Source organism: Cibotium barometz, chromosome 38, assembly GCF_041138505.1.
Source record: "Cibotium barometz isolate CiBa-2024 chromosome 38, ASM4113850v1, whole genome shotgun sequence".
Lineage (NCBI taxonomy): Eukaryota > Viridiplantae > Streptophyta > Polypodiopsida > Cyatheales > Cibotiaceae > Cibotium > Cibotium barometz.
The window spans coordinates 5,824,383-5,961,866 of NC_141083.1; the positions used below are offsets into that span (position 1 = coordinate 5,824,383).

A 137,484-nucleotide genomic window follows, 5' to 3' on the forward strand; every position below is an offset into this window, starting at 1 on the left:
CTAGAAAAGCCAGACTTTTAGCATTCATGTGATGCTTTCTAAGAGGTGAATGCATGCAATCACCTTTGATAAATCCATTCCTTGTTGTAATGCATACAATTACCCAAATAAATCCATTTCTTGTTGTAATGTATGCAATCACACTGATAAAGCCATTCCTTGTTGTAATGCTTCGTTTTACATGCTCAAATAGAATAAAAACATAGATTTCTCTCTTGAAAACTAAAAAAGAGGAAAAGACATAGTACACAATCGATTATTTCAAAGGATCATAAAAACCATACTTTTCTTGAGGTGTGACCCTCTAATCAACTCGAAGTAAGATTTGACTATGTTCAATAGTGAGGAAAAGACAAAAAAAAAGTGCTATCCCTGGCAACTGCACCAAAGATGTTACAATACAACCTTAGAAATAATATGTGGAAGCGTGGGCTTAAACATTGATGTCATCTCCATACTATCACATTGTCAATATTAAGGTGTATGAAGAGAATTAATCCTACCTTTGATGGAGGAAAGAGAAGGTCATCTATTCTATGGTCTCCTAGGCATTCAAAAGGAAAAGAAAGCTCCGAAGCTCCTAAGCCCAAGGCAATAGTATACACTCACCTACTTGCAAACTACCATCCTAGACATGCAAGCATTAAACTAAACAAAATAATCCTACCTTTGATGGAGGAAAGAGAAGGTCATCTATTCTATGGTCTCCTAGGCATTCAAAAGGAAAAGAAAGCTCCTAAGCTCCTAAGCCCAAGGCAATAGTATACACTCACCTACTTGCAAACTACCATCCTAGACATGCAAGCATTAAACTAAACAAAATAAGAGAGAATGTGAAAAGAGAGTGCTCACAAAGCTTAGCTCACAATGAGGAGTGTGTTCTTGATTCAAGTTTGTCAAAAGAATAAGATTGAGCAAAAAGCTCAACAAAAGTGACTGATATACAAGGAGTTGCTTTCATACTATGACAACCTACGACTTAAAATAAAAGGTGCCACACTTAGTCTAACATAAGGACTATGGAGACTTGGCCCATATCCATTTGTGCAAATCCATAACATTTAACTAGTAGAGTTGAACAACCTTTTACGTAATGATGTGATCTCTATTTGAAATTTGTGACAGTAGTGAGCACATCCTTATAAGATTGTGAAAGTCCACAAGATGACACAATGTTCACTAGAAAACCATTTTGCACTAATAAGGCAAGGTCATCCTATCATCACATAAGATGGATCTGGTGTGAGGGCCTTGGGTAGGCTAATAATACTTTTGAAGCGACTTATTGACTTGTTTCTTAGTTTCTTGAGTGATATACCAATTTATAAAGGTTGTGAGTTATATCATAAACATCAAATGCAAAAATGAGATTGATAAAGAGGTAGGATACTAGTACTCAACTTGTTTTCTTAGAGTTGGGTCTCATGAGAGAGAGCATGGGTTCCATGAGAATAGTGTGGGTTTTTCTTGTGATGAAGTCCCACACCAAGGTTTGCATAATTATAGGGAAGAGAAACACTTACTACCTTTTCTACATTAGAATTAAGATACTTACTACCAGCAACGTCAATATTCCTTCAAAGCAACATTGTACCACGATTTTCCTTAGAGTAGTAGGGATTGTAGTACTTTGTTTATTTTGAACTCCTTCATTAAACCTACATGTAAACCCATGATTTTGCTTAGTAGTAGGGATTGCATAGTAGTAGGATTGCAGTACTCTATCGTCCTTCATTAAACCTGCCTTCTGTAAACCCACGATTTTGCTTGGTAGTAGTAGGGAATACAATAATCTGTTTATTTTGAACATCTCGATCATGGGGATGATAGCATCCTACTACCCCTACTCCCTAGTGGGATGGGGCTGTTATGGTGTGAGTGTGGCTCATGACATGGAGAAGTTAGAATCCCATTGGGAGAGTGAAAATAGGAGGGAGGATGATCTTCACAATTATTATTTGAACAAAACATAAACAAATTTGAGTTGTTATCTATGACTTAAAAGTGCATGTATGCACTACATAGGTCAAAACAAATTATAGGAGGGGACCACTTAAATAAAATTATCTACTCTTTCCAAGCTTCTTCTTGTACTTTTTTCGTGGGTCATGTCTATATCTCTTTTCTATATATTATATAGAGGAAGAATTTCACGAGGCTGCTATTTGCAGGTTCTGGACGCGGTTTCAAGGTTTGAGGAGGAGGTTCGATTGGGGGAGATGGGTGAGGTTACTTGTGTATCTGAAAATGCGCTTATTAGCCATCGCCATCCGTAATAATTATCAACCATGTTATTGCTAAATGTTCTTCCTACTCTGAACGTGAACATTATTGAAATTTGTCTTTTCATGTCATTTTCAATGCATGTGACCAAGGGGCTACGAGCTTGTGGAGGGAAGTGCAGCATCGTGGGAGTCTACGGAATGTTGCAACGTCACGCGGCCAGGGCACACAGTGAAGCAGGGTTGCCTTTTTTGTGTGATGGTGTCGAGAAGACGGGATTCCGATGCTTGAGCTCACGATTCGTCGGGACTCCACGTGTCCCAATCGCAATGTCTCCTCACCCAGCTGAGGGATGGATAAGGCAGGCTCTGGTAGGTGGTGTGACCGCCCTGCAGGTCTCTCGTATAAGGCTGCGGTTTTGCCAATTGTCCCCTTCATCCTCTATTAGACTACGACCACCTACTACCACGACTGAAGAGAGTAGAGCGCTGCGTAGCTGCGCCTGCTGTGCACACCATTTTCCCTTCTGAAAGAAAAAGATGCTCTGCCAATAATGTGTCGCTACTCCCTTCTGCAACCCTAGTTCGGCTGTGGTGGTAATTATACCGCAACACGCTCTCCATGGAGCCTCAACAGCAGCCGGATGCCTCTTCCTCTGGTGGTGGGGGATATACCCTTCGGAGACCCCCTTACGACCCTTCCTCAGCAGGTCTTCCATCCCTTCCCAGAGATTCCCGTGGATCCCTCGAGGTCTTCAGCCCCTCTAGCTACTCCTCCTCCACGACACCTGGCCCTTTCCTCCTTCCAAGAGGAGGAGGAGAAGGAGAAGACGAGAGCACTTCAGGCTCCAGAACAGGGATGGTCAAATCACAGGTGGACAAGTGGAACAAGTCGCGGGCCGAAAAGCAGGCCGTGGTAGATCTCGGCAAGGTCTCCTCACCACCTATACTTACAGAGAAGGCTTCTAACGAGGAGTCGACCACGGAGGAGTTTTCGTTGGAGCCAGCTGACGTTGATGTTGAGAAGGTAGAAGAAGAAGAGATTGAAGCGGACTGGCCTGTGGATGCTGCGAAGTTTGGTGCGACAAGCGGTGAGAAGGGGGGTCGCAAGATACTTTCGGAGTCTGGAATGGCAGAGAGAGCAGCGGAGTGGGGGCTGGTGGTGAAGAGCAATGGCAAAAGGCCTGGTGTGGGAGCAAGGACATCCGGTGAGGAGAGGCGATCCGGCAGCTTCCAGCAAAGAGTCTCGGGAGTGTCAGTAAGATCGTCGGAGGACTCCGAACCGGGCGCTTTGTACATCCCTCGTGTGTCCAAGAATCTTAAGGATGCTCTAGAAACATTTCAGCAAACCTTCGTCGTCTCAGATGCAACAAAGCCCGATTATCCGATTCTGTACGCAAGTGCAGGTTTCTTCAAAATGACGGGGTACAGCTCGAAAGAAGTAATTGGAAGAAACTGGTCAGTGACACTTCTTTTACAAAATCAACCCTCTCACAAATAGGGCTCTCTTTCAGAAAGAACACCAAAAATATTTTATCAAGTCCCTTACACCTTTCTTGAATATTACGTGTTAATGACCTTGTTCATGAAAATTGAAGCCATGTTCTAACTTCACACCTGTATTACTGTGGGTACTATCATAGTACTACAAAAAGAGGGGGTTTTGGCAAGGCAATGGTCACATCTAAAAATTTGCTTGAGGAATGGGATGGCACCATGATTCCCACATGCACCAAGGGTCAAATATAAATTTTTACCCACGGGGTGTCATATTTTTTATTAAGCTATAGTTATTGCTAGGCTTCATTATGGCTGAGTACGCTTATGTGGAGTGTGTGTGTGCGGGAGCATATATTAATAACAAGTTCCACACCCACTATTGGGCACTGATGATGTTAGTGGGGATGTCGTAGTATCTAGTCTATACTATGCATGATGGAGTCGATGGTTTATTTTCTTGTGGATGACTACCATGAGGTTATAAATTGCACTTTCTTATAAGGTAAATTTGGGCATGTTCCTTGATTCATCTAGATATATATATAGTTATTGTTACGAATTACATGGATTTATACTAGGCTTGTCTCCATCCATGGAAGGGATGGATGGTTCCAATACGGGGAAGGGAATCAATGAACTTTTGTTAGTGTGCTTTTTAGATCAAACATTTTTTGTTTAGGCTTATGATGAAGATGATGGATGTGTGTATGGAGATTTGATCAAATTTTATAGATTGACAAGACGCTTTTGCTAACACATGCAAATTGTGATAAGCTGCTCTCAAGGCTCTGAAGGGTTCAGCCCAGATATGGGGGCCCAAAGGGAAACATGCTGGGGCTATGGCATTGCACACACAAGAGAAAGGGAGAGAGCGTCAACATGATAGAGAGGGAGAGTGAAAGTACACGAATCAATGATGTAACACTTTCTTGATTCATTTCAAGAAAGTACATGTACCTTTATAGGCTACAAAGATTCTTTTGTGACATCATTGCATACGTGAGACACACACAAATATCTAGATATTATTTGATACCCTTCTAAGAGGTGGTTCACACATCACTCTAAGAGTGAGTTCACACATAGATAAGACCTTCATTTCTAGCAATACCCCCCTCAAGGGATTACCTCATACCGTGTCAAGGATAAATCTGGGCTCATGGTTTCTCATGCCAGTTTTCTTGGTCAAGGATAAATCACATGGCTTTAGTTTCAGAGGTCAGTTATGGGATCCCTCGGGTAAAGTATACACAAGATCAAGTCACACACTGACATACACTTACACAAAATGTTGACCATGTACACACAACACGGCCTAGCGGTAGTTCACACACACACTTAGATCAAGTACAGACTGGCCATAACAATCATAGAGATAAGCCCTTACTTCCAGCAAATCTCCCTCAAGGGCGCTATTCCAAAGATAAATTAGGACCTATAGTCTTGTTGCACATGCCTGCAGTGATGCACCTTGGGTAGAGCTAACCACCACGAAAAAGGACCAATCGGATCACACACAATCCACATGGCCTACATCATAGGGCGACCAGAGGTGGTTTCAACCATGATAAACACTTGATCCAAAAAGCAACCATAATAAACACTTGACCTAGAAACACACATTTGTGCTTTGTAGCAGTACATTTATCATCACCCCCCCTTGATACCAATTTGGCCATTGGTGGCTCAGAGGTTGAATCATTGCATAAAGGGATTTTCATCTCATCCCTTGGCAAAATTTAGGGTTTCCAAAAAATTAGGGTTCACTTCCATGCTTGATTTTTGCCCTCAAATAAATGATGAAAAATTAGGGTTTAATGCTATGTTTAAGATGGATGTTGCTGAAAAATAAAGAGCCCCAAATGATCTGATTAAGCCAGACATTGCTGAAAAATAAAAGCCCCAAATTGATTTGTACTTTGCTTCATAAAATCTCTTCAATGAGTTCCTACTCTAGGCGAACTTTGCAAGAGATGGCAATGAATTTCTCCAATCCCCCAGTTGATGAGGAGGTAATTTCAATTTTCTTGAATTTTGTGGTTCCTTTGTCTAATCAAGCTGTGGTGGTTTCTTGCTTGATCATTGTAGATGCCAGCACCACCTTGTGCTTTGGCTCCCCCTTGACTGAGGTCACAAGGGACTTTAAACGCATTTCTATATAGTAAAGTTAAGTCTCTCTAGAAAATTTGGACAAATTTGCTAGATCTCAAGACACATTTTTCTTATTCAATCTAGTAACCATGATTTCCTATGTATTGATCTAGCAAATTACATTATCTATCCAGCAAATAAGTGGTTCCTATATAGAAAATGGCAATATCTATATAGAAAACCGACTTTAAATCTAGTAATGAAGTGATTTCTATGTAGGAAATGTGAATGTCTATGTAGAAAATTAATCTTACAACTAGTAAATAGGTTTTCCCTATATAGCAAACATCATGCTTCAATTTGTGCTTTGAAAGTAGCCTCCTTTACTGTGCTTTTACTGGTTGATTTTCTTGCCCCTTTTTGTTGTTTTCTCATGACGATTTATGCTTTTTAGGTGTTACTGTTCGCTGGGCAATAGCTTCTTTTGACAGGGAGCCACAAGGCTTAGCTAGAGCTTAGCATGGCAGGGTTGGCAGATTTGCGCATGGTGGATAGCATGCGGACTGAAAATGGCGGGCATAGCAACTAGGTCAGGGGTGACAGAAGAGGAGTACATCATGGGATAGGTGGTGGGCAGCAGAGGACAGATGGAGACATGGCTGTTGATGACAACAAGCGGAGAGCGGCGGACTGCAGACATGCTGGGAGCTCTGATACCAATTGAAGGGTTTAGCCCAGCTGTGGGGGCTTACACACAAATATCTAGATATTATTGGATACTCCTCTAAGAGGTGGTTCATACACACAAACGCACTACCTCACTCTTAAGAGTGAGTTCACACATAGATAAGATCTTGATTCCCAATAATACTCCCCTCAAGGAACCACCTCATATTGTGTCAAGGATAATTCTAGGCTCATGGTTTCTCATGCTAGTTTTCTTGGTCAAGGATAAATCACATGGCTCTAGTTTCATAGGCTAGTTATGGGATCCCTTGGGTAAAGTACACACAGGATCAAGTCACACATGGACATACACTTACACACACAACATGGCCTAGGAGCCATTCACACACACACGTAGATCAAGTACACATTGACCATAACAGCCACAGAGATAAGTGTTGGTCAGAAATAGATTTTGCAATCTCACTTTCCAACCAGGTTCTTCTTCCATCATTTTCAGAGGATATTGACAGAGACAAGTTTGTCCCCATTGCATTCTAATGGTTCAAGGATGAGTGATGTTGAGAAACCACAACCCGTTGGAGGAGTTGGAAAGCTTCAAGAAGGAAGATGGATTTATTATTGTTGTGGCATGAATCCAAGACTAGGGGTAGACTTATGAGGCAAACGTTAGATACGTAAGATGTGGTAGTGCTTCATGAGACAACAATATGGACCGAATCATTTTCACAAGACATGAGAAACTGAGTTATGAAATTTTCTCAATTGAGAGAGCATAATGGGATGAAGCGGAAGTGTGTGATAAAGAGAATTAATGGTATTTCCTTGAAGCTGATTTCAGAGTTGCTTGAAAGATGTATGATAAGACATGAGAAACTGAGTTATGAAATTTTCTCAATCGAGAGAGCATAATAGGATGAAGCGGAAGTGTGTGATAAAGAGAATTAATGGTATTTCCTTGAAGCCGATTTCAGAGTTGCTTGAAAGATGTATGATAAGATTGCTTATCGTGATCTATGCGACTTATCGTGATAGGATTGGGTGTTGGTGTACATCAAGGATCGGAGCTATTTCTTAGTGAGAGATATTGTGTGTCACATGATTGATGTCTCCTAAAGCATTGGTTTAGTTTTATCTAGAAGTTCAGTGCAAGATCAGGTAAATTATGAAGATAACGTGGGAGAACATCTAACCTTGCTCTTCTTAGACTGAGGTCGAGATAAAGGCAGAAATTTTCAGTAGATTAAGGCTAGATGGCCAAGGCTCTTGTAACTATTTGGCCCTCATAGCTCCATTTCATATGATAGAACACATGCCCGGAGACATGGACATGTTGATGAAAGCATGGAAACATGATTCATAAAGTTGACTCAAGAAACAAGCACCAGCTTTGGTCAAAAAGCAAGGAAAAGCAAAAAGCCGAACTTAGTTGATCGCAAGCCAAGGGCACCATTGGAAAAAGGGGACTGAGCCGGATCAAAAAGCTAAAAGCCTCTTTTTCAAAAAGCAGCTCCAAGGCCAAAAAGCAAGATCTTGAAGCTAGAAAAGCAAAAAATCAAGAACTTTGGCAAAAGATTAGCAATATTTCATTATTACTAAAATATTAAAGTAAAAAGGGAAAAGCAAAGCATAAAGTATTGCTTTTGGCAAAAAGCAAGGCCCTCCCGAAGTATAAAAGAAGCTAGAGCCCTCTTGTTTTGGGCATCAAGCTTGTGGAGAGCAAGGAGACCCTCATCTTCATCTACTCGCCGCCAATGTCTTGTGCCATCGTCGGCTACCGCCCAGCTCAGCTGGCCCAGAGCTATCGCTACCAAACTCAGCCCGGCCATCGCTCAGCTTAGCCGGCCCCGAGCCACCACCGCCCAGCTCAGCTTGTGTCGCCGTCGCTAGCTTAGCTCGCCGCCATCGCCAGCTCGGCCTCCGCCCAGCTCACCTAGTCGTCGCCCAGCTCAGCTGTCACGTCCCGCCGCGCTCGCTCATCTTTGAGATTCGGGATTTGTATTTGGATTTGGACTTGGAACTTGGAGCTTGGAACTTGGACATGGAAATGAATTTGGATTTGGACTTGGACTTGGAACTTGGAACTTGGACTTGGGAAATGAACTTGGAACTGGGACTTGGACATGGAACTTGGACTTGGACTTGGATTTGGATTTTGGATCTCGTACTAGCTTGGTGAGAGATACTTGTAGGTCATCCTCGTGGTGTCCTCGACATAAGAGATTTTGTGCATCGACATGGATATCTTACATTGGCATATCTGTTTGTTTTGTATTCATTGATTGTTTTAATTTCGGCCAACGTGCTTGTGGATTGATCCTGAATAAATTCATGAAAAGAGATGAGGCCGTTTCTCTGTTCAGTGTGTTGTACTATGCAAGATCCCTATTCCCTTCTCTCTCTCTCCCCCCTCTCTCTCTATATCTTTATCTCTTGGACACGTGGTTGAATCTGTCACGCCACGCCCCGCTAGGCTTATAGTGGTATCACAATATGATTTCTCTTGAAGAAACTTTCTTAGGGTGATAGAGCCATGTCGAGAATAGAGGGAGACCAATAGTTACCAAACAAGAGTCTTGAAGTAGACGTTCGAAGGAGAGCGATCCACTTGAAGAAGTCTAGTCTCTACGGTCCCGTGCCTTCACTGGAATCCACAGAGAGCGTCCCACTGGTGTTCCAGGACCACGCACAAACAGGCGCTCCCGTACTAACGCCTGGCTCTCCCGATCGATCTCAGCACCCATGGACCGTGGTTCTCCAGAAGCTTGGACTACCCGGCACCGAACGGGTGTTAGCAGCAGAGAGTATCCCTTGTAAGATTTACACCAAAGACCTTTGCTTGAATCTCAATCCCCTCACCTTGTAAAACAATAAATATGGCCTTCAGTAGTATCAGGCACCCATGAAAGAAGAAGTCTCTATTACTGCTGTTGTAGCCAGCTTGAGAGAGGATGGTGACTTGTGTGCAGCCGCCTGCAAGCAAGTGAGTGAGAAGACCTGTGCAACTGACTGTGTGCAGCCGCCTAAGGGCAAGCGAAAGAGAGAGGCCTGCGCAGGCACTTGCGTGCAGCAACCTGTGGGCAAGCGAAAGAGACGCAGTCTGGGCACAGTCGCGTGGCAAAGCAAGAGAAAAGAGGATCGCCTGGGCGCAGCCGTCCGTGGGTAAACGTTGGAGAGGTTGCCTAGCGGAACAGATGACCGAAGGTGGTCATGCACAACCGCCTATAAACAAGAGGAGGTTCACTCCTGAGTGATGGAGAGAGAAGAGGATCGCCTGGGCGCAACCGTCCGTGGGTAAACGTTGGAGAGGTTGCGTGGCGGAACAGATGACCGAAGGTGGTCATGCACAACCGCCTATAAACAAGAGGAGGTTCACTCGTGAGCGATGGAGGGACATACCATGAACAGCTGGCCGGCCCACCTGTTTTGCATGGAGGCAGCTAGTTCCAAAGGTTCCAAGGTGGGGGTTGGGTAGGTGGCCATGTACCCACCCCCACACACATGATTAAGTGAGGGGTTCCCTCCCCACCATGACCCATACGTGGGTGCCCATAATGGGTGCCCACCCTACCAAGGACACCAAGAAATATTTGGGAGGGTGCCCACTCATTAATGAGTGTGAACCTGCAACCTTATAAAAACAAAGGTTAAAAAGAATGCTATAAAATAAACAAATGCAATACACTTACCACCTGTTCACATGCAACAAAACTCGTCAGAAGACAGAGCAAACTTCACGACTCACTTTGCATCAATGGGTAAATAATTCTTGAACTTCTCAAGGTATCTCCTGGAAAGCTTTCCTGCAGGTAGCCTTCTCTCGTTGTGAAAGACAATCTGCTCTGGCTGGAGGATCTCCTCAAGCTCATCAATCTCTGGTGGATCTTCTGTGTGACAAGCTTGTTAGGATCTGGCCCAACATACTTCCTCAAAAGACTCACATGAAATGCATTGTGAATCTTCCAATGACTAGGTAAAGCAAGCCTGTATGACACTTCATTGATCTTTTTGAATCACCTTGAAGGGTCCATAATAACGAGTAGAAAGCTTAGGATATGATCCTTCTCGTCCTGGCCTCTTCTGAAGCCTAGCTTTCTCAAATTTCAGCAAAACCCAATCACCTTCTTTGACTTGCATGTCCCTTCTATGCTTGTCAGCAACCATTTTATGCTTATCTTGTGACCTTGCAATGGCTGTCCGTACTTGAGCAAAGGCTACATCCAAGTCACGTACATACTCATCAGCTGCAAAAATCTCATCCTTTGTACGAAGGATGGGTGGCAAGACCACTTTACCATAAACAATCTCAAGCGGGGCCTTTCCCATTGAGGCATGCACCGTATTGTTGTAGGCAAATTCAACAAGTGGAAGATATTTCCCCCATGCAGTCTTTTGATCTGCCACATAACACTTCAACAAATCCAACACGGCTGAATTTGCAGCCTCACTTTGACCATCCGTTTTGCGGGTGATAGGCCGATAGCAATGCTTTCCCATGGCTGCGAGGGAATAGGCAATGGTTGTAGCAAACCTGGAGGCTTCTGCCTATCAAATTTCACCTTTTGGCAGGTGACACATGCACGCACATATGCCTCAATGTCTTTACGCATGCTTGGCCAAAAGAAATATCTCTCAATCATGCGTGTAGTAGGCATGATACCTCTATGACCAGCATAAGGTGGAGCGTGACATTCCTCCATAACCTTTGGACGCATATCCTTCACCACACAAGCAATTATCCTTCATAAGATAACCCTCTTTGATCACATAAGAGGCATGTGAGTGACCAGCCATCAAATCAGTCCAAATATGACAAAAATCAGCATCCAAATGATACAAATCACGCATAGTAGTCAATTCCCCATGTGAGGCTATTGAAATTGCAGCCACATATGGCCTCTTGGACAATGCATCTGCTACCAAATTCTTCTTTATTGTTTTATTAATATGGATGTGTGATACAATAGGGATGGAATCTCCCTCTTTGCCAGCATGATCAACACTACCCTGCATATAGGGAACTGCATTGCATGCACATTAGGCTTAGACTGCTTGTCCTCTTGCATCTTGCTTACATTTGGGGCATTGCCGAAACATATGCTCTTTGCTTCCACATGCAAAACATTTCCCCTCTTTCGCATATTGCTCCCTTTGCTCATGAGTCAAGCCAAACCTGTTCTTCTTGAGCACATTATCCATGGATGAGGTATTTTCAGCTTTACCTCCCTTCTGGACTTCCCTAAAGCTCTTTTTAGGTGGCTGTCCACCTTTTTGCAGGTTTGGGGCAGCCTTATCTTTGCCCTTAGAACTCCCTTGATCTTGCTTAATTTTGAGCACCAATGGCTCCGTAGCAAGAGCAGAGGCTATAAGCTATTACAAAGTATGTTTCGGGTGCAATTCAATGCCCGAACGATAAGCTGGTTGCAATCCGGAGCGAAACTTCCTCTTTCTTTCATCTTCAGTGATTTGCATAAAGGGAGTTACCTCAAGCAACACTTTCCAAAACTTATTGACATACTGCTGCACACTTGCATTATCTCTTTGCTCAAGTCTATCCCACTTTTGGGTGAGAGTTTGCTCGGCATTAGGTGGCAAGAATTGGGCATAAAATCTGTCCTTAAACTCTTTCCAAGTGCATATGGGGTCTTTGGTGGTCTTTTCAGTGATCCACCAATGAGCGGCTGTCCCCTTCAAGAACATGCTAGCATGGCGTACTTTAGACTTCTCAGTGAAGTCCTCATCACTAAAAGCAATATCAAACTGTGCCACAAATGCTAACACCTTGGAAGCATCATGCTCTCCATGAAAAACATCAAACTTAACGGACTTATCATCTGCTTTGAATTCCTTGAGCTTTTTGGCATGAGGCTCATGGTCCTCTCTTTTTCTTTTTCCCTTATCCAACGGGGTAGCCCTATCTGCATGGGCTCCATGGGCCATCATGGAGGTTTCATGAAGCACGGTGGCATGTGCTCCACGAACCTAAAAATCTGATGCATGTGACCTTCCTGCACAAGGCAATGTCTCTCCATGAGACAACTCAGTAGGCAAAGCTCTTCTATTTGCAGACCTGTGTCACCCCCTCCATGGGATACATGCCTTGAATACATGTGACCATCATGCCCTCCACGAGCACCAGCATACATATACTTGTCACCCTTTGTGCCTTGTGGAGAAGATGCATGACAAGAGGTGGCTGTCACCTCTTCCCTTTGCATAAATGACCTCAATCTTTGAGATGCGGGATCTCCATGCTTCAAGCGAGGTGCATTTCTGAATTTCAGCTCTCCATCTTCCCCCTCTTTAAATATCACCTTTACAGAGGAGGTAGGAGAGTGCCAACTCCCTTGGCTTCTTGCCCACTTCTCGTGCCATGGACTCAAAAGTCATGTCCACCATTGCATTGGCTTTCCTGGCTTCAATTGCACTTTGTACATGGGGATCTTCATGCAAGAATTTCAGCTCTTGCTCTTTTGCCTGCAAAAGCTTTCTCATATGCTCCAATTCAGCCCTCATTGCATTAGGTTCCTCTTCTTGCATAATTGTCTTTCCACGAGACAATTGTCCCCTCGAATCACTATCATTCACCCTCTCAAGGGGCTTGTGCCTTCCCTGCAAAGCATCAGAACCACGTGAGGCACTTGATGGGCCCCTCGAATTAGGCACTTCCAAAGGGTTGCCTTGGCTGTCCATTGTGTTAAGTGTGCTAGAAGCGGGGTGTCCAAAACACAGGCTCGTTTCCCCACTAAGAAGAGGGAAATGACCGTACTCTAATACCAATGAAACCGATCCCGTCAAGTGGGAATAGACTCCGTTGGACACCCACACGCGTAATGGCACAACTTAAATATCACAATATGAATGGACAACTCAATAACAAATGAAAACTGAAATGAAATGAAATGATGATCAATGGACACCAGCACTGGGGCCGGAACGGGCCGACCCCCCCTCAATATATAATATATTATTGGGAGTATTTAGACACAATGCTCCATGGGTTCAATGAACCATATGATGTCCTTGTACAACTGAAAATGAATACAGTTACCAAACAAGAGTCTTGAAGTAGACGTTCGAAGGAGAGCGATCCACTTGAAGAAGTCTAGTCTCTACGGTCCCGTGCCTTCACTGGAATCCACAGAGAGCGTCCCACTGGTGTTCCAAGACCACGCACAAACAGGCGCTCTTGTACTAACGCTTGGCTCTCCCGATCTCAGCACCCATGGACCGTGGTTCTCCAGAAGCTTGGACTACCCGGCACCAAATGGGTGTTAGCAGCAGAGAGTATCCCTTGTAAGGTTTACACCAAAGACCTTTGTTTGAATCTCAATCCACTCACCTTGTAAAACAATAAATATGGCCTTCAGTAGTATTAGGCACCCAAGAAAGAAGAAGTCTCTATTACTGTTGCTGTAGCCAGCTTGAGAGATAGAGGATGGTTCGCCAGCAGCTGCCCCATAGTATGGGGTAACTAGGGTCGCCTATAGAGTATTCTGCCTGTGCATAAGCTGGAGAGAAGGCCTATGTGTACAGCCGCCTTCAAGGTAAGAGTGAGGAGAACCTGTGCGCAACCACCTGTGCAGCCGTTTGTGAGCAGTCGCCTGTGCGCAGCCGCTTGCAAGACAAGAGGATGGTGACTTGTGCGCAGCCACCTGCAAGCGAGTGAGAAGACCTGTGCAACTGACTGTGTGCAGCCGCCTGAGGGCAAGCGAAAGAGAGAGGCCTGCGCAGCCACCTGCATGCAGCAGCCTGTGGGCAAGCGAAAGAGACGCAGTCTGGGCGCAGTCGCGTGGCAAAGAAAGTGAAAAGAGGATCGTGTGGGTGCAGCCGTCTGTGGGTAAACGTTGGAGAGGTTGCCTGGCGGAACAGATGACCGAAGGTGGTCATGCACAACCGCCTATAAACAAGAGGAGGTTCACTCCTGAGCGATGGAGGGACATGCCATGAACAGCTAGCCGGCCCATCTGTTTTGCATGGAGGCGGCCAATTCCAAACGTTCCAAGGTGGGGGGTGGGTAGGTGGCCATGCACACACCCCCACACACATGATTAAGTGAGGGGTTCCCTCCCCACCATGACCCATACGTGGGTGCCCATAATGGGTGCCCACCCTTCCAAGGACACCAAGAAATATTTGGGAGAGTGCCCACTCGTTAATGAGTGTGAACCTGCAACCTTATGAAAACAAAGGTTAAAAAGAATGCTATAAAATAAACAAATGCAATACATTTACCACCTGTTAAGACGCAACAAAACTCGTCAGAAGACAGAGCAAACTTCACGACTCACTAGCAGGCGTCCCTGCTCAGTAAGTGGCACGTCAAACAAGCAAACACAATAATACAAGTCACGCGAAGACAGTTCCAGGCATGCAAAACATGAATGCATGTGCAAACAGTATCATGGACATATCTCTTGTTCATGGAACAAGTACTAAACATTTCTGTCGGGCACAATGATGGCACGACAGAAAACATAAATCCCGGTCTTCCTATGGAGTGACAGTCCCATAAGTAAGACACAGATCCAAGCACGAGCCTCCCTATGGAGTGACAGTCCCATAGGCAAGACACGGCACCAATACTAGCTCTTCCATGGCATGACAATCCCTTGGATAGAACACAGTCCAGGTCATACACGCGTGGCACCAGTCTGGCTCCCGTCCATGTTATGTAAAATACTGGCCCCTTCACATGAGACACCGGCCTCTGGAGATGGACCAAATGGTCGGCCAATTGGTGACAATGGGCTTCAAACTGGGAGAGACGAGCGTCAAGTTTGATTCTTCTCATGGAAAGTGGGATACACAAAAAGCATTATCTTTTGTTAAATAGTTTGATGCCGCTTTTGGAGGAGACGACTACTCCGAAAAGTCAAAGCTGTGAATGGTTCGTATGCATTTGAAGGATTCTGCCTGGAATTGGTGGCTTAAAGTGGTACATGAAGGGACCGAGCGGAAGACATGGATCGACTTCAAGACTATGTTCAACAAGAAGTTGCTACCCGCAAACTTTGAAGTGGACGTGTAGAAGGAATGAGATGAGGCGAAGGAGAAAATAGGTGAGAATGTGGTATCTTACCTTAACAAATTTTTAGCAGTTTCCTTAAAGTTTACTTTATATACTCCCATTCCACCACTAATGGAGATGCGTAAGTTTGTGAATGGATTGCAACCTAAGCTTATGCAAGCAGTTTATATGGCTGGACCGAAAACATTGGAAGAAGCCCAAGACAAGGCTTTATAAGCCGAGGCCTTGTACATGCCTTGGATGGATAGCAAGACAAAGAGCGACAATTGGGATCCACCTCAAAGGAAGAAGTTTAAAGACTGATCCTTATCAAGAGCTGAGTCTCAAGAGAAGAAGGAGCGGAGTGAGCACAAACCTCCACCTTTCGAAGAAGATTGTGCCTTAAGTAACCCGAGGAATACGCCAACGAATAGGAAGTGTTTTCAATGTGGAAACAAGGGACATACAGCTGCAAATTGCCCTTACAAGCTAAAGTAAGAAGCCATACAGACTGAAAAATGATCATATTGACATTTTGCCAGGAAGTTTGTCTAGAGGAGATTGCATTGGAGCAGTTTTGTACCATGAGGACCATGTTGTGCCCTATGAAAGTTCTTGATGAGGATTTCTAGGATTGTATTGGAAGATATTTTAGAATGGAAATTTTGTGACTTTTCTTGTCATCAAGAAAGATTGTTTTATGAAGTAAGACCGAAAGTGTCTACAACTCAAGCTTGGGAGAATGGCCTTGCAGAAAGGACATTAACTTTTATGTTCAAGAATGTTTGGTTTTGTTAGATGGACAAGTTTCACCGACAAACTAGTACAATTATTGCACCCATTGAATGTTCTATGTTAGAGTATTGGTATGGATTTTATCTCTGGATTGTCAAGGTTAGAGAACAATGATATTTGGACCTTTTTCAGGATACCAAGAAGATCCACCATGTGTGTCATCTGTTGGAACTTTTAGATCATTGGAGGATATATAATGCCTTCTATGACAGTTTATCGAAACCGTGGGACTTGTATTGAAGGATCACCAGGGTTGGAAGAGCCAAAATAGATTGAGTTTCATTCTGCGAGAAAAAGAGAAAAGACAATGGTCAGAAAGTTCCTCTTGGAATTCGAGAATTATTCGCTATTGGATGCGAAATGGATGCAAGAGAAGTACTTAAAGGACTATCTAGATATACTGCGAGCTTATGAGAAAATGGTTTATCTTGATGTATTTGAAGTACAGATTGGATGTCTCGTCATCTTGCAAATCAAGACAGATTCAAGGAGGAGGGATTGTGCCTGTAGCCATCTTCATTGTATATATATTAGATTGGAATTGATCATTCTTCTGCTTATATAATGATTATTTGGGCATGCTCTAGTAATATGGATTGATGTGGAACAATCTGGAAAGACGTGAGTTCATTATAGAAACTGTATTTGTGAACTGTTTGTAAATGACTGTTTTATGTCAAGAATGCTTTCATATTGGGAAATGTCCAGGTTGGTGACATCCTCCCCAGCTTCTTAAAAGTTGTCCGCAACTCTAAGCTTCAAGCCATATATCCAAGATATAATCATGTCCCATCAAGTGGGCGATACCAAATAGTCTCAAAAATCCAATCTAACTCAAAGAATTCATGTCTCAAAGAAATGGGTGAGACTAAATAAGTCTCCATAATACCAATATCAAAATCATGTTCCAAAATAAATGGGCGAGACAAAAACAGTCCCATAAGTCCAAATATCATAATCATGTCCCAAAATAAATGAGCAAGAACTCCGTCGAAGATATGCTACACATGATTATGCTATCAATATCAAAATCATGTTTCAAAAGAAATGGACGAGACAAAAACAGTCCCATAAGTCCATATATCATAATCATGTCCTAAAATAAATGAGCGTGCCCATGTTCCCTTGCATCTGCTCTCTATTGTTCCACCCACACATGGTAAAAACAATCTTCAAGAGAGCACGTAGGACAAGAGAACACTACAGAGGGTATGTGAACCATGAGTTCCATAAGTCCAATGCATCCCAAATAATGGGAGTCATAAACAATGTTTCCCTGAAATCATCTCGAGGCAAACAACACCACCTTTCTCCTTGCATGGCTATACAAGGGTTAGTGAACATCAAAAACACTTCATAGTAAATAGCAAAAGCACCAACTTTGCAAACTTAAAGTATACTTAGCTTTTCTTTGCCAGGTTGGTCATGAAGCCAAAAGAAATATCTTGTCACTATATCCTTAAGATATCCTGAGATATATCTCCATATAGCTTGCCTGTAAGCTTTATAATATAATCCACAATATCCATATGGAAAGAGTGCTAAACATGTGCACATAAAGCCAACTCCATACTTCCAAGATAAATTTTGTAAATACATAAATTCTTAGACCAAGCTATCTATTGCTCATGCTCTTGCTTCATAGGTTATGAAGTGGCTGGCCATGCTTAATAGTAATGATGGTAAGTGTGGCCCCCACTTGAGATCTTTTCTCTTCCTCATCGATATAAGGAAGCCTCCGCTTTCAAGCAAGCCTATGCTTTGATACCAATGTAACTCGCGGGGCCCGGGGGACTAGGGCCTTTGACACACTTGTTGATACCATCAATGCATATTAAAACATTTAAACAAGGCCACACCCTTAACACATATCCATCATCACTTTGCATAAAACATAAAAGCTGGACAAAACATCCACAAATGCTAAAAACAAGCTTGCACATGTGACACCACATAGAGGCCGGAATGGGTCAACCCCCCTCCCTCCCCCTTTGGAGTATTTTATTACTACCCAAGGAGAATAATATCATGTACAAGCTTTGAGGGCCTTACTCTCCCCACCGGAGATGCCGGATTATCCATATACAGTGCCATAACACAGCCCAACACGAGGCTACCAAACCGGAACACAGGTTGTAGAAATGCCGAACCAACAATATAATCCGTATACCTCCGTGTGGGTATTGATTCTTCCCCACAAACCACGGGTCTTCATGCAATAGAGCTGGTACACCAAGTACAACTCTCCATTCAACCGGTACAAGTACAATGGCTGGTACAGTCGGTACAATGGCTGGTATAATGGGTACAAGGACTGGTACAACCAGAACAGTGGCTAGTACAGAAAGTACAAGGATTGGTACAACAAGTACGTAAGTACAAGGCCTAGTACAACCAATACAATGGCTGGTACAGCAAGTACAAGGGTTGGTACAACAAGTACAATGGCTAGAAATCATAATAAATGATTAAATACCCTTGCCTTCAGTATTTCTTCATGATGGAAGCCTCCAAAACAGTCCCCAACAGCCGGTATACTTCATGGGCAACCTTCAAGAGAGAAGGAGAGAGAGTAGCCATCATTAGGGCAGCCTGTAACAGTGGTAAGAGGCTAGTGTTCAACAAGAGAGCCTTCTTTAATAAAGAGGGGGCTCCAATTTATAGATTTGGGCCTCCCATGAGCTAAAATGGCAAGAGAAGGCTATAATGACAAGTGGAGAGCCACACAATAGCTGAAGTTCACTTCGATCCACTTTCTGACAAGTGTGAGGCCACTTGTCTCACTTTGATTCACTTTCTTGCCACATGTCCCAATCTAAGAGATGGATTCTCCCATAATCTTTACCTCTAAAAATATCCCAACTAGTAGCCCATTTGTCATAGGTACTTTGGCAACTCTTGGTATCTGCTCAATTCGAGATGTAATGACAAACAGAATTTCCATCGGAGTCGGGTCAACAATAGCAACTCTTCTAAATTTTAGGAGTGTGGTCCTTTGCATTCCAGGATAATCCCCCATTCCCAAAGCTTGTACTTTCCAAATATTTAGACATCCTGGAATCCACCACACCCCTTTCATACTGGGAAATGTCCAGGCTAGTGACATCTGCCGATGTCATGGCTACTCTCTCATGAGAAATAGATTGTCGGCCTTGGATGCCATCTTAAGTCTTGGATTAGCCTCATAGTTGTTACCTTCATTAGGCCCTTAGTCTCCCTCTGCACTCGACATGGCTCAATCACCCTAAGGAAGTTTCTTCGCGAGAAATCCTACTCTAATACCACTGTAAGCCCAGCGGGACGTGCCGTTGACAGATTCAACCACGTGTCAAATTAAGGAGAGAGAGAGAGAAGGGAATAGGGATCTTGCATAGTACAACACATTTTTCAGGAATTTATTCAGGAACAATCCACGAGAACGTTGGCCAAAATCAATACAATCAATGAATACAAAACAAACAGATATACCGATGTAGGATATCTAAGTCGATGTCGATGTTGATGCACAAGATCTCTGATGCCGAGCACACCACAGGGATGATCGAGAAATATCTCTCACTAGCCTAGTACCAAATTCAAAATCCAAATCCAAATCTAGATCCAAATCCAAGTCCAATTCCAAGTCCAAATCCAAATCCAAGTCCAAGTCCAAGTCCAAGTCCAAGTCCAAGTCCAAGTTCCAAGTCCAAATCCAAGTCCAAGTTCCAAGTCTAAACTCCAAGCTCCAAGTCCAAATCCAATTCCCAAATCTCAAAGATGGGGGGCGGCGTCGGGAGGCGGAAGCGGAGATGGGTGGCGGTTGGCGGAGATGGGCGGCAGCTGGGCTAAGCTGTGCGGCGAGGGCGAGCTGAGCTAGGCGGCGGCAGCAATGGCACACGGCGGCCGCAGCAAGTAGATGAAGATGAGGGTCTCCTTGCTCTCCACAACCTTGATGCCTAAAACAAGAGGGCTCTAGCTTCTTTTATACTTGGAGACGGCCTTTCTTTTTGCCAAAAGCAATACTTTGCTTTTTTCTTTTTTCTTTAATATTTTAGTAATAATGAAATATTCCTCATCTTTTGCCAAAGTTCTTACTTTATTACCTTCCTAGCTTCAGGGCCTTGCTTTTTGGCCCTGGAGCTGCTTTTTGAAAAAGCGGCTTTTAGCTTTTTGATCCAGCTCAATCCCCTCTTTCCATTGGTGCCCTTGACTCACGGTCAACTAAGTTTGACTTTTTGCTTTTCCTTGCTTTTTGACCAAAGTTGGTGCTTTTTTCTTGAGCCAACTTCATGAATCCTGTTCAACCCGTCCATGTGTCCGAGCATGTGTTTCATCATATGAAATGTAGCTAGGATGGCCAAATAGTTACATTCCCTCCCTCCTATATCGCAGTTGTCCTCAACTGCGGATTGCAAATGTTCCAAGTATATCCATATGTTCCATGTATATCCATGTGTTCAAAGTACATGAAGTACATCCATATGTTTCAAATATTTCCCAGTACTAGCCTTATCAGGTGAGCTTGTGCATCTGGTCTTTCTACATATCTGTGGTTTCATGCTCATCTAGCAACATCTCTATGCCTTATCTTTGACGCATTGACTTTGTTCTTGATGGTACTTCTTTAGGACTTGTCACATGTGTTAGATATAATAAATGTTGGGGGTAAAGGCCCATTTATGCCTAGACCCCTATGACACCCTTATGTGTGTACATACTTATACTTAGGGTTTTGTACCTTTCTAATATAAAACATGAGGGGTTGTGGTGTGTACCTCACCACTCTCATTTTACACACCCACCATTGTGTGTTCTTGCTCTCACTCTCTCTCGCGCTCACTCCCTTCTACTCTCACATGTGGTATCAGAGCTTTGGCTCCGTGTGAGATCCTCTCCCACCCTCGCATCCTCTTCATCTCTCAGTCGCCTCTTTCGCTCACGGACACTTTCCTTGCGTGGATTTCTTCCGTTCGAGGTTCTTTCAGCCTGCGAGCTTCTGGTCTCCGTCGACGTCCGACGTCCCGAACCTTCTCCGACGCTGCCCCGGTGTTTGGATAGTTGTTTGCCGCTGATTTCGCACTCCGTTGAGCTCTTTTCGCAGCCCCGAGCTGCCCGAACTCTTTCTCGAAGTGCTGGAACTGTTTTGGTACTGTTTTGGGCTTCTTTTCTCGCGTGTGAGCTACCCCTCGGTGTTCTTGGAGTAGGCCAGCTCTATTTTGGTCTCTCCTCACCATTTTCAGCGGTTCTTTGCTCGTGGGAAGGCCCGAGTGCCTCTTTCTCGTGTGACTATAGTCGGTCGGGGCGTCGTGGTTCGCAGGTACATCGTCACTTTGGCAGTGGATTGTGTGGCGTTTGTGCTACATTTGGCGGTTGAAACAAAGGGCTTTTGCCTTTTGGAGGTTTAAATGCTTTTGGCGCACTTGACATGCTGTAATTGGTGCCCGGGAATGCATTTGGAGTGACATTGCAGTCACAAATCAAAGGGCTTTTGCCCAATTTCGTTTCAGAACTGTGTAGCTCAGTTGGGGGGGGGAAGATATACAGCCTTGGAAGCTCTGTTGAGCTTGGAAAATTTGGGGAAAGTGCCAAAAATCAGGCCCAAACTGTAATTTTCTGTTTTTTTTGACAGTTTTAGGTCAGGTTTGACCAAGTTTGACTGTCCAGAAGTGGAAAAATCAGACCTGATCTGTTCATTACTGTTTTAGGACAGTTTTGGGACAGTTTTGACATCTCTTTGTTGAGGAAAAGTGAAGAAAAACAGTAAAATACAGAGCTGGACAGAAATTCCAGCAAGGTGTTTTGTGGATGCAAAGTGGTCTTTGACAGATCACGTTAAGTGGGAGTGCTTTCGCTCAGGGAGTACTATTTTGCGAGACTTTTTTGCAAGAGTCTTCTTTCAACTAAAGCAATGGCTTCATCCTCCCAAGTTGAGACTTCTCAAGGCGGGAGCTACACCATTGAAAAGTTGGAGGGCTAGGTGAACTTCAACTATTGGAAGGAGCAACTATATGGTGTGTTGGTCATCAAAAAGCTTATCAAGCCAATCAGGCTACAAGGCGTTCAACCCGATGATATGGATGATGATGCATGGCTGGAACTTGATGATCTTGCCAAGTATACAATTTTGTTGTCCGTGTCAAAGAATGTCTACTTCAATGTGGCAGGTGAGACTACCGCGTGGGGAGTTTGGCAAAAGCTGAGCAGTCTTTATGCAAAGGAAAGTGCAAGCAGCAGGGTGTACTTGATGAAAAAGATCTTTGAAATGAAGATAAAAGAGGGTACACCAATGGGAACTCATCTCAATGAGTTCAACGGCCTTGTGAGCAAACTTATTGCTCAAAAGATGAACATTGATGAGGATATGAAGGCTGTTCTATTGCTTTGCACACTTCCTGAAAGTTGGGATACTTTCAGGACAGCAGTGAGTAACAGTGCTCCTGCTTTTACAGGCTTGTCATACACTGATGTGGAGAGTTCTCTTCTCACTGAGGAGATGAACCGAAGGAACAATCAAAGTGGCAAAGCCTCTAGTGCTTTGAATGCACGTGGGAGATCTCAATCAAGGGGAAGAGGCAACAATGGTAAGTCAAGGAGCAAGTCCCGCTCAAAGAAAGATATGGAATGCTTTTATTGTGGCAAAAAGGGACACATTCAAAAGTTTTGCTTCAAATGGAAAGCGGACAAGAAGGCAGGCAAGGTAGAGAGCAAAGGTGAAGATGCAAATGCAAAAGATGTAAAAGGCAAAGGCAAGAGCAGTGTGAAGATAGAAGAGCTTAATGCAGTGACAGATGGTGCTATTGTACCTTATGTTCCTGAACCTCATGTTCCTGAGGTTATATCATTCCTTGATGTGCTTTTCGTGTCTAATGTGAATGCACACTCACACATTGCCAGTGATTTAGCAGACAAGCTGGATTGGATTGTTGACTCAGGCGCATCCTTTCATGTGACTCCTTATGAGAAGAGTTTTGTTACGTATTCCAGTGGGAATTATGGATGTGTTTATTTGGGGGACAACCATGCTTGTCAGATCACTGGAATTGGTGATATTCAGCTTGCTTTTGCAGATGGTAATCACTTTATGCTCAAGGATGTCAGACATGTTCCTATGCTAAAAAAGAATTTGATAAGTACAGGGCAGCTTGATGATGCAGATTTCTACACTACTTTTGGTGTGAAACAGTGGAAAATCAAGAAGGGTCAAATGGTATATGCCATGATGGGAGAAACATGGGAATTAGGGTTAGGTTAATTCATGTGTGTGAGACATACACAGAGAGAAAAAGGGGGGGAGAGAGAGAGAGAGAGAGTTGTGGGGATAAGTCAACTCATGAGGCATGAGTGTGTGACTCCCCTATCACACATGTATATTGCACTAGTACACATAGTGCACTTAGTACATTAAAAGTACTAAGTGTACTATGTACTATAACTTATGGGCTTGTACACACTATAAGGGTGGGCATTATGCCTTTACCCCAACAACCTCCCACTTAAAGGCAAAGTGCCCTTAAATGAAGGAAAAGAAAAATCAGCATGTACATGATAATATACAAGGCCATATCAAGGCTGAAACTGGCCTCATCCAATGCCCATCAAGTGTCTGCAATGAGCAAACCGCTCCGGAGGCAAACTCTTTGTCAACATATCAGCCGGGTTGTCATCCGTGTGAATCTTAACAAGCTGAATTTGCTTGTTCTCTATCACCTCTCTGATGAAGTGATACTTCACATCCACATGCTTCGTCTTTGCATGAAAGACAGGGTTCTTTGCCAACTGGATGGCACTCTGACTGTCACAATGCAACAATGGAATATCCCTTGTATAGCCCAAATCAACCACTAACCGAGATAGCCATAATGCCTCCTTGCAAGCCTCTGTGGCTGCAATATACTCGGCCTCTGTAGTAGATAAGGCTGTGCACTTCTGCATCCTGGATATCCATGACACAGCACCTCCTGTGAATGTAAACACATAACCGGTAGTAGACTTCCGGTTATCTGGATGACCGGCATAATCCGAATCCGTGTAACCATGCACTAATGCATCCTGTTTGCCAAAGCAAATGCACAAATCCTGTGTGCCCTTCAGGTATCTCATGACACCTTTCACTGCTTCCCAATGCTTCTTGCCAGGGTTGGCCATGTATCTAGAAACCACTCCCACTGCAAATGCAATGTCCGGCCTAGTAGCAACCATGGCATACATGAGACTGCCACAAGCTGAAGCATACGGAATCTTGGCCATATCAGCCCTGTCTCTGTCTGACTGTGGGCTGTCCATAGCACTGAGTTTCACATATGGAGGCAAAGGAGTACTAGTCTTCTTCCCCCCATCCATATTGAACCTTTGCAAGACTTTGCCAATGTATTCCTTCTGAGACAAATACAACACATGCTGATTTCTGTCCCGAAGTATCCGCATACCCAAGATGTGATTTGCATCACCCAAATCCTTCATATCAAAGGTTTGATGCAGCCTTTGCTTCAAGGTATCCATCTCCTTACGAGATTTCCCGGCAATCAACATATCATCAACATACAAGATGAGGATCAATAGACTGCCATCCAAAGCTTTCTTGGTGTACAAGCAGTGATCTATGTCACTTCTCCTGAATTTCTGGGATTTCATGAATGTATCAAATTTATGATACCATTCTCTTGGTGCCTGTTTGAGCCCATAAAGACTCTTTTTCAGCTTGCATACAAGCTTCTCCTTTCCACTTACTGCATAACCCTCTGGCTGTTGCATATATATCTCCTCATGGAGATCACCGTGAAGAAAAGCAGGCTTCACATCCATCTGAATCAAGTCCAGATCATCATGCGCAACCAAAGCCAACACAGCTCTAAGTGTGGTCATTTTGACCACTGGAGAGAAGATCTCATCAAAGTCCACACCATATTCCTGCTTGAAGCCCTTAGCCACTAACCTGGCTTTGTATCTTGGCTTTGCATCTGATGCAACTTTGAGCCTGTATACCCACTTGCATGGCAAAACCTTCTTGCCCGCAGGCAAATGCACCAACTTCCAAGTTCCATTTTTATGCAGAGAATCCATCTCTGACTTCATGGCACGCTCCCAAAGAGCCTTGTCTGCCCTCTGTAAAGCCTCTTTATAACATGAGGGCTCCCCACAGTCAGTGAGCATCAAGTAGTCAACCCCTGGAACAAACCTGTCAGGGGCTCTGGAGGGTCTTGTGGACCTCCGTACCCAATGACCATCATTTGCAGGTTGCTGTCCAGCCTGCATATCACCTATTGGTGGCTCCTGTTCCATGCCATAAGGCTGAAATATAATGCCCGGTATCTCCTCTAACTGTGGTATATCCATAGGGATATCTTCTGCCATCTCTGGCTGTCCATTTGGACCATTTTCAGCACCATTTAAGGGCTGGTTTTCCTGCTGTAATGGCTGATTTACAGCCCTTTGTTGTTGTCCATGATGTCCATCATCATCAAAGATGACTCTGCCAGGCTCCTGTTGCCTTGCAGGCTCCTTATACATGCATGTTTCATCAAAAATGACATCATTGCTGCGTATGATCTTTCTATTCATGGGATCCCAAAGTCTATACCCCATTTCACCTCTGTCACCATATCCTAGGAATATGCATTTGTGAGACTTAGGATCAAGTTTGGTGCGCATTTCCCTGCGTATGTGTACGTACGCAATGCAACCAAACACTCTCAAGTGCTTGTATGACGGAGGCTTCCCTGTCCATACTTCTTCTGGCACTTTCCCACCAAGCCTCGTGTTAGGTGACCTATTTATAAGGTGAACGGCTGTCATAACAGCTTCAGCCCAAAAACCATGAGGTAATGCAGCATGTGACAACATAGAACGGACCTTCTCCTGAATGGTCCTGTTCATCCTCTCTGCTGTCCCGTTTTGTGGAGGATCATAAGGAGTAGAGAGCTCCCTCTTGATGCCTTTAGCATCACAAAAGTCCTGAAACTGTTTGGACATATACTCTCCACCATTGTCGGAACGCAAAGCCTTCAGTGTTTTGCCAGTTTGATTCTCAACATGAGCAACAAACTTCTGAAACACTGAGAATGTATCACTCTTCAAACGAAGAGGATAAACCCACACCTTGCGTGTGGCATCATCTATAAAAGACACAAAATATTTTGCCCCTCCCAAAGAAAGCTGAGGCATCTCACATACATCTGTATGCACAAGCTCTAACTGAGCATCTTTCTATCCAAGAGCTTTCTTGTGGGGGCATTGTAGTTGCCTACCATATATACAATGCTCCCAAAACTGAAAACTTGAAAACTTTAGAGAAGGCAAGTAACCCAAACGAGACAATTGCTCCATTCCTTTGACACTCATGTGTCCCAACCGGCTATGCCACAGAGATTTCCGGCAGCTCGGTTGCATTTACATTAGCATGGTGACAAACACCTGCATGCATGAAATAAAGAGTGTCCACCTTAGAGCCTCTGGCAACAACCAGTGAGCCCTTACTAATTTTCCACTTTCCACTACCAAATGTGGTAACATAATCAGCATCATCAAGCTGTCCAGTAGAAAGCAGATTCTTCTTGATCTCAGGCACATGCCTGACATCATGGAGCATAAGCTGTGAGCCATCTGAAAATACAAGCCTCACATCACCTCTACCAAGAATCCTGCATGCATGGTTATCACCCAAATAAACCATTCCTTCATTGCCAGCAGTATACCTGACAAACAAGTCTCTGCAACCTGTGACATGAAAGGAGGCACCTGAATCAATGATCCATGAGTGCATACCATGACCACCTGTAAGAAGTGAATGGGCATCAAGTGAAGACGTAAATAGGACCTCATCCTCACTGCCACCTGCATGTGACACATTGATTTCTTCAATCTTGACTCCACTTTTGCCCTTTGGCTTTACATCTTTGGCTTCATCTTTCTCTTTGTCTTTGCCTTTTCCCTTTTCCTTTTGATTATTTTTCCATTTGTAGCATTGCTTTTTAATGTGTCCCTTCTTGCCACAATAATGGCATTCCAAATCCTTTTTGGAGCGAGACTTGCTCCTTCCCCTTTCTTGGCTTTTCCCCCTTTGCTGGGATCTCCCACGTGCATTCATTGCATTGGACTTTCCAACAGAGTTGTTTTTCCTGTTCATCTCTTCTTGAAGAAGAGCACCCTCAACATTTGCATATGACAGCATAGCATGCGAATTGCTAGTGGCTGTCCTGAATGTGTCCCAACTCTCTGGCAAAGTGCATAACAGAAAAGTGGCTTTGAACTCATCGTCCATTGCCAACTTTTGATTAATGACCTGACTGACAATACCATTAAACTCATTGAGATGGGCTGTCATAGACGCCCCTTCCTTCATCTGAAGACCTATGAGTTTCTTCAACCAATACACTTTGCTTGAGGCACTTTGTTGGGCATACAAGTCCTGCAATCTCTGCCACATTCCCCAAGCTGTCTTCTCTTCACGAATGCTGAAAAGTAATGAGTCTGACACAGACAACATGATAGTAGATCTTGCCAGCTCATCCATATCTTCCCACTCTTCAGCAGTAAGAGAAGCGGGCATTACACCCCTTTCTTTGATAGGCTTGTGCTGCTTTTTCTGGAGCAACACATTGTAGCACTGGGTCTGCCAAATATCATAATTATGCGAGCCTTCAAGCTTCTTGATGTGAAGCAATGAAGAGCTCTCACCTGTGGTTGCCATAGCAAAATGCAACCTGTCAATGCCTGACTCCCTGCAAAAATGTGCAAACACTGCACCAAAAGCACACAAAGTGCTCACAGTTGTTCTCCCAAGCTTTATCTCCCACTGCCATAGCAGCTATAAAACGCGTTTTTTATAAAAAATACTCGACGGGACGTTTTTTTGGATAAAAAATGTCCTTTTGAAAAAAAACGTGAGGTTTTTTTATATATTAAAAAATTGGCCAGGCTAACGTTTAACGTTATGCCTGGGCTTTTTTGGGATCCGCGTGCGCTCTGCTGCTTCCCGAACCTACACGCCCAAGTTCCAACCTCACACGGTACGGTACGGTACTCTCTCTCTCTCTCTCTCTCTCTCTCTCTCTCTCTCATCTCTGCGCCCCTGCTCGCCGCTCCCCCTCTCTCCCTTCGTTCGCTTCCTCGCTGTGCTGGTCGCCCCCCTTGTACTCTCTCTCTCTCTCTCTCTCTCTCTCTCTCTCTCTCTCATCTCTGCTCGTTCGCCCCTGCTCGCCGCCCCCCCTCTCCCGTCGTTCGCTTCCTCGCTTTCCCAACCCACCCTTGCTCAGGCCCCCAAGGCAGCAACATAACTCTCTCTCTCTCTCTCTCTCTCGATTGAAGATTCTCTCTGTCTTAAGTCTTGACTTTTACTCTCTCTCTCTCTCTCTCTCTCTCTCTCTCTCTCTCTCTCTCTCTCGACCAAATGTAATTAAACTAGTGTTTTTTATTTAAAAAAAAAACGGCGTTTTTTATTTTGGCCCCGCGAAAAAGACGTATAATACGCGTATTATACTTTGCCGTATTATACGTCCCGTCCCGTACCTGGCTGCTATGCCCACTGCGGAAGCAAGAATGCAACTTTTCTCCCACTTTATGTGATGAAATCAACAAAATCTGGTTGCTGCAGATTTTGGACAGCACCTTAAATGTGCTCTATTGCCCTTCCAAAGTACTGTACAGCAGTACCAAGTGCTCACCAATGATGTACCAAACCTGTACCGGCAAGTACAGCAGCTGAATTTGAACCTTTTGGTCACTCAAAACAGTGTACAGCCATGCCAAAACATGCACAAAGCTGTGCCAAATCTGTACCAGCAGGTACAGTAGCAATAAATGCTCTCCTGGCTGTCCAAATGAGTGAAAATCAGACTTTTACAGTCCTGTACACTGCATACAACAGTTCCGAACAGAAATTGGGCAAAAGCCCCTTGACTGCAAGCTGATTTCTCAGGATTCAAGGCATAAAAGTCTTGCCTGCTGCTTTGCCAAGCTCAACAAGCATACGAACTTGAAAAGCCCCTTGATTTGAGATCAATTTCTGATCATACATGGTACATTGACGCACATGAAGGCATCCAGAGTGTTCACGATGCTTCCCCCTGGCCACATATACATCAAATACATGAAACCCCCTTGATTTACAGGCACATTGAGTGCTTGTAAGGCATCAGCACATTATCCATAGCATCAAATGCGATCGCCTGCATGCAAATCAACCAAATCGGCACAAAAGCCCCTTGATTTGCACTGCAATTTGCTGCAATTTTGCCCAAATGTGCGATTTTTCACATCATACAGCATGTATGAGTGCTTAATTGCACAATTACATCAAAAGCCCCAAATTTCGACATCCAATTTCCTGCAAATTAATCCTGATTGTGACCAATTTCCTGCAAATTGATCCTGATTGTGACCAATGTCACCCAATTTTGCCAATTTTGCTCAAAAATTGAGCAATTGGGCACCTGTACCTGCTCAATTGATTACTGTACTTGCTCAATTGCAAATCCCAAAAAAAAATTGAAGCAGAATACCTTGTAATTTTCTGATTTTTTCTCTGATTTGCAGGCGGGTTGATGAATTTGGTGCTGCTGCAGAAAGATTGTGCTGATGAAAACTCCTCACTGTGGGATTGGCGATGGGCAAATGCAGAATTTTGCTGAAAAGCTCTCAAAAAATCTCACGCAAAGGAGTGGTGGAGCTTTTCTCCCACGTGCGGGCCGGCCTCTGTGTGAATCCGCCATCATAGTGGAGTATACGACGAGGTGTGGCCGAGCAGCACAAGCAGCTTCCTTCCAAAGGACCCACATGCACGTGCTACTGCACGCTTCTGGGCAGACTTCGTAGACCAGAAGGTATACAACGCAGCGGCTCGCCTCGTGAGAAACGCGGACACAGACATTCGCCTAGCGCACTTACAGCCTTACGCGTGTTCCGTGGGAACCCAAGTCGACACGGATGCGCAACGCTTTCGCTTCAGTTTCGCCTAGCGCCAGCCGACGACTAAAGCCTCCACACCTGCTTCGCCTAGCGCCAGCGCTTTTGTATTCGCCTTCGCTCAAGCCTAGCGCCACTCGCTGTGTAGTGCTACGTCGCCTAGCGCCAGCCTTGTGGATGAGACGGATTTGCCTTCGCCTAGTAGCGCTTGAACGCTTAGCTACCACAGCCGAACTTGTGTGTAGCCTTCGCTTCACGCAGACAGCCCAGCGTTCAACACTCACACAGAGAGAGAAAAAATCAGCGCTTGAACCTTCTTCTCCTCTACAGCAAATTCGACACCACCAGTTGGAAGTGTAGGCTCTGATACCAGTTGATGGGAGAAACATGGGAATTAGGGTTAGGTTAATTCATGTGTGTGAGACATACACAGAGAGAACAAGGGAGAGAGAGAGAGAGAGAGAGAGTTGTGGGGATAAGTCAACTCATGAGGCATGAGTGTGTGACTCCCCTATCACACATGTATATTGCACTAGTACACATAGTGCACTTAGTACATTAAAAGTACTAAGTGTACTATGTACTATAACTTATGGGCTTGTACACACTATAAGGGTGGGCATTATGCCTTTACCCCAACATGCCAAAGGACCGAAGATTGACACTTTGTATCATCTTATAGCTTCAGATGTCGTTGGACATTCTCTTGTAAATGCAACTGAGCTGCCAAATATTTCACTGTGGCATGGCGGTTGGGACACATGAGTATCAAAGGAATGGAAACCTTGGCCCGTTTTGGTTACTTGCCTTTGTATAAGTTTGTTGATTTGTCTAAGTGTGATCATTGTATTTATGGACGGCAAACTCAGGGTCCACATTCCAAGCATTTGTCACTTAGGAGTTCTCCAATGGATCTTCTTCATACTGATGTGTGTGAAATGCCTCAGTTATCTTTGGGGGGAGCTCGTTATATGGTAACTTTTATTGATGATGCCACCCGTAACGTGTGGGCAAACCCTCTTCGCTTGAAGAGTGAGGTATTTGGTATTTTTCAGAGGTTTCTTGCTATGGTTGAAAATCAGACCAGCAATAAGGTAGCACCTACAGACTCCTCACCTAAGTATAAGGCACGGTTGGTTGCAAAGGGTTTCAAGCAAGAGAAGGGGATTGATTTTGATGAGATCTTCTCACCTGTGGTCAAAATGACTACATTGAGGTCTGTTCTTACTTTGGTTGCACATGATGATATGGACTTATTCCAGATGGACGTGAAGACAGCTTTTCTTCACGGGGATCTCCATGAGGAGATTTATATGCAGCAGCCAGAGGGTTTTGCAGTCAAAAGGAAAGAGGGTCTTGTCTATAAGCTCCAAAAGAGTCTCTATGGCTTGAAGCAGGCACCCAGGGAATGGTATCATAAGTTTGATGCTTTCATGAATTCTCAGGGGTACAAAAGAAGTGAGGAGGATCACTGCCTATACACCAAGAAGGCTTCAGATGGGAGTCTTCTCATCCTCATTTTGTATGTGGATGACATGCTTATTGCAGGGAGTTGCACTCAGGAATTGGTTGCACTAAAGAAGGAGCTGCATAAGACTTTTGAGATGACAGATCTTGGTAATGCCAATCATATACTTGGCATGCGTATTCTTAGGGACAGGGGTAAGAGAACTCTCTACTTGTCTCAGAAAGAGTACATTGGGAAGGTGTTGAAACGTTTCAGCATGGATGAGGGGAAGAGTCTCTCTACTCCTCTACCTCCATATGTGAAACTTTCACAGGATGACAGCCCTAAGTCAGATGACGAGCGAGCTGCCATGGCCAAGATCCCTTATGCTTCCGCAGTTGGTAGTCTTATGTATGCTATGGTTTCTACACGACCAGATATTGTATTTGCAGTGGGAGTTGTTAGCAGGTTTATGGCCAACCCTGGCAAAAAACATTGGGATGCAGTGAAGGGTGTAATGAGGTACTTGAAGGGTACTCAAGATATGTGCATATGCTATGGTAAGTCAGATGCATCTATTCAAGGATTTGTGGATGCAGACTATGCAGGTTGTGCAGACAGCAGACGGTCTACCACGGGTTATGTTTTTACATTCTCTGGTAGTGCAATCTCTTGGATTTCTCGTATGCAGAAATGCATTGCCTTGTCTACCACTAAGGCAGAGTATGTTGCAGCTGCTGAGGCATGCAAGGAGGCTTTATGGCTTTCTCGTCTAGTGGGAGCTTTTTGTATTTCAGGAGGGATTCCAGTGTTGCACTGTGACAGTCAAAGTGCTATCATGTTAGAAACCCTGTGTTTCATGCCAAGACTAAGCACATTGATGTGAAGTATCATTTTATCCATGAGGTGCTTGATGGTAAGCTACTTGAGCTTGTCAAAGTGCACACAGATAATAACTCTGCAGACGTTTTGACAAAGAGTCTCTCCTCAGAGAAGCATGCACATTGTATCAAACTCATGGGTGTCGGATAGGCCATTTGTCTTTTCTTTTGGCCTGTACATTGTTGTATTTTATACATCACTTTTAGGCACATTGGCCTTTAAGTGGGAGATTGCTGGGGGTAAAGGTCCATTTATGCCTAGACCCGGGTATGTCACCGGCCTGGACATTTCCTAGTATGAAAGGAGTCTGGTGGACTCCAGGATGTCTAAATATTTGGAAAGTACAAGCTTTGGGAATGGGGGTTATCCTGGAATACAAAGGTTCACACTCCTAAAATTTACGAGAGTTGCTATTTTTGGCCCGACTTGTTGTACCGGCTGAATGGAGAGTTGTACTTGGTGTACCAGCTCTATTGCATGAAGACCCGTGGTTTTTGGGGAAGAATCAGTACCCACTTAGAGGTATATGGATTATATTGTTGATTCGGCATTTCTACAACCTGTGTTTTGGTTTGGTAGCCTTGCGTTGGGCTGTGTTATGGCATCTGTATATGAATAATCCGGCATCTCCCGTGGGGAGAGTAAGGCCCTCAAAGCTTGTACATAATATTATTCTCCTTGGGTAATAAAATACTCCAAGAGGGGGGGTCGGCCCATTCCGGCCTCTATGTGGTTTCATGTGCAAGCTCCATTTTCAGCATCTGTGGATGTTTTGTCCAGCTTTTATGTTTTATGCAAAGTGATGATGGATATGTGTTAAGGCTGTGGCCATGTTTAAATGTTTTAATATGCATTGATGCATAGCAGAAATAACAATAACTTTTATGTTCAAGAATGTTTGGTTTTGTGAGATGGATAAGTGTGATGGATAGAAGCTAGTACGATTATTGCACCCATTGAATTTTTTGTGGGAGAGTATTGCTATGGACTTTATCTTTGGGTTGCGAAAGTCAGAGAATGATGATATTTGGATCTTTTTCAGGATACCAAGAAGATCAACCACGTGTGTCATCGGCTAGACCTTTTAGATCATTGGAGGATATATAATGCCTTCCATGACAGTTTATGGAAGCCATGTACATGGCTACCCTTAGAGGAGCCCGTATTGAAGGATCCACCTGGGGTGGAAGAGTCAGAACAAATTGAGTTTCATTTTGTGAGAAAAAGAGGAAAGACAGTGGTCAGAAAGTTCCTCTTAGAATTTGAGAATTATTCGCTATTGAATGCGGAATAAATGCGTACTTCAAAAATATACCACGAGCTTATGAGAAAATGGTTCATCCAAATGTATTTGAAGTATAGATATGGATGTCTTGCAATCAAGATAGATTCAAGAGGGAGGGATTGTGCCTCTAGCCCTCTTCATTGTATATATATTGGACTGGAATTGATCATTATTCTGTTTATATACTGATTATTTGGGCATGCTCTAGTTTGGGTGGCAATGACGCCTGATAGCTCGAGGAGCAAGATTTGTATATGGGAGGCAATGATGCCAGATATATTGGACTTCACACCTAAAGGGTGAATTTGGGCATGTTGCTGGATTCATCTAGATATATATATATATATGATTTGGGCATTTTCCAAGTACACCAAGCATCATTTATCATGAAAAGCAACGCATGTTTGAGATTATCCCAGAAATGTAAGAAGAATTCCACAGTTAAACCATCCCAACCTGGAGATCTCCAAGTGTGCCAATTGTTTTATTGCCTCTTGCAATTCTTCCTCCGTGAAGCATTGTTCCATAGAGTGCCTCTTCTTGGGATACTATGCATGAAACATGAGAGAGAAACTGATCCTTGGCAGCCTGAACTTGGGCATTAACAGTACCTGTAGTAGCAAAGACATGCGCATAGTGGGACATACATTCATCGCCCAATTGTTGTTTGGAACATGTCCAAGTTTGCGTCAAGGTCTTGACGCGTGTAATGGTGTCTTTTTGGTGTTCAAAATGTAAGCTTTTGAAGAAATCCTTTGAAGAGCAACCCTTATTCTTGAATGGTTGTTGCTTGGCTTTTACTTGCCATTTTTCTAGCTTACATATGTCATTTTCAGCAAGAACATATTTTGCACTGCATAAATCCTCTTCTTCGGACACCAAAGATTCCTGATGTAAGCAAGCTCCGCCATAGCTTGACAAGTTTCTTTTGCATTATGGACTCTTTGTTTTTCTTCATGCATATGCCAGTGACCATAGTCTCTAATGATGAGTTGGATCCTTTGAACAAAACGGTACCAAGCCATATCCGTACTTTCCAGCATTTGCAACTTAAGCGTTGTAATGACCTCTTTGATCAAATTATGGAAAATGTCATGCAAGAGGTAACGATTATTGATTAGAAGCGGACGATGGCAGTATAAAGGACGATCATCTAATTGTAGTCCGAAGTATAGCCCCATCCACAGAGGTATGTGATCAGATAACACTTGTGAGTGATCCACGCAAATTTTGCATATAAAATCATCATATTGATCCGCATGTAATAAATACCATCTATTCGGGTGGGCTCGATATTGAGAAAAAGCCATGTGATGAAAAGTGAAGCCAGACTCCCCAGAGCACATTTGAGTCCACAAATCAATAGCCAGTAAAGTATTTATCATTGCATTCCAACGAAATCTCTGAGAAGCTACCATATGCGAATGTCCAAACAAGTTATCCCTATGCTGAGGGGCATTGTTAAAATCCCCACACAAGAAAGCATTATGCAACCAAGGATCGTCACAAATCTCTGCCCGTAACATTGCTCTCTTGGCTGAAGCAGATGGCGCATAAAGAGCTGCAAACTCATGCATCTCAACATTTATCATATATTGAACCACCAACCAACGACCATTGCCAACACAAAATTTGGTGGTTCAATTTTGTGTTGGTTGCTTGCGCTACAACACTTGTTTTTCAGGCGTATGCCAACCATCATTTGCCAATTTTTCTTTTTCCTTTTCTTTGCCATTTTAGCAAGTGAAAGAAAAAGGGCAAGTGTCACTATTGCAAAAAGCCGGGTCACTATGTAAATTATTGTAGGAAGCACTTGCAAAGGAAAAGAAAAAGGAAAGCGGCATGGTTGTAGATTCTTCTTCATCACATGCAGTAAAAGATGATGCGTTAGTAAATCTTGTGCAGGATGAGTGGACTTTTTGTGTTTGCAGTTATGATGCATCATTAGAGCATATGTCTCACAATGTCAATGAAAGACTCGACACATGGTACTCTTTGAGAGTGGTGCTTCTAAACATGTGGTACTTTGACAGTGGTGCTTCTAAACTCATAACCTCTCAAAGGAGTTTGTTTAAGAAGCTTATGGCTCCCCCTGAGGGCAAAAGGGTAACATGTGTAAACAGTTCTTCTTATCGAGTCAAGGGAGTTGGGAGGCCATCCTCACAATAGCAGATGGCGTAGACTTATGTCTTGTAGATATTATGTGCCTGATATTAAGAAGAATTTAAGGTCTATCTCCTCTTTTGCTAAAAGAGGATATGTAGTGAACTTTGAGGACAACAGATGCACAGTCAGTGACCGTGAGAGGCTATGCATTAGTCACATCCGGCACATTGTACCATGGGTTATACCAGCTTGATAGGTTTGACGGGAAAGAGCATGATGCTCATGTGGTTTCCCCTCTAACACCTGCCATGCAAGAGGCAGAATTGTGGCATGCCAGGTTTGGGCATGTGAATTATGGTAGTTTGATACTATTGCACAAGCATCAAATGGTGCAGGACATGCCTTGTGTAGAGCTGCCAATGTATGTGAAGGGTGCATATTGGGTAAAATGCACAAAAATGCATCCCAAAAGATGGATCAACAAGGGCTGTCTGGAAATTACAGCTTGTGCACAATGATGTGTGTGGTCCTATGGGGACACCATCGATTGGGAAGCATGTATTTTTGTAACCTTTATCGATGATCACTTTGGATTTGCTTGGGTATATCCCCTGAAGGCAAAATCTGATGTACTTGCATGTTTTCAGCATTGTGTGGCAAAGGCTGAAAATCAAACAGGTTGCAAAGTGCAGACCCTTCGTACAGATCGAGTGGGGGAATACATGTCCATTGCTTTCAAAGCTTTTATGGCAAAAAAAGGCGTAACGCATTAATGGACAATGCCATATTCTCCTGAGCAAAATAGGGCATCTATTCAAAACGTGTGTAGCACACATGATTGCCTCCATCCAGAATTTCTGAGGCAAGCCTTTGCCTTTAACCATGCATCTAGCCCTACCAAAGCAGTGAAAACCATAACACCATATGGGGTCTGACATGTTACAAGTTTCGACAATCATGTAGAGACTGTCTCAATGAGCGTCGGAAGTAGATGTATTGATCTAGAGAAATGTGTCCAAAATGTTTCGAAATCAGATGCATTTTTGCGCGCGCGCGCACACACACACACTCCCCTCCCCCCCGGGAGCGCGCAAGGGATTGCAAGGCGGCAAGCATAGATAGAGCAAGACCGGATAAGAAGCGCCTGTAGAGCACACAGGCAGCAACGAGCACATGGCTAAGACCTAGGCAAAGGGTTAAGGGCGCACACTGCATACAAGCGAGTGAAACACACAGACACGCACGTACATTGACTGTCCACACACGCATACACACACAAACAGGAGTTCACATACACGAGGCTCCAAATTCCAACAAATAGATGGTATACCACTCTCCAAAATATCAAGCATGGGGCTAATGAGTATGGCCGAGAGGTCTCCCTGAGGGTGTCTGTATGAGCTCCTTGGCTCTGAAGACGTGGTTAGCTCCCCCTATCGCCACTCTGAGGCGGTGGGATGAAATTCATATTTAGCCAATTGCAATCCGCATGGCATGGGACATGTGAACACTCTGGTAGCCCAGCTACTGGATGAATCCATCCTTAGTGAGCTTGATTTTGAAAGTGACGGTGGGAGATCCAAAGGTGTGATCCATGTGCAGTGGGTGTAGAGGTTGAGAGAGCTGGAGAAAAGGGGAGTCCAAAGTGTACTAGGGTGGAAGGTGGTCCATTATGTGGGGGAGAAATGAAGTGAAATGAAATGTTATATTAACGTCTTCAAAAGGCCATAATGACCTATGAGACCAAAAAGTTACATCATGGTGGATCTGATACAATGTCTGGATAGAAAACCAAAAAATGAAAAATAAAGATGATACTAATGGCACCTAGAAAATGAAACTGGAACTGGAAGGTAAACAGAAACCCTTTTAGGGTGTGAATATAGTGAGAGAGAGAGAGAGAGAGAGAGAGAGAGAGAGAGAGAGAGAGAGAGAGAAGAAGAGAGCGCTTTATAATGCAATATTTAATCAAAAGATAGAGGAGCGAGAGAGTTGTATGGTGGAAAGAGAGCCACTCTCTTAGGAGTGAAAAGAAGGGTCCCATAGTGATCATTGAGGTAAACCTACACTTTTGAGAAGTTAACAGAACAGACAAGTTGGTTCCATTCAACGGACACAGCTAGCCATTGATCAAGGTTAGGATAGTCTCCAGGAACAAAACTGTGTTTATGTTTTCCTTTTCAAGGCAGGCTAAAACTGTAGTTTGGATGTATGCCTCTCTTTCTAAGCTCCATCAAGTAGCAACTTAGGTTCTTCATGTTTTTGGTTTCATTTGTGTTTTTTGTAATGATATCAAGAAATAACTGTTTAATGAGCGATGTCCAACTTTAAAGCATGATCCATTGACCAAGGCTAGGATATTCCCCCCAAAAAAAAAACTCTATCTTTATGTCTTCCTTTTCAAGGCAGGCCAAAAAAATATAGTTTGCATGTATGCCAATTGTACTGAGCTCCATCAAGTAGCATACATGTTTTTGGCTGCATTTGTATTTTCTAGAATGATATTAAAAAAGAACTGTTTAATGAGCGATTTCCAACTTTGAGGCATGATCTGTTGACCAAGGCTAGAATAGTCCCAAGGAAAAAAACTATCTCTATGTCTTCCTTTTCAAGGCAGGCCAAAAATGTAAGTTTGCACGTACGTCATTCTTACTCAGCTCCATCAAGTAGCAACATAGGTTCTTCATGTTTTTGGTTGCATTTGTGTTCTTTGGAATGATAACAAAATAGAAATGTTTAATGAGCGGTGTCCAACTTTGAAGCATGATCCGTTGACCATGGCTAGGATAGTCCCCAGAAAAACACTACCTTTATGTCTTCATTTTTAAGGCAGGCTAAAAACGTAGGTTTGGACGTACGTCATTCTTATTCAAGTCCATCAAGTAGCAACATAGGTTCTTCATGTTTTTGTTGCATTTGTGTGTTTTGGAATGATATCAATAAAAAACTGTTTAAAGTAGCAACATAGGTTCTTCATGTTATTGGTTGCATTTGCGTTTGCTGGAATGATACCAATAAAGAACTGCTAAATGATGAGAAGTCTAAAAGGCCATGACTGGTTTGTTTTCTACTTGCTTTTGTTTTTATCTGTGGTAGAAGTGAATGGTGCCTGATTGATTTTTCTCTTTTGCTGTAGCCGGTTTTTGCAAGGAGCAGATACAGATCCCGAAGATGTAGCTAAAATACGGGAAGCATTGGCTCAAGGCAAAAATTACTGTGGTCGTTTGCTTAATTACAAGAAAGATGGAACTGCATTTTGGAATCTTTTGACCATAGCACCTATCAAGGATGAGGATGGAAATGTTCTGAAGTTCATCGGGTTAGTTTCTTGGATATTACATATCCAGGCCTGCATTGTTATAGATATTCTAGGATTTGAGATAATCAATGTGATCCTCTCTTTTGCAGTATGCAAGTAGAGGTAAGCAAGCACACTGAAGGGTATAAAGTTAAGGCTTTGAGGCCAAACGGGCTGCCAGAGTCTCTCATAAAATATGATGGTGATACTTTTGCCCTTTGTCTGTCTTTTTACTATATTGGCATTTGTTTTTGCTTATCATTGAGCAACTGCAGCAATCATGGCTAGAAAGATCTTCAGTCTTCATATTCTGTCTCAAAGTTTTTGATTTGTCACATTTCGAATGTTTTTTAGCACTTGATGTTTTCTTTAGCCTTCCCTCAAGTCCTTATCCTTATTGTTATAAAATTCTGCAGCCCGTCAAAAGGATAGAGCTGCGATGCAGGTCACAGAGCTTGTGCAGGCTGTAAGGCATCCTCATCCAAACATTCCATCCCCGACTCCACCACCTACAGCCTTGAAGAGTTCATTTGGGGAGGTAGCTGCACTAGTTGCTACACCTCTAGTTAATGAACAGCCCCTCTCAAAATCAGCCGATCGTCGTGGATCTCAGACCGTAAGCAGAACTGACCAGATGGGTGAAGGAGTGCCAAAAAGACATCGTTCATCGGGATTTCGATCATTGATTGGGTAATGCAGTGATGATGACAAAATTTTGAAGCTAGTGGACTAGTGGAAAAATTAAAGGTAATTTTCATAAAAGATTGCAATAATGCTGGAGGAAATGTACTTACTTGAGTATGTTTACCTTCAGGTTAGACAAGTTTGGTGCCAAATCTGGTCACCCAGAGCCTGTTGAGATTATTGAACCAGAGATTTTGATGACAAGGGATGAAGAGAGGTCTGACAGTTTGGATGAGTTAGATGACAAGGAGCGGTTGCAGGAGATTCGAAGGGGTATTGATTTGGCAACTACATTGGAGAGAATTGAGAAGAATTTTGTCATCACAGATCCAAGACTGCCTGACAACCCCATTGTGAGTCACAATATTTGGAAGATCTAAATTTAAGAACATGTAATGATTTGTGACTGTATTGAAATAATTTATTATTATTTTTTATTGCTGCGTGATACGAGTCCTATGGCCTGTGGACAGATTTTTGCATCTGACAGCTTTTTGGAGCTAACTGAATACACTAGGGAGGAGATTATCGGAAGAAATTGCAGGTTTGGTTCCAGACTGATGTTTGCATGTGCCTTTTTTGGCATTCACTCTATTTAGGCATGCTTAGGCTGTTAACATATTTTACTTACATGAATATATACGAGTAACATGTTGAAAAACTAGAGGATATCAAGACATGGCCGCTCCGTCAGCAGCTTTGTAGCTGCAATTTGGGGTGGGCCAGCATACGTGAAGCAGCTTTTTACTAAAAGAAGAAGAGGAAGAAGCTGTGTTCTATTGCTTCACTGCACAAAGAAAGAAGTTCTCAAAAAAGAGCCAAACTTCTTAAAGAGCAGTCATAGAAGTTATTAGCACCGAAAAAACAAAGTCAACTGGCCAACATCGATCTGATCTAGATGGATGCTGTCAAACAAAGATTGATGCAAGGATTGACGACAGTAGTGATAGTGTGCAATCCTTACAGAATGAAAAAACCAACTGATTTCTTGCATGCCATGTTGTCCACAAAGCCCACTATCTAGTCCAGATTAGAAAGGGTTGTGAAGTAGCCTTTTATAGTTTTCTGCAAATTATATGATGATGCACCCGTGGCTCTTTCCGTGGGTTTTGCAAAAGAAAAGAAAAGTATATTAATGTCTTACAAAAGAGCACATAGACCAAGGGAAAACAAGTTTAATTGCAGCTGGCCCATCTTTTGTAATCTATGGCAATCCTAAAGACATTGGCACAAAGATTGGTGAAAATACAAGTACTTGTCAATCTGTGTAGAGTGAAAAATCACATGATTGCATCCAATCGAGAGTGTCCAAACTGCCCAAAAGCATGTCTAAGCAAGGAAACATGCATAATCAACCAGTCTTTGGTGATATTTCCCAAAGATCCAGAAATGCTTGGAGAAGCGATATTTTGCAAATTTGGCGGCCAAAGAAATAGATAATCTATGCAAGAAATCTTGGTATCTAAACAAGCCCATAGTAAATGCGATTTGAGAATCTAGAGCAAGAGGCAGATGCTATCCTTCTTTTGGCTAGAGTTTCATTAACAGGGAGCACGCCAACCAAGCATCGACAAAGGAGAACTCTCTGCTTTAATGGCAATCTATTGTTCTAGATCTTTTGGAGATTAAGAATCAGTTCTCTGGAATGACATGTGGAATCACCTTAAATTGTTGCAACAAAGCTCTAGTTTTATTCCAAACAGACCTTTAATGCATGCCCAAATTCTATATCCTCTGTGCATGCGGGGATGCAAGTATTCGGCCGTCCGGAGAGACGTCATCTTGGATTAGATGTATGCTTTTAGAAGTAGGCTTTCCTTGCCTCCTGAACTCTCAAAGGTTTCAAAAGAACTCTGCTCGAGTGAATGCTTTCCAATCTCAGTGAATCACCTATCTTTGAGGGTATTCCATACCAATGCAAGTACATGGAAAATTTTCTAATTAGCTATCAGTCTTGTAGAGAAAGGACTGCTTAAGATCTTCCCTATGAGCTTTCCAAGAAGCAAATCCTAATGTGTGCATTGCCACCTGCCAAAAGACTTTGTTTTAAGTGCACATAGCTGCAATCATCACTTGTCCAAGGCTGCTCCTGGGCAAAAATGGTGGACAACAAAGTTGTTTTTCTTGCCAAAACATGATATTGAATTTTGAGAATATTTAGTCCTTCATGCATCTTTGGCGAACAAATCTCTTCACATCTCAAGAACCTAAGAGCTTTCTTCTGACGTGTTGTTTTCCATAGGACTTCCATGGTTTGAGACATGGAAGCAGTGATATGTTTCTTTGTCCATACCTATAGAGGCAAGAAAAACTTTACATAAGCCATCAAAAGATTGATTGCACTATCCTCATTCGCACATGTAAAGGCTAGGTAGACAATTGCCAGTATTCCATTTTGTCTTTGATCTTCTAAAAGGCCCAATTTGTGGCATCACTAATAGATACATTCCACCCCAATGGGTAACCGAGATGTCTAACAATACTGTGGGTGGAAAAATCTGTCCAAGCCATAATATATTGTGCCAATCTGATGTTGTAAGTGGTAGTAGTTTGGATTTGCAGAAATTGATGAACAATCTTGCAACTTTCCCAAATAATTGAAGAGCCTTTATAAGGGTGTGCAAATCCTTTGGAATGTTTTTGGGGAAAAAAAAAGAATCATTAGCATAAGCTTGTGCCACTAAATTACGACCATCTGGCAATCGCAAACTATGCAAAAGTCCTTGATTTGTGAGTTTGTCCATCTATACAAGCAAAGGGTGAGTGTCAATTGCATATAGTAATGCACTCAAGGGAAACCCTACTTGATTGATTTACCTAATATCCCTGGATAGGACAATTCTTTGCCCAATATACAATGCATTGTTCTGTCTTGATAGATCTAGTAAATAACTTGCTACATTTTAGGCCCAAAACCAAGTTTTGTCATCACTGTAGCTATGATATTCTATTGAACTGTATCAATAGCCTTTTTTTTCTTCGACTAGCCTTAGGCCCAAGATCTTCCTGTAGTTACCGATTTTTCACCGCTTGGAAGCGCCAGCCCGTAGGCACTCTTAATTATCGGCCCTTAAGTGATGCCATTGAGGAAGCACCAAGGGAGGTTTTGAATTGTATCAAAATCCTTTGCAACATCTATCTACAAAAATAGTACATCCTATCGTGAGTATTTGGCATACTAAGTGCCCACATAAGCATTGCAAATGTTATTTGTGATTTTTTTTCTAGGAACAAAGCCATATTGGGCTTGATGCAATCCTTTGCGCAGCATCTTTTGACTCTCTGAGTTATCATCTTAGTGATGATCTTGTAAATATTAGGCATAAGAGTAATTGGACGCCAGTTTGAAAGATTCTGACAAAGCTGTTTGTTCAGCACTAATCTGACTTGTCCTTCTTTCTAGGACGATGGCATAACACCCTGCTCCATGATTGATTGGTCGTAACTAATAATGGATCCTCAAGCGTTTCCCAGAATTGCAAAAAGGAATTCAGAGTCAACCTATCCCATCCACGAGATTTCCATTTTCCAAAAGCCTTGACTCCATGGAGTATCTTCTTAGATGTAAATAGGCTTTTTAGTTCAATGGCTTTGTGCACGTTCTTTATTTCTATGATATTGTGAAGCAATTTTGTATGGGCATGTGTAATAGTAGGGGTTTTAGTAGAAGATGATGCAAAAGCTTGCTGAAACATTCGTGCTCAAGCTGCATTGCAATTTGCGTCCACTCATCATTGCCCTTTTGCACTCATGAGATGCATTGTTTTTGTCTGGTTACAGGTAAGCTTTTAAAGAAGGCTTTAGGTGAGTAGACTTGGCCGGGATAGGCCTATGTCTGGACCTGACTTGCCACTTTTGCATTTTTCTATAATTATTCAATTCGAGGGACGAACATGGCTATTTTCTTCAAGGGTTTGCAGCTGATTTTTCAGCTGCTGAATTTTCTCTCGCCTCACCCATATACTATTGGCCATAATCTGTAATCACCCCTTGCTTACAGATGCAAAATGATACCAAGGAATATCCACACCTTCGTAAATCTCCTCAAGGACTACATTGGCAAGCATGTCTCTAAAATACCGATGCATCAAATAAGTGTTGTTAGTTAGCAATAATCTTTCAACGGATAGCTGTAAATTATCTATTGGCATGTCAAAGTACAAACCCAACCATATAGGAGCATGATCAAAGAGTTGCAAAGAGTCTTCCATCCACATTCTACATGTAAAAGGATCAATCGGAGCAACATTCAATGAATACCATTTGTCGAGCCTTTCCCTGTAAGTATTATGATGGAAGGTATATCCCTTCTTATTAGGGCACGTGGCCGTCCAAATGTCAAGTGCATCCATGTGACTTATTGCATTTCGCCAGGCAACTCTTTCAGCTACAGTCATGTGTGAATTGTCACGAGTATTATCATCTCTTGTCGGATAGTTATTCAAATCCCCACATATAAGAGCATTCGTCAACCAAGGATAAAGCTACAATTGTGACCACATTCTAGCTCTTTGTGCTAAAACTGTGGAAGCATAAACACATGCAAAATATATCATATATATCTCACCATTGAGCATACCTTGCATGATGAGTAATTTGCCCTCTGGTGCATTGTAAGCAACTATTGGTTGCACTTCTTATCTGACAAGAAAGCACACACTAGAGAAAAGTCCCACCAGCGAAAGCATGTTGCTTATGTTCCTGAAGACATACTATGTTTGGCTTCTTTCTATGCAAATAGTCCCAGACCTCATTTATTCAAGTTGCTTAAACCGTGTACATTATATGACATGTGTTTAAGAGGTGCCTTAATGATAATTTTATTCAGAAGTTAAAATTAAGTGCAAGCCATATCAATGTCTGCTTGCATATTTTATAAAGTTTGCATTTAGCCTTGGACTACTGGAGTCCAAAGCTTTCCTGTATCAACTTCTCCCGGCGAGCAAGCTTTACTTTGAGTGGTAGATGTTTTTGTCCACATTCTAGACCAAGTGTCGCAGGCCCAAAATGCGACACCGGGACATTGGGCCGCAAGACGACCCTCCTTCCTTCTAACCGAGTAAGTCTTTCAAAAAGTGCGAGCAAAAATTTGGGAAAAGATAGTCAATTCAAAAGTATTTTTGAAGCAAAAATTCTTTGATCAAAACATGCATGCAGTGATGAACCCAGTGAACACTTGGGGAATATTGGATTAGTTACACAACAACTCTCCAACTTAGGAGTTGCTTATGATAATGACAAGGGAACTGTGCTTCTTAAAGGTATCACGTTTTTCTCAGTTCTAATTTTTTCTTCGATTAGCCCATGATACATCTTTTTTTTTAAATGGGAAAAAGATCCTTCTATTAGTTAATGAAAAAACAGCCACAAAGGGCTAGATACAACCACGAAGGGCTAAATACAAACTCGCCTCATTTGAGGGCGAGAATCAAATGATCTGAAAGGCAAAGAGACACTTCTCCTCTAGCTGGCCGTTCTATGAGGAGAAGGCTATCTCATACAGGGGGAGTGGGGGGGAACAACAACATAGTTGGTCTTTACTGCCAAATGGGGTCACCTCCTCTATCTGTGAGAAATGGGCTAGGCCTCCAAACCCTCAAGAAAGCTTCTCGCTACTTCTGGATGCGGTTAGAACCTCCGTGTAACTTTCCCCATTGACCACGGAGAGTGTGAATGATATCGAGCCATATGCTCCTGATAGACTGAGCCGGCAGAGTGTGGGTACCCTCGATGGGCCTCGTTGCATCTAGCTCGCCAAATGTGCCAAGTTGCTATGTTGGGTCAATGTGCCACTTCTGTGCTCGAAAACCAATAACTCTGACCCTTTGCAAGGCGTAGCCATTGAAGTCCTCTAAGGGGAGCTTGGATCTCTCTAGTCAGCCATGGGAGCCAATCGAAAAGTGAGCAGACCACTATTCTCATCTGCTCTGTGGACTGCCACCAGAATATCATGTTTGGTAAACACACCTAGCCACACTTGGGGGGCGGGGGGGGGTGTCGGGTTTGGGATAGCTGAGTCAATATCAATGCTGAGCCTGTCTCTACCCCAGATCCCTGTTAGGCCTCTCTCCTACACCTCCGGGGTAACATTGTGTGTGTGATCCAATCTCCAAGAGACCTAGCTGGTCCTTACTCCAGTATAAAAGCTTCTTCCGAATACTTAGAAGGAGTGGGGCGAGCTGCTGCTTAGAAGAGATAGCGAACTGGAGTGCTCCTCAGGATCCACAAAAGCCTCAACTGGGCGCCAAGTCTGGGGCGGGTGGTGAGTCACCCAAAAACCACACGTCTTGTGCCAATTAATCTGTGCTCCTGATGCACGGCAGAAAACCTCGATCACCTCCGTGAATCTCTGTAGATTTTCCACATTTCCAAAAAGGATGGTTGCTGTGTCATTTGCAAACTCTGAGTCAAGTAGCTCCTCCTCCGTGCAGAGGGAAAGACGCAATCCTTGAAGCTCAGTCTCCTGGGTTGAGAGGAAACTACTCATGGCCCTGCCGACGAATAGAAAGAGGTAATGTGCCAAAGGACAGCCTTGCCGAACTGATCGGGAGAGGGGGAATCTGTCGCAACGGTGTCCTTAAATGAGAACCTAGCTGTGTTATGCTGAGTAAAGTCCTGAGACTCCCTGAATCCGCTCCATGGGGAATCCCATCCGGCTCATCGTGCCCTCCGGAAAGCTCCAATCCACCCTATCATAAGCTTTCTCAAAGTCTAGGAGTAGCACTATGAGGTCCTTCTGTTGCAACCTGGCCGACGCTGTCGCCTTCGAGTAGGTGAAAATGTTGTCCAGAATTCTCCGATCCTGAACAAAGCCGGTCTGAGTGTCATGAATGAGGTCTGGGAGAAAGGGCTGAAGTCTGTTGCTGATGGCCTTGGCCAAGATCTTATAGGCGGTCCTTAGAAGAGTGATGGGTCTTCACTACCGGATCTCCAACATGTCACCACCCTCCTTGGGAATCAAGTGAATCAAGCCCTCTGAGAATCTCTCTGGCATGGCACCTGTGAGCTTAATCTCATTGAAGGCAGCTCGAAGGCCGGCTTCCATGAGATCCCAATGTCGAAGAAAGAGACTTGAAGCCTGTCTGCCCTTGGTAATGACGTCATCACCTCTGCCAACTCCTCAGATGTGAATGGAGTCAGTATGAAGGACAGAAAAGAGGGGGGAACCACCTCTCTCGTGTTTCGCTAGACCCTCTGGCGCGCATCCATTACTTGTGGGGAAAATGGTTCACTTGTGAGAAGAGAACGGAAGAAATCAGTGGCAATGGCCCTCACGGGGGGGGGGGGGGGAGGGGGTTGGGTGGTTTAGAAACAATAGCTCCATCCTGGCCACACAGCCTGCGAATACCATCTCTCCTCTTGTGGGGGCCTGCTATCTTGAAGAAATTTTATGTGGCTTTGTCCCTAGCCTGGGTCCAGAATGAAGTTCGGGCATGGTATCTGTTCTCCACCCTCCTCTCCTCAATGGATCTAATCTCTGTGCGGGCAGCAGCGATCTGACTCTCAATCCATGGGCTATCTGGGTGATGCTCCTGTAGCCGCTATAAAGAGGCTAGCCTCCTTAGACTCCGCCCTTGCTCCCGAAATTCCTCCAATCTGCTCTTGGTTGCCTCTTGCAAGGAATCGCTGATTCTCCCCTAGGCCTACATCCAGTGTGCACGTAGCAGAGCCTTAAGTTAAGTCGAGTTCCGCCCAAACCTACTCTATCCTACTGTAGATCTCGGAGAACTGAATGAGGCTGTCCGGAATCCTAGAGCTCACATGCCTGTCGTGCCTCCAGGGGTCCTCTAGGGACAGGATAACTGGGGCGTGATCAGAAAAGGAAGTGCGTGCCAAGATACCAATCATGCCCCTACGACTGCAAGCCCACTCATCAATGTAGAACCTATCAAGTCCAAAAAGGTTGGGGCCGGTGCTCCTCCTATCCGATCTCGAGAAGCTGAGGCTCCCAGGGCTATGCCCAAACTTTGGCAAATGCCAAGGGTATTGTCCCCTCAGTACTAGTATCGACTCCTCCCAGGCAGAGTACTCTGCTCTTGAGATTGTGGCTCTGCCTCCTCCCAGTATGTCCTTTGCTGCCTCTATCATGTTGAAGTTGCCACCCATGCACCAAAAGTCAGCAGACTGGGGAAGGGTCTGCCGAACTGTGCTCCAAAAGAGGGCTCTACTTGAAGCAGCGTTTGCAAACTCCTTGTGTCCGTGAAGGGCCGAAAGATGGAGACCAAAAAGTATGACTTGTGCATGGTAAAATCTTCCCACATCAGCAGGTACGCCCCTTTGAGAGATGATGCTCCTGAAGGAGAAGAATGTCAATAGGTCCCCCCACTAGGGCTTTTTGAAGCTCTCCTCTAAGGATGCCTCACTGTGAAAGCACTGAGGGCCCCCTAAACCCTATATGTTTCACGAAACTATCCGCATATCAAGCTGTGTGTGAGGCGAAACTAGCGGAACTGCCCTCCACTTGGAGAATCTTGGGCGAGGGTTTAGACAGGGAATAATCACAATCCATCTTGGGGCGAAGGTGCGCCAAGTGGGCACGGATTCTGTCCTCCACGTGACGCCACTCCTTCTGAGCTCGAGAGTATGCGTACTCTGGACTCCATTGATCACAATGGAAGTACTTGTAAGAAGGGGGGAGAGGTAATGCGACAGAAGTATGCATGAACACAAAGAGCATCACCTCAAAGCTAGAGGCCACCATCTCCCATCCTGGCCTTTGTGGGGTGAGCCTCCAAGCTCCATCCTAGCCAATGGCCATAGATGGGTGGGTACGTCGGTGATGCGAAGATCATGAAGATGATGAGATAGCTCAACTGCTTGACCCTCGATGGCGGCAGTCACCGAGTGTGAGTTCCACTCAGTCCTTGAAGCTGCACTCAAAGGGAAAGAGAAGATCATCGCTCCATGCTCTGGTGTAGAGGGTTTGGAGTGGTGGAAAACCACACATATCGAAAAAGGTGCTACTGTCTCCTCAAATATATCTGTCCCTTCCGCCATGAGACAACGGAAGAAACTATAATCCACTGGTTGCCTTAAGATCCTGGGGAGCCCACCTGGGGACTCTGGCGGGAGAGTCCTCACCGGGGAGGCGGCGATGGTCATCTCAACCGGCTCAGAGAAACAGTGAATCAATCAATGATTGGAATTCGCTTGCCGCTTCCGATCCAGGTCGGGGGCTGCTTGGGGCTTTGGAGAGGCCGAGAGAGGGGGGAGGGCGGGCTTTGATGCTGAGGACGGGGCAGAAGAAACTGCTATGGTCAAAGCCGGGGGTGAGGATGGAGGCGGCGGCGGAGGGGACGGGGGAGGTGGTGGAAGGGGGCGCGGGGTGACAAAGAGGCCGGAGAGGGGTGCTGCTTAGAGAGATCCATCGAAGAAGAAGGCTGATGGAAGAGGCTCACCTGGGGCTCAGTGGGGCCTATCAGCCTCTCTGTGCGTTGAAAGTTTGGGGATGGGTTGGGGGGGGGTGTGGGCGCTAAACGGGGAATCAGTCGCCAAATCGAAGGGGCCCGCTGGAGCGGACTTGTCTCCAACTGGAGGGTGCTGGGACAAATGCTCATAACGGTTCTCTGACAAAACCAAATCCTCTTGTGCTTTGCCAGCCTAGCGTGTACGTCGGCGACACAGCCTGGGTGGTCGGTTGACGGCTCGGGCGTGGGCCAACTGTCCGCCACTCTCTGGCAGCTGTATCGTCCGTCCGCGGCCGAGACTTGGTGCTCCGCTGCCTGAGAACTTGCCTTTCTCTCTCTCTCTCTCTACCCCCTGGTGAGGATCTGAACGGGATACTGGGGGGGGGGCATGGGAGGCGGTCTTCTAGAATGACGCCAAGGGCAAGCTCGGGCTAAATGTCCCATTTGTCTACAGATGAAGCATTGGCCTGGAAGGCTAGAGTATTCCACATGTTGAAGGATAGGTTTGCTCGCAGGCAAGGAATGGATATAACATGAGGTACAGAATCTGGTGAGGCAACACAAATGCGAAGAGATGGAATCCCGCCTGAATGTACGAGAGTCGAGGCAACAGTGGGGGGGGGGGATGCCATCACTCTCCCGATGGCAGCACCAATCATCGGGAGAAGAGGAAGGTATTCCTTCCTAAGGCTTGGGAAACAGACTGTCATTGGGAAGCCCGTCACGCCAGCAATAGGATCAGACGTAGGGTCGAAGCCATGTTGCCACCATGCGAAGAAGGCCTGGGCCGTACACAGTGCAACAGGGCTCAGCTGCATGACTCGGTTTGACGTTGTTGGCGAGTCAAACTCGATGTGAGAGTAGCCACATCCCAGAGGATGAATGTTTGTAATCTTTGCATGCGCACCAATGAGACTGGCTTGCAAAAGATCCCTGAGTTGTCCGCGTGCAATCTTGCATACCAGGGTGGATGCCTCCAATGATGCAACTGTCGTAGCGAGGAGCTGGAGATGCACTTCCGAAAAAGAGAAGTAAGTAACGGCGGCCTCGGTCGGGGATGATGGAGCGGCTGCCATGGAGTCCTCTTGAGGGTGACGACCAGAATGAAGTTGAGACTTGCTAAATAGAATAAACCCCGAGTTGAGAGAACTACATGTAGGCGAAGGAGGGGATGGGGGGACGGAGGAGAGGCTACAAGGGGAAGGCAGAGGAGAGCATCAAAGCGATCTAGAGGAATACCATGTCAACAAAAAAGAAAAAAAAAAGAAAAAAAAAGAAAAAAGAAAAGAAAAGAAAAGAAAAAAGAGAAAAAGAAAAAAATAGAAAATAAAAAAAGAAAAAGAAAAAAGGAAAAAAAAGAAAAAAAAAGAAAAAGAAAAAAGAAAAAGAAAAAGAAAAAGAAAAAGGAAAAGGAAAAAGAAAAAGAAAAAGAAGAAAAAAGAAAAAAGGAAATAAGAAATAAGAAATAAGAAATAAGGAAAAAGGAAAAAGAAAAGAAGAAAAACGAAAAAAAGAAAAAGAACCAAAGAAAAAAGGAAAAAAGAAAAAAAGGAAAAAAAAAGGAAAAAAGAAGGAAAATAGAAAAAATAGAGAAAAGCCATGGGGGCAGAAGGGAGGGGGACAGAGGGCACAGTCAGGATAAGTGAGGGAGGGGGGAGAAAACGCAAATAGAGGAGGGGGACGGGGGGAGAAGCTGGCGGAGGAGAAGAGTGGAGACGAAAGGTGGGGGGGGGGGTTGAGAAGAAAGAAAGAAAGAAAGTTGTATTAACGTCTTCAAAAGGCCAAAATGACGTATGAGACCAAAAGGTTACATCATATCCATGAGGTACATAATCCTGGGTACAAAATAGTAATAAAGAAAGATAACAAAAATCTAGAACTTTAAAATTTGATCTAGGTACATCAGCAGAGAGCTCTCATATCACCCTAATATATTCCTCATGGGCCGCCGTGACATGGTGCTCAATGTGGTAAAACTGAGCTGGCGCGAGAGGTGTGACACTCGACAGAGCCACTGAGTTATGCAGAGCTGGACGCCCCAGACACTATGGCCCTCGCCTACGGCCACGCCACCACAGGAAGATCCGAGCCATCATCTCCCATCATCGCAGGTAGAGGGGTTGATAGGGGAGAGGGAACTCGCACAGGCCAGGGGTTGGGTGGAGAGAAGAGAGGGGGGGGCGAGGGCAACGGGAAGCAGGGGCAAGAGGCGCAAGACCGCAGAGGGGGGTTGGGGTCACAAACCGACAGAGGACGTATTAAACTTGACCTTGACAAAGCCCTAATTAGTAAATGGAAGGACTAAAAGGGAAGCACGATGTAGTGTCGCTATCGCAAGAGACTTGTACATAAAGAATCTCAATGCTTTAAGAAAATGGACCAAGAACAAGAAAGCATCATGCCCATGTTGTAGTCGAAGATAACCCAACATAAGAACAAGAAGAAAGTGAGCAAGAAATAGTAGCCACTGTAGCAATACATGGTCTTTCTATTGATGAGAAAGACTAGATTGGGCTTTATAATCACTTTGTGTGTGGGTCTCTGCCCGGGTTGTCCCCCAAAATTAGATGTAATATTCCAGCATGTGTTAGATTTCCATGTCTTTTTTCTCTAGGTGTGTATAAGGGCCTCGATCATAAGAAAGGTTCCGTTCTCTTGCCGTTTTCCAACCTCTTGCATGATTGCAAACTATTGCGTCTAGCAAGTTATGAGGATGGGGGGGCTTTTTGGTGAGGGGAAGCTCTTGGAGGTTGCAGCTATGGTGGAGCTTCTTTATTATGTCTTGTTAACCTATTGTCCGGGTGTTGGCACAAGTGTGCAGTGGGCATCTTTGTTGTTGCTCGAGGCCTTCTCCAGCACTACTCCCCATTTGCTTCGATGGGGGGGTTTGATGGGAATCGGAGCTTCATGTGTATGAAATAGCACTTTGTATGTGTGTGTGTGTGTGTGTGTGTGTGAACCACCTCTAGTGTGAGAGAGAGGCAGTGTGTTGATGATGTGAGCCATCGCCGACCTGTTCAGACCCTGCTTCAGGGTTCGCGACCCTGGACTGTGCAGCCCGCAACTCCTTGCTCCAGTTCGCTGCCCCCTGTTTGACCCTGATCTAGGGTTTGTGGCCTCGACTGCTCAGCCGGGACCTCTTGCTTGTACTCGTCACCTTGGTTTGGGGCTTCTGCCAACACATCATTGGCTAGGATTTCTGCAACACAGACCGTGACCTTCTCTTGATCAGCGCGACCCCTCTGTGTGTGTGTGGTGTGTGAGCCTTTTCCCTCTCTTGTGTGTGTGTGTGTGTGTGTGTGAGAGAGAGAGAGAGAGAGAGAGAGAGAGAGTCGTATTTCAATCATGGCTTCAGGTTTGGATTTTTGTACATATGCTCGAAAAGAAAGACTTGCAGATGCTAAGCGCCGCCTATTAGAGCCTGCATCACAAGATGATGAACTTACTATGGAAGCTCAGCACGTCTTTGACACCCTTAAGGATGACTTTCAGCAGTCACGACAAGAATGGGGCAAACCGGTTCCAGAGGTCACGTACAAATTGAAATTGCCGTCCCTCGTGAATCCTCTCAGGAAGTTGTCTCAAACCGCAGTTATAATTTTCTTTCCAGGAAGAATCCTAGCGGCCAGTGATGTCGCGCAGTGAATTAAGTCCATCCTTGGAGGATGCTTTGTAGAGGGAGTGTATTTTGCTTCCAGAGGCTTTTATGAGGTGCATTTATCAGATGCTTCGTGCAAGCAGAGGCTTCTTGAATTCTCTCCCCTGTTTTACGGGAAGCAGATGGTACATGCTATGCCCTAGTACCCAAACAAGGATTATCAAAGTCTCATACGACATCATTGTCCTGTATGGGTTGAGGTTGTTAACTTCCTGGACTATATGCGTGAAGAGTTGCCTGGCCTAGCTGCTTCTTTGGGACAAGTCATTTGTCCTCCATGCCCCATGGGAAACCGTAACAGGCTCTGCATTCTCTGGGACACTGATACACCTACCCCTCCTTCTATTGCAGTGGAAGTTGAGGGAGTGCAATTGGGAAAAAAGTATTTTGAATTGAAGTAAGGGTGTGTTTGCAGGAGCTTGTTTTGCCTGCCACAAGTTTGGGCATCTAGCCTCTGAATGCCCAATGGTTCTACATCAGCCCCCTCCCAATGCCTTGCCGCCCCAGACACGGGAAAAGAATGAGAATTTGCAAGCTAAGACAGCAAATAGAAATGGAGCAAAGAATGCCAAACCAATCAATCAGGTGCAGTCACTTGCTGGAAAAGGAAAAGATAAAGGAAAAGAGAAGATGAAGGAATCTGCGGGGATTGATCAGGATGGTTTTCAACAACCTAAGAAGGTGGTTATATTGAAGCAACGCCCCCTTCAATCTCGTCAATGGGATGCTTCTTCTCCCTTACCAGGACAGGCTTCTACTTCAGCTCCTGTCCTTCAAAATTGGGTGGGGGTTTTGAAGAAGGGCATCCCCATATGTGATTCAGAAGAAGGGGATAATGCTATGTCTTTCATGGGTCATGATGGAATGCAGCCCATGCAGGCAGAGGCTTTGCCTCTCTGATGTCTTGTTTTTTATATATGATACTTTGCTGTATATACCTCTTTCATGCCTCAAACACTTAAGTGCTTTACATAGAATGTACAGAGCCTCTGCAATGTCTCAAAGTGGGGGCTTTTATGGAATTATATACATAAAATGCAGCCAGATATTGTTTGTTTGCAAGAGCATAATCAACACTCCATGGTTGGTCATCATGTTTATTTTGGCGGTTATGATATATATTATGCTGGTACCACTACCTACTCAGGTGTATGCATACTGGTTAGACATGAGCTGGAGCCTCAGTTAGCCTTCAATGACAGCAGCGGCAGATGGATGGTCATACAATGTAATGTCAATGGTGATATTCTTGAGTTTGCATCAGTCTATGCTTCCCAGACCTCTGCCATGAGGGCTTCATTATGGGATTCTTTATGCAGATATCCATGGAGATCCAATGTATTCATCTGTGGAGATTTTAATAATTCCCCTCTGCCAAGAGATAACACCACTTCAAGATCTCATATGCTATCATTGGAAAGGCAGAAATGGGACAACATGCTTCTTTCTGTGCAGGCTGAAGATTTATGGGTGCTTCTCCAAGGGTCAGTGCCTGGATATACTTTTCATCATAATGCACTTACTACATACTGGGCAAGGCTTGACAGATGGTATTTGTTTTACCCTCAACAATTTGCAGATTTTAGCCCTCATCTCCTTATAGATTTCTCATTGGGCTTGTCAGATCATGCCCCATTGTGGATGAATTTGCAGCTTGGCATCCCTCTGGATGATTAGCCACCCCTCTCCAGTAGATTATTGCATGTTAATCAGGCTTATTTCCGACATCACTATTTCCAGCAAATGATCAAACTTGCAATTCATCCCTTGCCTTTGCATGCCCAGGAGGACATGAATTATGCGTGGAAAAGCTTTGTCTCTCGTATGCAGAATGTCATTAGGGAGTATGGCAACTGGCATATGACTAAATGGAGGAATGAGGTTAAATGGGCAAAAAGGACAGCACAACAATTGACTGAATTTTCTCAGTTAAGGCCTCTCTCTGATTCAGAAAAGGATTCCCTTTCATATGCTCAGTTTAAATTGACTGTTAATGATCAGAGGAAATTGCACAAATGGCAGATTAGGGCAAGAATGAAGCCCCTCATGGATAAGGGCTGCTCATCAAAAGCCTTTTTTCAGGGCTTGCATGCTACTCGAAAGAAAAACTCATGCCTAAGGGTAAGGAAGCTAGATGGCTCTTGGACGCACTCTTTCTCTGATCTCCAAGATGAATGCCAAAATTATTTGCAGAAATTATTCTCCGCTCCTAGTTCCCCATCAAATCAAATGACTGAGGCTAGGACTGAATTTCTCCAATATGTTTCTGGAATAGTGGAAATGGACGAAGCTCTTACCTTGGAGAGACCTTTTACTGACACAGAACTTGATAATGCATTGTTCCATCTCAGCAAATACAAGTCCCCTGGCTGGGATGGCCTTACGGTGGAATTTTATATTTCTTTTTGGGATGATTTCAATGTTGCCTGGCGAGAAAATCAGTTGCCGCACTCTTGGAAGCATGGCATAGTCAAACTTGTGTCCAAAAAACATCTGTGTGACCATATGTCAGATTGGAGGCCTATTACTTTGATGCCTGTAGTTTACAAACTCATTACCAAAATGATTGTGCATAGGCTTCACAGGATACTGGATGCGGGACTTCATCCTCATCAATATGGGTTTGTGCCGCGAAGACAAATCCATGACAATATATCCAATGCCTTGACTGCAACTGAATATTCTAAGTATTCGCATCAAGATGTGCTTATATTGCAAGTGGATATTGCTAAGGCATTTGACACTGTTCAATGGGATTTTATCTCTCAAATCATGACCAAGTTCCTTCTTTATGCCACTGAATTCTTCCCGGGAAGTTCAAATGCTTATGACCACTCTTTCATTGTATGGCTTGGCAGCGGGATTGCATGTCAATTTTGACAAATCTAAATTACTTCCCCTGAAACAATGTGACTGGCATTCTATTCTTTGGCCGGGTCAGGTGGTGCATTCCAAAGATGTAGTCAGGCATTTGGGATATCCCATAGGATGGCATATCACCAGGAAGCAACAGCTAAAATGGATCTTCCAAAGACTTCAACATAAACTGGAATATTGGAAGATTTCTACTTGGCCTCTTCATGTCAGGCTCAGAATAGTACAGTCCATTGTAATGTCCTATGTCCAGTTCTATTTGCCTTTGCTGCATTGGTCCTCCAGGGATATTTCAACCTTTATGTCTCAAGCTATGGAGATGTTATGGAGGACAAAAACTGCTGTGAAAGCATTGAGACTGATGAAGATGGAAATGGTGTGCTCTCCTAGGATGCATGGTGGACTTAATGTCCTCAATATAAGATATCATGTACTTGCAAGGAAGGCGACTATGCTGCATACTTTTTCCGCCAACAACAGCCATGGACTTGTATGCTAGCATCCATGTGTGTCAACATGAGGACTTGTGCTTATGGTCATTGGATTACTGATCATTGGGAGGTTGTCATTGGAAGATTTGTAGGGAAGATACCTGGCTGTCCTTTCTCTACTGCTCCGATACTTGACTGGAAACAAGTACTTTCTAAGGTCAAATGGGCTCCTGATAATTGCTCGGGGACAAACTCAATGAGGAAAGAAAGTATTCATTGGAGTGCCATCTTTGACATTCCACTCGCTTTACAGGAACCTGTTCGGGCATACAATCTCATGAAATTGGGAATTAGATACATACATGATGTGGTAGATGATCAGGGCTATGTCTTATCTTTTCCTCAGGCAACTGCTTCCTATGCATTGGGAATGCATCATAGGTCTATATGGAAGAAAATTGCTGATTTATTACATCCTGTTCCTCCTGTGGCTGACACAGACAGGCTTACGGATTGGCAATTGCAACCCTCTGCTACATGCACTCATCCTGTTCCTCTTCCCGCCTTAACCTCCATCAAAGCTTACAGGCTTCTTCAGCCTGCTCGAGGATTCAGCAACATGCTAATTCTCTGTGGCATATAAGGAAGCCTCTCTCATGGTTGCGGAAGAATCTCGGGATGTTATGAAAGTGTAAAATACCATTGAAACAAAGACTTTTTCTTTGGAGATGTATGACAGACACATTGTCAGTGGGGGTCACACTTGCTAAACGTCGCATTGCACCATCCACATGTTTAAGATGTCAGGCTCCTTCAGAGACTGTTCTTCATTTGCTTTGGCACTGCCCGTGTTCTAGGATCCTCCTCAGGAGAATTTCAGATTATCTTCGGCTCCGTTTACCGAGTCACAGATTTGGGAAACATTTCTGGCTCTTTGGCAGATTTATGAGGTCTTTCTCTCAATACTCACTATTTCTCTCTTGGGTGAGATATTGGGCTCTTTGGACAATCTGGAGTGAGCATAATTTGGCATACTTGGGTCGGCAGATTCACAAGTCATATGAATCTTTCCGAGCCTCATTGCGGCAATCCTTATATGATGCCTGCCATGAGGGTGATATGGATGCTTCTTGCATAGAGCTTTTCTTTTTATGTTTCTGATCTTTGGGATACTCTCCATTTTGGAGACCTCCCATCATGTAAATTTATGAGCATATAAATATACTGCACTGGATATTACCAAAAAAAAAAGTGTGTGAACCACCTCTATGTTAGAGGAGTGAGAGCAATGGAAACCTTCACATGCACGCACATACACATTCGTACAGTAAACCAAGTGAGAGAGAAATGCCGGTGGAAGATATCACGTCAAAGATAGAATCTCATAGCAACAAAGTAAAAGGGTCTTCCTACATCTAAGAACCAAGGGGTCCAAGTATAATGTGCCATGTGTCACCATAAAGCATACAAGAATAGTTGCAAGCATTCTTTGCATTCGCATAGGAGTATGCTAGGTATGCTAAAGAATGCTTCAAACCTTGCATAGTTGCAATGAAACACGTTTCATTCAGTTTGAATGAAACGAATTTTAATTCCTGTCCACCTGGGAATTGTACGAAATAAGCGATTTTAACCCAGATTCTTTAGTTTTAACTTGAAAACATGTTTTAATGTGTAAATGATGCATGCTTAATATTGTTTTGCAGGAAGGCAACATATTTTTTACATTTTATAAACTTATATACAAAGTTTGGGACCTGTAACCCCCTTGTTTTGTATGAAACGTTTATGAAACGTCTGGGATTTGAAAGAAACGTTTATGAAACGCGTTTCATGAAACGCTTGGCAAGGTTGCATTCGTGAACTTATTATGTATGCATAAAATCATGAAACTTATGCCCAAATTACTAATTATGGGAGAACAAAAGAGAACACAAACTAAGATTTAAAGTTAGAACTTACAAACTGAAAATAAAAATGAGGGTTGAGACAACACCTTTAAATCTCAATTTTTTACACGATGTCCTTACAAGAATCCGAATTTTGGCTAGACGCCCGTTTTCAAACATTGGGAAGAAGTGAAGAATGCAAGCCTGTGCAATCGCGAGTTTGTTGCATTCTTTGCAAACGTTTGCATACCCTTGCAAAACGAGATGTTTGCAACTATGCATACAAGTGACTCTAAGGTATAGAAACCCCAAATAAACTATGTGCCTAAAAGGGCTGTGCTGTACGGCCAGTTCTGTACGACTGGGGCAGAAGAGAGAGAAAGCGGTTGTATACTGTACGGACTATTTTGTAGAGCTAGCCCCAACAGAAAGTGAAAGAGAGAATGGCAGCTATTGCCTGTGGACGGCCGTACGGCTAGCGCACAGAAGAAAAAGGGAACAATCCGGTTGCTTCTATAAGCTCAATATGAAAACTGTTGGTCGGTGTAGTCCCCACTTTTGATCTTTTCTCTTTCTAATTGTTTCAAGGAAGCCTCTTGCTTCCGAGAAAGCCTATGTTCTGATACCAATGAAACCGAAACTGGAAACTTGGGGCAATAGATAGACACGTACCAGATACAAACTTTGAAACACAACGGAAGAACCACAAACAATATAAAAACGCAGCACTGAGCTGGAACGGCTGGCCTCCCCTAGGAACTTCTTTATTCTAGGAAGAAGCTTTTACAACAAACCAAGGTGTGGGTGCAAACTTGCACCAGATTCTCCAAAAAGTGTCAGCAAAACTCTTGCTCCAGATACAAAAGGCAAAACAGCCCTAAAAACTTGGCAAAATTGTTCCAAAAAATAGTCCCAAATCTTACCTGTTGCACGGCCGGAATTGATAGGAGAAAACACGAGCATTCGTCACAAACAGCCGCGATAATCAGCCTTCAAACACCAACTGCTGCACGGCCAGGTTTGGAAGAGAATAACGAGGGCTGTGCTGTACGGCTAGTTCTGTACGACCAAGGTAGAAGAGAGAGAGAAAGTGGCTATGTACTTTACGGCTTGTTTTGTACAACTAGCTCTAGGGTATCCCCCATAGAAACTGAAAGAGAGAACAACAGCTATTCCCTGTGTGTGGCCAATGCACAAAAGGAAAAGAGAACAATCTGGCTGCCTGCTGTGTACGGCCAGAGCATAGGGGAGAGAGAAGGTGTTGTACGGTGAGTGCTGAGAGGAGATGGAGAGTAGCTGTAGATGGCCAGCTGATGCATGCGCTTGATGATCCCACAAGAAGCCCTTCGCCCTTTTTTTAAAAAGTAGACCAGCTGCCCTTTTTGGCTTGTGCTTTTCCTTTGTGCCGAAAGTAGCTGGGTTGGCCAATTTTATGCTTTTCCCAGCTTGTAGCCCAAGTTTTCACTAGGCGCCTCTTTTGTCCATCTGCTCATGCCAAATAATAATATGTTCAGCCCTTCATTAATGATGTTTGAAAACACTGACTTATAACCATTATTAGTCACTTTGATGAATAAAATCCCATGCTGCTCATGCTTTGTAGCCATCTTTCAAGCCAAACTTTGCCAGTAGATGCTTCAGCTTTCTTTTGTGGAAAATCCCCGTTTTCACCTTGGCTTTGCTCAATGTGTGAAACATTGGTCAAGACTGGTGAAGGGACCAAATGGTGACATCCCCTCGTGCTATAAGACAATTTTCCACAATTGTATAAGCATGATACCACTGGAATACTCTTATAAGCATGTGAGGCTCCATAAGCCATACATGTACTGTCATGTCAGGCTCGATATGGCACATATGTATTGTCATGTTGGGCTATTTATGCCATACATGTATTTTGATGTTCTAGGACCCAAAATCCTTCCATAGGGAAAGAGTGCTTTGATACCGATGAAAGCGAGTTTTCACTTTGAAACACAATGGAAGAACTACCGGTCCCTCGTAGGAACTTCTTCATTCAAGGAAGAAGCTTTTACAACAAACCAAGGTGCGGGTGCAAACTTGCACCGGATTCTCCACAACTCTTGAGCAACTTTCCACCAAAGCACACACAAGGCTCGGGCCAAGCTTTCCTTACAAAAGCCAAGCTAAGTCGGTGCACCAAACCTTGGCTCTGTTCAATATGTGAAATATTGATCAAGAGTGATGAAGAGACCAAATGGTGACACTCTGTTCTTACCTTGGCACTGTTCTGTGTGTGAATCACTTAACAACACTGGTGAAGAGACCAAATGGTGACATCCCCTCCGTTTGTAACTGAATAAGCTTGATACCACAGGAATACTCTTCAAGTGTTGCAGATGTAGTTCCACTCAGTAGTATTTCATAATTCGTGGCATTAAAGCCATAAATCCCGATCCACGATCCGAAGTCTGATACGAGCACAAGAGCCAACCGTATCGAGAAACAAACTTTGGCCATATTCAGAGTCCACAACTCTGATAATAACAAGACAGAGGCACAAGAGCCAACTGTGTCCCAAATATTGATAAATCCATGAGTAGCTTAAAGTACCTGCAGAATGAAAATAAGTAGAATACATAGCCAGAAAAACATCTTGCCATGCCATTGGACTCCATAAGAGTACCACTCCTATGATCCATACGCATACCCAAGCCAAACATGCTTCACATGTCAAAATGGTTGACCAAGGCAACAACCCTTCCATGAAATTATAAATGGTCGCTAGAGTTTCCCCTTGTTGAGTTGTAACAATTAGGTAAAATGTTTAGGGATCCAGATTCCTTCCAGAACCTTCCTGAAACATAAATACAAAGTGAACACCACAATAGTTAGGCCTGGGAAAACACACCATGTGAGGCTCCATATGCCATACATGCACTGTCATGTCAAACCTTATAGGCCACACATGTACTGCCATATTAGGCTGCATATTTCACACATGTACAGTAGAAAAACACACCATGTCAAGCTCCATAGGCCACACTTGTATTGTTATGTCAGGCTACTTATGCCATACATATATTGTCATGTCAGGCTCCCTAGGCCACACATGTATTGTGATGTTAGGCTCCATACGCCATACTTGTATTGTCATGTTAGGCTCCCTAAGCCACACATGTACAATATGAATAGAAGCAATGAGGGTTTTTGTGACATTTGAAATACCCACTAGAAAGAGTTCGTCGATTCATGAGATATCCATAAATTCCAAAAATCAATTGCATCCCATAGAACAGGGAGCACCAAACATACTCCATCCCAGTATAGAGAGCCATAGAATTGTATATAAAGCCCAAGAATCACCGAGCCAACGATAACCATATAGATGCGCCAAACCATCATATATGTATAAATCCTCGAGCAAAGATATGCCAAAAATACAGTCCATAGTCCTTCATTATATCCATATGAAAAACCATGTAAACCAGGCTTTTCAACCATTAATATTGTGTACCTAAAATAGTTTAAGTCAACACACAATTCTCCTTGTACAGGCATACAAGGGTTAAGTGTCCAAAAACGCTTAGAATAAAGTGCAAAAAAGTATCAACTTTGCAAAACTCAAATTATAATTAGCTTTTCTTGCCAGATTCATCATGAAGCCAAAAGAAACTATCTCCTCAGCATACACATAAGATATCTTGAGATATAGCTCTATATAACTTGCATGTAAGCTTGATTTATAATTCATAATATCCATATGGAGAGAGTGTTGAACATGGGCATATAAAGCCAACTCCATATGTTGGGGATAAATTCTATGGATCCATAAATCCTTAGACCAAGCTGTCTAGTGCTCATATTCTTGACACATGACTACTTCCATAAGCTCAATAGCAAAACTATTGGTCAGTGTAGTTCCCGCTTCTGATCTTTTCTCTTTCTCATTTTTGGAAGGAATCCTCTTATTTCCGAAAAAGCCTATGCTTTGATACCAATGAAACCAATCCGGGAAACTCGGGGCAATAGACAAACATTTCAGTACCAGATACAAACTTTGAAACGCAGTAGAAGAACCACAAACAATCTAAAACACAGCACTGAGCTGAGCTGGAACAGCGGGCCCCTTGTAGGAACTTCTTTATTCAAGGAAGAAGCTTTTACAACAAACCAAGATGCAGGTGCAAGGTTGCACCGGATTCTCTTGCCCCAGATACAAAAGGCAAAACAACCCTAAATCTGTTCCAAAAAATAGTTCCAAATCTTGCATGTTGCGTGGCCACTACTGATAGGGAGAAAACACAAGCAACTGTCACAAACAGCCCCGATAGTCAGCCTTGAAACACAATTTGTTGTATGGCCAGGTTTGTAAGAGAATAAAGAGGGCTGTGCTGTACGGCCAGTTCTGTACAACCAGGGCAGAAGACAGAGAGAAAGTGGCTGTATACTGTACGGCCTGTTTTGTACAGCCAGCTCTAGGGCAGCCCCCCGCAGAAACTGAAAGAGAGAATAACAGCTATTACCTGTGTACGTCCGGCGCACAAAAGAAAAAGAGAACAATACAGCTGCTGCTGTGTATGGCCAGAGCACAGGGGAGAGGGAAGGTGCTGAGAGGCCAGTGCGAAGAGGAGATGGAGAGTAGCTGTAGACGGCCAGCTGATGCATGCGCCTAATGATCCCAAGAGAAGCCCCTTCCAGCTTTTTACAAAGTCAACCAGCTGCCCTTTTTGGCTTGTGCTTTTCCTTTCTGCCAAAAGTAGCTGGGTTGGCCACTTTTATGCTTTTCCTAGCTTCTAGCCCAAGTTTTCACTAGGCGCCTCCTCTTGTCCACCTGTTCATGCCCAAAATAATAATATGTCCAGCCCTTCATTAATGCTGTGTGAAAACACTGACTGATAAGCATTATAAGTCACTTTGATGAATAGAATCCCTTGCTGTTCATGCTTTGTAGCCATCTTTCAAGCCAAACTTTGCAAGTAAATGCTTCAGATTTCTTTTGTGCTATTCTCACCTTGGCTCTGCCCAGTATGTGAAACACACTGGTCAAGATTGGTGAAGGGACCAAATGGTGACAAATTCTTCCAAGGCTGCTACTGTGGTGAATATTGAATGTGAATGGTGTGCTGTGCACACACCCTGCCCTCTCCTTGTTCCTCTTCCCCCCGCAGTTTCCCACTTGTTACCGACCTATCTTGGTTGAGATCAGATTCCTAGTTACCATTTGTTTCCATTTTCAGCCAAATACTCAGCACCATTGTGTAGTACAATGGAACCGCCTGCTGCAAGAGATGCTGAGTAGGTTTCAATCCTGCTGTAGCCATTGACAAGGAGTTACAGGTGGTCGTGGAAAGGGTTAGCTACTTGGGAAATCCTGAAACAAGGCAATGTATGTTGAAAAGAGCAGGTCCACTTTTTACTAAGCCCAATGAGAGTGGCCTCAGTCATGGAGTGTGGAAAGGCTTGTCATGCCAGAGAAGGTTAAGGGGTGGACAAAAGACTGGATGTCATCGTAACTGATGAGGTGACACTTAAGGAAGTGAAACGGGGGAAGCAGGGGGGTGGTGGGGGTGTGTGTGAGCGGAAGAAAGGAGAAAGAAGTAGAAAAGGAAAATTGGGGGAAAGCAGAGGGTGTGTGTTGTGTGTGGAAGAGCGGAGAAAGAAGTAGAAAAGGAAAATCTTGAGGAGAGAAGAAAGGAGGGAAAGGGCCAGAAATAGAAGAAAGGCGAGCGGGAACAAAGGAGAATAGCTATCAAGACTTGGCATTGGGAAGGTTCCAACCCTGCTCTCACATTTTTTCCTAGAGGAGCAGTTGCCAACCCTGTTGAGACATTTGCATTCCATCTATAACATTGGAAAGCGTTGGCTGGCAAGTTGGGAAATCCAATTGATGAAAAAGAGATTGTGTGTGCCGCTATTGAGGCCACCTCTGCCACTGCCATTGTGGTGTGCCTTCCTCCCATCAACGTGATCCTACTCATGCCTATGTGTTATCTATGGAGTGCAACCGGCTCTATTGTGTCAAAATTTCCATTGTCCGTTTCCAAAACGTTTTGGGGGTTTCTGTTTTCATTGCTTGCAACATTTGATGTTTTGACAACTATGCAAAGGAGAAAAGGGCGGGAGAGGAAAAACAGGAAAGTGGTTGGGCAAGTACCACAGGCTGCACAGGAGGGCTGAGTGCAGAGGGCTGGTGGCAGGCAGCTCTAGGTCTTGCCAACAGGACAGGCTGGGGGTGCTAGCCCACTAGTGGTTGGGGGCAGTTGAGTGGTGCACAGACTGGGTGTGGGGTATGGACTTAAAATAAGGGGTCAGCAGGGGCTCCAGCTCTGCTTGATCAAGTACTGTCTTGAGAAAGTCTTCAACACTTTATATGGGGTAAGGAGTAAATGTTAGTAGTGTGCTGTGTGTCCCCCCCAAGAACTTATGCACATGCATGCATATGTGTGTCTTTTACTTTTTTGGTGTTGTCTTGACATCCAGTTTACCCATGGATCACATGTAACAGCGTTTTGGTCAATGAACTCTTATGTCTAGTTTGGTTTTAAATTGATTTACAGTGGTGAAGTGAGCTACTCAATTATTTTTTGAGGCTTTGATGCCCTATTTGTGGACTCAGGAAAATGGAATTTGTTTTAGTGAGAATCCTTTGACTTAAATGTTCATGGCAGATTTCTTCAAGGACAAGACACAGACCAAGCTACAGTTGGGAAAATTCGAGATGCAATAAGGGAGCAAAGAGAAATTACAGTACAGCTGCTTAACTACACTAAAACTGGTATGGTTTCTTCTTTGATTCCGTGTGCATGGTTTTGTGGCTTGCCCATGCCTGCATGCACCTGTGCATATATGCTTTTGAAAGCAGCTTTTTGTGTATCCATGCAAATGCAGATCTGTGTGCCTTTTGTTGAAAAGAGAAAGCAGCTTGGTTTTATTTTCAAAGCAAATACAGATCTTTGTGTGTATATCAACCAATAGAAGGTAGCTTTTTTTTTGCCACCAGGAGGAAATCAAAGGCTGTGAACTCTATTTGATCAATGGGTTGAACCACTATCTATCAAGACTAATCCCATAACAACTTAAATATTTGTACAGCACCTGAACATGTTTTTATTGATTGGACGAGGAGCTTTCAGGCATGGAAAAGCAGGGTTTCTTCTAGAGGCTTTCTGAATGCCGTGTACCATTCTTTTTTTTTCATCATAGTAATCTTTATCACAATCATTTGTAAATACTTGGGTAGGCTAAGGTGAAAGCACACGAGACTTGCAAGACTTTTGACAAGAACTCTTGTTATGATTGGAGCAAAATTGTCAGTCGGCCTATATAGGTCTAGGGCCCATACTTGTACTGCTGAAAATGCAAGAAGAAAATAGTTATAGTTTCTTGAAGCCCTTAACACAAATTTTGGTCGTCAAAGCTGTTAGGTTGAACTTTCAGGTAGCCTTTTTGAAAGAACACAAATTAAAAGAACCTCATGCCTCTCTAGAATCAAAGATTATGTTACCATTAAGGCTAGGAATACAATTCCAACTTATGTTTGTGAGAAGTACATAGGGCCCACACAACTACGCTTTATATTGCTGCAAAAGACCCTTTGCACCTTGCAAATGGAGTATTATCTATCTTCTCAATGTGCGTGATCGACTGTGTTGACAAGCGTTGGCTGTCTTTGAAATGGTATTGGCATAGAGTGGAAGATTCAACCTCACTATTTTGAATTGTACCCATGCATGAAGCAGACATCAATGCTAAAAGTTTCTCCAGTCCGCAAGAGACATGTGGCATGCAACTGTTATGATCATGTAACATGCACGAAGGCCTTCTTTATACCTTTTCTTTTAGGGAGCTTAAGCAAGATACTTTTATCTTTGTACACAAGAGATAGAGCTATAGAGATAAAGAGTGGACACCAGTTTGTCCCAACTACCCACTTCAGACCCCCCTCCCACAAGCAGGAATATTTGCTTTATTACTTTGGAAAACTTTACAATGCAAAATTTACCAAGAAATTTACTTGGCGACAATTGAATGTGGAATGTCAAATGCAAGCAGTAGGTAGACCAAACATTAGCTGAACCATCAAGTGGTATGGAGACAACTTAGAAGCCAATATGCACACCCAGATCTGTTAAGGGGAAATGTGAATCTGAAGGTTGAATGCTGAAGATGACTTCTTTTGCTGAGGGATGCTTATATATGCAACCCAATTGCAAGTCGGTTTTATCTCATGCTGTCGACTTGTTTTAGATCCCCACGACATGCTGAAAACGGGCATTCCTGCGCTTCACACGTGTGGCTGTGGGGTTTTATCTGCTGGCCAACATGCCTTTGGGCTTGCCGACTACGCTATGGGCTGGCAGCCTAAAGGCTGGCCACTATGTCAATGCTCAATGCTGGTTCCTTTTGCTATATGGATCTATCCTAAGGTGACCTACATGCTTTATTCTCCTAGTGGGTTAAGTGACACATTTTGACACCTAAGGCTTGATATGTGACCTATGTAGCCCATGCCTAACATGTCCTTGGACTAGGGCTCACATTGGGGTCACGGCTTTAGGCAAAAAAATCCTAAAAAGGCTCTACTGATGTACAAATGTTACCAATGTTACAAATGTAGCACCAATAATAAGCCAGTGTGTCACATAGCCAGCTCAATGCATGGATGCATGTTACATTCCCTTGTGTTTAGCTTGACCTCACTTGCATGGATTCCAAGTAGTGTAAAACTGTCTGAGTCTTCGAACGAAACCATGCTTCCACTTGTGGAGGAGAATCTGCTCGGGCTCGACTACTTCAGGTTGTTGCTCATCTAGAACCCTGTGCAAAGATGGTCCAACGTAAGCCTTCAACCATGAGACGTGGAACTAGAAATGTGAAATGAACTTGGGATCTCTGTGTGATGTGATTGTCGGCGGTAAACCACAAACGAGGTAGCGAAGTCAGATAAAGAGGAGCAATAACTTTTGCTGTGGCCGTTTGCTTGCAAGGAATGAGCATGCAAATCTTACTGAACAAATTAATACTGTGTATTTCTAGATTCAATAGTTGTTGGAAGAGTGCGTTCAAGTCCATGCTTGTAAGGGACTCCTCTCAAAGGATCACCTAATACACGCACATAAAGAAGATTAGTACAAACAAACAAGGGTGCATACAAGGTCACCACGCAATCGTAGTTCACGTCTACAAACCACCGGTGCCACACTTGAAGCATGCTAGGTTGCTTCAACTTTTACCTATTGTGAAGGGGCCTTTTCAGGATATCACCTGAGCCAGGGGCTAGGGTTCCACTCCCATAGGTCCTTTCTAGTAAGACCTAGCATTCCATACCACGAGTATTTACCCATAGAGGCCCTCAACAAGACTACCCGTGATCCGCATGTCTATGGCACGAGTAAGCCTCTTGGTCCAAGTCCATACCACATTGAATCAATAATAACCCAAGGCTCACTTACATAGTGCTTATTGCTGTTGTAAATGACAATCTAGTCATAATTAGCCAATACCCTTGGATTTATTAAATTTGAACCTTAGCCACTTGAATCTACCTGCTTTTTCCAATTCCAAGTCTCCGCAAACCCTGCTCGATTCGTCTAGGACCAGGAGGTCTTGGTTTGAAAACCCCACATGGTGCTTCCTCGGTGGCATCGCCTATGGGCGGATAAAAAAAGTGCCTATGGGCGGTGAGAAATTGGTAACTACGGGAGGATCTTGGGCCTACACTCTTGCCTCAAACCAAATAGTAAATCAGAATGAACCTTTGCCACTACCCAAATGTTGTCCCAAAATTTTAATACCTCGCTTTTGGGAAAACAAGTCTGTTCCGATATAGTCTCCTAGCCCCTTTGCCTTAACCATAACTTGGGCTAGATGGTCATGCACTAGGAGGGGTGTTAGGTTCTACTATCGATACTTCTGGTGGCCTGGAATTAAGAGCACCACGTGCAGAACCATAGGGACGCATTACACCAAAGTGAGGTCAATGTAGTATCTTAAAGTGGGTGAGAAGGCTGTCCATCAGGGAGAGCACATTTGCATTTTCATGTATTCTTCTTTCATTATGAGCATTACATACATATTCCCAACTTACATCTGTTTTCAAACAAAATGTTTGCATCCATACATTGCTCATAGTTTTTTTTTTTTCAAAAAGTAAAGTCAATGTAGAATGCAATGATGATCCCGATTCCCATTAATGAAGCTCTACTCAATAGAGCTTGTCCCAATTGTTGATTCCGCTGAAGTTGATTTTTGTATAAAAGCACAAGGAGAGAAGTTGTGGGTTTCTATTCGAGTAACTACCCTTATAACTCTTTCTAATAGGGTTCTGTTTTACCAATCAAAAATAACCTTTAGGGTTTGAGAAATAGCCAAAAAAATGTGCGTTCATCTCTCTCTCTCTCTCTCTCTCTCTCATGTAGCTAGATCAGATTTTATAGTTCTAGATTTTTTAAATCTTTCTTTATTACTATTTTGTACCTTGGATGATGTACCTCATGGATATGATGTAACCTTTTGGTCTCATAGGTCTTTTTGGCCTTTTGAAGAGGTTATTACAACTCTCTCTCTCTCTCTCTCTCTCTCGGACGAACGTTGCCTAGGGCTCTTCTTGCTTGAGCTCGGCAGACTTAGGGACTATTTCTTGAGAGAGCTTCGGCCTAGCCTCCCCAGCCAACCGTCACCAGTTTCTTCCGGATCCCCAGCCAACCGTCACCCTAGAGGTGGAGGACACCCATATAGTCGATCCTGTGGACCCACCTCGGGCTGCTTTGGACCCACCTCGCCCAAGAGGAGCTACCTTGGACTAGGCCTTCGCATTCCAGTGTGGCCAATGCCCCTGACCCCCAGACATCGGCCACAATCTCCTCCTCAGCTCAAGATCCAAGACATGATCCAACGCCATCGAGCTACCTTTCCATGTGATGTAGGTGAGGGAGACCTCTCAGCCATACTTATTAGCTCCATGGTTGATATTTTGGAGAGTGGTATTCCATCTATTGGGGGCTGATGCTTCTCTCACGTTCCAGGTTCCTGGTATTCCATGATGAGTTGTCATGGACAGTTTTGCATCATCCCAGTCTGATAGCTATGTTTTGTTTCTATTTTATTTTCCATTCCATGATAGGATATGCCATGGACATTATTGTATCACTTTGGTTACATAGGCCCTTTGGGTCTTTAGTAGACGCTTAATCTCTCTCTCTCTCTCTCTCTCTCGCCAAAGAGATGTATCGCTAGAGGTTGGTATTGCTGCATTGTACAATGTTCAGGAGAAGGATGACATTTATTTGTATACATGAGCTCACATAGATGTTTATTTTATCTTGTTCGTGGCATCTAGACATTCATAGGTTATAAGTAGTCATTCTTTGTCTTATAGATGCTTTGGGTCTTTCGTAGATCTTTAGTACAATCTTTCTTTCTTTCTCTCTTTCATTTTGACCGTTGACTTCTATTACTTGTTGCTTGGAAGGTGAAGAGGCTATGTTGTAGGAGATGAAGCAATGCTAAGGAGAGATGGAGTGGTGTTGGAGCCATAGTTTTTTCTCATACGTGTATGTTTGACCATGCAAACGTGTGCGAACATATGCATATGTTCACGTATGTGATGTCATAACATACTCCACCTCAAAAAATGGGCAGCTAAAGTTTTGTCTCTTAATCTTACTAAGCTTGAGTTTTGTCTCTACCCGCTAGTCACTAAATAGTGCAATATATGTCTTAATCATTGATAAAGTTCTAAGTTCTGACCTCTATCTCTCATGTTTTTATATGTCTCCTTGAAAAATGACTTAGAGAATTAGGGTGATGTATGTTTCAGGCCAGGGGAACACACCATACTTCAACCTTACTCTCATACCCATTTGCATATGCTGTATGAAATAACTATGGTTGGAGCAACTGTCGAACAGCCTGTTGGCCGAGTTTGTTGCTGTTTGCAAAGAGTGGGGGTTGTGGATGATGCCGAGGACTGATTGTGTGGTGAATTCGACCTGCTGCAAGAAGGGAACCAAGTGAAGGCCACTTCCAGCTTTTGGCCGAGAAATGCTAGTAGGGTGAGGCTATCCATCCATGGCATGATATACTATGAGTTGTCTTTAGAGGACTGGGGCCCAAATTCAGGGGACAAGCTCACCTCTTGCTGTGTGGTGAAGAGTGTCTCTCTCACATGATGAAGAAGGTGGATCTCATGTTGTACTGGCCGTATCATCACACGCCCATCTTTCTCATTGGTGTAGAGCTAGCATGAGGATTTTGTGTGATGACATGGTTTCCGTATTTGCGTCTACTGGTGGTGGGAACTTGAGGTGATGATGGCAAAGGGAACTTGCTGTTCATCGTGCTTTGGCTCCCTTTGGTTTTGAAGGATAGGTAGGTCGGAGCTTGGCCAAGAAAGGTGGCTGTGGGTATGTGGCTGTGGGTAATACTCTGTCTTTCCTCATCTCTCTCTTTCTGACAAGCTTTTAAGCACACATGATATAGTCATTTCTATGGGATATTGGAAGTCTCTCAGGGAACTCACTCCAGGAGCAGCAGTGTGTACCTTCGATTTAAGAGGAGCTACCTTCATAATGCGTTTTTTTAGTGACTACCAGAAGATATGAACCTAACTTTGTAGGGCTTGGTTGGGGTGCTTTTTCCCGAATGTATCTATTCAGGTTTGGGAATCTCATCTCATGGCCCACTACTAGGGAGACAATTGATGTAGTCAAACTATCTCATTGATCATACTGATCTACAAGCGGTGGAATAGTTCTTGAGGGCCTAAATGTTTCGCGAGGATTGATTCTCTACTTTGTTATGTGCCATCACTTAAGGCTACATGGACTGCCATAGGAAAAGTTTATTCTTAAGGCTCTGCTGGATGCTAAGAGGGATGCAGGCAACATGAAAGTTATGGAGTGTGGAATCTGTATCTCTTTCCTACTCCTTGGATCACATGCACTACTTTTACAGATAGTGTGGGACTTAAAATGGGCCTAGAGAGGGAAAATACATACCATCATTATTTTCCTCAAAGCACATGTCAAAATGGAAACTATTAAAGAGAGCTGTTTGATGGGACTGTTTTGAGGAGCTCGTTGCATCCATCACAGCCCCACCCTCCCATCACAATGTGACCTTTAGAATCAATGCTTCACCCTTTTTGTCTTGTGCTCCTGTTCTTTTCGTTCATGTCTGTTAGGCCACCTTTGTAAGGAGCCCCCATTTTTTAGTGTTTTGGACATGGACCAACACACTAAAAAGTGGTGTATCTGTTAAAGAGAAAACTGTTTTTAGGGCCTGTTCTGCAGAGCTCTTTGCAGCCCCACCCTCGTGACCTTCAGAATCAATGCTCCACCATTTTTATCTCATGCTCCAGTTTTTACTAGTTCATCTCTGTGAGGCCACCTTTGCAAGAAGAACTGTTCTGCAGAGCCTGTTCTGCAGAGCTCTTTGCATCCATGGCAGCCCCACCCTCGTGACCTTCAGAATCAATGCTCCACCATTTTTATCTCGTGCTCCAGTTTGTATTAGTTCATGTCTGTGAGGCACCTTTGCAAGAAGCACAAACTTTTGAATGTGTTGGATATGGACTACCAATGGGGTTTACTTTGACCAGATGGCTTGTAACGGCTTTGTGAAAGCTTGGCATGCTGGTAGAAAGGCTGCATGACCACATTTTCATCAGGTTCTGCTTCTTACTTTGAGGAGTGCTTGCTTTGATATTCTTCTACTAGTTTCCAAGACAAAATCAAAAGCTGCACCCAACCCCTCAGTATTGTATGAGTAGTTCGTGATAGCTGTTTAGGGCATATGAGTTTGACCACAAGTTGGGCCCATGGAAGGGTCCTCTCTCCACTGACTTCCATCATACATCAGCCATTCAGCACTCTTTCGTTTGCACTTGAAATCCGTGTAATGATATAACGTCCATCTTGTCATCCAAGCTCCCATCTAAGGAGCACAAACAAGAAGGTTGTGCCAAGCATAGTAATACGTTCTGTTTATCATTTGAGTATTCGGTTGAGCTAGTTGTAGTTTTTGGTCATTTACGGAGATCCTTTTGTGAAGTGTGAGAATCTGTTACACTGCATAGGGGTTGGTGAGATGCATTCTCATAAGTCAAAGCGTGTGAACTTGCTCAAAGGTTCCAAGAATACACAAAGAATTTGCTCATATGGCTATGAATTGAGTAGAACTGTGCGCCCAAAGCAGAATACAATTCATCATCCATGAACAGGTTACAATGGCATTCACGCAGTTGTTTGAATCCTATCACACACCAGCCATTCAGCAATTTCTTGTTTCCACTTCAAATCCAGGTACTGTTGTGACTTGCAATTTCCCGTCCAAGCTCCCATGTTAGGAGCACAAACAAGCATGTTTGTCAAGTATAGTAAATTATGTCCTGTTTATTATTTGTGGATTCGGTTAAGCAAGGTCTAGTGTTTGGCCATGCATGAAGATCCTTCCAATACATGTGTGAATCTGGTTACACTGCTTTTTGTGTTTTCTCACAGCCTTACAGCCTTTGCATCATTTGGATTGGTGAGATGTAATCTCATAAGTCACTGTGTGAACTTATTTGAAGGATCCAAGTATAGAATATGCTCATATGGTTATGAAAGCAGGCAATACAGCACCTAAAGCATCCATGCACAGGTTATAAGGGCATCGCAGCATGGCTTATCTAGAAGGCTAGATGCAATGAGGCCATGGGGGGCACTTGGTTTATGATATCCAGTGCATTTGTAGGATCTGGTGTGATATTATCCACACGCTCATGGCCACTTGGGTCACGATTCAGGGATCTTTGAGGGCCACAGAGCGAAAACGTGGCCATTTATGAGAGAATGGGATCTTGGCATTTTGTTGAGATTTCCCCCTTTGCTTGGTCTGCAAAATTTTTTCATACTTAATAGAATTCTCTTTTCCAGAAAGAAAAAAGGGCGTCCGTGCAGTTAATAGACATTTTTTACTGAAGGTCCTTGGCTGTTCTAATGATAGCTTTGAAAGGGTGATTTTGTTAGATTTTTTCCCTTGTTTTTTATATTTTTCCAGAATTCTCCTCTACACTATAACCGGAATGGATTTTTTTAAAAATAAAAATGGCGGGCTATATGCTGGCTGTCTTCTCAATCTCTTGCACGTTGTAGATGCAAGCTTTTATCCTGCCTATTCTCTTCTAAAACCAGCTCCATACTTAGGAAATGCAGAAACAACAAGGCCCTCCGCAAAGGTAAAACGGTAAATATACTCCAGAATTCCATGTCAATGTACCTTATTGTAAGGTACAAGAGTTGATTGTGAGTGCGCATTGGGCTTTGCAGACAGTAGAGCACCTCACATTTGCTTCTTATTTCGAAGACAACCTCAATATACCTATGCATAGGTCGGTTTGGTAGTTTTGCCGATGGTCAGAAGAGAAAATACATTCTAAAAGTACTTATCTTAGTTAATTCAACTATCAAAAGGTGTAGTGAGGTAATGTACCAAATAGCAGCTCCTTCAAGACTTGGGTCAAAGATCTGTTGCCTAATCAGGACAAAGTCATAGCTCAGAAATAAGAAATAAAGCTGATGAATGACCAAGTGTGGGCTAAACAGTTCTCTGTAAGTGGAAAAGTAGAGGATCCCGTTAGGACACCGCTGCAATATAGAGTGTTTCTGCACGTTTTGGAAGGTAATAAGACAGCCCTTATAAATTAGGATAGGCAATCAGGCAGCCTTTCATCTTGGAAAATGGGTGCGTTGTGACAGCTGCAGCCATGTTCAAAATGCGATGGCAGGTTGATGGTCTTTCTGGTTCATCATAGCCCTTGGAGAGCAAGGATTTACAAACCTTGAAGCACGTAGCTAGCCAGCATACCAGACAATGCATTGATGTGAGAGGTGATTGAACAATAGCCCACCAGTACATGAGAGAGGATGTGATGGCAATGATTGCTGTCTGGACCCATCAGCGCTTGGCGGCAAGGTGTCCATGGATGCTTATGTGTACAGCATCCATTTTCTCTTCTGCTGGAGAAAGTCCATTAATTTGACGGCCTGATGTTGATTCAGGTGACCCAGGGTTATGACAATAACTGGAGATGAAAATGCGTGGCAGTTGTGAATAGGTTGTGGGCATCAAACCTCTTCTGGAAATCTGCAAGTAAGATAAGTAGAATAACAGGGGGGCAGCATAAGCATATAGAACAGAAACCTTAAACCAATTGATTTCCAATTTCTCTAGTTTTTGAAACTGTGCACGTGGAATATGGTTTGTGTTATGTGCATGCTACTAGCCAGGAGAAACAGTTTTATGGGGCAGATTGAAAAGTTTCTTAACTGTTTGTCATCAATTTGTGGCTTTTTTCCGTGTGGGCACTTGCCTGCTGTTATTCACAGCCTATGGCTTCCTTTCTTGAAGCTTGATGAGCATTGGTTTTGCAGGAAAGCGGTTTTGGAATCTCTTCCATTTGCAGCCCATGCGAGATCAAAAGGTGATTCTTAAGAGAGTAGTTTCTAAATTTTTTTGGTTCTTTTTTTTTTTCTTGACAATGCTTTTACATTTAGACAGTATGGCATTGATGGATGCTTTGTATTTCTTTGCTATTTTTAAATGGATTAAAATTATCCTGTTCATAATCCTTAACATCCTTGAAGGTGATGCCTGAATGTTCTTATCAGTGACTTCTGCTATTTTTTTACATGCATTTGGACTTGCTGAAATGTGAGCTCTGCACACAGCTAATTTTAGGACTGGATTCTTTTGCGAGGCATAACTTAAGACAAATCTAAAGTGTCAAACGTTCATGATTTTTGGGTTTTTTTAGCATTTCATTAAATTTCTCATATATACTTTATTTTTTTCAGGGCGAGCTGCAATACTTCATAGGAGTGCAATTGGATGGAAGTGAACAGCTAGAGCCAATCCAAAAGAGGCTTTCAGAGAAGACGGAAAAAGAGGGTGCAAAAATTGTAAGATACATCCCAAAAGAATAAATTTTGCTTTTTTAATCTTGTTGGATGGGTATAACCTTGGAAGTGTGAAGAACCTTCAAATTTAGCTGGAAATGCGATAAAAAATATAGACTCACAGCTTCTTCATAAAAACGGCAGGTACGGGCAACAGCGATTAATGTTGATGAAGCTGTGCGGGAGCTTCCAGATGCAAATTTGGTAACGTCCTTATAAACTTTCCCTTAGGGTGTCTTTTTATGACTTGTCATTGTTTACCTACCATTATGTTAGATTATAGGAGTGTTTGACTCAAAACTGTTGAGTTTTTCGCTCTATCTGTTGATGCAAAGAAAACTAAAAAACACGCTACTTTGCCTTAGAAGGGTCACATCAGTTATGAAGAGGATGGATTTTTCCACATAATCATTCCATGTCCGGATGTGCAATGCTGAACAGTGTTGCACACAACCATGGTATTGGGAACCAAATTGAAATGCGTGCAGTGTGGTGACGCAGCAGTCTTTCGGAAACAGCCGTCTCTCGCGAGGAAAAGGCCAGTTCTTGGTTGTTTCCTGCTTGGAAGTGGAGTTCTTGTTTTGAAACTGCTGGAGAAAATGGGTGGCTCATCCTTTATGTCAGTGAAGATCCACCTACAACTTGCACTGCGGGTGCTTAGCATTTTACAGCCTACTTACAGATAAGGGCTATTTATTTTTCAATAGCTAACTGATTAAGCTATCTTGTGCTGAAAAAAGTCTTGCTAAAGGCCACGCACAAATAATTGATTTGGCAAAGCTCTTCGTGAGATGTCTGGGTCTACAATGTCTTAAGTGCCTAAGCTCTTCACGTGCTGAGGCAACCTGATGTGACCCATGAGACCTTCTCATGATTGTTGTGGTTTCCATTTTCTCCCAACCAGAGGGAGTTGTACTTCAGCCTCCATAGTTGGCCAACAGCAGGAGAAAGACCGACAAGAGTACCACATCATGGCAAGGAGAACCTGGTTAACCATTGTGAGCTGATGATTTGTATGATGATATTATATTCCTTTGTGTGATGAACTTTGGAGAAAACCTTGTGTGTTCGTCTGCACGTTCATAGAGCCTATGTTCAACACACTTTATGGAAATATAATATGCTCTCACGAAAATTTCCTCTCTTCCAAGTGCTTTTCAGACTCTCTTTCTTCAACTAGCATGTAACAGCCTCTTAGGAACACAAGCCTACACAAGGACACCCATCTGAAGTGATTCTTACAGCGAGTACGATAAAAAGTGTCTTTAGTCGTGACAGTCTGATCAAAACTGTCTGCAGGCACTCAAAAGCGAATGGCCAGAGGGTATTGGTTGGCTTCACACAAGCCTTAGGTAAAGGCCTTACAGTAGCCTGAGGTCAAGGCCTTTCCCTTCAATAAAAGAGAAGATGTCACAGAGGTATAAATTGGCTTTCCACAAGCCTTGTTTGCTTTTAAGAAGAGAAGAAGAGGCGAATCCAGGATTTGAAGCTGCTTCCTGGTGGTTGCAAGCCCAAGTTTTTTCCATTACACCAAGAGCTCACCTAATCTCCCCAGTCTTCACAACTCCAGAGAATGCTTGACGGCACACGCTTTCCACCAATCAGAACATTGTCTGCTTTTCCTAAACTACTACTTTATTGATGGGAGCAGGTTTGAAGCATAGCTTCTTTTGCTTCTCTACCACCTCTAATTTATTGATTGAAGTAGGCTGGAAGCATAGCTTCTTCTGCTTATTGCTCATAAGCTTCCATAAATACTGCGCCTTCAAAGCCTTATGGTCTTACTTTTCTTGTAGTGTTCAAAGCAAGATGCTTTCCTTAGTAAGGCTATTTCTACTCCAAGGTTAATAAACTTGTTAGGGCCTCACACAAGAGCAAACTTTAACCCTGGACAAACTAGCTCAAACGTGGAGAAGAAGATGAAGAGCTCTAAACAAAGCAAAAAACCGTAGCATGGCATAGATATATCAGTGGCCTCTTAGCGTCCAGTGTGAACCTGACTGGCCACACCATACTCACAAGCTCCTTTTGTCCTTCCAGTCACCTGTGCCGCACATTAATGAACCCACAACTATGATGACTGTCACTCGAGAACCTCGTGCATACGGACACGCGTTCAGTGTTCACACTTACTATGCTAGCAGTGATGTGTTGTCGTATGCCGCCATGGATTCCATGCTTTTCGGCGCTCCAATTGTTAGTTGACAGCATTCTTACCTGCTTTTAGTTATTATCGTCCTACATACTTAGGATAATGCTTTCAAAATTGATACTCTGTTGCCCAAGTTGCGTATAACAAGGGATGATTGTTCCATTTTTCAATGAACTTGCATGGGTGAACAGCCTCACAGTTCACCACTACCAGATGTGTAGTGGCCTTAATTGCAACGGACTCATCATGAACCGACTATCTTTCATTGTAATAACCATTTGTAACGGTACACAGTCTAATCTTTCCTTCCTACTTCGACAAGATTAAACAATTATAGCCATTTGCAAGAATTATCGAACATCACATGATATGCAGAGTCCTCTCTGGACATCACACAGATAGCACATAGACTGAATCCATTAAGTAAAGACAACAGTGCATTCGAGGGTGGTACTCAGATGACTGGAGATGGTCAAAAAGCTAGTTCATAGGAGAGAAGGACGACTTTTGGGACCAATTCCAGTTCATAGGAGATAAGAGGGACTTTTGGGGACCGACTCCAATTATTAGGATTGCAGCCGATTGCGTGAGATACATTACACTTTTGAGAGGGAGAATACTGAGTTGAGCACTCGTCGCGCTCTGCCATTTTGCTAATGAGATGGGTCTTGTAAGGAGACGGAATTGTTGAGCTCTCATTTTCACAGTCGTAGGCATGCAAATGAGTACTGTAGTTCACCCTTGCCTTGTAAACAGCAGTTAGGCACTCTCTGTGACTCCTGTCTGGACGCTACTCTTATTGGTCTGGACTAATCTCCAGAGCGTCCCCAGTTCATGTAGACCGGTGCTGGGCATGTTTTGGCCCCTTATCGTGTTGTGGACAGGCGTACAACTCAGCTTAGGAGAGCTGCCTAAGCTCGGCCTTGACTGGACAACGACACTTTTTGCGATTCTGTTGAGGAGACTAACTCATGGGGACTAGCTGGAGAGCTATGACTCATGGGAAAATTGATTGCTAGAGACTGTATGCTGGGAATTTAGAAGTGACAGGAGTCTGAAAGAAACGCGCATAAGAAAGGCAGAGCTGAGTGGAGTGGTCTAACCATGTCTTGGAAAGAGTGTGATTTCTGCATCAGGACAGGAGCTGTGGTCGTGACAAGTGATTTCTAGAAGTTCTGCATGTGGAAGCTGCATGGAAAATGATGGATACTCATCCAGATCATTGCGTTACCGACGCATGCAGTGAAGACCAGGCAGAAATGGTGTTTAGCTGTAGCACACAAAAGAGGTTCCTGAAGGACAACACAACCACAGAAGTGATGGAAAACCTGCAAAGACTGACTCAAAAGAAACTGCCCAAGGAAGCCTATGCAATTTGAGTTTAGAACACTCCTAATGAGATTGGATCAAGCGGACAGACCAACATCAGTTGCTGTGAGCCAATGGTTCATTGGAGGATTGTGGACGGCAATCCAGACAACTGCGGCCTTGTCTGACTTGGAAACCCTCACATTTCAGCAAGTGTTGGCAAGAGCAATAAGAGCATAAAAGATTGTGAGGAAACGCAAGAAAGAGCCAAAGAAGGAAGAGAAGTCTTGAGTGTTGCAGTTTGGAGAAGATACTTTTGACTCGGATTCCAGACAGCAATGAAGAGTGAATGCTCCAGATGAGGAAACCAGAAGAGGAAAGGTAGGAAAGGGGTAGTGGATGTTCATTAAGAACTGAAGGCAGCCCTAGCCAAGATCGCTAGAGGACATGCAATTAAGAACGGTTCCAGATTGAGACCAGACATCTAGTGCACGAAGCGTAAGAATGAGGGTCACACTAAGGAGTGCCAACTCCCTTTTGCTTAGTTGTTTGATATCTACAACAAGACCACCTATATTAATGACAATTGCTACTACAACACCATGAATAATATTTATGGGTGTGCATATTTACTAAAATGTGCCACCTCATATTGGTAGGCATAGTGAATTAAAGTCTACTAACTTATCCATAAGGGTTTTCTGCCTTTTGTTATACCTGAATGCGCCTTTATTTTTTATGACATTGATCCTTGTGTGATGAACTTTTGTGTGGGCAAATCTGCCTAGTATGGAGGCTGTTATGTGATGTGTCTTGGTCAACTTGCACGATTGATTTGTATTGTGTGTTGGGGTTGGTAATAGTTGTGGGCAAGCCAGGTAAGTGAATTCAACATACAAGTCGTAGAGCAAAGAAAGTTGTGTGTCTATATGACTATTTACTTGAATAGTCCTTGACACTGTCTTCTGAAGTTGGCCCAATTAAGAGTTAGGCTCAATCTTGAATCAATTTGTTTTAACAACCTTTTGAAGGGGACAAATCAGACCGAATAACTTTGGCACATTAAGAAAGGGATATCCATGATGTCTGTCATAACAGCCTGTACTGTGCTACTAGATGCTGAGGGTGGAGTAAAAAATGAAGCCAAAAACTGTCAGCTTGGTTCAAGTGAAAAAAGGGAAGTTAAAGGCGGAAGCTTGGACTTGATGGAATGCAAGATGCTGTTTCTGTGAGTAGGTGTATGCTATGCACAATGGGTATGAAAGGGTGAGGCAGCATGCAACAGAACAGAACTGGAAAGGTTGGAAGTAGCGGCAAAGTGGTAGGAAGAGGAACTAGCAACATAGGAATGAGGAAAGTCATTGAGGAAGTGTATAGGGACGATATCACATTTTCATTGTAATTAAGAATCGTGTTGATTTTTTCTCTTTAAAGTAGTAACATTCTCTCATTATTATTATTGCAGACCCCTGATGATCTTTGGGCGAATCACTCCAAAACAGTTTCACCAAAGCCACATAAACTGCACAGTGATTTGTGGAAGTCAATACAAAAGGTATTCCTTTTTTTTTTTTTTTTTGGTGCAGTTAAGCCTCCTCTGCTCGACAATGCCATGCTGTCCAATGGGTGTTTTTTGTATATTGAGGGACCAAGTTTTTTAGTTCAAGTAAATTTGGGCCAATGCTATGTTGCAGATTCGTGAAAAAGGAGAGAAGATCGGGCTGAAGCACTTTCGACCCATTAAACCTCTTGGATTTGGAGATACTGGGAGGTAATGCTTATTTCTCGACGTTAACTGATGGTGGTCACAACCTTATTGTTCTAGTGCAACATCTCGTGGATTAAAAATATAAAGAACGTGTTTTTCAGTGTAATAATTCTTGCAATCTGTCTTAGTATTCAGCAAGTAGTGACTATGTTCTATTCTGTTCGTCCTTTATCTTTAATGGAAGTTTCTGTTGTGCATTTTTATTCAAATGATGCATTGGCATGGAGGAGCAGACACTCTCATGTCTATACCTGCCTTCAAGTTATAATATAGCTCATATTTAATGAGGATCCTCATGAATAATGAAAATGCTCCAAACATTGTATCGAAAGGAGGAATTGATTGCTGATTTCACTAGTCGATAGTCTGATGGTAACTCATAGGTGTTCAAGAAAACATTAGGCTAGTTTTCCATATTTTCATAATTGCAGCCCTTTTGAGCATCAAATATCTAGATTTCCTAGCAAATTCTTTAGTTTGGCCTAAATATGGGCAATGTTGAATGAAGTGGTACAAAGAGAGTGAGACTGATACCTAAAATCTTTTACCATATGGTTAAGAAGTTAGAGAATGTAATAATGAATGGTGAAAGAAATATGGAACAACATGTTACTCTGTTGCCAATCCTTGAACAAGCATTGAAAACCCTCGAAAAAATACCTCAATTTAATGAAAGGCAACTTTTCAAAAGGAATAGTATGAAAAGTTTGTTTTTGAGAGAATAGTAAACCTTATTCCATAGGAAGCCAGTGATAGACTTACCCTCTCACAAGCAGGATCATTTATTCCAATCTTAAAACCCTTGGAGGTTGAAATCTAGATTGCAGTGTTTCTTTTGCTCGAAGATGTGGTTCATGCTTCTGCTGTAGAGCAGTTAACCCTTTCTACCACCTTATTTATGATTTTCAGCGTGGCAGATTATTTTTATGCTAAGCAGCATGGTGGATATGAAAATGAGGTACACGAGGGATATAACATTAAACAAGACTAAGGTTCCTTTGTTTCTGTATCACTTGGCCGTACATTATTCATACTCTAGTGCTTATCAGGAGCAGAATACAGGATAGATGCAAGTCTATTGGACTAAGTTAGCAGTATGGTAAACTTGACAAGTTGCACTAGTAACTTGTTACCTACCGATATGGTGCATGTAAACCTTGTGAAAATTTCCTCTGGTTTCTTTGTTTGATAGTTAAAAGAGCTATTGTTGCCGACATCTAGCTTCGAGTATGGCATGTTATGATTTCTCTGTTTACTGGTTGCTTAATAAATTCTGGACTTTTGAAATCTCAAACAACATGCTGGCATGTTCTATGTGAGAGGAAAGCTTAAAGGGGGAAAACTCTTTGACACTCATTTGAAAGAGCATTGAGTTATTGAAAATAGATTACTCTGCAAGATTTTATGGTCATAATGGCTTCAACTATGTAGGAATACAGCTTTGGAGTTTTGTGTGTATACACATTTGAATCACGAATGTACGAAAAAGGAAAGAAAATGTGTATCAGTATTGCCAATGACTAGGTAAACCTATGTCACTAGCTTTTAGGGTTACGAAAAAGGAAAGAAAATGTGTATCACTCTTGCCAATGACTAGGTAAACCTATGTCACTAGCTTTAGGGTTTAAAGCTAGTGACTGCTTTAGTGTCATTAGTATCTGAACTGCATGATTTAAGGGATGGTATAGCATCAGGATGATGGTACATCTGTAGAAAGCAATCAAAAACATCAAACTAAACATGGGAAGCCTTGGCTACAAATTTATTTCTATTTGGAATTTTTGATTCCAAGATCAACTTAAATATTTTCTTCAGTGTGGAAGTCATGTTCTCTCAAATTTTCCATATCCAATGGGCGATCGTAAGGATACATCTTAGCCCTAAAGTGAAGGTTTACACACAATGCACACAGTTTCACTCAGTTATGATAGATGCATGCATGCTTGCGCTACTATGCTGTTTTTCAGAAAAACATAGTCCTGTTTGTCCATTGAAAGGTTCAATTCTTACATTTGTTAAATTTTTTATGTTATTCCAGTGTGCACCTGGTTGAGTTACGAGGTTCAGGAGAACTTTTTGCAATTAAAGCTATGGAGAAAAGTTTAATGCTGAATCGCAACAAAGTAAGTATTGAATGTTTTGTGGAGTACTTTTTTTTCAAAGCAGATCTTCAGGTGACACAAGAAAATCTATAAGGATGCTTTTAGTTCCATTTGAGTCTTCATAACACGTGCTGCTTTGACGAGTCACTTTTTTGTCAGGTTCATCGTGCGTGTGCAGAAAGAGAGATTCTGGCCTTTTTGGATCACCCCTTTCTTCCGACGCTTTATGCTTCCTTTCAGGTAATGCCTTTTAGATATATATGCCTTTTAGATTTTTCATTTGAAGTAAAAGTGACTTTATAGTCTCTCTCCTCTCTAACCTAGACTTAAGTTGTATTTACACGATAATATTGTACTTTGAATTGTCTGACTCTTGTTCAAGCAAGCTGGACTTTCTTATGACCTTTTGTATAATAAATCAAGAGTGAAGGTGTTGCATTACTTCTAGGAGCTGGATACCCCTTTGAGTCTACCGTAAGTATAAGCTTTTAGCGCCAAGATCAAGAACCCTATGCATGTATCCATAAGGGATACCTCTTAGAGATCAGATAAGTGTCTTTCCAGAGAAAAAAAAAAAGAACTGTAAAGATGACCATTGTCTATGGATGTCTTTTCTATCTCCAATTATTTCTCAACCTACCACTGTGTGTCAAGAAGGTTTTTGGCTGTTTAAGCGATGGCTTTAAGCCAAAAGTGGGAAAAGCCACCTGAAAACTGGATTATTTGTTACGAAAGCTTTCCAAGTTCTGAGTTGCCATTATATAAACACCATGATCTTTCATTGAATACAAAAAGCTCAAGTTTTCCAGCACTCATCAAGAGATGTCTGACTTGAATATTGAGCTCATTGCTCAAAAATGCAACTATTGCTAATCACATTATTCTTATTTGCTTCCTTTTCTTTTTAGTACTGAAATTTTGGTCAAGGAAGGAAGTAAAGTTGGATTCCAGGGTGCTATATTTATAGGAGATTTCTTTTGTTGCTCGTGGTAATGTTTTATATGGTTTTGGATCACTTTGTAGCTTGTTATACTTTCATTCTAAATGATCTATTTGTCTTTTGCAGACGAAAACTCATGTTTGCCTGGTAACAGACTTTTGTCCTGGCGGGGAGCTTTTTTTACTTATGGATAGACAGCCAATGAAAGTATTCAGTGAGGAAACAGCAAAGTAATCATCTTTGGGCTTTCAAAGCATCTTTTTTTTCTGAGAAATAGATCCTTCTATTAGTTAATGAAAAACAGCCAGGATGGGCTAAATACAACCACAAAGGGCTAAATAATGAAAAGGGGTGGAAAAGATGCACTTCCCCTCCAGCTGGCCGCTCTATGAGGAGAAGGCTACAACCACACAAGTGGTCTGTAGTGCCAAGTGGGATCACCTCCTCTATCCGTGAGAAAAGAACTAGGCCACAAGAGCCACATGTTGGTTCCACATGCGATTAGAGCCGATGGCTTCGCTGCATCTAGCTTGCCATATGTGCCAAGCTGCAATCCTACTGCAAATCTCCCATCTGTGACATGAGCATGGTCTTTAGTGGTCTGTAGATGGGGTTGTGAGTGGTACTGCCGAAACGTGGAGGTGAGAAACCTGAAGGGCAAGCGCCCCCACCCCAACATCCTTCTCATAATCCTTGACAACCTCAGCCTCTGTGGCCCAAGCGATGGTGCCCCAAGTATTGATCCGGGTCGAGGCCCTATCCATCGTGAAGATGTAGAGAATCCGCTGCCAAATCTACTGAGCCTTTGGGCAATCCCAAAGGCAATGTCAGTGAGACTCCTGAGGGTGGCCGCACCTCGTACAAACTGCTAGTCGACCTCCAATGGCCAACCACGTGCCCAGTGCCAAGCTCTTGTGTGCCATCAACTTGAGAAAGAGGGTGATCTTTCAAGGCCCCGAAAGTTGCCCAACTTGAGAAAGAGGGTGATCTTTCAAGGCCGAAAGTTGCCCCAAAGCCTCTTTAAAAAATCTGAGAAGAAATGCTGTGAGAGGCGGTGTGGCTGCCAATATACTATTGTTGCTGGGGTGCCATTAATCTCTAGCATCTGAATCCTACGGCCTAGCCGCGTTGTATACACAAAGAAGGGGGCATCCAGAGTCTCCTCCCAATCAGCGGGATCATGCCAAGTCCACTCACCCGGGTCCCACTAGAGGCGCGTGAGAGGTCGGCTCTCCCATATCCATAGCCGACAAGATCTCTCCCTGGCCACCCTGGCCGGTCGTGGGTCTATGTGCCACTCCCGTGCTTGAAATCCAATCACCCTCGCCCTCTGTAAGGTGCAGCCACTTAAATCCTCCATGGGGGGGTTTGGATCTCTCTAATCTGCCATGGGATCCATTAGAAAAAGTGAGAAAACCACTACCCTCATGGACTGCCACTAGAATATCATGCATGGTAAACATGTCTAGCCACACTGGGGTTGTCCAGTCTGGGATAGGAGTCAGCCACTCCTGAGAATTAGCAGAGTCGATGTCGATGCTGAGCGTGTCTCTATTCTAGATCCATGTCAAGCCTCTCTCTTGCACCTCCGGGGTAACTGCCTGTGTGCAATCCAATCTCCAAGGGACCTGTTAGGTCCTATGCTCAACGCGCCCACCCTCAACATGTGGTCATTGGGTAAACGGATCAGGGGGTTCAAGACCAAGTGTGCAAGCTTTCATAGAGGGAGCATCTGAGGGTGGAGAGGCAAGGGATTGAGTGGGAGTACACCGAGGGAGTCGGATAATGAGTTGTGGGGGAGTAGCCGAAGTCGAGGGTATATCACAATTAGTGACCGTAGGCCTCTGTTGGAGGAGCAACGGATCTTCTTGAAGTTTTTGTTTCCCTTTGTCCTGTGCAGTTGTAGTGATGGAGACCACTTTGGGCTTCCATTGAACCGTCGAAGCAGCTCCTTTGAGGCTACCGGAGAAATTTGCCTAAGGGCGGCGGGCTTGAGGTGATCCCAAGCTCGAAGTAAACTAGCTGCAAATGTGTCCTCAAAAGATGGGCTAAAACCGCAGGCCCGCATCTTTGTGAAGATCCATATGGTAGTCTGCGGCCAAGGCCCCCTAGACTCAGGGTGCAGGCAAAAAATTGGGCCAAGAGGGAGTCCTTCCAAGGCTCATAATCGGGAAGGAGTCCTCTAACAATTAGCTTGCCTAGCAAGGCTCGGCTATGAATAGCAGGGTCCATGATGCCTAGCCCCCCTCTACGTCGTGGCTGGATGATCACTCTCCATGCCACCTTGGCCCTAGCAAGCCTCCTGTGTTACTGGTGGCCCATAAGAAGTTATGGATCAACCGTTGTACCAGGCTAATACATACTTGAGAGAAGGCCCAACAAGAAGTGATGTACCACATGGTAGCAAGAAGAGCTTGGTTCGCCACCACCACTCTACCAACTAGGGAGAGCCTCGAGGAACTCCAGTACAAAAGCTTCTTTGGAATACCCAAAAGAAGAGGGGCAAGCTCCTCCGGAGAGATGTCAATGCCCATCTGACATCCAAGATAGCCTCAACTGGAGTGCCAAGTAAGGGTGGGTGCAAAGCCTACCCAAAAACCACAGGACTTGTGCCAGTTGATCTGTGCTCCTGATGCACGACAAAAGACGATCGCCTCCGCAAATCTATGGAGATTCCCCAGATCTCCGAAAAGTCTGTTGTGTCATCTGCAAACTCTGAGTCTAGAAGCTCCTCCTAAGTACGGAGGGGAAGAGGCAATCCCTGAAGCTTGGTCTCTTGGGCTGAGAGAAAAATGATCATGGCCTTGGCGACGAATAGAAAAAGGTAAGGTGTCAGAGGACAGCCTTGCCATACCGAGAGGGAAAGAGGGAATCTTTTGCCACAGGTTCCCTAAATGAGAACCTGGTTGTCAGAGGTTGAGTAAAGACCTGAAACCCCACGAATCCACTCCATGGGGAACCCCATCCCGCTCATTGTGCCCTCTAGAAAGCTCCAATCCACCCTATCATAAGCTTTCTCAAAGTCTAGGAGCAGTACTATAAGGTCCTGTTATCGCATCCTAGCCGAAGTAGTCGCCTCTCAGAAGGTGAAGATGGTGTCCAGAATGCTCCAATTCTGAACAAAACATGTCTGAGTGTCATGGATCAAGTCAGGGAGGAAAGGCTGAAGTCTCCAACTGATGGCCTTCGCCAAGATCTTGTAGGTGGTCCCAGGGAGGTTGATGGGTCTCCATTGGCTGATCTCCAATCAGTCACCACCTCCTTAGGAATCAAATGTATCAGACGCTTTGAAAGCCTCTTTGGCATGGCACTTGTGGTCATCATCTCATTGAAGGCATCTCGAAGGCCGCCGTTCATGAGGTCCCAGTGGCGAAGAAAGAAAGAAATTGGGGCCCGTTTGCCCCTGGGCATTTTGCCCCTAGGGAGAGAAATCGATGCCTTTGCCAGCTCCTCAGCAGTGAAGGGAGTCAATAAGAAGGACCGAAGAGCGAGGGCAACCACCTCTCTCGTGTGTTGACAGACCCTGTCGCGCGCATCAATTACCTTTGTGGATAATCAATGGTGATGGCTCTCACATGTGGGGGGTCAGAAACAATGTCTCCATCTTGTCCACGCAACCTGCGAATACCATCTCTCCTCCTATAGGGACTTGCTATCTCAAAGAAGTCTCCCGTAACTCTATCGCCAGCTTGGGTAGCTCTGGCATGGTATCTAACTCCACCCTCTTGTCCTCGATGGATCTGATCTCCGTACGGGTAGCATCAAGTTGGCTCTCAATCGAAGGGCTATCGGGGAAACTCTCCTGAATCCAATGAAGTGAAGCTAGACCCCACCTCAAACTCCTCTCTTGCTCATGGAATCCCTCCAATGTACTCTGAGCTGCCTCCTACAAAAAACGGCTGATCTCACCAAGGCCTACATCCAGGGTGCACGTAGCAAAGCCTGAAATAAAATCCAATCCCGCCCAAATCTGCTCTATCGTGCTGTATATCTCGGGGTCTTGAATGAGGTTGTCCGGAATCCTAGAGCTCGTGTGCTTGTCCTGCCACCAGGGGTCCTCTAATGTTAGAATAACCAGAGCATGATCCGAAAAATTAGTGCCCTTCAAGATGCCGATCATGCTCCCATGGCCGCAAGCCCACTCATCCACATAAAATTTGTCAAGTCAAGAGAGGTTGGGGCTTGTGCTCCTCCAATTAGACCGCGAGAAGCATAGGCTCTTGAGTTTGCGCCCAAACTCTTGAAGATGCTAAGGATCCTGTCCCCTGAGTGCTAGGATCAACTCCTCCCATGCAGGGTGCTTCGTGCCTGAGACTCTGGCCGTGCCTCCTCCAAGTCTATCCTCTGTTGCCTTGATCATGTTAAAATCTCCCCCCATGCACCAAAAGTCAGCCTGAGGAAGGGTGCGACGAACTGTCTCCAGAATATGGTTCTATCTGATGCGGCATTTAGGGCATAAACCTCGAGGAAACCCACACAATCCTCTCCAATTGGTAAGAGCTCCTCCCTGCGTCCTCGAGGGGCCAAAAGAGGGAGACCAAAAAGTGTGGCTCTTGCCTGATAGAATCTTCCCATAGCGGCGGGTACGCCCCTCAAAAGGTGGTGCTCTTGGAGGAAAAGAATGTCAATGGATCCCCCAACTATAGCTCTCTGAAGCTCGCCGCTAAGGACGCCTTGTCTGTGAAAGCAATGAGGCTCCCCTAAACCCTGAATGTTCCATGAGACTATCCACATATCAATCTCTATGAGAAGCGGAGCTATCAGAATTTCCTTCCACTCGAAGAGTCTTGGGTGTGGGGAATAATCACTATCAGTCCTAGGGCAAAGATGTGCCAAGTGGGTGCTGATCTTGTCGCCACTTTGTCTGAGCGCAATAGTAGGCATACTCCGAACTCCATCGATCACAATGGAGGTATCTGTAAGAGGGGAGGAGTGGTACTGCGACTGAGATATGTAGGAACACAAAGAGCAGCACCTCCAAGTTGGAGGCAACCCCTCCCCGCCCGGGTCCCTATGGCATGAGCCTCCAAGCTCCATCCTGACCAAGGGCGAGAGATGGGTGAGCACATCGGTGATGCGAGGATTGTGAAGATGGTATTAAAGCTCGATTGGCTGTCCATGAAGGACGGCTGCCATTACAGGCTCGGAGAAAGAGGACACGGCAAAGGGGACCGTTGTGGAAAAATTCAAAGGTGAGGATGGGGGAGGAGGTGGAGGAGGAGGGCCGGAGAGGAAGGAGCAAGGACCGGCTTAGAGTGATCCATCGGAGAGGGAGACTATCGGGAGGGCCTTGTCAGAGGTTTAGTGGGACCAGATGGCCTCACTGGAACTTGAGAACCGGAGGAGAAATCTCGGCGTGGAAGGGGCCTCCAAATCGGAGGGGCCCAAGGGATCCTCTCCGTGGTTGGAGGGGGCCCATCACCAACAGGTGGGTGTTATGATAAATGCACGAAGCGGTTCTCTGACAGATTCGAATCCTCTTTTACTCTCGTAGCCTACCGCTATGACAACAGTCAACTTTGGTAGTTGGCGGCAGCCCGGGCATGGATCAACCGTCCGCCACTCTCTGGCTTTTGGGTCGTCCACGGCCGGATCGTGATGCTCCCCTACCTAATAGCTTGCCTCTCTCTCTACCCCCTGGTGAGGATTAGAACAGGGACTTGGGGGGGGGGGGGGGGGGGGACCACTGGAGGCAATCTCTTGGACTAGCGTTGAGGGCAAAAGCTCTAGTGAGGTGGCCCATTTGCCTGCATATGAAACACTAGCGCGGGCCCGAGTACTCCACTTGCTGAATGATGGAGTCGCCCCAAAGGCATGGGATAGATATGACATGAGGCACTGTCTCCGGCGAGGCAATACAAATGGGAAGGGATGGAATCCTAGCCGCGCGTGCGAGAGACAAGGCGGTTCCATCACTATCCCTGTGGCTCCACCGATCACCGAGAGAAGAGGAAGGTATTCCTTCCTAAGGCCTGGGAAGCAATCTGTCACACTGGGAAGCCCGACACGCTAGCCTGAGGGTCGAGCACGGGGTCGAAGCCATGCTGCCACCGTGGAAAGAAGGCCTGGGCCGTACGTAGTGCAATGGGGCTCAACTGCGTGACTCAATCTGACACCGTTGGCGAGTCGAACTCCACTTGATAGTAGCCACGCCCGAGAGGATGATTGTCTTTGATCTTATAGGCCCACCAATGAGGCTCGCTTGCAATAGATCTCTAAGTTGTCCACCGACAATCTTGCATACCAGAGTGGAGGCTACCGACAATCTTGCATACCAGAGTGGAGGCCTCTAATGATGCAACAGTCATAGCAAGAAGCTGAAGGTCGGCTTTACAAAAGGATAAGCAAATAACAGCGGCCTCGGTCGGGTTGACGGAGCAGCTGCCATGGAGTCCTCCTGAGGGTGAAGACTAGAAAAAGCTGAGACTTGCCGATAGGAGAAAGCCTCGAGAATTGAGAAATCTGCGTGAAGACGACAGAGGAGGCGAAGGAAAAGGAGGAGAGGCTACCGAGAAGGAAGGAAGAGACAAGGGGCAGGGTGCTGGGAGGGGGGCGAAGCGCAAAGGCAGGGAATGGAGGGGGGGGGGTGGCAGGCAGAATCACAGGAGTTTCAAAGCATTTTTTGAATGGATTCGTTAGGTTTTTCAATAATTTGCTTAGGAGACTTTTTGAGAGAGGTGGTTGTTGTACACTTCACTTTATTCACGCGTTGGTTTAAATGGTTCTGAATCATGCTTCAAGAAGATGATATGTTCCTCAGTGCATCACAACCTAGCCATGTGCCCCATCTTGTAGACTTGTTGTTTTTGAACTGCAGGTTTTATCTTGCAGAGATCGTTGTTGCTCTTGAATACCTGCATTGCCAGGGTATGCATTCCTTTAAGAAATTCTCATTAAGCTGCAGTGTTCTAGGTTGAATAATGCCTAGTGAATTCATGTTTTCTTTTTAAACAGGTATAATATACCGAGATCTCAAACCTGAGAATGTTCTGCTGCAAAAGAACGGTCACGTTGTACTTACGGATTTTGATCTTTCATTTATCACATCGTGCAAACCACAGGTAGAAACCTATAGTTACATGCTCCTTGTTTTTAATCACCTGAGCAAGCTAGGGATGAGCTTTCCTGGGTGATATTTGCTGTTACCCTTTTCAGAATCTTAGGCTTGTTGACAACATTACTGCTTGTTCTGTGCCAACCTGTATACCCGATGGTGCTGAAATCGACCCTAGTGAAAGATGTCATTCACAGCATCATTTTTATATGGATCATTTTCTTTTTTTCTGTAGCAGTGGTGGGTGCGTTTTCTGTGTTCTGATATATAAATGGCACTCCTAGTTAATGTTTTATGAGGCAAAAACAGATGCATGTCTAAAATTTAACGATCTATGTATTGAGTGGAGAGTGTGAAATATCTTCTACGATTTTTTTGATCTGGGGTGAAAATCTGCAGCAATTCATGTGTCTTATGAGCTTGTATTGAGTGGAGAGTGAAATATCTTCTACGTTCTTTTTTATCTGGGGTGCAAATCTGCAGCAAGTAATGTCTCATGAGCTTATCTTTGTACGAATAATTCCCAATGGATGCTTTTGAGTGATATAAAGACTTTTTGAGGTTTGTAGCACTTTAGCAAGACATTAAATTCAATGATTATGCCACATGTTTTGCCTTCAAGATTCAGAATTTCCTTCGTTTCTTTGATCTCCTCGGGCTTGCTTGTGTTTTTGAATCAAAACTTTTTTAATTGTGCAGCTTATCAGACCCTCTAAACCACCAGGGAAACGCAGAAAGTACAAACCTGTGCCGCCTCCATTTTTTGTGGCAGAGCCTGTGAACACATCAAACTCTTTTGTAGGCACAGAGGAATATATTGCACCCGTAAGTGCAGCCACAAAATTCTTTCTCCTAAATGTGGTGAAGCACTCATGTCTAAGAGTAGATGTAGTTGTATGGTTCTGATAAGCAAAGCAATATCAGTTTTATGATATCGAATGGGTTAGGATTTTCATTCTTGGTTTGTAATTGTAATACTTTAGAACTTGTCAAGCTCTTGCACAAGACTGCACAGCCCAACCAGTCTTAGAGAAAGTATTTAACAAACGTGATGTCCCGTTTATATCTTTATAAATTCTGGTGCTACCCTACAGTAGAGCTAATGCTTTCTTGGTGTGCTCCAGGAAGTTATTACAGGTGCGGGCCATAGTAGTGCTGTTGATTGGTGGGCTGTAGGTATGGTTTAAAAATCTGACATAAAAGTTTCTTTTCAAGAGTTAGTTGTGATGATCTTCATAACCTACCTTTAAGGGGGGATTAAAAGAAATGAGATCTCTGTTTGCTAGCTATGATAAATAGTACATAAATTTGGGGCTAGCCAATGACATGAGAAAACCATTAAACAAAACAATCAACAACCATAGAATAATGGAAGGCTTTAAACTGTTACTACTGCAACCAGCAGGCATCTTTTGAAGTCCTCCATTAGTATATTAAGAGAATAAAGATTCATATGGTCACGTTACTTTCACCAGCTGTTGAGCTATCCTGTATCCTACTTAACCCAGGGCCAAACGATATGCATACAGAACTTAGTTACAAAGAACTCGAACCAAACACAATTAGGAATCTGGATACCATTCTGGGGCATGGATGCACGTGTTGCTACTTAGGCCTAAAGAAGCTGAAGTTCTACTTATGAAATTATTTCATAGGTGTAGTTCTTTGTGAAGTTCACATCCAGGAAGGTAGAAAAAGCACAATCCACATGTCACTTTATTTTCAAGGTTCCCTCTGCTTATCTTGCATACATGAGGCAATCCCATGCCATTCCTATGGTTATCCATACAGCTCCAAATGCAAGATAGAGTTGAATGAGCTTAGCATGTGTAGATAATTGTTGTCACGAGGCTATGATATAGCTCCCAGAGGTTTGTTCCTTAGTTAAGGCAGAGTTTGTTTGTGAGTTAGGACAAGAGGATTCCTAAATTGGAATTCAACATTTTCAACATTATACATAGCTCTGCAAGGTGGGAGATTTTTATGATAAAAAGTTTACTTAATTTATGTTATGTTTTACCTTTATGTCTAGGACTGAACATGTACACATGGCTTGTTTTTGGACCCTGTGAATTGAATTGCATGTAAATGTTTGTCGGTTTCGTGGATGCATAAAGACGTGAGTGGTTTCCAGCAGTGAGTGCACTAAGAATTGGCTTATGAGTTTTGCTAGAGGTAAAAATTAGACTTACCTTGCCTTAACTTTTTTAGTTGACCTTAGGAATAAAGCAGAGGGCACTGAAAATAATTCATAAGGTTTAGTATGGGCTGAGCACTGAGAAGGGGAGGTGCTCGTTATTTAGTGCCAAGCTCTTTGGCTTGTTTTCAGCCTCTGCACACTTCCCAAGGCAATAGAATAGAATCGCCCCAATATGTAAGGTGATTTCAACCATTGACGAGCATCATGATGCCATGAGAGACCTGCAGGACCAGATGAAAGAAAATGCCATGACCCAACTTTTGCATAAATACAACGCACTTTGCCTTCGCGGAATGAGAGGACCCCTAAATATGAGCCCAAGACTCAAGTAGCCATGAGAGTATGGACAATACCACCCCATATAGATCTGCCATGCTGTAATACTGGCAACAATCTCCCATTTGGGGGGGGGGGGGGGGGGGGGGGGGAGCGAAGGGTCATAGGGAGCAAAAGGAGGGGGCAGGCAGCAACAGAACTAAAGAAGCGGGGGGTAGCAAAGGGAGGCACATAAACTCGAGGGGGGCGGGCAACACAACAATGAAGGGGGAGGGGCAGCGAGCAAGACGGCGGCGGCAACAGCACTGCGGAGGGGGGAGGGGGAGGGGGAGAAAGAAACTACGCTAAAGGGAGCATTTGGGCGGGGGCGCACGGCGGGCTTGGGGGGGGGGGGGGGGGGGCAGGTGATGCTAGCGAACGGGGGGTGGGAGCTCATTACAACCGCTGTTTTGTAATCTAAAGTACACACATGCTGGCGGGAGCGTTGACTGAACTGGCTGCGTAGGAGGCTGAGACAAGCGGGAGTGCTAGTGGTAGCCAACAAAAACGCATGCAGATAGCAGTGCTGGCGGCAGAGGGTGGCGCAGCCTAGCAGTATGGTGGGTGGAGAAGATGATGATGATGATAATGTTGAAGAGGTCCTCCACGTTCTTGATGGTATCAACACCTCCACGATCTTGTCGATAGAGATGGTGTTTTTGAGTGCACACCTTCAACGATGATGAGAAGAGCAGGACTCGTTCTTCTTTTATACCCGAGGAGAGCCTTGCTTTTTCCAAAAGTTGGCTAAGCTTTTGCTTTTCTCTTTTTCACCTAACTTCTGCCTTTTTGACTTTTAATTATAAAATATTACTCAACTTTTGTCAACGTTCTTTTGTATTGCTTTTCTGACTTTAGGGCCTTGCTTTTTGGCCCTAGAGGTGCTTTTTGAAAAAGCAGCCTTTAGCTTTTTGGTCCGGCTTAGTCTCCTCTTGCGAGTTGGCTCGCAATCAACTTAGTTTGACTTTTTGCTTTTCCTTGCTTTTTGACTAGAACTAGTGCTTTTCCATGTGCCAACTTCATTGTCCCTGTTTCGATGCTTTCATCTACCTGTCTAGTGTCCGGGCACGGGTTCCATCATGTGAAAAGAGCTAGGAGGGCCAAATAGTTTAAAACCCCCCACACAATCAAATCGACATTCACGTTAAGAGAAACTAGACTGAAAAAGACTACAAGGAAACATTTATATCAATGCTTGATAGAATACACGTGTCCTGTCCCAAGGTGGGTAAAATAAAATTGGTATCCCTAAGCTTGTGTGGTCATACCCGGTGCAAAATTCACTTGATAGCGTTGGTCACTCGGCGACAGTTGGCTGCGCATTTTCTGCACCAACCGAGAACTCACAAAAATATGAGTATTGCCATTGTCAAAGAGTACCGTTACCTTTTGGCCTTTGATCCTTCTCTTTTTCGGCCGTAGATCATTCTTGCTGAAGGCCATGATTCTAAAACAATCTTGGCACATACCATGTTCTAGGTGGTTAATCTTAATGGAAGCGATCCAGTTATTACTTGAAATTTCTTGGATTGACATCAATGACTTGTTGTGCTTTTTCTTATTAGGGCAACTTTGGCCGTATGACCTGGCTGGTTGCAATCAAAGCACGATACTATCTTTTTTGCTTCAGCGTTTCGGGTGGCTTTTTCTTTCACCCTCTTCTTTTTATTGATATGCTGAGGTTGTGCCAGCTGAGGTTGGTCGGATGAGTTTTCGTTTCCATCGTTGTGGGATTTTAGTTGCGTGTTATCAAAATTCCGGGCATACTAGGTCTAATCCTCCAATGTTTGAGCGTGTGAACGGAAAGGCTCTCTCTCTCTCTCTCTCTCTCTCTCTCTCTCACACACACATATTACACCCCCATTATGGTACTGGTTGGAGCTCGACAGATCTGCATTGCATTCTTGTATACCCTACGCATATAGGTTGCATACTGAGCCTCTAGCAGTAGTGCTCCATCCATCATGCCCCCCCACTAGCTCAGTACTTCCATACTTTATTTCATGTTCATTTTGTCCTTTCTTTTCTGGACATCCAGAAGACATTGACAGTTGTACATTGATTTGCATAGGTCGAGTTCGGCCTCTAGTAGACGTTAATGCAGCTTTCTTTCTTTCTGCTTTCTCTCTCTGCAATTGGCACATTGCACATTTTAGAAAAGGAAGTAGAAAAGCCAATTGTCAGCAAAACTAGTCCGTAGATGTGCTTTTTTGGCATACTCCCTTGCTTCTCCAACCTTTTGGTTCATCCATAAAATGATTAGCTCATTATTGTTCAGGTCGTGGATGTTTTTTTTTTTGCTAAATGGTTCTTGTATACGAGCCCATGTGCCCTTAAAAATGTGAACAATATCTCCCCATATACTACAAATGCACTGAGTGTCCTATATCTGAATGCCCTCAATAGCCGTTGTGCTGACCCTACAAATATGCCAAGCTGTGATATCCCAAGTAGTATCAATCTTGCACAGGTGGTGTATATTGTGTATGAGAAATCAATTGCTCTCTCTTTGATATTTACTTGCTGAAAATGCTTCTAAGCATTTCTATCATTGACAATTCTGTTGGAGAGAATCCGAGCACAAGAACCCACACATACACACACACCCACACTCTAGTGTCTAAACAACCAGCCCCATCTGAATCACAAAAGGGATGCACCTATGAATTACCACCCCAGGATAGAATAAGCCAGGCGACTGAGTGCCGTGTAAGTACTGGAAAACCCGCTTAACGGCCTGCCAAGGTCCGGAACTTGGGCTGTGCATTAACCTGCTCAACTAAGACCCCGAATTGAATGTCTGGTCTGGTATTGCACAAATAAATCAAGCATCCTTAAGTCATCTGATACAATGGCATCAAAAGAATGTCCAGGTTCTTGAGGACTAAGCCTATCAACAGTCTCATCTAGTGTAGCCACATACAAATCACCACGTAAAAGGGCAGTTTTGATGTCCAATTGATGTACAGGTTAGAGGCTTGCTGACAAAAAAATTCAGGTTTGAGAGTGGTCCGGATGCCGAAAGACAATGTTGATACCATTGACAGATAGCTCGAAGAATGCCGAATACACCCCAATGTTCGGTTCAGCTCTTTTTTGTGAAGGCTGAAAATTTGCTCATAGGTTTTGGAGGCTTCAATGGACTCCAATTTTGATGATATTCGGCTCAGGAGACCCAGGAGATGATGAGGAACGCAACGGTGTAGGAATTGGGCTGTGCTATGGTGGCGCTGTCGTGGCTGAGTTGGGCGGCAATGGGGTAACCATAAAGGTTTCGTCTAGCTCAGCATAGCACACACATGCTTGTGTATGGATGCTAGTGAGGCATAGCTGCTTGTGTTACACAGAGGATTGGGGAGTGTGGTTCTTGGCAACAAAAGATGTGGATTCAACTCCAACTTCGACAATTCACGTTTGTCGAAGTATTTTCATTGCATGAATGTCAATAATGTCCATGAAGCTTGTATCTTGAGGAATCTTCGGTAGTACAATTATAAACATCCTGATGCAAACCGCAATGAGAAGATGGAGAGAGAAGAGAGCGAGAGCAGTATTTTCAGTATATAATCATATGATACAAAATGATGTTTAAAAACTGTGGCGTTTGGCCTTCCAAAAAAGGGTAACCTAATGCCTATTTATGATCTGCCCTCAAGAGGCGATCAGACGAATAAACTAAATCTGGCCTAGCCTTTATGTAGGCCCAAAATATGCTGGTGGGTCAGCCCTTTAGACGGTCGGCCTGCCCATGACTTGCATATTCAGTATTTATTGAGGCGCCTTCACACATGTGAGCATTCCCGCCATCTTCAGGGATCAGCAGACAGCCATGTCTATGTGTGCACATGACATAATCTGCACTCGAGTACAAAGATTCCCAAATGGAGGCTTTGCGGAGATATGTACAATGTCTCGGGGAGGCGACCGAGGGTGTAAAAGAAGTTTATGACAACAAGGATTTCTTTTGGCTGGGAGGAAAAAGGTTGCAACTGGCTAGGCAGCTTTTAAAGATCATGCTGAAAATAAAGCTGTAAATTGATTAGAGCTTGCCGCAACTTGGAAAAACATGGTAGTGGTGAAAAAGAGCCTTACCTTTTGGAGCGAAAAAATGGTAGGGTTAAAACCTTAAGAACTTGTCAACAAGGCACAGTCTTGTGTTTTGTGTCAGGGAAGGAAGGAATATTCAGCCTCTTCAAGGCACTCTTAGTTGTCCCACTGGCAGGATAGCATATGCAGAAAGAGGTGGGGCTCAATGGAATCAAATACTCACGCTTTTGGTTTATGGCTGAAATGTGGTATTACAAAAAGAACCTGCGAATTCTCACTTATTTGTGATGAAGATTTAAAGGGGACAAAGGTGGGAGAGAGTCAAAATGGACAAAAGAACAAAGAATTGAAGACAAGGGCTAAGGATATCAAGTTCAAAAGTTTTATGGAAAGATGGTTGTTATCAAAGCCATTGCGTTTATCCACAGAGTCTTTTGTGATAAGCATTTCAGGCAGAAGTCTAGGCTTAGATATGTTGCTATGTATTTTAAAGAGACGGTTAGTGATTGGTGGACGGCCAAGAAGATAGGTGGGACAATTGTATCTACCTGGGAAGAGTTTAAGAAGATGTTCTACCAATAAGTCTTGCTAGTGAACTTTGAAAAGGGAGTTATGAAGGAGTGGGTTCGCTTGCATAGGATGTAGAGGATTCAGTCGATTCATGTGTTGGTTGGAGTCATGGTGGCTCATACACAATGGTGAAACTCATGATTTAGATGTAATCATCATGGTTAAGGTATTAAACCACAAGGATTAAGACTTAGCAAAAAAGATTAACATAATGATGCCATAGATGAGTAGAAAAACATGTTATACTTGTTTATTAGAAGATGCCTCTTATATAGGCTGAGTACAAGCATCGAACAACATCGTTGATGAGGTCACAAGCTTTCGCAATCAACTCCCTTATTTCTCCTAGATTCTGGACACAAAAGTCAACATTTGTGGCCATCATAAATGCTCCTGGCTTCTTCTACAACTTGTGGATTCCCTAGAGCTACTTTCACCTTGTGATGATGATTATTTTCTCCATGCTACAAGGCTTTCTAATCTTGGAACCTGTTGCCCTTAGCCCCTTGATATTTTGGTGTTTATTTCAACACCCACCCTCAAGAAAATATACATGACTAAAGATGTTGAAAGATACCCTCAGCATGGAAGACAACCTTTTTTTGTTTTTCAACTAGCCTTTGGCCCAAGATCCTGCCGTAGTTACCAAATTTCATTGTCCATAGATAGCCGCCTGTAGGCGCTTATTTATCCACCTATAGGCGATGCCGCCGAGGAAGCACCAAGGGAGGTTATGAACCTAGGACCTTTTGGTCCTAGGCAAACACCTTCACCACTTGAGCTATCATCTCATTGGCCATGGAAGACAGCCTTAGCATGGAAGACATAAGGAAAATACCACATAATCTCATTAGAGATGGTGATACAATCGATAGGGCATCTGGTACATCCCGTTCAATAGGTTTGTACGTCATTTACGGCATCCATTGCCGGTACAGAGGCTGGTTTAACTGGTACAGGGGTAAGCACAGCAGGTTCATAGGCCGGTACAACATTAGGGAGGTTGATCCAATAGTTCATTCTGATCTAATTGGTAGAGCATAGCCTGTAGGCAAGTAGGAGCACAAATGATGTGTAAGAGAAGGGGAGAGGGCTGGTTTCGGGCTCTCATCAAGAGAATGTGTAGAGGGTCCATCCATATTTTGTGTGCACATCATAATGCCATTTTTTTGTGTATACACATTGTAATGCCATTTGTTAAGCTAATGATTACACACTTGCCCCAAATAGGTGTCTACAGCTTGTAATGCCACTTGTTTAATCCATTGAATAAACTATGAAAATCCTACTACTCACGATGTGCCCAACTTATAAAATGTCCACCTTATTAAAATGAATGTTGAATTTAGCCTTTAAAAACTAAAAACTCGGGTGTGCATTTAGTAACTTGTCCATCATTAATAAGCATGGACAGCCAAATAAGAGCCTGTTTCCACATTAAATCCTTCCCTGAATTCTCGGGGCTTGCCAAGGGAGTGTCCTATGCAACCAATTCCACTGTGTGACGCATATCTGGTTCCGGGCACAATATCCATGTGTCCGGGCACGTGGTGATTTGATTGGATAATCCCAATTCCCAAACCTTTGTACACCAAATCCACAGCTTTATGTCAAATCTGGTGACACTTGATATAGACACTGTGGCTGTTGCTCTTTGACTATAGGAAGTGGCTAAGCAGCAAAATCTAGCCTATGCAAGAGCTGAAGAGGTGAGGAGGGAGACTCAGCTGGTGCACAGAGGTGGCCCCGTTATCCCTTCCCCCCACCCCCCCCCTCCCCGCCTAGGCCTGCCCTTTCCCTTCTCCTTTCCCCTTGAGTGTAGCCTTTTATAGACGCAATTTGATGCTTCGCAGGTTTGTCTTCCCCCTAGGAGGCATTACTTTTCGTGGTCACTGGGCTGCAGGGATTTTAAATTATGACCTATCCTACCACTCGGCTACATGGCCATATTGGCGAAATGGGATTGGGTTTACGATGAAAGAGGGGATACAGGCAATAAGTCTATGATAGTTAACACCAGACACATGGACTCAAGGGGTAGACTGACCTGGTGCATAGGGGTGGGTTATTCTCTTCTCTTTCCCCTTGAGCAGATCCTTCTATAGTCACAATTTGATGTTCGGCATCTTGGTCTTCCCACCACGAGGCATCACAACTCCTGGTTGCAGATAGGCCAAAGTACCAATGGGGACTGCAGGGATTCGAACTCAGGGTCTTCCCTCCATGAGTCGCAAGCCGTCACTGCTGGACTACACGCCCATCCGCGGAACGGGGTGGGGTTTATGAGGAAAGGGGGAATAATGGCAATTTGGCTATGGTAGTCTGCACATAGGTACATGAATTGCTAGACAGAGCGGCATGTGGTAGAATCTCTACAAGATCAGAAGGTGGTGTGGAAAGAGGGGAGGCAGGGGGGGCATCAAATCCTTTGCAATCCCTGTATGCAGATTGGCTACATGGGGACCAGCACGTAGCCATTCAATCATGCCTGCAACCACCCACCACTGGGGTGGCGCGAAGGACATGACTGCATGATGTATCCCTTTTGGAGATGCGACAATTGCTGGCTGGGTATTTTGGAGAACTCTATCTGCTGGAGAAAGTGGAGGCCATCCAAGCAGGGAATCAAAAGGTACTGAGGAGGTTCTCGGGTGATGGGATGATCAAGGAGTCCTGCTGCCATGGTGGCTGTCAACATCCAAGGGTCTTCATCATCTATTCAAGATGGCGACTGATCATCGGAATATCCTAAAAGTAGTCCTTTAAAAAGCCCAAGATGCCGACGAAAGTTAGTATGGATCATAGTCACAGGAAACGTTTCGAGGTTTTTTTTCGTTTTGAGGTTTTTGGGGTTCTGTTTCGAAAGGTTTCGTCCCTTGGCTAAGAAACCGCGAGGGTTCAAAAAATCAATAATTTCATAAAGTATGAATACTTAAAGAACTTATAGAGGCCATCTAAAAACATAGTGTAATGATGAAAAAATGGTCTCTTCTCACTCATCTCGGGGAACCATTCTTATTTTGGTGAGGCATTATGGCAATTTTGCTTGATTAGATGCCACTCAATCAAGGACTCTTACGAAATTGAAGAAGAGAAGGTCGAAATTTAGAAAGATTTAAGACATTGAAGTAAGAAAAAGGGGAAAGGAGAGAGGAGAAGAAGAGAAAAGGAGAAGAAGAGCAAGGGAGAACAAGAGGAGAGAAGAAGAGAAAGGAAGAAGAAGAGAATACAGGAGGATTAGACGTGAAAGAAGTAGCAGAAGATAGAAAAGGGAAGGAGGGAGGCAAGAGAAGAAGAGGAAAGGAAGGTGATAAGGAGGATATGGAAGAAAAACAAAAATAAAAAAGTCCCAGAAAAATCAAGGGGGGAAAAAGAACAAAACCTGAAATTTCGGCGAAATTGCCGTACCGGAGAGGTTTCAAGGTTTTTAAAAACCGTTTCGAAGTTTCAAGGTTTCGAAAGCTAGAAACAGGTTTTTTTGTTACTATGGTATGGATTCATTACATATTTCAAATATGGGTGAACTGCGCATGCAAAAAATCTGTTGCAAGTATGGGTGAATATCCAAGCACAGCATACATGGTGAAATTTGAAAGTCTATCTAACAGACTCAATAAAATTTTGTACTTATCCTCTCATGTAGATAAATGGGTACATGAATAGGACAGGCCATTGGCTGAAAAACACAATGCTATCAAGACTCATCATGCACATCCTGATGGTGTGTAGTAGATGGAAACTTTTTCAAGTTCTTTGAACTGCTTGTTACACTGAAGAGTTTTAACCAATGGGTGCCTAGCCCAGCAGTGTAGACTTGGAGCTCCGAGGGAGAAGATCCCAAGTTCAATCTCCGCTTCGACATCTTTTGGTGTTGTAGTCACAACCACGAGTTCTAATCGCCCTGGGGCAGACATGTAAAAAGTTGTCTTCAGGCGCCAATGAGGTGATAGCCCAAGTGGTGATGCCTAGGTCAGGAGGTTCTGGCTTACGCTGCGGCATCGCCTACAGATGGTTTTAAAAAGTGCCTTTGGGTGAAAAAACAATAACTACGGGAGGATCTTGGGCCTAAGGCTAGATTTAAAAAAAGGGGGAGAAAGAAAAAAGGCTCTCTACATGCGGGCATTCAATATTGTGACTAGTGGTGGATCTACACATTGAAAAAAAATAGGGAAAAATTTTGGCATGTGTTAAACTTGAATCTCTGGACTTTCATGGCATTTGTCACCATTTTCAGCATCTCCAGAATTCATGTGTGTGGATGGGCTTTGGATGCCCAAAAGATCAAGAATGTACAAGCTTTGGGTCTGGGGGATTATCCAGTACAGAGGACCAAGTGTTCATAGCATGGTCCAGGCACTCGAGACAAATTCTTGGACATAGAAATGGGTTTTGGAGCTCAAGTGTCAAATGGAAAGTATGTATGGCGAACTCTTGAGGATTTGGAGGAGATCGAGCAATGAATCAGGTTTCTACATGGTGCTTACATGTATTTCTCATGTGGTGGAACACAAAGAGATCATCTCCTAAATTTTAGTGAAAGTTGCTATTTTTGGCAATCTTTTTTGGCAATCTCCGATGGAATTTCTGTTCGCGTCATTACCTCCGGAATTCGAAAGAGATCAAGCATTGCCAAAGCACCGATGTGAAATTAGCTATCATCTGGGATATTTTTAGAGCCAAAGATTGTGGAATATTTGGCCTTTGGATTTCGGACATTTGGCAAATAAGAGGATAAAAGTGAGACAAGTGTCCTCACACTTGTCAATTCATCTCTACACATGGCATTATAGCATTTTCTTGCTTATTTGAATATGAGAAAGTTATCTCTTGGGCGAGTTTGAGCTTCAAGCAGGTTTTTGGAGGCTGAAAACTCTGATTTTTCTCCATTTCTCTTCATTTCTATTCCCACCATAGTCATATCCAGCTTGGAGAAGATGATTTTTAACTTCTCTGCACCATCTTGCACAACCCGGATGGCTGTCTTTCAGCAAAACAGTCCTAAAGCTTGTTGAAATTTTTGGTTTTATGCGATATACACGTTGTTACACTAGTTTATGAGGTCATGGATAAGCCATATGGGCTGGTTTGCAGGTTTATGAGTTCATGGATGAGCCACACGGGTTCGTTTACAGGTTTATGTGCTCCTCGAAGAGCCATATAGGCTGTCATACAAGTTTATGCGCGTATGGAAGGACTTGTTGGTTTATGACTGTATATGGATAATCCAGCATCTCCCATTGGGAGAGTAAGTCCCTCAAAGCTTGTATATGTTATATTTCTTCTTGGATAATGAAATTCTCCAAGGGGAGGGCCGGCCCATTCCGGCCTTTTTGAGGTGTCAGTTGTGCAACTTTTATTTTCAGCTTTGGGGATTGATTAATAGCTGTGATTAAATGGTGAAATGTTTTATTGTGCTCATGGTCAAAGCGATGCACGCCCACTCCCACGCTTCCCGGGTGAGTTGCATTGGTATCAGAGTAGAAGGCTTTCTCTCATTCTTATTTGAGAACGATCTTATTAAGGTGCATACTATGGCCATTGATAGGATTATACATAGCAATACTAGGCATAATGGAAATGGTTTCTTGGAGGGTGTGAGGAGGCGTCTATCTGCTATCTTTGTATTATGGAAGTTGCTTCTCAAGCTCAAAGCAAGTGCCAAGCTATAATGGAGTTCTATTTGTCTCATGGCTTCATGATGTTTTCGGCAAAGAAGAAGAGCTAAGTATTCTTTGAGGTTACAAAGCTATTACTTTTTTATCTTTCATGGTTTATGTGTTTTGAACACCTAACCCTTGCGTGTAAATGCAAGGAGAAGTTTTGTATGTTTTTCTTAAATGTGTTTCACGAAAAATGTTTTTCATGGCTGAGAAGCCTAGAATCTAGAGGTCATCTCTATCGTGAGCACGATGCTCAAGGACTCCAATATATGCCATGGTTATATATATACATATACATATATATATACACATATATATATATATACATATATATATATATATATATACATATATATATATATGGTCATCTTTTGCATTGTTTAAGGCTCCCTTTAATGGGATGAATTCATTTGATGACTCCCTTTATTGGGATGGATTATACCTATGGAGATTTCTTTTTTGGACGAGATTTATATAGATATTAAGCTTCACAAGCGATTTCTATGGACGAATCTGTCCGAGTTTATAGAGAAGAAATATTTTGATATCTCATGGATATTATGCTTTTATGGATAAAGTCCACCTCTACTCCAAGGTGTGTGGTTAGCACGGAGCATGTGGTAAGAGTTATGGTATACTGGTGTATGGATTTCTAGGCTTCTTTTTTAGGGATTTGGATCCATCCTGAGGTTTATGGATCATATTTATGGTTCCCTTTTATTGGGATGGATTATTCGTTTTGGCTCTTTTTATTTGGGGTGCATTGGACTTATGGAACTCATGGCTCACATACCCTGTGTAGTGTTCCCTTGTCCTACATGCTCTTTTGAAGATTGTTTCTACCATGTGTGGGTGGAACAATAGAGAGCAAATGGAAGGGAACATGGGCACTTCAGACGGTAGTGACAAGCACAACATACCCTGTGTAATGTTCTCTTGTCTTATGTGCTCTCTTGAAGGTTGTTTCTACCATCTATGGGTCGAGAGCAGATGGAAGGGAACATGGGCACTTGAGAGGGTAGTGTGAGTTGGTTGCAAAAATGCCTACAAACTATTGGTGGCCGAATGCCTATAAACTATGTGTAGCAGAAATGCTTATGGAACACCAGGCTAGCTATGCCTGCGAGTGATTGTTTTACTTGAGCCCACCTCTCACCCAAGGTGTGTGGTCAGAGTACCAAAACGGAGTGTAAGTGGTACAGTGGACATAACGCTTGGTTGGCACAGGACTTATGTCTATGCCAAGGGTCATGTGGACCAATGCCTTGTTGGTAGGAGACCAATTTTGTCTCGCCCATTTGCTTGGGACATGATTATGATATCTGGATGGGATTGATTTGTCTCGCCCATTTACTTGGGACATGATTATGATATCTGGACTTATGGGAATGTGTTTTCTCGCCCGTTTATTTGGGACATGGATTTTTTCCAGCGATATTGGAATCACTATCTTCCTAACAGAGGCCACGAGGTTCATTGTTCATCTCACCATGCATGTGGATTCATGTTGGGATTGTGAGAGAGAAATTCAATGAACACTCCACCATACATGTGGATTTGTGTTGGGATTGTGGAGTGAGTGTTTCATTGTTTCCACACCATGCTTATTGATCAGAGTTGAGATTGTATGAGAGAACATGGGAACTGTTAGGGTTGGGAGAAAGGATTGCTTGAACTATGGAGAACCAGCTTTTTTGTCACCATGGTTTGTGCTCTTGAATGGCACCAATTTTTGTGCATAGCACATGTTTCTGTGCGAGGCACTAGTTTCTTGTGCAGGGCACTTGTTTGAGTGTATTAGCACTTGGTTGGCGATTTTCATTGGCATATGATTCTCTCATTGATATTGGTTATTGGAACACAATTGGCTCTTGTGCTTGTGTCTAGCATATCTTCCACGTAATTCTTGCCCACTTGATGGGTTATGGTTACATCTTGATATATGGTTTGAAGCTTTAAAGCTGAGCACAACTTTTAAGAAGCTGGGGGAAATGTCACCATTTTCGGCATCTCTAGAATTCATGTGTGTGGATGAGCTTTGGATGTTGAAAAGATCAAGAATGTACAAGCTTTGGGAATGGGGGATTATCCAGTACAAGGACCAAGTGCTCGTAACATGGTCCAAGCACTCGAGACGGTTTCTTGGACACAGAAATGGGTTTTGGAGCTCAAGTGTCAAGTGGAAAGTATGTATGGCGAACTCTTGAGGATTTGGGGGAGATCGAGCAATGAAACAGGTTTCTACATGGTGCTTACATGTATTTCTCATGTGGTGGAACACACAGAGATTATCTCCTAAATTTTAGGGAAAGTTGCTATTTTTGACTATCTTCGACAGAATTTCCGTTCGCCTCATTACCTCCAAAATTCGACAGAGATCAAGTATTGCCAAAGCACCAATGTGAAATTAGCTATCATCTAGGATATTTTTAGAGCTAAAGATTGTGGAATTTTTGGCCTTTGGATTTCGGACATGAAGCAAATAAGAGGATAAAAGTGAGACAAGTGTCCTCACACTTGTCAGTTCAGCTCTACACATGGCATTATAGCATTTTCTTGCTTATTTGAACACGAGAGAGTTATCTCGTGGGCGAGTTTGAGATTCAAGCAGGTTTTTGGGGGCTGAAAACTCTGATTTTTCTCCATTTCTCTTCATTTCTAAGCCCACCATAACCATATCCAGCTTGAGAAAGGTGGTTTTCACTACTCTGCACCATCTTGCACACCCTGGATGGCTGTTTTTCAGCAAAACAGTCCTAAAGCTTGCTGAAATTTCTGGTTTTATGCGAATATACAGAATGTTATACTAGTTTATGAGTTCATGGATGAGCTACATGGGCTTGTTTATAGGGTTTGGCGCTCCACGGGGGGCGGGGGGGGGAGGGGGGTGGGGGCGGGCGGGGGGGCGCGGTCGGCCTATTCCGGCCTCTTTGTGGTGTCTGTTGTGCAACTTTTATTTTCAGCTTTGTGGATTGATTAATGGTTGTGATTAAATGGCGAAATGTTTATATGTGCTCATGGTCAAAGTGATGCGCGCCCACTCCCGTGCTTCCTGGGCAAGTTACAGCGTTACCTTTTCTTAGATTGGTTACGCACATCTTGGGGTTTAGGAGGATGTCTCTCCTAGCTAACAGCCGTGATTTTGTATAGATATATTCATACTTAAAAGAAGTCTCTTTTAAGTGCCATTAAGTGCCAAAAATAGCATAGCTCTTTTTGGATTTTCCCTGATTGTCTTGCATTTTGGTTGTTGATTTTAAGAAATTCTTAATGATGCTCTTCTATGCTATGATTTTCAGGTATCCTATTGTATGAAATGATATATGGGCGTACTCCATTTCGAGGCAAAAACAGGCAGAAAACTTTTGCAAATATTCTTCACAAGGACTTAACTTTTCCTAGTAGCATTCCGGTAAGAACAAATCACCATCCATTTCACATCCTTAAGTTTTTTTAATGTCAAGATGCTGACCTAGTTTTTTGTCCTTTACTTTATTGTCACTGTTTGTAATTTTTGCATATGTCTACTTGCTGCAAAATGTACTTATAAATGAGCGAGATGTATATGAACTTTAGAAAAACCGTAGTTCTTTTTTTAGTAATTCTTATATAACCAATGAGAAACCTCATTGCAAGGTGAAAACCCACAAACAAAACATCATGAAATAATTGAGGCCCTGATAGAGGGGCCAGGGATTTGATTGTCTAGAAGCTGTCAAAGAAGGCCATGTATTGCTGGTCGTCTATTTGTTGAGTTTCGGCAGTCATGTAGAGACTATCTCAACAAGCGTCGGAAGTAGGTGTATTGATCAAGAGGAACGTATCCATAATGTATCTGATTTCTATTTTACCATATTGTCCACAGTGACCATAAAGTAGTCCACGCAAAGAATACCCCGAAGTTGGTATATCTTTGTGGAATCCGAGCGAAAAGCCAAAATGTCTTCCCAAATTGAGCTCTCAAGAATCGCATGCGAAGATGCCCTGAAAGTCTGTCCAGGAGAGCACGAGAGAAATCACAATACCATAGCAAATGGAGTAGTGTCTCATCGCGTAGCATGTAAGGGTGACATCTTGGCATAGCGATGTGCCTCTTTTCCAAGAATACATCGATAGGCAAAACTCCCACAATGCATGTCCAAAGGAACAGCCTTTCTTTTAGTGGCAAAGCATTTTTCCATATGCTGCTCAAACAACCACCCCACCATCTATATGTTTTGTGCATTGTCCAAAGTGCATTAGCGTGATCCGCGATCCAAGGAGGAGCAAGCAGTTTGATATAGATCCTTTTAGCCGTTCATGTAACCCTGTAGCTTGTGGTGTAGCAACCCGCTAGTCCTTCAAACGCTCCTCATGATGCAGTGGAGGCACTGGTTGAAGAGGCTGAAAGGTGTGTATGAGATGCCATAGAGGCTTGTGGTGCATACCTAATCCATACCTCCAGCATGCTGTTGGGAAGGAGATAACATAGCCTTCATCATTGACCACATTCGCCATGAAACGTACACCCACTTGTGACAGGAAGAAAGCTTTCCGTGGCTCAAGAAGGCCTAACGGAGCACAAAACCGCCTACTGCAAAGTATGCTTTCCAGCCACATGGTATTTCCAATCCCGGACGGTCTTCCATGCCATTCTAGTCGAGAATGTTGACACCCCCATGATTTCTGTGTGTACATAGCTTGTCCTTTCGCAGCAACTTGAGGCCTTTAGTATTGTGATTAGCTTTCCAAAGTATCTCGAGTGTAGCAGACATGTACTCATTCAAGTGCTTCTTTGGCCAAGCAAGCAATGGCAAGAAGAATTGTATGTATGCAATGAGAATGGACTCCACAATACGGAGTAACATGTAAAGGCCATGTGGCCAACTTCTAGTACTGCAATTTAGCATTAATTTTTGCAAAACCCAATGAGAGTTTTAACGTGTGCCCGTGTGCCATGCAGGATCATCTCATGGCATGAAGAGGGAAGCTTGTACCACAAAATGCTTGCCAGATGGCAATTGAAGACCACGAAGTGCACCTTGCTGAGTAAATGGTCCATGTATAGAAGAAGAGGATGAGTTGTGGGAGCCCTACGCACCATGTGGGAGAGGGGAAATCCCTTGCCCCTCACTTCTTGACTGAGAACAAGTTTATGTGCGGAACAGAATTTTGCTAAGACTCTTCAAATCCAGGCCGCTGAGTAGCCCATCCGGAGCATGGTGTCCTCCAGGAACGTCCAGTCAACTCCATCATATGCCTTCTTGCAGTTTAGGACGGAGATGCTCTTTGCAGAGCTATGCAGCTATAATGGCCTCCCAAATGGTGAACTTGTTATCCAAGATGTGCTTCTATCTGGGATAAAATGTGTTTGCATGCCATGCATAAGATTAGGGAGATGCAGTTGAAGATGACGGCTGATCGCACTTGCCAGGATCTGGTAGGCAGCACCTAGGAGGGTGATGAGACACTACTATGGAACCTCTTGTCCTTGGGAATCAAATGGATAAGGCCCTGGGAAGGTGCTCAAGGAGAAACAGGTCATGATGGCCTGTAGGCTAGCCTTCTTGAGATTGCGATGTCACTGGAAGGGAGAAACTACAAGCCCTTCCACGCCTCAGGGCAGTTTGGGAGGGGAGGGCCTAGAGTGCTAGCTCAAACTCCTATTATGAAAAAGGAGAATACAAAAGACTCTGCGAGGCTGGAGTAACTTTGTCTCGCATGTTGTCTGACAGAGGCAAGGTATTGCTTGCTATAAAAGTGGGAGGCGATGGCAGGGATCCTCAGGTGAACTAATTTTACCATGCAATCACGGCGGGGTACAATCAGGTCAAGGCAAAGAAAACCCTTTGTCACTCTGTCCTCTGACGAGTCCAGAATGAGGCACACGCATGATAGCGATACTACACGCTCTGGACTTAAGTGCCTCAACAGAGGTTCAGGCAACCTCCATTTCAGTACCTACCCACTCACTATGGGGATCTACTCCTGTAGGTGCTGAAGGAGGAGTGTGTGTGCGTGTGTGTGTAATGTGTGTGATGGGACGCGAATCTGTGGAGCTCTGCAGCGCCGTCTTCGCTGCATTCTGCTTTGCAACGCTGGCTTCTGTCATCCCTCGCTGAGTCTGCAGTGCTTGTTGCACTCCTCACGTCTCTTGCCTCTGCTGCGTCGTCTATCTTGCCTTCTCCTGCCAGTAGCTGTCTCTGCTGTTCTTGCATGTCCTTACGTCTGTCACCTGCTCCCTCTCCTGCTGTTTATGAAATCTTCCATTTGTCTTCTTTCTGGGTGCAGTTGTGTGTGACTGTGCACCCTTTCTCTTTCTCTCTCCTATTCCTTCCGTCTTGAATATATTTGCCTGCTTCTCTTATTTTTTGCTTTGCTCCTCTCCTCTGTGTGTCTGTGTCTTCTCTCAAAGACAAATGACTGACAATATAGCAAATGTGTATATTGACACTAAATATGCCAAGTATACGGATCAAGATGTTCTCATCATGTAGGTGGACATAGCTAAGGCTTTTGATACAGTTCAATGGGAGTTTATAGCTCAAGTGATGGACAGAATGTGAATTGGGCCTAAAATGAACAATGTTATCTTCTAGCTTTATCAAGAGGGATCAACTAAATGCATTTTGGACGGAGAACTTACAGCCTCATGGTATCTTGGGAAAGCTGTTCAGTAGGGTTGTCCGCTTAGTGCACTTTTCTATTCCATTGCGACTCACCCAATGCTCCTTTACATGGATAGATTAACAAGAGATGGAAAGCTACATGGTCTCTCCACGGTCGATAGTACATAATTTGTAGCACAGGCATATGCTAATGACTCTTTTTTCCCAAGGATACAGAGGCTGATGTAAGTACTTTTATGAAAGCACTATCTCTCTATGGTTTTGTTGTGGTTACATGTAAATTTTCAAAAATCAAAGCGGCTCCCTTTGAAAGATCATGATTGGCATTAGCTTTTGTGGCCGGGTCAGATTATCCCACCTAAAGAGATAGTGAGGCATCTTGGTTATCCCATTGGTTGGGAATTGTCTATGAAAGATAAACACAATGGGTGATGGCAAAATTGCACTCTAAAATAGAATACTAGAAATTATCTACATGGCCTCTACATGTGCTGTTGCGTATAGTACAATCAATAATCATGGCATATGTTCAGTTCTATCTTCCGCCCTTACCTTGGACAAGCATATAGATTGATAATTTCATGTTTAAAGCAATGGAATGCGTGTGGAAAACCAAGGCAGATAGAAAAGGGTTACGTTTATTAAGACAAGACCTTATGTGTTCGCCCAAAATGCATGGTGGGCTCAATGTTTTTAACATTCATTATCATATACTAGCAAGAAAAGCCACTCTTCTACCTGCATTTATAGAGCAAGTCAAGCCATGGGCACACATATTGGGAGCTCTGTGCAATAACATGCAAACAAATGCATATGGTCATTGGATCATCAATTATGACAATATAATCTTTGGGCATTTTCATGGTCGTATTCCAGGCTCCCCATATTCAACTGCTCTCATTCAAGATTAGCAAGCTATATTGTGTCACTTGCAATGGTCAGGTAGGCCTCCAAATCAAGGAAACTCACTTTTTTTACAAAGTATTCATTGGAGCAGGGTGTTTAATCCACCGCTTGCTTTGTCTCAACCAAGAAAGACTTACAATCTTTCCACATTCGGAATTCGTCGCATATGCAATGTTGTGGATGAAAATGGTTAAGTTATTACCTTCCCACGTGCAGTCAGGCAATGCAATTTAGGGGTGCAACACAGGCCAATCTGGAGACTCATTTCGGAAATAATGCAGCCCTTTCAACCAGTCCCAATGCTTGAGGAATCATTCAGAATCCAAGATCGGTTTTTTGGTAGGCAACTTCTAGGATATACTCTTGCATCATTGGCCAACTTGTTTGCAGCTAAGCCTTATAAGTTGCTCTTACCACCTCCATGGATTGGGGATCATGGAAATCGCCTATGTCAAAATCTCTTGCTTATTGGAAAGCTTCATTGAAAAGAATTTGGAAGAGTGGATTGTCCCTCAAGCAACAATTGTTTCTGTTGAGATGTTTGGTTGGAGTATTCCCGGTTGGATCTTTTTCGGTACGATGGTGCATTGCCTCTACTTCTTGTCGGCAGTGCTCTCATCCTACAGAGACAGTGCCTCACCTTCTGTGGTATTGTTCGCACTCGCGATTTTGTTGATGATGTCTACAAATCTTCGGGCTCGTTTTCCGGGGAGGCATTTTGGTCGAATGTTATGGCTTTTTGGTTGCCTTTCTCCTCCCCTACCAAACTATATTGACTTCTTTGACTGGACCAGATTCTGGGCGTTGACTATCTATCATGCTTGGAATCAGTTGCTCTTCTTTGGAGATTCTATCCGGTTGTTTGTTTAGTTATGGGAGCCCTTTTCCAGTCCCTCCGAGATTCTCATCAAATCGGGGGACTAACCTTCTAGCAATTAGAAGTGTTTTCCCACTATCTTTGATCTTAGTAGTAGCTGTCCTCATCTGGGACAGCTATGAACGTATATTCTCTTCTTTCTTAACGAGACAGTGGGTTTCACTAAAAAAAAAGTAGGTGCTGAAGGAGGGTGAGGGTATTGTGGCATGGCAAGAATCATCTTAGAAGTACTTTGTTGAAGTTGTATCTCTCTTCCATATGTACCATTGCAGAGCTTCAACAGATTAAATGATGTCTTCTCGTCAAGTTTCTCTTCGGAGTGGCCAATATATCCATCTCAAATCACCTCACCCTACTTCAAACTGAGGTTTGTTGCAATATATTCTGCCCTTCGTATTTTTGTTACTCCCTAGTGTTTCTTAAGAGTCACCAGTAACGGAAGGAATTCACCTCATAAGTCAGTTTTCTAGATTATCTCAGTTTTTCAGATTGCATGCCTACTATGGGAGAGGGTGCTACTCAATGCAGGGCCTTGAGATGTAACAACCACAATTTTACACACCGTCTGAAAAAAATGTTGGTCAGGGCCTTATCTAGAATTTGGCCATATCTTCCTGTATGGGCGGGAAGATACTGTTTAGACAACACGGTAACTGTGTGGACAAGAAGATCTTCCAACAGAGAATTGTCAAAGGGTCATTCAAAGCTGCTGAGCCAGCTCTTTGAACTTTTCCATTTTTTGTGCCACATAGGAACCATGTCAGCATAGCTCCAGCCAGGGTCAGTTTCAATATTCCGGGGACGCATAGCTTTCTTCATGTGGTCTTTTTGATGGTTGTATTTTTTGGCTTTCATCTTATCTTATTATATAGAATACAGAAGTTAAGTGGATCTGAGCAGTGCTCGAAAAAATCGGCGTTCTAGTGTATTTCTACCAGCAGCCAGAATTAAGAAAAAATGGCTGAGATTTTAAGTAGCCCTTATTTTAAGGAATGATTGATTTGTCATATATTTTAGTTATAAAACCGGCATATAGTAGAGATTTCAGAAACAAAATCTAGATAGATTTAAGAGTTGTCCTTATTTTGATCAGTTGAAAAATATTTTTTTTTCAAGTACTGGATCTGAGCATTTGATGACCTTGAAATGGAAACTATCTATCTTATTATATAGAATTCAGAAGTAAAGTGGATCTGAGCAGTTGATGACCCTTTAAGAAAACTATTGACTGGTTGATGTGAAGAAAAATATTTAAGGTGAGTTGTGAGAGATGCCATACATATTGCACAGAATTGATTATTAGGATCTACTGAACTGGAAGCTCTAGGAGACTAGCTTAGTCTTCACTAATGTGTATCTATCCAAAGTTAGTACCAAATAGGCAGAGTGGTCTGTGACCAAGCTAAGGTGTTGGTTAGTGTTGTGATGGTAATCAGTGTGAATGCTTTTGTGAATTGGTCATTTTAATGATTGTATCACGTTGAGGTCAAGTGACGTACTGATTTGTTTTGAACCTCTTGTTTGCTGGAGAACAAGCCTTATCTAAGTACAAGAGTAGCGAAAGTCAAAGGGGCATCTATCTTTGCTAGAATCCAGGAACTGAGCCACCCACTCACACCTAATCTATATTAGTAGCATGTATGGAGCCTTTTTAAAGGCATTCTTCTAATTGATAATTAAGAAAAAGCATTTGAATCAGTTTGCCACTCTAATATTATTGAGTTGTGTTTTATTTCTCTCTCTCTCTCTCTTTATGCCATAGCCATAGCCATGTTTCTCTATGATCTACCATGGTAGCCTTCACTTCATTGTTTTCTACATTGTTCTCCTCATTGGTTGTTTTGTAGTTATTTCAGTCTGTTGCTGACCCTTGGCTTATGTTTTTGCAGGCAAGCTTAGCTGCAAGGCAGTTAATCAACGGGCTGCTACACAGGGATCCTGCAAACAGGCTGGGATCGACTAGCGGAGCACATGAAATTAAACAACATTCCTTTTTCCGGGGCATAAACTGGCCTCTCGTTCGAGATATGGTACATGTTTCTGATGCTTGCAAAGCTGTGGCTTTAAGGTTGTGCCTTGAAGAAACATAACGTTAACGCGAGACCTGGGGCTTTTTTTCTGCAGACTCCACCACCGTTAGAAGCCCCCTTGGAACTTGTTGGGAAGGATCCAGATTCTGACACAAAGGAGGCTCTAGAGTGGGATGACCTTGAGGCTACTACACCTTTCCTCTCTGATGTTTTCTAAACAGGTACAGAGTAGGGTTCGTTCCCTTTTTTAATTATTTTCTGAGTGTGTTATCGTTACTTAGTTTTTCTTTTTTTCTTTACACAGGAATCAGTTATATAATGTAAATCAACTTCTTCTTCTTTCTTCCTTTTTTTTTTTGTACCATACCCGTGTTGTCGCTTTTTTTAACCTTACTTCTTAAAATCATTTATGGATGGACGTGCGGATCTGGAATATATAGTAAAATAAAACATATTAAACGAGATTTGCAGGGATTTTTTCGAGCTGTATAGTTTGATTCGGCATATTAAATCACCTTCTTTTGGAGGCTAGTGTACCGTTACTAACCCTTAACTTTATCATAACTAGTGGGCAACCCGTGCTTCGCACATCTCTTGAGACTCCAAATTCAAATTCTACCCAAACCTCCTCCTCCCCTTCCCGAACCTACCACGGGGAAGGTTTGTGAAACTCTTCCTTAAGATAATATAGAGAAGCTTCATGGCATTGTTGATTTAAGAATTTAGTAATAAATAATTATTAATGGGTGATCTCTAGAATTCATTTTGGCATCTTGTGAACCAACCGACCGGAGACGTCTCTCTCTCTCTCTCTCTCGGGGATGTTTTCATTGTGCATAAACAATGAGTACCACACAGGCGATGGCTAAATTCCTACATTTATGAGTTGCACAACGGCACGAAAAGGGATGATATGCTGCATTGCGAAATTTTCACTTTGATAAATGACTATACGATGCTTTTTTAGTAGAAGCTTGTCTAACAACATGAATGTAGAGATGTTTGCTGTGATGTATGAATCAAACTTAAATAATGTTTTTTGTTTTGTTTTTCGAGTTGGAGTCAAAGATGAGCAAGCTTGTACTAAGACTAGAGAAACGCTTTTGTCATTAGCTTCGTCGCCACCAGTCTCAGTTAAATAAACATTGTAGTTAAGAAAACAGACATCATAACATGATCATGGAATTTTTGCCTCGACAAGTCATGATTGAAAATTGCCACCTTCATAGTGCCATTTCCTTGTCATTTGTTTGAGCTTAGGTATTGAGTAAAAGGTGAGTGGTGTCATGGTATTGTTTTGATCTAATGAATAAAGAATTAAAAATATGCTAATTTAATGGAAATGAGAGGAGAGAGAGTGTATAAAGAGGAAAAGGAACCTAATCTAAAAGGACATGGAAAATAAAAATTAATACCATCGTACTCCCTTCATACCACTCACCTTGTACTTAATAGCCTAAGCTCAAGCAAATGAAGGGGAAATGGCAATGAGAGAAGGTAAACCCACACAAGCTCTCAATTGCAAGCCTTTCACACACTTAAAGAGTGAGCTAGTCACATCCAACACTTCGCACTCTTAAGAGAACAAGGAGGAGATAAATTCACTAAACTCACTAATTAAGGAGAAAAAGGATGTGCTTCATAGTGTGGTCTAGAGAGGAGTGAGATCTCTCACCTATACTCTCTATATGTAGGACAAAGTAGTGTCATCATATAAGCAAATTGCAACTTGGCGAGCATAAGTGAGTCCTCTCAAATATAAACAAGCTTAATGTTGCCCTAAATAGTCTATGATAAACAATATAGAACATGTGCAAAGTGAGTTACACTAACATGTGCACATGCATCATCATGTGGTGAGGGTATGTAGTCCTAGGCTATGTTGTATGGAGAGAGATTAATACCAATCGTGCCACTTCAAGAGAAGCAAATAGAAATACAATTTAGGGATCAAAGATGAGAGTGATTGAGAAAGTTTTTACTAGAAAAGTAGTACTATGCACGTCATTAGCATATCGGATTTTGAGAGAGTGGTCCAAATATCTTTAATAACTCTCAAAAAGTGTTTATGGGGTTAGGAGATGAGAGAGGAGGAGATGACAATCGTACATCGTAGAAATATAGCTTCTCTAGTTAGTGGTAATATACTTCTCATGCGTCCTCGTGTGTTTGTTCAAGTTGTCTTAAAAGAAGAAAGACAATAAATGTTCACCAATAAAATGTTCATCCCTCAACTCTTGCAATGAATTAAAAGATGGGGATTAAGCATTTAACAACAAAATCTAACTGGTCTTTTTGCAGGGACTTGCAATGAAGTCACAATTGCTTTTTGAGGAGTGTCATGCTTGTTTGTAAGGGTTTGTGGTTGTCATAAAAAAGTTGACTCGTTTTGTAGTAATCGTCAATATAAAGAGTAAGGTGAAGACATAGGCACTACTACTAAACTCATGATTTTGAAAGGTAACCCAATCTATCATAAACTAGTCTCCAATGAACTAACTAACGAGGGGTTGAACATTTCATTCTACTAGGTCTTGCTAAGTCGTGTCGGTACGTCTCACGAAAAGGCAATTATAGGTAGATAATTGCCATGCCTTTTCTTCTCGAACTTCCTTGAAAAACAAACCTTTTCAACCTACCTATTAGTAGCAATAAGGAATGTGGATACAAGCTCCTACACATTGAAAGACAACACAAGGATTAATGCAAGATGCCATATGCAACTAACACCTTCACATAGCCACTGCAAATCTCGATCCCTACATATAAAATTTTCTCAATTGTGCATCTTGATCATACATCTCAAATACGTTAGTCCTACGTAATGCAACTCGTATGTTTACATCATAGTTCTCTCTCTCTCTCTCTCTCTCTCTCTCTCTCTCTCGTGTACACTTGCACTAGAAGTGCATGTCTATGTGTACGTTACACAAACAGCTTATCGCACATCCACCTACTTTTCTCAATCAATGTGCACATACTCTCTCACGCACGAATATCACAATCTCTTTTTATCAACTCCCTCTCTCTCTCTCTCTCTCTCAAAAGACAGACATTTACATTCATCTTACAGGAGCTAATCATACAATTTTAGTGTGTGCATCTCTATCTCCACAAACCATTCTATTGAAAAACACAATATTGAGATGGAGTAAACATATAAGCATAAAAAAAAAAAAAGCAAAGTCCTCACCCTTTGAGAATCGTGGCTCTGTCTCTCAAAGCCCATGTTGGTTTATTAATGATGATAATGGTGTGCTTTATTTAGGTTGGACAAAAGAGTGCAAGCTATAAATTATTAGAAAGGAGTGGCGAGTTTAGATGGAGGTAAGTTTTATATTGCTAAAAGACAGATATTTGCATTCATTCTATAATAGCTAATCATACAATTTCTCTTAATCATACTTCCAGTAGACCACAGTTTAAGCGAGTGTGTGAGTGATGTGAGATGAGTGGAGGGATGAGTACACATAGTGCAACGCAACAGTGTGACAATGCTTATGGAAAACATGGTGAAATTGCTTTTCAAGAAGTTGTTAAGCTTGGAGACCTCAAGGGTTACGAACTCGGCCATTGGAAAGATCCTCACAACCCAAGTAATCTCTTGTTGTATGTGTTTCAAGGGGGGTTAGGGTGAGTCATAACAATTTTGGCGCTGTTGTCAGAGAATCAAGCCTTGGCTTTTTCTATCGTTTTCCTCTAATCTACACATTACCCATTGTCTTGATTAATGGTTTCCCATGAAAAAAAGGTGGTTTTGATGTGGTGATTTGTGTGTGATTTTGTGAGAAATAACTTTCTTTTTTGTTTTGTAAAGAATATTTTTTTGCTTAAATCATTATTTTTGTTGTTAATTTAGTTGTTAATGTTCCTAATACTTACATATAAAGTGTATCAGGCTTTGTTCGCTCCATTGCATGCAATAGAATGTAATTTTTTATGATTTTTTACTTTCTTTAGAGTTAAACAAAGAGCTATGATCATTAATTTTTACTTGATTTGTATGGTTTTTATTTGATTTGTATGCATTAGAGTGTTAGCAAGCATTAGGAGTAGCTTAATCTCTTAAAAACTTTCTCAAAAAAAATTAAAATTGATTAATCTTTTTTAATTGATTGATTTTTATCATTAAGGATGATAAAGAGACAAAAAGAAACGAAAACATGTTTTTTCAAGTCAAAATTGATCATGTGAGGTCGAAATTAATGTTTTCGAGTATTTTGAGAGCATCTAGATGCATCAAAACACCTTATTACATCAATTGGATGAATTTTTTTCTCTTTTGCTTAATTTTGTATAAAGAGAAGATATTAAAATTAAGAGTTTAATTAATCTCTAATTATAAATTAATTTACATATTAGTTGATACACATAACTTAGAAATTTCATGCTCTATCTAATGTATGCTCAATGATGAAAATTAATTAGTGATTAGTGATTAATTAAAGCTCTTGATTAGTCTAAAAGATTAGTAAAAATAATAATCTTTAGTTAATTTCTGAGCACTTTTTTATGTAACTCAGTAAGGCTAATAAGCATTGAATGAAAAGATACCAATGAATTATCAAATTGTTTATTTTGGGGGTCAATTATCTAGGGTGTAAGGATGTGTCATAAAACAATTAGCTTTTTTGAAAAATACCCATATCTTTTCAATTTAAAGTTAAAAAAATATTTCTCCCAAACAAGGAAATTCGAATTTTCCTCTACATAAAAAAAAACAGACGTTTCACGCGTTAAGGTCTCACGCTTTAAGCGGTTCACGCTTTAACATCTCACGCAAAAAAAAAAAAATCTTTAAACCACCTAGTTCACGTCGTGAATCGTATCTACTAATTCACGTCGTGAAAGAGCCCGCGAAAAAAAAATCCATAAGACACGTCGACATTCACGCCTTAAGCAATTCACACCTTAAAGTCTCACGTCTAAAACAATATATATCAAACATTTCACGCGTTAAGATTTCACGCCTTAAGGTTTCACGTCTTAAGGTCTTACACAAAAAAATACAGACGTTTCACACTTTAAGATTTCATGCCTTAAGGTTTCGCATCTGAAGGTATAATCTTTGATTAATTCTTAAGAACCTTTTTTCATAACTCATTAAGGCTAATGAGCATTGGATAAAAAGATGTCAATGAGTTATCAAATTGTTCATTTTAAGAGTCATTTATGAAGGGTGTAAGGAGGTTTCATAAAAGTATTGACTTTTTTTATTCCCACGTCTTTTTGAAAAAATTCTCATATATTCCCAATTAAAATTCAAAAAATATTTTTTCCAAAGAAGAAAATTTGAATTTTCCTCTAGACTCCACAAAAAAAGGACATTTCACACGCTAAGGTTTTACATCTTAAGCAGTTCGTGCTTGAATGTCTCACGTCCAAAAAAAAATCGTGAAGCGTACCTACTGTTTCACGTCGTAAAACAGGTCTCGCGTCAAAAAAAAATTAATAAAATCCATAAAGTCCATTTCACGTCATGAACCACACCTTGCTAGTTCACGTCGTGAAAGGGGATCCGTCGGTCCAAAAAAAAAAGATCTTGTTTGGAGGCTCATATGTCCTAGATCGTGAATCCGATGAACACGCTCTAGTTGTCACCTCATCGAAAAGCTAGCATTGAGCTCTTTCAAATTGGTGTTGAGTGCTTGAGGAAAAAATCCATGATTTTGGCTTCCGACCAACAGCGTTAAAATTCAACTTGAAAGTCAAAGTTAAAAAATGGCCCTTAAAGCACAAAATCGCCCAAAACAATCGAAAAACGATTGCGAACCATATTCGGAGTAGTTTTTTGAACGTCTAAATGACAAAATCACGAAAAACTTGTGAGACATAGTTGTAGTACTCCAAAAATACTAAAGAAGGCTTTGGTGCGCATTATGACGATCAACCTATTGCATGCTACGATGCTCTTGACCAAATCTGACAATGTAAGGAAACCTTGATCAATTTGAGATTGTGAAGCAACTTCCTGTAACATGTGGAAGCTTATAGGCGAGGATTATACTTTGATAAATACTTTCAGCCCTTGGTTCTTGACAGTAAATAGCACAATGTAGAGAAGATAAAAGTGCAAAGAGAGAGGAGAGACAAATACACAGCATTGGGTCCCAAATACCCTCTGAAGGGCCCCACCACGTATGGTGTATTTGCGTTATTGAATGAGTAGAATGACAGATTTATGGCTGTAAATAATGTCGCTTCAATAAATCAAATGAGGAACTGAGAATAATCATCTCATTTTGATGATTAAGTCTGCGTTCCTCCGGATCCTTCTCTCCCATTATTAACATCTCTTAGTGTCCCCACTAATAAAAATCACATGTAACCTTGTCGATGATCTTCTCTCCCATTATTAACATCTCTTAGTGTCCCCACTAATAAAAATCACATGTAACCTTGTCGATGATTTCAAAAAACAAAGTGAGCCAAAAAAAAAAAGAAAAAAAAAAGAGGAGGCTCACACTAATGTAAAAATACAATCATTCGCAAAAAACCCCACCCCATTAGGAATTCCCAATACACCACCAACCTCTTCATTCATTAACTAGCTTTTCTTATTCCTTCCGCGGAGGAACAAAGACCATTGAACGTCATTCAACATCAAAGCCATCGCCAAAGCTTGTTCATTCTCCCCCCACAAAGGTCTTCAACGGCGATCACGCGGACGTGATCATCGTCACTCAAGAAGGGAGAATGTTAATCCAATTCTAGGATTAACAAGAGCTACCGCCAGTATCTTACATCAAGGAGTCACGGTAGATACACCAAAGGGTCATACATTCATGATATGAAGCAATAGTGTCCAAAGCTACAACTTGGACAGGTACCCGTAATGGTGTGACTTAGTATTCATGGCGATTCCCACTTCAAAAGCGTGTGGTAGCAAGATAGGATGAAGTCCTAAGTGATGTACTTCATGGATATATTATGAGAGTAGTCATTGTAAAATAGCATTAGGCCTCTTATGAGCCTAAAGTGCCCGGCCAGCCATAGTTTAAGTGAGTGTAAACACTTATGGCCATGTATATAAGTGAATTTCTCTCATAATACAACAGACTCTCCCATTGTGCATTGAGTCTTGCTCATGCCAATCTCTCTCTCTCTAATGCATGCTAGTGATAATTGTGTGTGAGTGAAGTGAGGTGAGAGGAGGGACGAGGACCCGTAGTGCAACACGGCGGTGTGACAACGCTCACGGGAGACGCGGTGGAATTGCTTCTCAAGGAGTTGTAGAGCTTAGAGACCTCAAGGGTTACAAGCTCGGCCATTGGAAAGATCCTCACGATAGTTGCAGTTTACCAAGTAATCTCTTTTTGGATGTGTTTCAAGGAGGGTTAGGGTGAGCCATAACAACAGCTTTCGGCCAAGAAATATCACCCTCTTTCTTTGGTTGATAGCACATAGGAGTTTGGTGATTGGTACTTGGCTGGCAGTCAACGGTTGACCAGCCGCTTACCTGCGGTGCAGCCACCCCCAGGAGACTCAGAGACATTATCTTTGGGATTGCCCGAAGGCTCAGCAAATTTGGCAGTGGATTCTCCGCATATTCACTATGGACAGGGCACCAACCCGAATCATCACATGGGGCACTATCGCTTGGGCCACAGAGGCTGGAGTGGTCAGGGCTTATGTGAGGAGGATGGGGAGGGCTAGGCCTTTAGGTCTCTCACCATCGTATTGTAGCAGTACTAGTTACAGCCCCACCTATAGGTGACGAGTGACCAGGCTCATGCCAAAGATGGGAGATTTGTAGTAGCATAGCAGTCTGGCACATTTGGCATGCTAGATGCAGCGAGGCCATCAAGGATACCCGGTCAAGACCATCATGAGCATATGGCTTGATATCATTCACACCCTCTGCCGTGGTCAATGGGGGAAGTTATACAGAGGTTCTCTCCGCATGGCGAAAGCAGTGGGAAGCTTTCTTGAGACTTTGGTGGGCCCTTTCCTCGCAAATAGAGGCGGTGATCCCAGTTGGTATTACAGGACACCTGTGTGGTTGTTCCCCCTCTCCCCCTGTATGAGATAGCCTTCTCCTTATATAGAGCAGCCAACTGGAGGAGAAGCGTCTCCCTATTGGTGATTATTCGTGCCATGATGGTTATCTTTTCTCCCAGAAGAGATTGTGTATTGCAAAACCTTTCAAACAATTCATATTGGAGGAAATGCATCAACCACCATATATGGGTCATCGAGGTGTTTCAACTACTCTACAATTAGTTTCTAGAGAATTCTTTTGGCCTTATCTTAAACAAGATGTACCAAAATTTGTGGCTGAATGTTCTATTTGTCAGAAAATTAAAAGCAACAAAGGTAAGACCCAAGGACTTCTTACACAGTCTACCAATCCCCCTTGGCCTTATCTTAAACAAGATGTACCAAAATTTGTGGCTGAATGTTCTATTTGTCAGAAAATTAAAAGCAACAAAGGTAAGACCCAAGGACTTCCTACACAGTCTACCAATCCCCCTAATGATACGTGGGAACAAATATCTATGGATTTCATTACAGGTTTGCCTACTACATCAAGTCATAAAATGATGTGATTTGGACTATAGTTGATCATTTAAGTAAGCAAGCATATTTCTTATCTTGTAAGAAAACTAATCTACAATTAGTTTCTAGAGAATTCTTTTAACCTTATCTTAAACAAGATGTAGCAAAATTTGTGGTTGAATGTTCTATTTGTCAAAAAATGAAAAGCTATAAAGGTAAGACCCAAGGAGTTCTTACACCTCTACCAATCCCTAATGATACTTAGGAACAAATATCTATGGACTTTATTACAGGTTTGCCTACTACATCGAGTCATAATGATATGATTTGGACTTTAGTTGATCGTTTAAGTCATAATGATATGTTTTGGACTATAGTTTATTGTTTAAGTCATAATAAGGATATGATGTGGACTATACTTGGTCATTTAAGAAAGCAAGCATATTTCTTACCTTGTAAGAAATATTTAACTCCTCAGCAAGCCGCGCAATTATGTTTATCAAACAAATCTTTGTATATCACGGATTGCCAAAAGTCATTGTTTATGATAGAGACTCAAGATTTTGTAGTAACTTTTGGATCACTCTTTTCTCCAACTTAGGCACTAAGGTAGATTTTTCCACAGCTTTCCATCTGGAAACAAATGGACAAATTGAGGTTACTTATAGTACTATCTTGGATCTACTCATAGCTTATGTTTGCCAACAACCTCATTCGTGGGATGAGTGCATTCATCTTCTCCAGTTTGCTTACAATAATACTCCTATTTGGCCTATTGGTCGAGCACCTTTTGAAATTGTGTATGGAAAACCTTTTCCTATTCCACCACCTAGACTTTCCCACAAAATCAAAGCTGCAAATCAATTCACTATCGATTATTTTAGAAGCATTTTGAATGATGTAAAGCATTCTATTGCTCATTCTCAAGAACAATATGTTAAAAAATCAAACCGTAAATGTAAGCCTATAACTTTTGAAATTGGAGATTATGTACTTTTGAGAATTGAAAAGCGTCGACTTAAGAGTGTTAAAAAAATTTCCAGTTGTTAAGCTTGCCCCAAGATTTTATGGACCTTTTAAGGTGATTCACAAAATTAACGATGTTGCTAATAGACTTGAATTACCTTCTCATTGGTAGATTCATAACTCATTTCATGGTGAGTTTGTTAAAACCTTTCAGGGGATCACTTTCCACTTATCTTGTGTATGAGAAACCACCTCTTATTGAGGGTGAGGAAGAAGTTTTGCTTCCAGATACTGTCATTGATCACATCAGATTACATCAACTCGAAGTCAATATATCAAATATTTTGTGACTTTCCAAAACCATTCTCGTGAAGATGCAAGATGGATGCCTGAGAAATACTTTCATGCCTTCCCTGAGATCCTCCATTCTTTTCAACAAACTCGCAATTAAGGGCAATCCTCGTAAACTCAAGAAAAAGAAAATGTTGTGGGAATATATTTGAAGCCCTCATAAAAATATTATTCTACCCTCTTAGATAATTCGAGGACGCTTGGATTGATTATCTTTGCGTCAAGTCAAATCATGTTAATATCATGGGTGATGCCATTATAAATATTAATATGTTTGGTATATATTGACATATGGTTGGGGCCTCCAATGTTTATAGTTTGGTTTTATATGGAAGGGTGATTCCTGGGGGGGCTACTTACACCAGGAAAACATGTATATGGTTATGGTTTATACACTTATAAAATATTTGTTTACCAATTTATTGTTGGTTAGTTTTTAGGTGAAGAGGATTGACACATTATTATTACTTGGCACACATTTTTGTAAACAAGCTTTGTATATACATGTATTAGCTTGTGCACATTTTGATTTATTTTAGAAAGCCTTGGTTTATCAAGCTTAGATTTGAACTTTAATATTTTGTAAAGTGTGATATGCTTTAACTAAGCCTCAATTTATGGACAAGAGAGTGTTATGCAAGAAAAGCACCTTTTTGTATTTTTAAAGACTATGGCCTATTTTGGACTCATGTGTGGGGAGGCCACACACATGAGGGGAGATGATTGCACCCAATGTTTGAGTTGTGATTTGGAGCTAGTATTATTCTCTCAAATCTTGAATATGTTGAATTTGTGGTCTTTTGATGTGATATTTGGTTTGAATTAATAAATTTCTTGCAAGTTTCTTTTTACTCTATTCTCCTAGAATTGGATATGACATTACACTATTTTCCTAGAATTGGATCCATGTCATCTTTGGATCCTGTATAAGGGCTTATCCACCTTATCTTCAAATTTCTTAGATGTGGTCCCATCCTTGAATTGAATAGCAAGAGTGCATTTCCTTCTTCAAATATTTTGAGCTTAGAGTTCCTATCCACTTGGAGCTTTCCTGGATCACTGATGTTGCTCCCAGTGGATAGGAACTTTAAGCTCAAAATATTTGAAGAAGAGATGCACTCTTGTTATTCAATTCAGTCAATGGTCTTGGATGTCAAGAGGAAGAAAGTTAAAGTAGAAGCTGGTTGTGCAAGCACATTCAGCTTGGGAACAAAGTCTAAGCTCAATGAGCTTTTAAAGAAGGCAAAGAAAACAAGGGTGGTAGAAGTAGCCAAGAAGATGCAACACTAGCAGCCCCATCGAAGGAAACACCTTAAGAAACAACCACAAGTACGTCCACCACCATAAACATAATTACTAAAGACACGACACCAGAGAAACCTAAGTAACAGGAGCTATAGATGGAGTAGACAAGGGCAAGGATAAAGTAGTAGATCTTCCAAAATTATTGGTCATAACTTCAACTAACTCCATCTTTCTAAGAAGGTAGTGGCAACAAAGACTGACTCACACATTGGTATTACAAATTTCTTGAAGATGTCCGAGAGGGGGACAGTGGCACAATAAAGCGATAGGTACGTATTGGCTTGTTGGCTCACTATTATACCTAGAAGCCATGTGCATTTAAAGCACAAGCCAAGTGTGCAACTCATAGCCCACAACTGAGCATAGATGATAGCTTGGAATATCTTATCAAAATTCATTGCTAAATCAATATGTATCAAAATCTATCAGGCCTCAATTCAAGAAAAGGATACTCACATTCAAAAAGAAATTCAATCAGATAGCGAGATCATCCAAGGTTTGAAGATGAAGATAAGGAACCTATAAGAAATTTTGTTAAGTTGGCAACAGCAAGTTGATAAAGCTATAACCAAGAACATTGAAGTATAAAATGAAGTATGGGAGAAAGAGGAAGAGATACAAGTTGTAGGGAAGAAACAACTACGAGCCCATAATCACTGGTTAGAGAAGCTAACCAAAATCCAAATAGAAGACATCTCCAAAATGGCCAAGACACTTTGGGGGACTACAATGCAAGTACACCTTTGCTTGAAATTTATATAGATGTTGTCGAAAGAAGTCCCATTGATGTCAATTTAGTGAAGGAAACAGTGGAGATGATGAAGGACTTAATAAAGTTATTGGAGAAAACCTAGTAAACTGTAACAACTTATAAAGGCACCAAGGTAGTCATAGATTTGGAGATAGAAGAGAAGGCAGAGGATGAAGAAGAAAAGGGAAACAAAACTATAAACATCAAGAAAAATGATGAAGAGGATTAAGATTTTTATGATGCTTATAAAAGCACTGAGGTAGTCTCGGGGTTATAATGTAAGTACATTTGATCTTGAAATCTCTATAGAAATCTTTACAGATGATGCCGAAAAGAGGCCTATACATTGACGTTGATCTATGAAGGAGATGGTGGAAGAGATGAAGAAGGACTTAGTAAATTCTTAGAGAAAGCTCGGTAGGCTGCATCATTTTATTGAAGCTTGTAAAAGGCATACCTTGGTGTTTGTAACAAAAGTGGAGATAAATTGTGCACACCATGCCACATCTATACTCCATGGGGGCAAGCTCAACCAAGGCCTAATCTTTTCATGTGTTTTTGTATGTTAGTTGTATGTCCTCTCTTGTGGCTAGGGTCTCGTGGCCAAGGTTGGCCAGAACGTAGTGGCTAAGGTTGGCAAGAATGCAATAGTTTATTCTGTGGTATAGGTGGCCCTATAGTATAAGTTTTGCTTGTTGTTGATTGAGGAATGGATGAACTATCCATTCAACTTGTCTTCTTGAGCCTCCATAGCCACCCAAGATCCTTCCTTGATGGAAAATGAGTTCTCCTCATAAGCATGTGGAGTATACCCCCACACAGCTTTGTGACAAAGAAACATATAATTTATGAATATCAACAATAATCTGTTGAAGGGAATCAAGGATGCAGAGGACAAAAAGTTTTTTCAATCACCTTATGATGCTATGTGTGATAGTATGAAGACTTGGGAAACTCAAATAAATCAACTTATAGCTTTACCAAACAAACTTCTGCAATTAGAATTTAAGGCATGTAGAGTTGCCCCAAGGACAATGTGAAAATTAACTTCTCGAGAAAATGAAAGCCCAAGGGGAGAAAGTCAAGGAGTTAATGGGAGCCTAAATCAGAGCCAATAACCCATGACCAAGTGCTTGAGCCAAAATATGCCTAAGGAGTGTGGCAAGAAGAGTTTCGAAAAAGTGAAGGCCTATAGTGAGCAGCTAAATTAGACTTTGTACTTAAGGTTTTAAGGCTTGCCAAGGAACATGAAGCACACTAAGAAACACAATAAATACGAAAATACGCACAGCTAAAGCACCAATAGAAGGGTAAAAGACAATCCAAGAAGACCATAATGGATCCAAGTGCCTAAAAATAATGTACATTTTTTATTAGGCAAGGTTCTAGTTGTTCAAAGTCTTGAGTACATTGTCTTGATGAATAATTGATAGTAATTGTACATCTTCTTGGTGTGCAAGTCATTTTACCACTTGTAATCCATCGCAACTTAATGTAAAGTATACCTTAAAACGTCAAAGCTTGTCATTAAGGAGGTCAAAAGTGGTGGGTTGCCAAGTGCACAACTCAAGCACAAGTGTACGATAAAGGCATTGATAGTATATGTGTTCCCAAGAGGGCCATAGAAAGTATACTAGCTACTATCCAATCCAAGAAGAATAGAAAATTTGCCTACAAAAGCCTAAAGACTTAACCATAGACATGGTGGGTCACTAAAGATCTACTATAAGCACAAGGGTCTTATGAGGGAAATACATAGGTATCTTGTTCCAATAAGAGAAATACATAGCTATGGCTCCCCAAGATAGCACTGTAGCCTTTTGAACTTTACATGTCATATCGGCGTTGGGGGAATCAAGGTCATGAAGATTTTGGTGGAACCCCTCTTGAGTTTGACCCAATAAGAGAAGACCATCATAGGTAAACCTTGCACTAAAAATATGGTGGGTTTTCGAGGACTTGGTAAGAACCCAAGTATATTTTAAGGGCAACACCCATGAATAGTTGCTCAAGTCAACTACTACTAAGCCTCAATCCTCTCCACCTCTTAAGCCCCGAGCAACCAAACAACATTGGAGGCTAAAAGCCTCCAAAGATACACAAGCACCATCTTCAGCCTCATCCAAAGGCAAGGAGAAGATGAAGGAAACCCACAACCAAGAGTGCCTACTGGAGAGGAGGACGTACCCTCCACATCCACAATGTAACAATGTGGATGTGGAGGACGTACCCTCCACATCCACAATGTAACAAGAGGCACCCTCCCCTAGAGTTAAGCAAAACTTAAGCCTCTTCCACCCAAGCCACATTATTAAGACTTGCTATGTGGGCAAGAAGTAGGTATAAAACCCTTATCTAATAAGAGGGGTACCTTGAACTTAATGACCTTGAATACCAATGAAAAGGGCTAAGGGTGAATGTTAAGCCTTGCCATGTGGGAAAGAAGTAGGTATTAAACCCTCCTTTCCAACTATCATTTTTTTTTGGGTACTCTTCTTAGCACCCACGACCATCTTTGATAGAGAGTGACTCCAAGCCCATGAGGATGCCCAACAGACAAAAAATTTTCCCAGATAAAAATTATTTCACATTATTGGTTAAAAGCCATTCGAGGGGCTAAGACAAAAGTGTGATGCATGTTTTATTGTGGTTGAGTTTAGACCCAGAGGCAAGGCAGATAATTTATAAACACTGCTAGAAAGATTTTATAGAAACATCATCATTGTGCAACAGAGACTTTGTATCATATCTGAACTATTGGAGACACATTTGACCTACATTTTCAAGGAGCTCAATTTCCTTCAGCTTGCCTACATCCAAAGCCAATTTCCTTCAGCTTGCCTACATCCAAAGCCAATTCCACAAGCCACTCTAGGGCATCAACAACAATGGCAAACAACAGCGACGACGAATAGAGCATCTGAGGACAAATATTGCCCTGGCTCTACCATCCTTATAGACTTTTAGTGTACTTAATAGATCCTTATCGTTTAGACAATGAAGCATAAAGTCCCACTCTAGTATGCCATAAGCCTAGTCAAAATCTATTTTGAAAAAGTTATAATCCTATTGCATGCTTTGAAAAAGTTATAGTCCTCTTCCTTCCCACATAGCTATGATAGCATCTAGAATAAACCTTCATTTGATAAAGCATTTTTGTTTGGGTCTAATCCATGCTATGAGATGGATAATTAGACACTCTATAAGCCAGAGTCTTAGAAAATATTTTATAGGTTATGGTGAGCATGGTTATCAATCTCTCTAGTAAAAAATGGAGTTTTTATCATTGCTCTTGTGTATAAATTTGTTGATAACTCCTTCATTAATGGTAAAGGGCATGGCTTCAAACATCATTATTTCTTCTTCCCACACTTTGACCAGGGGTGTGATGAGTGATCTTCATATGTTTTAAAGAACTCATCTGGGAGACTTTTTAGACCAAGACACTTACCATTTTTCAAAGAGTCAATGGAATCCGTCACTTCTTCTATAGAGCAATTCAGCTCAAGGGTTGCTAACCACCAAAGAGGAAGGGATCATCACCACTAGTATGAGGTTTAGTTGATTCCATCGTTCCATCGTGTGCGATACACTGCTATTCAGCATGGGAATAAAGTCCTTTTTATTCTTCTTTCTAATAATGGAAAACATCTATTTGGTTGGTATGTCCACCTTCCTCACAATTCTCTAAGAAATAGACCAAGGTGTTGGCAACTTATTTCTTCCTCCCTTTTGAGATTTTCTTTTACCTAAAGGAAGTCTTTTTGAAGGTGCATCTATTCTCAGTTGATTTCTTTTTCCAACTACTATAGTTTCAACTCTAAGGCTTGTTTTGATGTCTCTTATGAGGTTTTGAGATTCTTTATTAGAATCCAACCATGCCTTCATAGGGGATTTGTTTCCATAAAAATTATCGCTCTCTATATTTTTTCTATTTTGGTTTTCATTGTGTGGGGAGGGTAAAGAGCTCGGGGAACCATCAAGTTCTTGCTTTTACAACTGTTTTCCCTAAGGACAATAAGATGGGGTTATGGTCTAAAAGGAAAATGGAAGTAAGGATCTTTAGTATAGATTTTAGGAGGATGCTACTGAAACCATTTGACAATAGTCTTGCTCTACTCGGCCATTGGAACGTGTGAACTCTCCATTGAAGGCCATGTTTATCAAGGAGTGAATTCCTTACACACAAGCCACTTCTTCTTTTTTTGCCCTTCAAGGGGAACCTAACTTCCTTGTCTTCTACCATGTTGAAATCCCCTAACATGATGATTGGGCATTTATGTGCAAGAGAGCTTTAGGCGACAGCTTGCATGCCCAAACTCATAAATGGAAACTAGAGCTGATTTGTCTTCATCAATGTCCACATGCAGGGCCACTGATCTATGATTCAAATCTTCATAATGGAATTAGCCCCATCTATTCAAAACTCCTATTGTTGTTCCTCCTCTACCCTGAGAGTGGTATGTGTAGTACTAAGTATGGAGCTAAGATAGTCTTTTCAAATTGTATGCAACAACAGTAGCAGTTCACCTATCACTTTTAGTTCCTGAATACACATAAAATCTATGTTAAGGGTTAACTTTCATAACCAGCCTTTGAGAATCCTTGGCCTACTAGGGTTAATTAGGCCTACTGGGGTTAATTAGGCCTATTGGGGTTAATTAGGCTTTAGATGTTGGAAGAGAGCAATGAGCCTGAGCTCATTTGTTGTGGGATTTTTGAGGTTGTGTTCCACTACGCTGAGTATTCTTCTCATTCGACAAAGCTTGGAACTCTCTCCTATGTTGGAGAGTCTCCTTTTATGTGCTTGCAAAGTAACATAACATTCCTAATACTTTGTTTGTTGCCTCCTCTTAAGCTTGAGAAAGCTTGTAAAACTAGGATAATTGTTTTGGCACCTGGAAGTCCATTTCCTCCACCTCTTTCTCCAAGTCACTCCATTTCGTATGTTGGAGAGTCTCCTTTTATGTGCTTCAGCTTGCAAAGCAACATAACATTCCTAATACTTTGTTTGGTTGCCTCCTCTTAATCTTGAGAAGGCTTGTCAAACTAGGATAATTGTTTTGGCACCTTGGAAGTCCATTTCCTCCACCTCTTTCTCCAAGTCACTCCATTTTCATGACTTGATAGAGGTTGAGTGTCTTGGACAAAAACAAGGTCCTCCTTCTTGTCATCCCCTCGTGTGTATGGGTTGGGTCTAACCACTATTGGGGAGAATCTATTATAGTTCTTGGGTTTGGCCCACCTTTGGAGGGTGTAAGTTTCCCTTACCCTCTTCCTTTTATAGTTAACAATTTGGAAACCCTGGTTTGCGGCCTTTGCCCTAACATAGCTTACCAAAGGGGAGCCACGATCAATTTAAGCATAGGGTAGAGATGGAGGGGGAGATTAGGGAGTTCCACCCAAATCGGTCACTTGGTTAATTTGGGGAGGGACCACTGAAAGAGGGACAAAGGTGAGTTTCTCTCAGCATCCACTACCTTGTATTTCTGATCCATACTCGGAATAGGGGGTAGGGGCCATGGCAAAGGACTATCAGTGCTTCCATCAAGTCCTTAACTATTAAAAATAGAAGGGAGATAGTAGGAATGTTACCATTAGGCCTTTTCCACCTTGGAGTCTAGGATGTGCATAACACTCTCAGCCGGACCTTCAATAGCCCTACCCCCCCTCATCCTTGAGCATTTTTGGGAAGCTACACGTCGTCTCCTCAAGAAGTTATACCTACTTGGTCTCTCTAGGAAGCCATGAGCCACATGAGTACTCCTCTTGAGGCATTTGGGATGTCCCTAGTGATTTTTCTAGATCCAGGGGAAGAAGTCATAAGCTTTGGCTCCTCCTAGCCTTCCTCCATTAAGCATAATGTTTTGTAGGCTCCATTGCACGAGACCGCTTCCGCAAAGAAATGGGAGAGTGAATGTGCGAGGATTCGTGAGTGCAAGGGCAGGAAAAAGAATGACATTATAAGGTGGAGGGAAGGAGACGGTGCCAACAAAAAATAGGCACTATTAAAATGGAGTCTTGATTTGGCTATATTTGACCCCCACTCATGGAAAAGGTAGGGGCATGCACTTTTGACATGTGCCACACATGTTGCTCGTGTATCAAGATAGGATTGCTTGCATTGAGGTGATAGCTCGAGTGATCGTGTTACAACATGTGGATCTCCTAAACACATAACACGAGTGATTATTAGTACAAACCCCCTAAAAGGGGTGCAGGCTAGCTTACCTCAAAACCGTAGGTTCTATGCTTCAAACCACCCACGAGCTAGGGGCTAAGGTCAGACTCCTGCACATATCCATGCCAGTATACCCCATAGAGGCCTTCATCATGCCATCTATACTCTACCAAATGCGTGGGCAGAGTCTTGGTCAAAGTCTAACCAATAGTGAGGTTATGATTGACAATAATAACCCATGTTTGACTTATATAGTGCCCACTAGTGCCTATAAATAACCATCCTATTATAAATAGCAAGTACTAATAACCTTAGCTGCTTGTATTAGCCTACTTTCTCCTAATTCTAGGGCTCCCCTAACCCTATGGATTAGTCACCTAATCTTGAGGATTAGCACTAGGCACATAACATACTTCTCCTTCTCAGATGTTTCCACTCTTAAAAATGAAATTTAACTAAGGAAAAAATAGGGAAACCTATGTTGACGTATCTTCCACTTAATTTTATACTTAGGGATCAACGTATTTCTAAGTTGAATTTCCCTGAAATCAACATTGTTTTTGGTTCATGTGGAACATAAGACAAGTCATCAACCTCAACAAGCTTTTGAGGAGTCACAATGTTATCCTCAACTCCCAGCATCTCTTTTAGTCTACTAACATAAAAGATAAGACTTCCCCTTCTAAGACATTCCCACTCTTGGAAGAAATAAACAAGGGAAACTCAAACTACATCTGATAATTGAGTCTATAATATAGTTATAACCATTTTTCCTAGAACTATATCGGTGGAATTAAAGAAACTTTAAGTCCCAAATCAACCTATTGTAAAGGTAATCAAGATACAAGCAAAATCTACCAATGCCAACACTCCACTAGAACCAGGTTGGTCTAGAATAACCCCACTAGTACATACCTTGTTACACAGCCTTGCATATTAGTTGTAATAAAAATTGATAATCTAAATATTTTCCACATCATAAATCATACATCTACCTCATTAAATGTGTGGCTAATGAACTGGACATCTTCCATATTAGGGGCTAGTGCACTCACCCCATGAACTAGGCATCCAACAATATTGAGTTCTAGATAACTATCCCATAAGAAGCTACACATCACTACATATGGGAGCCCTCTAGTGAAATCCATCTGAGAGCCCTCTATCCATTTGGAAGGCTTGGAATGAATACAAAGGAGAAACCATCTTGGTGAATTACCTCCATTTCAAGTATGTTATGTTTCATATAAGATTCCATCTAGTTCTTTGTAGCACTCCGAAAGTGAATTCTATTTAAGACATATAAAAAGGGCCACAAACTATTTAAAAAATAGCATACATCAGTGGGGAGATGTGTGGGATTATGCACTAAGCAAGAAATGTAATTTAGGTTCAGACTCAATGTAGTTGAGTCTCATTCTTATAAAAAATAAGATTATGCTATGGGAACCCATATATGAGTACATACATCTAGACTAAGGGTAGGTTTCAACTGAAATGCGTGACATGAAAAAACATAGATGGAATACTCCCCATCCCCCTCTATGCAAGGACTCTACCCCACTTCACATAAAACCTAATAAATGGTGGCATATCATGCCTTCTATAGCTTATAATGCATCAAGCCATATGGACAAATTCGAGAGGGGATGCCCGAGATGCCAAAAGGATGAAGAGACAATCACTCACCTATTCATTTCATGTTCTCATAACAAGGAAGCACTAGAGTTATTGCACCAATGTATATACTTGACACATGCTTATGCCCTACAATGGCAAGAAAAAATCTCTAAGGGAATGTAGTGACACCTGCACCTCTGGAAAATCTTACATGTAAGACATTTTCAAAAAAAAAAGTGTTAAGGCCCACAATCATATTTGAAACCATAATCCAAACACATCAAATTATATAAGTGAATTATTACTTGGACAGAATTATATAGTTAATGTTGTAAGCATATTAGACCATGTTGCAACACATTATTGGTCCTGAGGTGAGAAAAAGCAACCACATTTGACCATAGAAATAACCACTCGTTATGAGGTGATGAATATACTGTACAAATAAAAGCACGTGTGACAATCTACAACATACATTGTTGGTGAAGAGAAGCGCTTGTGGTGAAGAGAAGTGCTTGTGGTGTGCAAGCAAGTGTATCACTTGGCTACCTAGTGGCCGAAGCCCTTTGCACATCCTTCCCGAGTGTGTCGCCCCCTGCACCACCTCGTACCCACACGACAAACCCCTCTCACACGCAATCAAGGAGTTGAGGAGCTTGGCCAAGGAAAATCTTGGCAAAGCTATCTTTATCACACATAATGGAGCAAAAGTGTACTAGTGTACTCCTTAGCTTCACAATGAATGGTTATTAATCAACAATTGTAGGGAGCACGAAGATGGCTTGCATCAACAGAGCGGCCTCTTCTTAATAATCTTTGACCACATGGACATACATGCACATAACCTATGGGTTGCGTGCTCCATATTAGTAACCTCTTCTTAATCATCTTTGGCTACATGCACATAACCTATGCTGACTGCAGCTAACAACTCATGGGACTTTTAATAATCACATGAGTGCTTCATGTAGGATTGCAACAGTATGTACATGGGTGTATGTAGGGCCACCATGGAAGGGTTTCACAGCTCAATCTCTTGTTTTGAACCCATAAGTGCTTCATGTAGCAATGTAACAATTTGTACAGATGTAGCTATGGTTAGGGCCACCATGGAAGCATTGGATGGGCATAGGTGGCCAATAATCAATGGAGAATATCAACGGGTGGAAGTGATGGGCTATAGTTGATGTGAACCAAAGAATTGATAATGGATTGGATAGCAAAAAGCTATTATAGTGGTGGCTACCAACATGATGTAAGCTGCTTGACAAATATTTGTGGCTATAGCCACTTTAGTGGCTCAATTACAAGACCAGTGTTAAGAAAAAGGCAAGGAACAAGAAGTCCCCTTTGACATGTGGCTTGTTTTGAAGGAATAGGATTTTTGTTCAACTTCACGCGATAAAGTCACAATGTGTAGTGCAATACATCAATGAGTAAAGAAAGCTCATAGGCACCATGGTTGGTTATGAAGCCTGCTTCAAAAGAGACTTGAAAGCGAAAATTTAAACTTTAAAGATGAGTTATAAAAATAGCAACATATATGATTTTTATGAGTGTTATGATCAGCATACAAATTTGAATTTGTATGATTCAATTAATATTATGTGCAAATATTAAAAACGTTATGTTGAGAGACCATATAATGGCTATATTTGAGAACATTAAAAAATTAATGCTAAGGGCCATATAAAAGCTATTTTTGAGAACATCAACGACACCTCCATCATTCACGATAAGAAAAGGTACATGAAGTTTTTTTGTATCAAATCCTTAGCTTAGTTAGACACTAAGTGTTTTGCAATGTTTGATCTCATGCTTTCATGCAAAGGATCTTATGCTACTTCATTACCTTGTTTGGTTTAAGTCGTTTGTGAGGTAGTGCAAGCGTGAAGGGCTCTCGCCACCCTTGCTCTCGAGGTAACTTGCACATGGGTGCAGTAATGGGTAGGCAATTGGAGTGATAGCAACTATAAGGGGCTTGCTCCCTCACCCCCTTTGCACAGACTCGTTTGAGCTTTTTGAGATTGCACCACTACTTATCTTGCACCTCTACCTACACCCTAGTGTGGTTCATAGGGGCTTGTTGTTGCTTACATGTGGCAATAGGTATGCCATTAATTGGTGGCTACACTATGGCTTGGTGTAGAGGGCAATTGATGTGCTTTGTGTTGTTGACTCATCTTAGCTTTTTCGAAGGGAGTGTCCACCGTATGTCACACACTACATGCCTTCATGACAATTTTCTATCTTCCATTTTTAATAATGAAAGTGTTCATCTAAATGGATGAATGACATGTTTCCCTATGATTGTAATTTTAAGGGGAGACTTGTGCTACCTCCCTGTAATACGTCTTTTCCCCCCTCCCCTTCCCACACACACATGAACAAATGAAGCGTTGCCATAGTCAAAATGTTTAATTCCATCAATGTCTGATGTTGGTTAACATGTTGTTGTGCAAGTGTCCCATGGGAGGGTTCTTCTACATTCAACATCCACCTAGTTCAAAACCCTATTAGGTACGCTTGTACTAGCACCCTTGTTTTTGTTTTGATGAGCAATCATCGGGATCAATTTTTCTCAATGTAGTATTGTATGTCTCCATATAGTTATCTCTGGTTTTTAGTAGAAATAATGAAAATGAATCATCAACATGCAAATTCTTATCTCTTTAATATCTATACAGGATTAACCACAACCCCACCTCCCTCCATGTGGGCAAAGGAGGTGGGACTATTTCAAAATAACCACTCCTCCTGCAAGCGTGAGGAGGAGCCAAATCTCACATCTTCCAATGCAATTTTGAATTTGAATCTAAGAAGATCTCATCTCACATCTTTCAATGAAATCTTTGTATACATGCTTACATACCTATAGATACACACACTTATATATATTATGTATGTATGTGTATCTATAGGTATGTAAGCATGTATATATAAATAGTGTGCATGTGCATGTGTGTGTGTGTGTGTGTGTGTGTGTGTGTGTGAGAGAGAGAGAGAGAGAGAGAGAGAGAGAGAGATTACATGTAAGATGCATTTATTTGAGAGTGAGCACACCTCACTACTCATCCCTACCATTAAAATTCAATCTAAAATTTATATATATGTGTGTAAATCTTTTTAAGTGTGTGTGTGTGTGTGTGTGTGTGAGAGAGAGAGAGAGAGAGAGAGAGAGAGAGAGTTTCTATGTGAGAGAGTGTGCGTGAAGAGAGAGAGAGAGAGAGAGAGAGAGAGAGAGAGAGTGCATGCGAGAGAGAGAGAGAGAGAGAGAGGCTGAGAATTTCTATGTAGGAGATAGTTTGTGTGGGAGGAGATAGTGTGTGTTTTCATTAGTGTATGTGCGCTGTGTATATGTGTGTGTGTGTGTGAGAGAGAGAGAGAGAGAGGGAGAGAGAGAGAGAGAGAGACGACAGATAATTTCTACGTAGGAGATAGTTTGTGTGGGAGGAGAGAGTGTGCGTTTAGATTAGTGTATGTGCAGTGTGTACATGTGTGTGTGTGAGAGAGAGAGAGAGAGAGAGAGAGAGAGAGAGAGAGAGTATATGCATGCATGTGCGTACATCTGCATCTATGTGTAAAATGTGCAAGAGAGAGAGAGAGTGAGATGGGGCAGACCTGGAGAGAGAGAGAGAGAGAGAGATGTAACGAGGGAGGGTGAAAAGAGAGAGAAAGAGAGTGAGAGATAGAGAATAAAAAGTATCTTTTAATAAAATATAAATTAAATAGAAAACATATATGTATATGTGTGTATACATGTGTGTGTGTGTGTGTGTTTTTATTTACATTTATATGTACATACATACATATGTATATATATATGTGTGTGTGTGTGTGTGTGTGTATATATATATATATGTGTGCGTGTGTGTGTGTGTGTGTATATATATATGTTTGTGTGTGTGTGTGTGTGTGTTTAGATGTGTGTATGATATATCTATCTATATATTTAAAAGTGACCACAACTTATCACCCATCTCCGCACATTAAAATTTAATCAAAATTAATTAAATTATGTCGATGTTTGTATTTATATTTTTAAATACATGTATATATGTATAAGTATATGTGTCTATGTATAGGTTTATGTATCTAGAGAGAGAGAGAGAGAGAGAGAGAGCGCTTCTATGTGTGGGAGTGTAAGAAGAGAGAGGGAGTGTGTGCATGTATGTGTGTGTGTGTGTGAGAGAGAGAGAGAGAGAGAGAGAGAGAGAGAGAGACCA

At 42.6% G+C, this 137,484-nt stretch overlaps 1 protein-coding gene across 3 annotated transcripts; it reads left to right on the forward strand.

Moving 5' to 3' along the window:
- The first annotated feature begins 2,459 nt into the window (after positions 1-2,459).
- On the forward strand, positions 2,460-114,291 carry LOC147616280 (phototropin-2-like). 3 transcript variants are annotated; one of them, XM_086777345.1, is made up of 23 exons: positions 2,460-3,680; positions 39,040-39,222; positions 39,312-39,403; positions 39,618-39,891; positions 40,016-40,238; positions 40,359-40,429; positions 64,777-64,883; positions 74,524-74,573; positions 74,947-75,051; positions 75,193-75,252; positions 79,974-80,063; positions 80,203-80,279; positions 82,315-82,399; positions 82,538-82,618; positions 83,445-83,548; positions 90,136-90,185; positions 90,273-90,379; positions 91,072-91,197; positions 91,497-91,548; positions 106,464-106,576; positions 113,445-113,585; positions 113,680-113,806; positions 113,890-114,291. In XM_086777345.1, the coding sequence occupies exons 1-22, from the start codon at positions 2,845-2,847 to the stop codon at positions 113,800-113,802; spliced, it is 3,150 nt and encodes a 1,049-aa protein (XP_086633471.1). In that variant the 5' UTR covers positions 2,460-2,844; the 3' UTR covers positions 113,803-113,806; positions 113,890-114,291. The 3 variants fall into 3 exon arrangements, with proteins under 3 accessions (XP_086633471.1, XP_086633472.1, XP_086633473.1); XM_086777346.1 differs by having other exon boundaries at positions 114,057-114,291; XM_086777347.1 differs by having other exon boundaries at positions 114,154-114,291.
- The last annotated feature ends 23,193 nt before the right edge of the window (positions 114,292-137,484 follow it).

Excerpts from the sequence above, each read along its gene's own strand:
- LOC147616280 (XM_086777345.1), top strand. The coding sequence starts at position 2,845 with ATGGAGCCTCAACAGCAGCCGGATGCCTCTTCCTCTGGTGGTGGGGGA. Across the intron at positions 64,884-74,523 it reads GCTTAACTACACTAAAACTG|GAAAGCGGTTTTGGAATCTC; the intron begins GTATGGTTTCTT and ends TTGGTTTTGCAG. Across the intron at positions 91,549-106,463 it reads TGTTGATTGGTGGGCTGTAG|GTATCCTATTGTATGAAATG; the intron begins GTATGGTTTAAA and ends TATGATTTTCAG.